This window comes from Paramisgurnus dabryanus, chromosome 18, assembly GCF_030506205.2.
Source record: "Paramisgurnus dabryanus chromosome 18, PD_genome_1.1, whole genome shotgun sequence".
Classification (NCBI taxonomy): Eukaryota; Metazoa; Chordata; class Actinopteri; order Cypriniformes; family Cobitidae; genus Paramisgurnus; species Paramisgurnus dabryanus.
This window is the reverse complement of record NC_133354.1, coordinates 5,181,814-5,325,992: the sequence shown is the minus strand read 5'-3', so window position 1 is coordinate 5,325,992 and position 144,179 is coordinate 5,181,814. Positions and strand designations below refer to the sequence as shown.

The following is a 144,179-nucleotide window of genomic DNA, read 5'->3' as shown; positions in this document are numbered from 1 at the left end:
TGTGTTGTGTTGTTTAGAGTGAGTGTAGCATGTGTAGTATGTGTAAAGTTGTACGAAGTGTGTGTGTGTGTGTGTGTGTGTGTGTTGTATAGTGTGTATGTAGTGTTGTGTAGAAAGTATGTAAAGTTGTATAGTGTGTCTGTCTGTGTGTGTGTGTGTGTGTGTGTGTGTGTGTGTGTGTGTGTTGTATAGTGTGTATGTAGTGTTGTGTAGAAAGTATGTAGTGTGTGTGTAGTATTGTGTATAGTTGTGTATAGTGTGTCCAGAGTATGTGTTGTGTTGTTTAGAGTGAATGTAGCATGTGTTGTGTGTGTGTGTGTGTGTGTGTGTGTGTGTGTGTAGTATTGTGTAGAGTTGTGTAGAGTGCATGCAGTAGATTGTGTGAAGACTTGTATAAACCATTTTACTGTGTGTAGAGTAGTGTAGTGTGTGTGTTGTATTGTGTAGAGTTGTGCAGAGCGTGTGTAGAGTTGAGCAGAGTGCGTAGTGTGTGTAATATTGTGTAGAGTTGTGCAGAGAGTGTAGTGTATGTGTAATATTGTGTAGAGTGCATGTATAGTTGTGTAAAGTGTTTCCAGATTATGTGTTGTGTTGTTTAGAGTGAGTGTGGCACAAGCAGAGCATGTGTAGTATGTATAGAGTTGTGTAGAGCGTGATTGTGTGTAGAGTTGTGAAGGGTGTGTTAGTATGTAGTATTGTGTAAGGTGTGTGTGTGTGTGTGTGTGTGTGTGTGTGTGTAGTGTGTAATATTGTGTAGAGTTGTGCAGAGTGCATGAACAGTTGTGTAGAGTGCGTGTATAGTTGTGTAAAGTGTTTCCAGATTATGTGTTGTGTTGTTTAGAGTGAGTGTGGCACAAGCAGAGCATGTGTAGTATGTATAGAGTTGTGTAGAGCGTGATTGTGTGTAGAGTTGTGAAGGGTGTGTTAGTATGTAGTATTGTGTAATGTGTGTGTGTGTGTGTGTAGTATTGTGTAATATGTGTAAATACTTGTATAAACCATTTTACTGTATGTAGAGTAGTGTAGTGTGTGTGTAATATTGTGTAGACTGCATGTATAGTTGTGTAAAGTGTGTCCAGAGTATGTGTTGTGTTGTTTTGAGTGAGTGTAGCATGTGTAGAGAGTGTGTGGAGTTGTGTAGTGCATGTGTGTGTGTGTAGTATTGCGTCGATTTGTGTAAAGCATGTGTAGAGTTGCTGTACCTTGTTGACGGGTTTCTCTGGTGTTGTTACGATGAGCTCTGGCGGTGGCTGTTTGCCTTTCTTTGATGGAGTTCGTTTATTTTTCGGAGAATGAAATTTCATGAGTTTCATAGTGAAAGAGGAGAGGTGAGACTTCTGAGACTCTGAGAAAACAAAACAGACAGAAATGAGCAAACAATGCAGGAACTAAAGCTTTGGAATAAACAACAAATATATCTTATTAATCACAAGATTTATAAAACAACATATGCTCAGAAAGTGATTTATATCCGGCACAAAAACACACACATATTACTTCAGTCAGACTAAAGCTTTAAAGGCACACTCAAGTATTTTATTTCTTTATTTGACAGATCCATTTAAAGCGACGATCAGGGCAGAAAGGTTATTTATAACCCCAAATTAATGTAAAATCACAGGCATTTTATATAATCAACACAATTCAACAATACAAATAAACACACACAAGCCTTGCTGCTGATAAACATCACCAAACAAACACAGTCCCAAAGGCAACTACATAAACTACAGTCACTGACAGACCACGCTATCATAATTGAAATTTTATGGGCCATAATTACAGAGAGAGAGAGTAATAATTTCTATTTATTTCTCCATAATATAGACAAATACTATAAATAATTAATTCAATATTAAAGTCGTCATGAAACGGAAGAAGCAGTTGTCTTATTTTTGATTGAAGATTATGAGAGCACATGCAAAAAATTATGAAGCTCACAGAGAAGTCATTTGTAAAAAAAAACCACAATATTCCAGAACAAATTACAGTTTTTCATTTTAATTTCATTGCGTCTTTAACTCTTTCCATGCCATTGACCAGTTAACTTGTCAATTAAAAGAAAACGCTTTCGTCCGGCAATCCGTAATACCGCTATCGCTACCACCAGGTGGCGCATCTTCCGCAACTTATAAAACCCGGAAGTATCGCCCTATGGCAAACAGCTGTATGTACGTGTATGTTTTGAGGATCACTCTAAATCTGATCTCTATCAAAAGTCCTTCACAAAAATTCAATTAACTCAAAATTTGGAGTTTTTGAAGAATTCTACCCATATTTGAGGGATGATAAAAAGAGAACTAATGAAGGTAGAATAAAATGTTTTTTTTTATTGAAAGCTTATAAGGCATTAAAGTGAACCTATTGTCCGATTCACGTTTTTACATTTCCTTTGGTGTGTAAGCCTGTGAGTTAACTCCTGTTAGCATTGCATTGTGAGCAAATCTTTCAAACATGGACATGGTAAGGAGCGTCAGCGTCATGTGTTTTTTTTTTATAAAAACCATAAAACCAAGCAAACACATTGTATTATAACAAATACACAAAATAACCTTGTTTTTATCAATGAAATACACTCTAAAAATAATTTAGGGGATCTGTTGCCACTATTTAATTTAATGCATTGGTGCAAGTTAAAAATTCTAAATAATTGATTTATTGAAAGATTTAAAGTTGCAAACGTTTTTTTATTGAGTTGTCCAAGTTAATATTGTGTGTAACTTCAAATGAATTATCTGTGTTAGTTTGCTTAAAACATTATTTAAGTTGTAGTAACTCAATGCATTTAGCTTGATAACTTCAGGTTCCCAGCATGCTTTGCATGGGACTTGATAGGGAGAGTAAATGTAGAAATATGGTGTTATTTTATGCATTTCTAATCAAGATGAAAACATGAGAAGACTTTTAATGATTAGGGTTCTGTAGTTTTGGTATTTAAAAGATTTTCTGTTATGTTGTTGATTTTTAAGACGTTACCATTGTGCTGAAGAATAAAGCATTTGCTCAAGTTGAGAACAGACTCACCGAGCATTATTTTGCTGTTTTAGTCAGATGGCATTTTGATAAAAATGCTAAAACTGGTTGTCTTCTGCAACCTGACAAGTGTTGTTAAATAAGAGTTCGAATCATTTTAGTAGTTTTGTGTAAATCAGTGTCCACGATTGAATCAAATTTAAATTGCAAAAAAAAAAAACAAGTTAAAACAACGTATTCAACGCATTTTTTTAAGTACATCCAACTTATTATAGTTTGTTCGCCCTAATTAATTTCAGAAGTAATTGTCTTAACTCAAAATAATTGATGCAAACTGTTGCATCATGAAAAGTGCTGGTGCTGGCTGACAACTTTTTTTTTAAAACGCTGGCGGGTAAAGAGTTAATGTATTAATAAGAGCTCATTGATAAATGACCGCCCTCGTTTACATACAGTTTAAAAGTGGTGAAAAAGCATTGATTTAGGTAGATTTATAATCTCTGTTATCACACACAAACACTCGAAACACAACACTGAATGAACTCTAATCTCTGATAAGAAGCAAAGCAACAATGAATCTCAAGCCATGTCCTTCACTCACAATTTCTAAATCCAATATTTGTTTACTACAGTGAAAAAAAATAAGGCTGGATTTACTTAAAAATATAGTGCATCATTTTTGCATCCATTTTTTTAAGTAAGTACATGGAATTTTAAACAATTTACGAAATTGGATGAAAAATTATGCACTACATTTTTTTATTAAATCCAGTGTATTTTTTACAGTGTTTTAATGATTGTTTGTCTTAAGGACCCCTAGTTAAGAAATACTACCCTAGACAGAGCAGTGTGTGTGACTGACTGATGACATTTTGTGTGTCATTGTTGCAGAGAGGGGCTCTGCCTTTCCGCTCTGAGCTTAATCAGAACAATGACTTCTGGGTAAAACGGAAAGTCGAACTGTAACTAACATAGGTGGAGCCATTATGCTCTAATACCCACAATACACACTCTTAATTACCCCTTAAACACACACAGACACACACATAGTAGGTGTATTAATGCCTGTAGGCTGATTGGGGCAGCAGTGGAGCGTGGGTAATGCAGTCCTTTAAACCATTATTAACATCTCTAGTCTACTACACATTCATACTACACACACTGCAGCACTCACCAATCGATTAATCGCTTACAACATCGACATGTATGCATTTGTCAGATGCTTTTATCCAACGTGACCTACAGTGCATTACAACAAATTGATTTTATCCGTATGTATTTATGTGTGTTCCCTGGGATCGAACCAATTACCTTATACACTACTAACGTTCCCACTCTTTTCCAGAGACCATTTTCCATTACGGTGAAAACTAAAGTGAAACTTTTATGCTTGTAAAGATATATACTAATAAATGATATCATTATTAAGTGTTTATTTAGTATTATTATCTAGTATAAACAGCTGTGATAAATGAACTATGAAGTTTAGTAATGTCTGCAAAGTAGACCCATTAGTTCAAAATTTCCCATGTTTTTCAATATGCGTGGGAACCCTGGAATGCTTTACCAACCGAGCTATAGGAACAATGAGTTACAAACACAGTGCGTGTAAATTGGTGTGTCATGCAAAGGTAGTCAAAACATCTGGGATTCGACCCACCTATCATTGTTAGATCTCATGATGATACAGGCAATGACGTGTAAATAACAGATGTACCAGCATTCAACATCCCCACCAAAATCATACACACACTTTAGTTATCATAATAAACTGAAAAGTTAGTTATATTTATGCATTCGGACGATGCTTTTATTTAAAGGGGCTTGCCGTGCATTTAAGATAAATATTTTATCAGTATGTGCATTACCTGGGACTTCAAACTAGTTTACACAACAACAATGTAGTGAAAAACAGAAAACTTTTTCCTTTGCGTTTTTAATCAAATTTGACGTACAGACGACAAGCTGTCAAAAAGATCTGCGTTTACACAGATCCGTGATGGCGACTTAAAGGGGACAGAGAATGAAAAACCATTTTTACCTTGTCTTTGTTGAATAATGGTAGTCTACCCGCATTCACGAACATACAAAAAGTGCTAAACATGCTAAACATCTCAGTCTCGTAGAAATTCCTCTTTTAGAAATGTCAGCCCCAATCTGAAAAACTGATGCTTATGACATCACAGGCATCTCACTGCCCCTCCACTTTAAAATAATTGGCTACATTTTTAGAGTGGCAGCAAAGTCAGCCAATCAGTAATGAAATTGCAAGTTAAGCCAGTAGGGGGAGCCAAATAGGTGCAAAACCACTTGTTTAAAATCCCCCACCCTAATAGAGCTATCTGAGAGAGGTTTTTAGGAAGCTTCTAAGGCATTACAGACCCAAACAAAAACATTTTTGTCTGCATGTCACATCACAAAACAAGGATAAATACCCCGTTCAATCATTCTATGTCACCTTTAATCGCCAAACACATTCTTCACCTGAGCAATAAATACAAACAATTAGAGCTGCAACTATCGACTATTTTTTCAACCGATTAATCTATCGATTATTTTTTCGATTAATCGAATAGTCTAATGATTTTTTTATACATATAATTCCCCAACAAATAATAAATGTAACATCTGCCATTAACGCCAACATTTTATTTAAGCATTTTCTTAATTAAACAAACACACAAACCAAAATTTTCAACATGAAAAATAAAGTGGCAGTGCCACTTTAAAAGAGGCATTATTCACCTTAAACAATAAAATAGGCATATATTAATATTTTAAACATTAGTTTATGATTAGTACATGCATTAACTCAGCATTAGTTCAGACTGAAGTAAAAATAAGTTCATTGTGATTCATGAACCCTTATATAAGATGTAATGGTTATATTATTACTGTTAATATTATTACTATTAGTAGTACTGCATTCTCATTTAACTTTAACATTTAACTTTTCTTAAGTTCCGGGTAAAAAACAAGTTCAGTTAGTATGATCTTCTAATATTTTATAAACAGCGTTTACGCCGCTGTTACTTTAAATAAACGCATGTCAGGAATACCTTACAAGACGAGCTTCTGTAATATCTGCGCACATATTCGCAAAAAAGACGTTCATTGGGAACTCCGCACTGCCAGCTGGCTTTCAGTGCACGCGGGCACATGCCTATCAGTTCTCAATGTGACAGTAACTTATTATTTCATAACTTCTTAATATAAAAACATGTCCTGCTCTTTATTTACTGTTTCAACATACTGCCCAGAAGCGATGCAATGTCGCGTCTGTCAGGCGTCTCACAGCTCGTATTAAACGAAGATGTAAACACAGCTGTATTAAGCACAATATGTATTGATTCTATTGTTTATAGAGTAAGTATAAAAACTTACTGTAATAGTTCAAATTCTTACGCTGACGTCTCGTCATTTTGAGGTCGGAGAGCTCCAGGTTTTCTTCTTTTAAGATGATCATACACAGGTGTTGCGCTGCTGTGGTATGCCATTTCAGTTTTACACAGTATGTGTTTTATTTGGTCTCTGCTTAAAGTATTCCCACACTTTTGATCGCGTTCTGTCTGTTTGGTATAACACTTGTATCACCCGGTCGGAGCTGAAGCCGCCTTCATTTCAAAATGTAAACAGTGCGACGCATCGACGCATTTCCGGCAAATCGACGTAATTACGTAATCGACGTAATCGACTACGTCGACGCGTCGTTCCAGCCCTACAAACAATCAAGACAAAAGTGTTGTTTAGACAGACGATAAGGTAGGTTTATTGTCACAAGTGACGATGGACCATATAGCGTTAAAATTTTGTAAACTTTGAAGCGTAAATAAACTCAGTATCTTTTTGAGCAACACAAACAGAGTCCTTTAGTCCCCCATTATTGCTTTGGTTATACTCACATATGAGAATTAAAAGGTGCATTGTGTAACTTTTAGAAGGCTCTCTTGACAAAATTGCAATATATTCTACATAACTATATTATCATTGGTGTATAAAGACTTAATGACATAATGAACTGTATTGTATTTAAGGAATTTGGTTCCAAAAAGGGATAAACACATTTTTATAGTTACCGCCAAAATCAGTGTTGTATCAGGTCAGTATTAAAAAGTCAATTCTTCTTTTTACGCAAAATCCAATATGCATCGTGTTATTTTGTCATCTTTTCTCCCTTTTTTCCAAAATGCGACAAACAGCAGTCCTCCTTTCTCTGCAGAATGCAATAAATCCGCTTAACCAATCACAGCGCACCATTCCACGCCCTGTAAACAACATTGGCGGCACATTGAATACACACAGAATCCTAGTTTTTCTCATCTACTTTGTACTTCGTGATCAGCAAACAAAGAAAAACAAAATAGTAATTTTGATGGCATTGATAAACCTTTGTTTTTTTGTGGCATGGAAGAAATGTAAGCCATCAAAATCTAATAATCTACATGAGAGGCACTCGGGCGAAAGAAAAATGCCGGCTATTGTTCTCACTAGAGCCCGACCGATATATCGGCAGACTGATATTATCGGCCGATATTAGGCATTTTCCAAACTATCGGTATCGGCATTCATAATGGCCGATAAATGAATATTAAAAAACAAACAAACAAAAAAAAAAAACGGATGAAGCAGCCTTCAACCATGTCATGAGTGTTGTCCACCAGAGGGCACTCTACAACCTCCCTGTTGGCAACACTTGTGTATAACGCGTCACACATCCTGCAACCTGCGGATCCAGCCAGAGTCTGGCAGAGAAAACAACGGTTAAGTGAGTTCATGGTGAGTTGGTAACGAGACAATAAAAGAAACAAGTTTCTTTTTAAAATGCATTATCATATTATTTTAGTTAAAACTCATAAATAACTACAAATAAATAATGTTAGGGAAATCTGTTAATGTTTTGTTGCGCGTTTCTGAAAAAAAAATATCGGCTGATATATCGGATTTTAAAACCATCAAACATTTGTATCGGTATCAGCCTTCAAAATCCTTTATCAGTCGGGCTCTAGTTCTCACACGACAGCATCAAGCTTCTGTCATGCTAACACACTGACTCCAGGGATCTTATGAAAATTTTTACATTGTTATACTCGAAGTCAACGAAAATCGCGCAGGACTTACAATGAGTCGTTTAAATAAACGTACTAGGGATGCACAACTAATCGCATACGATTGTCATGCGCATCTTGTCAGTAAAACTAGTACCATGATTAGTAGTAAATCACCATAACCTGCTTCCAGAAGGGGCGGCATTTACTACAAAGGGGCTGTTTACACTTGGTTTTAAGATGTGTTTTCATCGATCGGATCACAAGTGGACGAGAGAGACACATTACGTTTACACCTGGTATTTCAATCCGTCTCTTTTGTCCACTTTCGACCGCATCTGTCCTGAATACTGTGAGGGGGTGGTCTGTGAGACGGTGGGCGAGTCTCTCTGCTGTCATTCAAACGCGAGCGGGAGTAATTATGAGTTTATAGGGACGCAAACTAATATTATGTCGGAGCCCGCTGCTTGTTTAGCAAGTATACATGCTGCACAGTGTTTTGTACGTTTATTTGTTGGAGCTTTCTCTGAATTTTCAGCGCAATTGATGAAATAGGATCGCGCAACTTTCACGCTTTCAAAACGAAACTACGGAGAACACCCGCAGTAGTTTTATCAATGAAAGGCTAAAAATAGCGCTGTTCACCGTATAGTTCACGCCAGAAGTCAGAAAAAGATGTAAAACTTGTGTTTAATACCTCAGATTAGATAAATGGGCGGAGAGAAGGCGGTCGCGTGGCTGTTCGAACACATTCAACCACATTGCGTTCCGCAACTCCAAAGCGATCCGATCGAAAGTGGTTTCGACTACCTCTGGATGTGGTTGAAAGTGGTCGAAAGTGGACGCGTTCAAAACTTTTTGAACACCGTTTACACCTGGCATTAACGTCGTCCACTTGTGATCCGATCGATGAAAATGCATGTTAATGCCAAGTGTAAACAGCCTCAAAGAGCCGTAGTTCACAGACAAGCTAGGCAATATCACGTTCAAAATTGTGGACTAATCGCCTGCGATAAGAAAACTTTGGAAAGTGCAAGTTTCCAAAGTCTCAGACGACAACATATTTATCCTGTGGCGGCTACCATATGCGTTTTGAAATTGAGGGGTGAGTTGTTGGTTTGCTATCTTACCACTAGATGCCGCTAAAATTTACACACACCACCTTTAACGCATGCACACGACTGTTATCACAGATTTAAACCATGTAAACGACAAGGCATCATTATCAAAAACTTGGACTTTCCAAAGTTTGCATTTCAGGAAAACGCATAAAAACTTTCCTGCTTATGGTTGAAATCATTGTCATGTAAACGTCCCCTAAAATTTCTACCAACTGAGCTGCAGGAACACAAATTACAGTGTTACAATAATAGCTTGGGTAAAGATTGCAAACTGAACTTAATGAGACACAACAGGTAAACGAATTACAGCATAGAGGATTATGGGTAAACCAGATGCTCAAATTTCACTTTATGCTGACAGGCTAATGTACTACAGTATATTTCTCTCCATCTCTCTCACGCCTGAGGGAGTTTCTCTGTCACTAATGGAATGCTTACAATATAGATTAACGGAAGAGGAAGTCAGATTATAAGATGGTCAAACAATGACCTCTAAACCATATCCATTAGAGGACCTAATAAACACACATGCACGCAAACATACGACTACTGGAAACCAAGAGCAGACCATTAGAAAATACTTTAGCAGAAGATGCCCAGCCCAAATTTGCATCATTTCCTGTTCAATGACCCTATCAGCACTGCATTCCTCAACCTCCGGTTTATGGGCAGCCTTGTCATGCAAGTATAAAGGTAGACACACACGCACACATGTAATGCACTCATACCACCTGTGGGTCACAGACATGACATCCTGCTATGGCCTCAGTATACCCATTAACTTCCTGTCTGGCTCCAGTGTACACTTCCTGTGCTGCCCATTCACTTAATACAAAGCAATAGACAGTTACACATACAGCATGCAAATGACACATGCTAAATTTAGTTAGTGATGCTTTCTATATAAAACCACACAACACAGAATTTTAAAGGGGTCATATAATGAGATTTTTAAAGTTCTCAAAAGTTTTTTGTAAAATAAGCCCCCCAGAGTACGTATGTGAAGTTTTAGCTAAAAACACCCAACAGATCATTTATTATTCAATTCAATTCAATTCAATTATAGCATGTTAAATTTGCTACTTTGTAGGTGCGGGCAAAAATGCGTGTTTTTTTGGTCCGATATTCTACCGGTCCTCCCTATGGCAAATCGGAGCCTGGATAAAAACTAATTTTTACTTAATTATATTTTTTACTTATTATAGCTTAATAAGGCACTAAATTAGGGTATTCGCGTGTAGAAGTTTAGTGTACTTTTAAAAGTGCAAAAGCCACACACCAACACAGTTTAACTAATATAATCTTTTTGATTTTAATATTTTTAAGCCTTAAGTAAAAAGTTTTTTTTAAATCGTAGTAAAGTAAAGCATCTTTAAATTGACACTTTGTAGTTTTCCAACCTTCCTAAAATATTTTCAAGACCCTTGTGATGGTACATCGACTTAAAATAGGGTTTAATGGCATGTCTACCATAGCCTGACGTGGTCTGTATATCGCTTTTACTCGTACTTTTAAACTTGGGGTTTCGGGTAGTAACCGGAGCCCAAAAAGATCTACAAAATTTGACTGCTTTACGGCATACGTCACTTCCTCCACTTCCTCAAATTCGGACGTGAGAGAGCAACTATTTATTTTCCTAATGTTTTTGTCATGGCTGAAGCAGCAACTAAGAAAAAGAAACCCAAGGTTTTGTCGGAGGAGATCAGAAAGAGAAAACGGTAGAGTGACAGAATAAAAGCAAGGACGAATATTGGGCCAGCGTTTGCTTACTGGCGTGAACTAGGGGAGGAGGAGGTGTTCCTGACCGATGCTGACTTGGCCGTCATGCTTTTGGACTAGTAAATTTTTTAACATAAATTTTGCTGGAGGCTACTGTGGCGCAGTGGTAGTGTCACGGACCTACGTCACGTGTGACCTGGGTTCAATTCCCCTTTAAGGCATTTTTTTATATAAACTTTAACCAAGCGACCACCGTCCGTTACAATTGGCTTGTAAATGTGAGCTACGCAATCTTTTGGTGTTTGAAAAAAAATAAAACCATAAAATTATATTCATATGGAATGCTGAAAGGCACACCGCGGACTTTGTGACCTAAAGAGTTGTCTTCTTTTCCTTTGCGACAGTGCTGCAACGCTTTTGGCCTCTAGGGGAGCTACTAGACGTGAAAAATACATGTCTAGCGCCCCCTAGCGGCCAAAAAGTTCTACAGTGTGCCGTTAAACGTTCCACTTTTTTTGAAAATAGGCTCATTTTCTAGCTCCCCTAGAGTTAAATATTTGATTTTTACCATTTTGAAATCCATTCAGCCGATCTCCGGGTCTGGCGGTACCACTTTTAGCATAGCTTAGCATAATCCATTGAATCTGATTAGACCATTAGCATCACACTAAAAAATAACCAAAGAGTTTAAATTTTTTTTCCATTTAAAACTTTACTCTTCTATAATTGCATTGTGTAATAAGGCTGACGGAAAATTAAAAGTTGTGATTTTCTAGGCCGCTATGGCTAGGAACTATACTTTCATTCTGGTGTAATAATCAAGGACTTTTCTGCCGCAACATGACTGCAGCAGGCGGAGTGATATTACGCAGTGCCCGAAAATAGTCCCTTTAGTAACTTTCAATAGCAGTGGACTATTTTCAGCCACTGTGTGATATCATTGCACATCCTGCAGTCCAAAAGCATCCCAATGACTATTCACAGCCCAAATACTAACTAATGATCCGCAGAAAAACATCAACCTGCAGAAACAGTTTTAAAGTAGCCCAATTTACAACTCTGCAGAAATGCAAAGGACCTGGCAACGCTGTGTACGGGGCAATGCTGCCTTGATATTAAACACACAGTGAGAAGATGTGCCTGATAAATGTGCAGATTAATGTCACACAGCAACTTTATTTTGATTAGTTGTTGCACCCCTAGTTAAAAAAAGTGTTTCTTTTACCACCTTTCCACCCTTTTACTTGTCATTAGTCTTTAAGTAAAATGCTTAGCAATAACATAACGCAATCATGCCAATACAGTGACAAAATAAGAGAGAGAGAAAGAGAGATCAGGGTGTGATGTAGGTCACTGGAGCAGACGACTGAGATTTACTCAAGTGAAAAACATGAGCCAGGCTTTTGTGCCACCCACCCATCAGAGGACAGCAGACAGAGATGAGTAATCTGAACACGGTTATTAACATTTACAGCATTTAAAGTGTTTGTGTGTTTACTAAGGTTTGTCTTGAGCCACTGAACATCATGACAGGCACATTTAAAACAATTCTCTATGTTCACTCCTCTTCCTGTACCACATGACCTTTAATTAAAAGCATACTGATCATATAAACCACAGCCACAGATTCTTATGAAGCAACATTAAATAGCATCTCTGAACACCTGTGCAATAGTGACATATGATCAGTGATGGCACGTTATTTTAGGAACAGAACCTGATAAAAAAAGAAAACATGGTACGTTAAGGCATTTCTAGCTTTAAAACAGTGGATTTATTATCAGTGAAAAGTGTGATACAGGCAGACTTAGAGACAGACAGACGGTTCTCAATTTGTTTCTGTTTAGTAAATAAAAGTCTTACAACGCCTGAAAGCGAATGACTGCAGACAACCAGAAGACATGAACAGGAATAATCATCTTCAAAACAACAACACTTAAGCTCTCTCTCTGTCCGACCTTCTGTCTCTCAATGTCATGACTGCGCACATTCCCAGCGCTCCGGGTTCCGGAAGTATATTTTCCCATCGATTTTCTCAATAGGCAGACATTTTTAGCCAGGAACCAAATCTCTGAGATGAATCCCAATGCGTGACTTTAAAATAAGACTTGAAAATTGAAATCTGTACATTACTGCTTAACCTCACAGTTCTTGTATATAATCATTAAAAAATTAGTTTTATTTAAATGGGATTTTAACTTGCAGGACCCAAAAGTTAAACTTACTTTTAGAATGTCCAAAACAATCTCTCCTAACATTTAAACAATGATCCTACAAGGTAAAATGATAATGCATGACCTCTAAAATAGACCAGATAGCACAATATGAACCTGAATGTTTGGCTTGAGTTTCACAGACTGCAGAAATCAGACTTCTCCTATCAGCTGTCTGAATAGCTGCGTTTCCATTGCAGATTTGAACAAAACTTTAGCGTTTGTCTTTTTAAAGACTATTGCGAAATGACAACGTTTCCGTTAATCCATTATAAGTGACTGAAACATAGTTTTTCCTCTCACCATTTCAAACATCCCGTCGACAGGTATTAGGCATTGTTTTTAACCGAAGGAGACATGAGAGTATTATCCAAACCATAAAAGTAAATGAATACTTAGTACCGGCAACATATAGGTGTTTCTTGGAGGTAAAAGTACATTATTTTAAATCAAAAGAGATGTAGGAGTGTTATCCAAACACTACTGGCAGAGAAAGTATCTTATACTTGAAAGCAGACACATATTGACGTGTTTTCTGGGAGGTTTTAGTACGTACCGCGTAGGGCTGGACAATAATTCAATATCAATATATTTCCCAGTATAATTTTTTTAATAACGGTGATATGTTTTCTAAACACATTTACGATATACATAACGACGTCCCATGGCCTTACACGTCACGTCTAAAAACGCGTGTTAAACACGGGGCTGCATAACGATTAATCACGATTAGGGATGGGCATGATTAATCGACGGTCGATAATTGATCGTTAAAGAATTTTGTCGATGACGTTAATTTGTTATTGATTAATCGAATACTTTTTTTTATCTAATGCAGGTTGCGTTGCCTAGCGTAGTGTGTCTTGAAGCAATTAAATGAATTTCACTGTGTGGCAGCAATTCAACATTTTACCACCAGGGTGCAATATTTGACGCCATACTCCGTTATCTGTGACCTTCCGTTTTGATTTCAAAAAAATAATCATGAAGAGGTCATGATTTTTTGGAACAAATGAGGTCTCTGTTTAAAAATGCGGCTCGCAGCTGCAGGTTCCGCTGCTTTAGAGCACCGCATATTCAAGCGCATATATGTTTAGTTTGTCTAACTAAATGTAGTTCAACTGTTTGCCACAAGTTGATCTTGTAATAAAGGTCTCATGGAGGAAAACACGCTGTATTTTTGTATTCAACATTTTTGTATTCAACATTTTTGAATTATAAAAATAATTATTTTTTATTATAAAAATATTAATGATTAATCGATAGTCGATCTTTTTTTCTCCCGACAATCGACTAAAAAAATTTAATCAAATGCCCATCCCTAATCACGATTAATCGTTTGCAGAATAAAAGTTTTTGTTTACATCATATATGTGTGTGTACTGTGTATAATAATTATGTATAAATAAATATACACACATGCATGTATAATTTTAAGAAAAAAATATTTATAGATTAAATATTTATATATAGTATAAATTATATATAAATATAAAAATTTATATACACATGTAAATACGCCTTAAATACCTACATGCAAGTGTATTTATTTATGCATAATTATTATTCACAGTACACACACATATATGATGTAAACAAAAACTTTTATTCTGCAAACGATTAATCGCGATTAATCGTTATGCAGCCCTACATGGGTCAAGGCGTTTTTTCTTCCAAAGCGTGCCGTCTTTCGTTGGTAAGAAACAATGAGTTTTAGGGTCACTTTGCCTTTTTAATATTTTCCCAATTTTCCAATTGCTCAAAACTATGGAATAAAACAGATGGAACTATGAAAGTCAATACTGTGCGTGAATAAATCCATAAAATATCAAAACAGAAAAGCTACATGGTGGCCAAAAATGCATAATACTTCATAAACCTAAAAGAAAAAATATAATTTAAAGGTACATTTACAGAAATATTGTGCTTTTTTAATGTTAAAATAGCTCTTCGTCCCCTCTATGAGATGTCGATCTTAAAAATGGCAAACCAAGCCTATTTCAGTTTGAGACCCTTGCATTACAGCATTTAGGCTACACCTTATTATATAATATTATTAAGGTTAGCCTGAAAGTCATATGTTTATTGGACAGTGATATCACTTTTTAGGCCAAACACAAATTAAAAATGAACATTAATATATTTATACCTTTTATATTTTAAATATTGTATAGTTTTAAAGGAGGAGGTTTCATAGACTTGGCTGAAAAATTTCAGGCCAAATTGCCTGAAAAACCACCTCAGGCAAGCCTAAAATCTTTTTTGCGATATATTTGGAGTTTTTGCGAAATTGACGTGTTTCCATTGGCTGTATTTTTAATTCGCAAGGTCAATTTGCGCAATTTAAAGGGTAATGAAATCGCAGCTAATGCAGACTCGCAGTCTTTGGATAAATGATACAATAGCAAGATTTTAATTAAAGTAAAAAGGGCCCTTTATTCTTTCGATAACCTCTCATAAAGACCTCTGAAGTATACTGACGTATAAACCAGAGCAAACAGATGTGAATGAAAACTTTTTGCAGTCTGTCACCACACAGATCTGTTTTCAAACAGAGGATCCACCCAGAAATTGAATGAATGAAATGAGCACTTAGACAAAAGCCACATGACCGAACTGGGCAGGAATGTCCCCGGAATTTCACATCTAAAGCTTCTGTATTCCCAAAAATATTCTCTCTGTTGGAAAACGGCTTATTTGTAGATAGAAATGAGATAGGGATTCATTGGTTTGCTTATAATGACATGATACGATAAGTAAAAGTGCCAGAGCAGTACTTTCTTTAGTAAAACTCAAACCTAGTTTTCAGGAGCATGGTTTGTTTTGTTTTAGATGTTATTCTTTACAGAGAGGTATTAAACATTTAAAAACAGACTTTAATGTAAAATCTAATAATCAACATTAAAGGTGCCAAAGAATGCATTGAAATAATATTTTAAATTGTTCTCTGATATCTACACAGAAGGTGTGTGGCTTTATTAAGTGCAAAATAATCCAGAGATGGTTTCACATGTCCATTTACAACCCTAGGATTTCCTCTTGAATTAAATAGTATTTGAAAGGGTCATGAATAATAATGTTGAGCTCTGCTCTGATTGGCTGTTTCACAGAGCAGCTCAGTTCAGTAGCTCTGTGTGTGTGTAAACAGATCTTATGTTTGAGCCTGTAGATACAGATTTCGAGGAATAATCAATTACTCAGAGATTTTTAATGGATGTTTCGGAGTGGTAAATTGTTTTAGTATGGACCTGCAAAATACAACTGTAACGTGCAATATGTGCGATAATTTGCATGTGATTGTAATTGCGCATCTCGGCGAGGCAACGTGACAATTTCGCATTAATTATCGCGGACGTACTGCCTGCGATATGTATGTGATATGGTCCAGCTTGTCAGTGAACTTGGTTTTGTGTGCCGCTCCATCTGAATAGCAGGTGATGGCAATCACCTAATCAAGGAAACGTCAGAAATCCTTGATCTTGCGGCACGTTTTCTTAAAAAATGTGATAAAATATGCAGGATATTTATGCAATTTTAATTGCGGGAACTTGGAAAAATTGCGGGAACTTGGAAAAATTGCGGGAACTTGGAAAAATTGCGGGAACTTGGAAAAATTGCGGAAACTTGGAAAAATTGCGGGAACTTGGAAAAATTGCAGGAACTTGGAAAAATTGCGGGAACTTGGAAAAATTGCGGGAACTTGCCAAAACAGTTCGCAGCTTTTGCAGCATTTCGTTGATGTTCACGTTGCGTAATTATGTCACTTCATAGCGATCCCATGGCAACAGGGGACGCTGCGCTTGTGTGAAATAAATGCTACATTTTTCAGCTTTCTTCTAAGATATATGTGACTTTTTGCTACGAAAATGCGGGGATTATGAAATCATGCAAGCCCTGCATATTTTGCGTGCGGAAATCTGCAATTTATGCGGCGAAAGTGCGGCGTATTTAAAAAAATGTGTCCACTGCATAAATATGCGGAATGGATTGTGCGCATAATCGCGTTTTTCTGGAGGGACTGAGCGCTAACTCAGCTGTCACAAGTTTGTTTTTAGCATTGTAACAACATTGTACTTCATTTAATGTTTGGGGTGCACTTTAACGTCACAGTTGGTGTTATGTTGAGATTGGTCTGTTTTCCAGCAGTCTTTTGCATGCACAAGGTTCACGAGAAGGAGGAAAAAATCGTTTTTAAGGCTCACGATATGTCATTACCATGTACACAACTCTTATTATTCATCTATGCCTAAATACAGTTTTACATTCTATGACACCTTTAATAATCGCTAGGGATGGGACGATTACCGGTTTCACGATTAAAACCGGTTAGTATTATCGTTTAAAATTTAATTATCATTACAACCGTGTTTGATTACCGTGATTTAAAAAATTAGCTGTAAATCCTGTCCAGCCAGAATCAGTTTGACGCAGGCGCACATGCAATATAGTTTTTTGCACAAGAAGGCATTTAAAGGATACTGTATTGTATTCATTCACGGTAAACTTATTAGACAGATTTATTTATTTTTTTACCAAATAATTTCAGTGACATGAAATATTAAATTGTGATTTTCAAAAATAAAACTTGTTCAAATGTTTTCAGTGTGTGTATCAGTTCTTTTTGAACATTTCCATCTCATTTTAACAAAACCATGATAATATTGATAACCGCGATAACTTTGGCCACTATAACCACGGTATGAATTTTTCATACCGGCCCAGTCCTAATAATCGCAATTACGATTACAAGGGGAATAATCGTCAATCGTCGATTTTTATCATAATCGTACAGCCCTTCATTTTAGTATCAGTATGTCTTGCTTGTAACCTAAATTGAGGTTGTACTAAAAAATCAGGTACTAGCTCCATAAGATGCCTCCAAAACCATCCAGATGGTAAGATGTCAAGATAAAACCGGACAAGATATTTATCAGCACCTAAGGCCATTTCTAACTTAGAGACCAATGAGACATTAAAGATTGGATTGGGTTGTGCTTACTTCTGGAAACTTTCCTATTTATTTTTATTTTTAAATCTCCTTGGCAAATTTAATCAAATGCCATCATAAGGCTGTAAAATCTCGAGATATAATCGCCCAATACTAATCCAAACCGACAGTGTAAATAGACGGATTAATGAAGAACATTTTTATCCAAAATGCAGCTTTACTTCAGATGCCATTAAAACCAAAGTAAACCCACAACAGAGCCACAACTACTGTGTAAAATCAACACGAAAGAGGGTCTTTAAACAGACTTTATGACTGCAATGAAACGAAGGCTCAAAGAGCAACTTAACACTTATAAAACTACTAAACTGTGAATATAAAACTACAAAATTCAAAGTTCACCCCGCCCGTATATTACATAACACTGAAGTTATCTAACAAAGTCCAAATACTCTCAAAAGAAGCTTGGAGATGACATTGATCATCTATCAGAGCTCATTCTCACCCGTCTCTTCCGGTTCCTCTGTATTAAAGTCCTCTTCTAGAAGACATTGGGTTCTCCGGCTGCTGTTCCCCATGTAGAAGCTTATTATAAACTAGCTTAGACCCTGAAACAGACGTCAACCAACCTCATCCCAGCCATAAACACGGACCTCCAAACCAACACATTTACTTCAGTCAACAAAGAAAGGCAGAAGTCTGCTGTCCACCCTCCTCCAGCTTATTGACAGAAGTCAAAAATAAGCATCCAGGACCGAAGACATCACAGTTAGTCACCCTCGACTCAAATCTCATGACTTGACTCAGACGATTCATTAAATCCAAAGGACTATTCTACAAATAAACTCCGACAGAAAACTTCCGACATCCATCGTGTCAGCGATCCGTGAGTGCTGGATTATGCTGGAATGCCAAAACATCCAAGTTCCAAAAGGAAGCGTGGAGAGATCCGACAATGATCTAATGCACAGCACACGGCTGAAAAACGTCCAGACACGTGAGAAAATGATCGATACGGCCTACGGCATGGAACGCTGTATGCACGACTACACCGATCTGGAAAAAGGCATTGGAGATAATCGATAAATGAGTAAAATAGCGGCAGGGATCAGATAATGCTTAAGGAAAATCTCTGCCGTCCATGTGACATCCATCAAGCCCAGTCCAGTTTGAGTTCAGTAAACCTCTATGTGTGTACAAGCACAGATCTGCACACACACACACACACACACACACACACACACACACACACACACACACACACACACACACACACAAGCATCTAATTACCAGAGCTCAGGATAGCACGGCTAGGTTTTTATCCTGGTCGTCTACTGCACTTATTTCTCCAAAACCCCAAATTACAGTTTAGGGAGAAAGAAACAAGTGGTCAGAAACTACTCGAAATACTTCTCGGGCCAATCAAGAGCCAAAATATACACAGTGACCAATCACAGCACACCACACTCCAGTTCAACCAATCAGAAAACCAGAGCCTGTCGAGACAAAAGTTTTATTTTAGTTTTGCACCGTAAGCTTTCATTGTACAGAAAAAACACTTGGAAACAAAAGCCTACAGCCGATCACAGCTAAATACAACAAGAACGAAATGGAAGGCCGTCTAAACAAAACTGCTCAATGTTTTATCATCTTAAATGAATTTATTGCTATGTAAAACAATGCGTATGTGGGCGGAGGTGAAGTGTTTCTTTACAAAGTAACATTGCCATCTACTGGCCTGGCACAGTCTTGGCGGATTTGTGTAAATGCACATCATTGCGGTGTAAATCTAGCTTTTTTCAGTAGACCTTAACTTTAGTTTGTATCACATACCAACACTCACACATCTGTTGTCAGGGATCTGAATACCAAAACAACTATTCATAATACACACAAACACACTAAATGCAACACAAATCTATGTACAAATACATAAAATACTTTTGTTTGCAGGAATTCACATAACACCACAAGAACTCCTCTACACACCCACTGAATAAATGACACATTACTTTGGGATTGTGACAAGTGCTTACCATTATTTCTCAGATACAATACTAAACGCAACACCCATGTGATTTCCACAGCAGTCATCACACTTTCAACTTGAGGTTTGTCTAATGTTTATTGTTTAGGCTGGACAGTATATTGGTATAAATGTCTGATCAGATATATACTTAATATTCATTAGGGCTGCATTGTATTTTAACCTCCTAAGACCCGAGCTTTGGTTTGGCCTACATTTTAGATATCTTCCAGATATTTGGGGATACGAAGAACCAATAAATATAACATCCAAATATTTTTCATTGAACATGAACCAGTGTAATTGTCCACATTTGTGTACAACTGGTTCCAGTTACACAGAATTAACTATTATGGTGCAAACAACAGAAAATTGTTGTGGACACACCAGGTCTTAATAGGTTAAGGAAAATGTGATATTTTTTTTAATAATGCAGTGTGCGATACAATAATGATTGATTAAAAACTACATCTCATATATATTATCTGCAACTAACTATTATTTTAATAATCGATTAATCTGCCGATAATTTTTTTGATTAATTGATGAATCGGATAATAAAAAGCATTAATTTCCAACCCTTTATTCAAAAACAGAACTGAAAACTTCAGAAAATTAGCAAACATGTTGTTCCTTGAACATCCCTGAGCTGTGAAAGTAATAATAATAAACTTACACAAAAAACATACACATGTGTGTTTTACATCTTCCAAATATATACAATACAAAAAATAAAGAACAATACAAATCAGAAGCAAAATTATCTGCCAATGGGGTAAGAAAAATAATCTTAATGAGATATAATATCAAACAGAAACAAGATTATTTTATTAACCCATTGGCAGATAATTTAGCTTGTTTTAAGCAAACAAACAACTTAATTTTTTTTTTTCAGATAAAACAAGACAAAATGCAGCGGTGGAAACAACAGAGAACACAGTGCGAGAGAGAAACACTCTGCGTTAAACTCAAAATTTTTAAACACTCAAAAATCGATTTAATTGATTAGTTGTTGCAGCCCTACAAAATATGTAATAATTCAAGCTGTCAAACGATTAATCGCGATTATTCGCACACAAAATAAAAGTTAGTGTTTGTATAATATATGCCTGTGTCCTGTGTATTATTATTATGTATATATATATATATATATATAAATACACATCCATGAATGTATTTAAGAAACATTTACATGTGTATATACTTTTCATTTATATTTTCATACATTTTATATAATATATACACATTTTAAAAATTGATATATAAATAAATTTTTTCTTAAATTTATACAATTATTTGTGTGTATTTATATATTATACACATATTAATTACACACAGGACACACACACATATATTAAGCAACACAAACTTTTATTTTGTATGCGATTAATCGTTTGACAACCCTAGCATGTCTCACATTCTTTCTGTCTCTTTGCCATCTGCATCAACCTACAACTTTGGCTATGCATAACATTTTGAAGTATTAAAATCAATCAGTTATTGCAAACCATGTGATGCATAGATGCGTAGTATTTTTGGAATTTTACACCCCTCCTATTAATAACGCAATTTTTCACCATAATTGTGATATTTAATGACTCATTTACTGTGGTAAATGATTTTGGTCATACTGCCAACCACGCAACTGTAGGGTCTGAAGGCATAAGACACACACAAGATTTCTCACACACTAATTTTCCACCTAATAATTAATTTTCTCATTGTTGTAAGGAAGTTGAGGGAGGTCGTATAAGTTTCCTGGTTTTGTTTAACAACACAGGGGGGAGAGAGAGAGAGAGAGCGATAGAAAGAGAGAGAGAGAGAATTTCTAAATAACTTATTTCTCTATAACACAGGCAAATACTATAAATTGTGAGAGAGAGAGAAAGATCATAGCAGGCTGACATGTTATATTGTTTCTGTATCAATGACAGTGTCTCTATGACATCACCAGCGTATCCACGGTGACAAAGAAACATGTTGATGCTAAGCATTACATCAGCACAGGCACAGTTCTGCACAGTCTGTCCTGTTACTGTTATAAACGCCGGGTTAACTGTGCTCAGCCCCAGAATTCACTCGCCCCGCACACACACCCTGCAGGTCGATACAAGACAGGACACAACACAGACCTGAAAGAAGCATGCAAAGAATGAGAAAAGTGCAGAGAACCTCCACGACTACAGGACGACTTCAGATTAGGTCAGTTCTCCAGGAAGCGCGCTGGCATGATTTATAAAGCTCAGACACGTTCAACTGCACCAACATCAGACAAATGAGCCTTTCAAGTGAGCCACAAAGGAATGTTGAGGTGAGAAACGCCTCAGGATAAGAATTCCTCACCTTCCCGCGCACGGGAATTCCAATACAGAAGAAAGCAGATGTAGCGAATGTCAACATTTTGGCTGATAATAAAATGTTTTTCAGTTAGTGTTATGGAGAATGAATAAACTTTTACAAGTGCATAAAAAAAATAAGTGATTCAAATATCATCAGCTGATACCAACAACACAGTCACAGAAATATCACACATCCTTAGTAACAGCGATCAACCTTAAGATATTTATATAACATATACTAAACAACAAAGCTTGCCCTGGAGCCTCACCCTAAACCCTGACCCGATCGGGCGTACGGGACAGCTGCTTTGGGTGAGATGACCGGGGGATTGAGTTTCCGCCCCACTGCCGAAAGAAACCTCCTGTTGCTCTCTGTTAGTTTACAACCAGACATCTCTTACACAGTTTAACACAACTTTATGGTTTTAACTCGCACACAAACACACATCTCATACTCGAGAGCGTCCAGTTTGTGTTGTCATATTCCTGAGGATGTGCCACATGCGAAAGTCAAACCGAGGAAAGTCAAACAACTCTTTCATAACATAAACATAGTTTGCAAAGCAGGACAAATATCTACTTTAGTAAACGAAACATTAAGACTGGAAAACCAACTTGTGGCATGTGATGCATTTTCTCAAGCATTGTGCACATACACAACTTTACTACACATTTTCTTCACACAGCAGAGGGATTTAAATCAAAAAACAACATACACATTTCTATCAACTTCTAAAACCCAGAATTTATATCTACACTATTTAGGATCACTTTTCAAGGCAGTTTCGTCACATATATCTCCATTAAATCTAACAAGTGTCATACTTTACAGACTTATGAACTCTTTAAATATTTTTAAGTCAGTCATGTTAAAATTCAACTTAATGGTGTTGGCACATGTTAAACACCTATAAGTGCTGTCAATCTTCTTCAAACAACCAACAATCCTGGCCTGATACAAAAAACAGATGTAGTAAAGTCATGCATAACAGCATTGAATCTGAGTCCTGTCTGATCATGATTGACAACAGCAGCAGGCTACGAGGTGTGTATGAGTCGCATTCACGTGCACGTATGGATAAATGCATGTTTAATAACACAGACAGAAAACAGAAACATCTTATTTGGGTTTGTGTGAAACCGAGAAGGTCCCGTTTAAATGTCCCGTCCTGCCTCGCGCTAGCGTGTGCTAACGGGCACTGATTTATTTCACTCCCCCTCTCCCTCTCTCTTTTTGGGCCAAATGAAAGATGAAAAACCAATGCATGTTATGCATCCCTAAACATGTATTTGGAAACACAGCGGATTTCGGTAAAGTTAAATGCAATTCGGCTTACAGATGTAAGTTACGGGAAGGGCCGGTGAACGCTTACCGTGCTTGCTTTCTATTTTCCCCGACATGATCGCCGCGCTGGCCGGATCCTCAGTTTGCGCGGTCAAGGGAGGAAAACGGGGAATTTTAAACCAGAATCCTGAATGGTTCTCCTCAGCCACGCATTGTGATGTATCGAGCCCGTGTGGTTTTCTAGATCCAGGGAAAAGCGCAACAATCCGTTCACATGAACACGCTGGACAGACAGTGAAAGCTTTTGCTGGTGTGCGCGCGCGTGTGTGTATCTGACTGCCACAACAGCGCGATCCCGTCCACTGGATCCACTGGGATCGTCGTGCGACACAGCGACACCCACTGGCTGGAATCAGAACGTGCAGTCAAATGGACCTGGTGGAAAGTTGGGAAGTTCTTCAATTTTAATCTTGTTTGGAAACATTTCGTATCTAATAGACATCCAGTTTAAATGGTGTATATCCATCCATCCAGTGAATTTTCATGACGAAGACTTGAAACCAGTAAATGAGTTTTATGAAACCCATTATTATTTTCATTGTAGGTGATATTCATGACTGATTTTACACAAATGTTCCTTATTTGTGGGCAAAAACAAAGCAGAATTTCGGTTAATAACATGCTTATGATGGGGAAATTTGATATATGTATTATATGCACGAATCTGGCCTACTTTAAAGTGAAACAAATGTTTTGTACATTGCACAATAGGTCTGTTAATGCAAAGGCACTTAAAACTTCATCGCCACTTATATATTATAGATTTAGATGTAATGTTGCTTTGATGAAAATATGTATGTTTAGAAGAATTATAAATTAAAAAGTCATAATTGGGTTGTTATGTAGCGTGAATATCGGCTGCCATCTAGTGGTGAAATTATGAAATTACAAAAACATTATCCCATAACTTTCCATACAACACATTAACTTTATTAAAATGTATTAATATTTTTTTTACATTTTACCATAATAGTGAACTCATCAAAACTATGCAAGAACACTCATTTATTTTAATGTTGTTACAAAAAAAATTACAAAAAAAATTACAAATAAATCAAAGCTTTGTTTATAAAGTGCTGAAAGTATTTGTGCATTTGAAACATTTTAAACATTTTAACAATTAATCAAATTCTCAGAAAATTTCAACAAACAGCTACATTTAACTCATTCCCCGCCAGCATTTTTTTTTGTAATTTTCACAAAAGTTTCACAAAATGCATCCCTGGAAAGTTTTCTTCTAAAAATATATAAAAAAATATAGCAAATGAAAGAACAGACCCTCTACTTTCAAACAAACAAACAAAACGGAAAAAAAACCTTTCATATTTTTTTCTCTGCTTATAAACTTTTTTGCAAAAAGCTGAAATAATTGCATTTTTGTGAAGGAATTTTGTTTGAGATCAGATTCCGAACCATTATTAAAACTTAGACAGTTTAAAATTTGTAAATAATTTTTATAAATTGGGTAATCACGATTAATCACACACAAAATAAAAGTACATTTGTGTAATTATTATGTATATTTAAACACACACACATACATATATACATTTCAAAACATTATTCTTCATATATCCATTTTTTTGTTTATATATAATATTTAAAAATATTAATAAATATATATGTACACATGTAAATGTTTCTTAAATACATTCATGAATGTGTGTGTCTTTATATGTACATAATAATTAAACACAGCACACACTCATATATTATGCAAAAAACTTTTATTTTGTATGAGATTCATCTAGATAATATTTGCCCAACACTACTTTAAAGTATTTTGGGTGGTTTCCCAGACAGGAATTAGATTAGTATAGACTAAAATAAATGTAAGACTTTCCAAACTGAAAACAACTTGCACTGACATATCTTAAAATACATCATTGCCCGTTTTTTTTGCCTCAAAATGCACCCAAGTAATGTTTTTAGCAAGGCATGTTTGTTAAAACTAATTATATTTCCTAATTAAACTAAGGCCTAGTCCTGGATTAAGCTAATCTCTGTCCGGGAAACCGCCCCTATGATCAAACAGTGGCCTAATTTTAACTGGGTGTAAAGACGGAAAGGATCGCTGCAGTAACTGTGTCCACCACTAGATGGGGCTCGATCTCAGAAATACTGTACCTCCATACATATATTTTGGCAAATCAATTAAACTTGTATTATTTTGAACTTGTCATGCAACACGCAAGCATTCACCTGTAAACTTTTACTGTGAAAAAAAACAAAGCATAACCCCAAAATGTACAAACCAAACCAAAATATCTTGCATATATATATAAGAAAAAGTTGAATCATTCAAAGCAATTATTCATAATTTCTTCGGTATCTGTAATGATTTATTGAGCTGTAAGTCTGCTTCATATATTTGTTTTGAATGTGCAAGACTTAAAATGGTTATACATGTCTAAAATCTTTAACAGTATTACACTGTATTCAGCTGAGAAAAGCTAAATTCAATCTTCTCTTGCTGACTGTGTAGTTTTGAAAAGAGTTTGCCTAAACAATCAAAAGTCAAAATGTTTATAGTTCATGTCAATATCTGGACAGCAGCGTTTCCTCAGGTCTGTTTGTCTAACTCAGAGCATCACAACAGGAATGGTTCAACTTTCATTCACCTTGAGCGGTCTGGAGGTCACTGTGAAGGGTGTGTGGAGCTGCTGCTGCATCTACTGTACTGTCATGACTGTGAGGATTACAAACATACAAATGAATGAGAAACACTGAAAGAGACAGATGAAAATATTGTAGAGAAAGGACTGCGGCTCTGACCTTCAGCATGATAACATAAGGACTGATGTAAACACAGTCAGAGGAGCGAGAGTAAAGAGGGTGAAAGGTCACGCCTCTAAGCGGCTCAATGACTTGTGCTAGAAATAGAAAGATCATTCAAGTGTGCCAACACACACACACACACACGCACGCACGCACACACACGCACACACGCACACACAATGTGGCACATTACATGAAATACTGTTTCACACAACACAATGTGCCTTTAATTTTTCTTAATGGTAGATAAAAAGGCAAAATGACAATATTTATTTCTGAGATGAGAACAACATCACGAAAAAAGAATCAAAAATTTTAACAATTTTGTAAGACTGGGTTGCTTATAAGAAATATTTATGTTTGTGTCACTAAATGTTAATCAAACTACAGAATACAAAATGAAAATCACTTCTATAGCTTTAAAAAGATGAATTATATTGAATTTATAGAAAACAATGTGTTATTACAATGTTATTATTCATTTGATTATATTTCTTTGTAACTTTGTTCTTTTCTATTTTATATGCTTGTAATTTCTTGATTTGTTCTTATTTTATTTTCCCACATCACTCTTTTTGCTGATCTGAAAATGATTCAACCCATGACTCAAAAAACCATATGTAATTAATTTAACCAGTACTATATTGTAAAATTGAGTCATTTTAAATAACATGTAGGCCTTCAGGTCCACCCTATTCCAAGGTCCCAATGGTTTGGGGTTCTTTCCTTCTTTTTTGTCCTTGGCCAATCACATGGGGAGGTCAACCAGTTATCAATGCTAATGGTTCACTACTTTTTCTACTGCCATGTTGAATGTTGAATGGGTGTGTTAAAAATATATAAAGATCAGAATAGTTTTGTGTAATTATTTTTAGACACGTTATGTTTGTCAATACCCTGACTAAGATGAAGATCAGATCACACTTTATGACAAATTTATTCAGAATACCATAAAAAAAAAGTCAATTCACATACATACATACATACATACATACATAGTGAGAGAGAGAGAGTAACATTGAGTCAAATTCATTATCCCTGGAATACTAAAAATGCTCCAAGGAATGTTTTTCTTTACTCGCACAAAAAACATCATCCTGAAACCCACTTAGAAACTTGATAGAGGAAAGCTCATTTAAGGAAGAAAATAAATGCCTGTTAACCTCATACAAAACCCACAAAGACAGTAATTCATTATACAATTCCCTGAAGTCATTATGATTAATTCTGAGTAAGTTATTAATATAATAATAATTCTCTATCGTATAATACATTGTATTATAACCGAAAATATATCTAGAATATATATCAAACACTTCACACTTGTACTGTACTACAATCTCACCTTCTATGTATGCTGTACAGGACTGATGCCAGATAACAGATGAGTACGTAATGCACACTGATGTATCGCCTCAATCACACACAACATACACTTTCATCACACATTGTGTGTGTGTGTGTGTGTGTCTGTGTGTGGACAGAATAACAAAAACTACATGAATGGGTAAAGTGAGAGCTGTGTGTTTGTGTACACTTTTACAGGTAAACAATGAGTGTAATCTTAAGCATTTTTTTTATAACACACTTTGTTTCCTTTCTCCAAGATTAATTTCTCTTTTCCATTGGAAAGCTGTCAGATCGGGTCACAGGGTCATTTTTTACAGAGCAAGGTTCAGAGAGAGACAGAGAGAGAAAGGGAAAACTAAAAATATTTTTTTTTATGAAATAGCTGCTTTAAGACCAAACAAAGGCACATACAATAACTATAGTAAACTGAATAAAGTAAGAAACAAAAGTCGATAGAAAAAAGTAATTTTTACATGGTTAAGCATTTTACAGTGATTCTGAGAAAGAGAGAGAGAGAGAGAGAGAGAGAGAGAGAGAGAGAGAGAGAGAGAGAGAGAGAGAGAGAGAGAGAGAGAGAGAGAGAGAGAGAGAGAGAGAGAGAGATGCACTTTCTCACGACCCTTTGATGTGAGCTATGGCTGATTTAGCAGTTATTGATTAGGCCAGGCTTGTTAGCACACACACACACACACACACACACACACACGGACGCACGCACGCACGCACACACACAGAAATGGATTAACCAGTCAAATATTTCTGCCACAGACAGGAAAGCGGTCAACAATCAATAAACCTCACACCACAAACCCCATCATATCATAACATCATAAGTTTTAGAGCTGACCCGCCTCAAACCCTAAACCTCACCCGGGTCACATTAACAGAAATCAAATTACCTTTGCACTTTTTTTATCATGAAGGTTCACAGCTCTAAACTCCTGCAGTGTTACAGTTTATTGTTTATTACTATTATCTGCAATACAACTCATACACTCCATACTGACATCAGGCGATCACATGCATTTACACATCAACAATTATTATTCAGAGATTTGGGCTTTAAAATTTGAGAAAGTTTTTCAAACCTTGTGCTGTTTTTGTGAAGGTCATTGTTTATGAAATTCAGTCTGATCTGTGTTTATGCAGTGAATTTCAATGTGAAGGTCAGAGAGGAAGAGAAAAAAAACGAAATATAGCTGCAACAAAAACATTATAGTTTTAAAAATGTATGTTTTGACATTCTTAAAGGTGATGCGTAGATTTTAGCGGCATCTAGTGGTGAGATTGAAAATTGCAACCAACAGCTCACCCCTCAATTTCAAAACGCATACATAGTCGCCACAGGACAAACATGTTGTCGTCTGAGACAACGTAGGGACGAAACACGCTAGGGCTACTGTAGAAACATGACGCGATTTCCATGCAAGGGGACCCGTGGCGTATGTAGATAAAAACAGCTCTTAAGGTAATAAAAACATAATAGTTCATTATGTAAGGGTTTTATACACCACTGATAATATAGTCATGTATATTCAACCCTATATCACGAAAATGCGTGACTATTTCACGCATGGACCAGCGTGACAATGTCACGCTTTGCCGCGTTTGAGCGTGAGCATGTCACGCTTTTCTGTTTGTGTCACTGTCACGTATTGGTTACTCAACTTTTTTGTCCTATTTTCAAACCATTGTCGCTTCGGTTTAGGGTTAGATTTGGTGCTTGTGTTATATGTCACTTTAAGTATTTGTCACTTTAATTATTGGTTTATAAAAAAAAAAGATACAATACTTATTCTTTTATATTTTCTAAACTTTAACCAATTGTCACCTGACGTTGGGGTTAGAGTTTGTTTAGGTAAGGGTGTCATTTTATGTAAATCTAACCCTAAACCGAAGCGACAATGGTAAGAAATTAGGACAAAAAAGTTGAGTAACCAATACGTGACAGTGACACAAACAGAAAGCGTGACATGCTCACGCTCAAACGCGGCAAAGCGTGACATTGTCACGCTGGTCCATGCGTGAAATAGTCACGCAATTTCGTGATACTGGGTTGGTATATTATATCGCATTTCTGTCAAGAGATCCTTCTAAAAGTTACACAATGCACCTTTAAGTCATTCCCCGCCAGCCTTTTTTTAAAAAGTTGCTCGCCAGCATTCTTTGTGATCTTCACAAAACGCCATCCAGGAAAATGTTCTTCTATAAATATATAAACATACAAATATATAAAATAAAAAATAACAGACCTTTTGCTTTCAAACAAACAAACAAACAGAACAGGACATTTTTTTTCATTCTATCTTTATTTCTTCAAAAATTCCAAATTTTCAGCAAAAAGCTGACATTTTTCATTTTTAAAATGAATTTTATTAGAGATCAGATTCAGAACGACGATCAAAACATACACAGAGTTTAAAATGTTGTTAAATTAGCTTTTGCTTTAGTTTTTTTTTATTGTGTAAGAGAGCCATCTAATGGATAATAGCTGAATTACAGATTACCGTAAAAATTCGCCAGGAAAGCGTCATTAATTGAGATAACTCGTGAATTGCGAGGAAAGAGTTAATAGAAAACATTTTCTGTGTTGATAATTTTCAAACACACCTTGAACTCTTATGAAACTTAAACTTTATGTTAACTCTTTCACCGCCAGCGTTTAAAAAAAAATTGCCAGCCAGCGCCAGCGTTTTTCATGATTTTCACCAAAGTTTAATGCCTTTCAGAAAATGTTCTTCTTTAAATATATAAACATACAATATACCAAATGAAAGAACAGACCCTTTCAAACTTTCAAACAAAAAAAAACCGTTTCATCCTACCTTCAGTGGTTCTTTTGTAATCAGCTTTTGAATATGGGTAGGTTTCTGCAAAAACACCACATTTTGAGCAAAAAGCAGAGATAATTCAATTTTTGTGACGGACTTTTCATAGAGATCCCATTCAGAGCGATCTTTAAAACAGACACAGACATGCAGCCGCTTGCCATAGGGCAATACTTCCGGGTTTAAAAATTTCTCTCGTCATTGGCGGGGAAGCATTTTCCTCTTAATTGACGAGATATCTCGTCAATGGCGGTGAAAGAGTTAATGATGTAATATCACACAGGAGAGCTTTAACTTCACTGAACACCTGTCCTCACATCATAACACATTTTTTACAAAGTTTAAAAACACAACAGATTTCAGAGAAATCAAATCTCAGATAAAGACAATATGCTCAAACAGAAAGAATGCATTGAAGATATTAAGTTTACAAAAATACACACAAGTTGTTGTCATGCTGAGGTGTTGTGTGCATGCAGTTACTGATACATTTCTTTGATGTTGTTTCAATTGAACCCACCAACACGTTTAAATGATTTTCTGCAAGATTTCTCACTTGTCTCTCAGGCAGAAATCATTGCTGATGGTTCAAGTAAAAGCACCACATGATTCACAAACACTTTTAGTGTGTGTGTGATGTGCATGTATGTTATGTGCTCTGTTAAATGTTGTTTCCAGCATTAATATTTTATTGCTTATGTTTCTTTAATGTCCACAACTACATCAACATTTAGTCCTTATAAAGCTCTTGGGTACAATAAACTATGCCATGAGTTTCAAAATCCAGTGATATGCCTACCTAGAGAGCATCTTTGTTTCAAAATGATTTCTTTAGCGCTATTCACAAAAACAGCTTGGATTTAAATGTGGTTATGATGCTCACGAATGCCCAGCAAGTAAAAAAACTAGATGTCTAATAGCTGTCCAAGCATAGCCTTGAGCCAAAATACTGCTAAACCCCATTCACACAGCACTTTGATCCCAGAATATTTCCATAAAATTGGCAGACAGGCTTCTGTGTGAACACAAACATGTAAATTGTTCTGGGATCGCTCTCGTAAAGAGGTAACATTGCTGTAACATACAAGGGGCGTGCAGTAGTGAGGACACGCGAGTCATCGCAAAGATATGGTTCAAGTCTTTGACACACGGATTTAAACCCAGATCAACATTCACAGTGAGAAATGAGATCTTTCACCAGTATAACAAAGCTGCTTTATAAACGTATAATAAGCAAACATGCATGCATGTGGTTTCTCAAGACAGAAATCACGAATAATAAGCAAACTGTAGATGCTGCACAGGACTTTAAATACATCACGTGTCTTTAGAAGATTCTGGAAAATCATTGGCAGTTTGAATTAACACAAAAATTGAACGATCCCGGACAAATCCCAAATGCCATTTCTTTATTATTTTGTAATAAAGGCTTAGAGATGTAGAAATGACACACTTTACACAGAAGCTGTTTTTGTTATTTATGAGTTATCGGTGAGATTGCTGAGGTGTAGATTAGTTTTCAACGGAAGATTGATGTAAAACCATTTTTTTTCAGTACTGGTTCTAGATCAGTGAGGTATCACGTGAATGATTCTAGATGTGAGTCTGGACGAGCAGATGGCCGTGTGTCGGGATGGCGAGTGTGAACACTATTCTACTGACACTTCCATCAAAACATTTCTAAAAAACACTCTGGCATCAACCAAAGCGACACCATCTGTCCGACACAGACTCATATCCACATATACAGCACTGAATAAATGTGATGTGAGAACACATGAATCACATATTACCAAATGACAACTTCATCACAGGAAAAAATCCAACAGTCTGACATCAAACGACTCTGATCTTTGTTAGGCTGCAAATCTTGATGCCCAATTCCGATAACCGATATTTTTGATGACCTGCTTACATCATCTTTTAAAAGCGACTCGTATCCGGCATTTACACTAAACACTTGGCCAAACAATTCAAGGTAAACATACTGACCCAGAAGAGCTTAAACCACAGAGGAAATAAAATGTTGTGATATGCAATGGACACTAAGTGGACCCGTCGTCCTCCATTGCCCTGCTAAGAAGAGTCATGTGATCCACCTGAGTTGACGTCATTTGCAAGCGTTGCTTTTTTTAATGATGCACAACACATCTTGAGATGGGAATATCTGATCTGTCCGTTTACATTGCCGACGCGAATGCATGTATCCGATATCGGAATCTATGCATTTTTTTACTGCGTACATGTTCGTGGCTCATATCCGATCTGTACCACATGAGGAAAAAAATTAGTCACTTCAAACATTCAATGTAAATGTGACTTTAATTATCTCAAACATTTCTCACAGAGATTTAATAGAGAACAAAATGCAGAGCTTGTAAATAAAAAAGCATCTGCCGAATGCATGAATGTAAATGACTCTTGGAGAAGAGTTTGAACTTCTAACCTTGAAAAGAGAAGTCAAGAAAATCTTTAACAATACACCAGTAGGTCATACGACAATGTCAGTGTAATGGTTTTTATTGAGTCCTCTACCATCATATAACCTCTCACATCCAGTTTGACTCTCCATTGACCTTGAAGGTGAGGTTTTCTTTTACAGTAATGGATGGAGTCTGAATGTCACACACAGAGCGGTCTGAATAAGGGTCCAAGTTCAGCTCTTTATTCTCAACTCTGTCATGTTTCACATCACAAACATGACTTCTTCATTCACACCCCATCACCATGGTGATACTTGAATTCCCCATCATGACAACTGAAGATGATGTCATTTGACTGACAGCATGACGGGTTGATCAAAGACGTGTGTCTACATTGTATCAAGCGTGTGTGTGTTATACAGCATGTACTGTATATATAATTTAATAATCCTACAGCAACATAAAGTTAATATCATGAAAACACCCAGATCATTATGCACAGAAAGTAACACCCAGATTATCTTATAATGTGTTTCTGATTCATAACAGAGTCTAATTAATAACATATTAAAAACAATGACGGTGTCACACACACAATGATCCAGCACAAGACAGCAGACAGAATGGCATTAAATAGGGAAGAACTTAACTAGGGAATGAGGATACACAGGTGAAGGGCGTAAATTAATAATGAATAATTAACAAGGAAACGAGGGTCAGTGAGGGCTGCCATGACCCTGTCACATGAAACACATAAAAGACATACAGGGCTGACAGGATCATGACAGTTTTGCTAGCCAATTCAACCTACTATTTTAAGTTTTGACATAATTTATTAAAACAAGTTGAAATTGTTTAACTTAATATGCTAAGTTATAGTAACATAAAAATATACTGCATGTTGATTTGACAAAAATGCTGCATTTTTTTACAGTGTACAGAGTGAAATACAATAAATGCACTTTGATTATACAACAGTGTTTCATTTTTCATATGATTTTAATAACATATACCATTTTACAACAAGGTTGTCAATCAATCAATCAATCAATGTTTAAATGTAGCTTAAAAAAATGATTAAATTCAATGAATACTTTTTTTTCAGTGTATATAAAACACACTTTATCATATTCAACACACAAAAAAACCCATGTGATCAATAATATGCACACACATACAGGTACTGGACAAACTTTAGATTCGATTCCCTAACCTTTAACCAAACCCCAACCCACACAGAACTCTTGATGCTATTTCAGATTTTCAAAAAACATCACTCTGGACCTAAAATGTCCCCACAATATCAATAATGTACCGGTATTCCTATCTTTGTGAGGACATTTTGATGAATAGCAGGTACCCACACACACTTGTGCACCTAACACCAGCACATGGTTTTTATGACAACTAACTAATCTACACATGTCAAAATGCAGGAGGTAAAAACTGATGCAAAACTGGATTTAAAAATAAAACATCAACATTTGAAGCGTGTATGAATCTGAATTCATGTGTATGAGAGATATTCAGCTCATTAGGATTCTGTAGCTTTCTCTTCAAGATAAAAGTCTGAATATTTCTGCACTGCCTGCAACAACAAGACAAAACTTTAACAAATAGCAAAACAAAGAGAATGCAACATCCAGCACCCGAGAGACCCAAGTGTGTGTGCGTGTGTTTGTAGGGTTGTTTGGGGTGTTAGATTAAAATGCGACAGAAAGAGTGAAAGAATGACGGGTGACGAGTGTTATGATTTCTCTGGGGACTTCACTCACTGTTGGCACACAAGTCATGCTGTTCTTCATTAACTAATCATCTCTTCTCCAGATTCTGAATGTATTCATGTCACTTCATTATAAATAGTTTTAATATTATTATAAATAGGGATGCACCAATACCACTTTTTACGAGTACTTGCATTTATACCGATACCGAGTACTTAAAGGTAGGGTAACACATTTTGAAAAATGCTAACGGTAGCCGCCTAGAAATCCCGATCCCACCCTCAAGTCAAATCGCTCTCCAAAGTCACGCCTCTTTCCAAACACATGAACACGCACAGATCAGACGGTCACGTCTCATGTCTCATTCACCAGTGAGAAAACTTTGCAGTACAAAGTGAATAACACTTCCAAAATAACCAACATAAACAACTGGTTTACATCAGAATTAGTTTAAGCACACGTTCGGTTGTGTAGACGTAGTAACTATATCGTTACGCTAATCCGTAAACGAACACAAATTTCATAAGCAACACAATGTTTCATCAAAGTAGAATATCTGAATCCATCTCAATACAAACATATCGCGCACCTACCTTACCAAAATAAACAGTGCAACGACCCTTTCAGACCCTTTGCCTCCTGTAGCTGTTTGCATCTCGCAGTAAAGTTACCGATGTTAATTTGGGTTTTTGCTCTTGCTGATCCAGGCAGTTTTTGCTGTTGTTGTTATAAAAGATGCATTTAGTTTTGTTGCTCCTGTGTAGGTTGTCAATTCAGCAGAAAAGTTTGCTGTTCTCGCTGTTTACAGACAGAGCGCACGTGAACGCGCCGATGACGTATGGTGTCTGCGTGGACTCGCTGCGCGGTGGGAATTCAAATTACGCTTACTAAGAGGGACATAAAAGGAAACGTCCGTTCGGACCGAAATCTATGATTTGTTGAACATTTTTTGGTCCTACGCCTTTCACAGATGACATAAATTTTTACAAATACATTTAAACAACTTAACACAGTGATTGCTATCAGGATGTGAGGAGACTTTTAACCAGCATAACTAAAAATGTTTCAGGATCAAATCTGTTACCCTACCTTTAATAAAAAAAACATGATTTAAATTTACAGGTAACAGCTTTAGTCATATAATTTAACAAAAAAAAACAGTTTTCCAGTTTGTTGTAAACTCTGCCTCTTTGGACAACACAAGAGGCATTAACCCCTTACACGCCGCTCAAACATAGACATTTCTCAGACCGTGGTATCGATTCCAGGTATCGGGGGACTTTTAACGAGTACTTTAGAAAATGTGGTATCGAGGCCGGTGCATCCCTAATTATAAATATAGTTATGATATCTCATGTGAGCTCAAAAAGTGTCATGTTTGTGCAAAATTTTACAAATACAGAATTTTTTAAAAAATCAATAGACGTACTACTAAAAATAATCACATGAAGCCAAATCAAATTTAATAGAGTTTATTATTATATATCAACCACAAAACCAGTCATATTCATATATCACGGGACAATTTTTAAAAATTGAGATTCATACAGTGTGGCGGAAAAAGTGTTGCCCCCCTTCAGATTTCTTATGTTATTGCATATTTGTCACACTTTAATGTTTCAGATCATGAAACAAACAACAATGTTGGGGGTAACCCATTACAAGTAATGTGCATTCTGTAAAATATGACTTTTCTGAAGTAATGAGTTAAGTAACGCATTACTTTATAAATGTACACATTAATATTTGAGTTACTCTTTAAAAAAATGCAAGATACTTTTGAGTTTAATTAATTAAATGTAAAAAAAAAACAATGTACTGCATTAAAAAAGATTTACGCACTCTATGCGTGAGCGCCTGAGCGGGAACAGTTGGTCTGAAACGGAGATGGCAGGCCTGAGCTTGACATTTTTGCGATGGAAATGTGCAATCTCTGAATGCAGAACTTTTCTGTCATAAAAAACACCTGCAAGGCCTGAAATAGATCACGCCTCAGCCAAGTAGGAAAAAGTAACGCAGGCATTACTTTCCGTGAAAAGTAACTAAGTAAGGCAATCAGTTACTGTTTTGGGGAGTAACTTAATATTGTAATGCATTACTTTTGAAAGTAACTTTCCCCAACACTGCAAATGTAAATATGAGTCAAAGATAACACAAGTGAACACAGCATACAGTTTTTAAATGAAGGTTTTTATTATTAGGGGACAACAAAATCCAAACACACATGGCCCAGTATTCATTTTTTTTCCCTACTATGGAAGTAAATGGGGCTTATGAACTGTTTGGTTACAAACATACCTCAAAATACACTGTCAGAAAAAAAGGTTTAAAATTGTACCTTTTCTGTCACTGGGGTGGTACCCTCAAAGGTACAACATTTCAATGTGTTGTATACCCATAAAAGGTACAAAACTGAACCTTTGAGAGTACCACCCCAGTGACAGAAAAGGTACAATTTTAAACCTTTTTTTCTGACAGTGTATATTTCTTCGTGTTTATCAGAACAAAGAAATGTATACAGGTCTGTAACAACATGAAAGTAAGAAAATGATGAAGAGACACACACACACACACACACACACACACACACACACACACACACACACACACACACACACACACACACACACACACACACACACACACACACACACACACACACACACACACACACACACACACACACACAATAATATGCTTTTATTATGGAGTTATACTCCATATAACTCAATGTACAACTTTGTTTTTGCATAGGCCTACTAAAGGGTTAATAGTGCCACATGGTGATCAACAGTAAAAATGACATATTTGACCTCTTAGCAAAAGAAAAAAACACCAAGAAAAAAAAAACTGATGCTACATAAAAACTAAAAATGCTTCAAAGCCAATGTTTTGACCAATCTTTGACATGTCCAAGACTGTGAAAAGCTAAACAAAAATCCAGTTTACAATCACTTTTTATATTGAAAATCTATCATTTTGTGTGTGTTTTTCCCCAAATCAGTGACACCACTTATGAACTTGGCAATTAAAGGGTTAAAATCATGGCATTTAGTACTGAGGTTGATTAACAAATTTATGAAAAAAAAAAATTTCATAGCCGTTGAATTTAGTGGATGTTGTACGAAAGTGTAGTAAATTTGCCCACGGTATATCGTTGAGTTTATGAAAAATTTCAAAGCATTTTCTTAAAATATATGTAAATATAAAATTTGTCACCAAAAATCATTCAATTTGCTAAAACAGAGAGAAAGTTGTGGACAAATTAAGAGTAAAAAAAACCTCTAGTGGATGAAAACATCCCCAACACATAAGGGTTAATGATTATTACTTAGTACTTAAATGTATAATTACACTATACCAGTGATAACGTAAAATAAAGTGTGACTGAATTTTCATTTTTGGGTGAACTATCCCTTTAAGTCCCTTTTTTCCACTGCTAGAAAAAATGGACCCTTGATGCCACTGGGGCAGTACCCTTTCAAAGAGTACACATTTGTACTAAACAGTTCATAAAGGAACATATTGGTACCAAACGTATACATACAAACGTATACAACGTATCTGGATCTAAATGGTACATATAAGAAACCTTTTAAAGGGTCCTGCCCCAGTGACAACTAGGAACGAGTGTACTTGACTGAATGATACATTAAGTGTGTGTTGAAATCTGTAATAACAGCAGTTACATACAACAACAAACCTTGAGCATTTAAAATGAACACACTCCCACAAACAACATGAGTATCGACAAAGATGTACACTAGCACACTTTCTGTCCATTCTCTCTCTTTCATTTTTCATCTCTCTCTCTCTCTCTCTCTCTCTCTCTCTCTCTCTCTCTCTCTCTCTCTCTCTCTCACTAACTGGCATTCACAGTGTGCTGCTTTGAACAAGTGCAGTGCAGGATAGCAGATTACCCATGAGACTTCTCTGATGAGCTTTGAAGCCCTGCTTTGATACCACTGCTCAACACCCTGACACACAGGGCCGTGCACAGACCTTTTGAGGGGCATGTGCTGAAACTGAAAAAGGGCACCCCCTCCAAATAAATATCACTTAATAATCATCTTAATAGCTTTATATTTATTCGCTATTAATGATTGAAAAAAATCACTATTAATGAATGAAAAATGACATTTTATGATAGCTTGGCATTATACAGTGCAAACGATATCTGCCCTTTTAAGTTGGCTTTAACAATTTACATCCTGGGTGTTTGTCTGTATTAGGCCTATTTGTAGTCATGTGTTTGTGAAGTGCTCTTGTGAACTTGCTCTTATTTAATTGTAGAATATATAAATTTTAATTTTTTCCTCTGCTTACATAAAGTTACATTAAAATATGTTTGAAGAAAAAAAAGGTATTCTGTTTGTTTTATAAGCTCATTTTTATTATTTGGTTAACATGTTTGTGTGATTGATATGTGATTGAGAAGAGGGGAAATAGGAGATTAAAGATCAAAATAGGAGATTATACTATACTATAGCCATACCATTAGCATATTCAACATGTATCTCTGCCTACCTGGCAAAAACTGTGCTGAGGACCAGGAACCTTGGTCTTTTGAAGGTGCAAATAACTGCATTACTAATAAATATACTAAATACTAAGTAGACTTAACTCTATGCAGTTGATTTCAGAATAAAAAGTTATGAACCAAATAATCATACAACAATCATACAACTCCCTTGACTAATTCAAGGCATAAGATACATGCATATACAATAAATTATATCCAGATTGCATACTATAATGAGTGACAGGCAATATAATGTACATACTTGTATCCTTTACACGTTTTTCGTCTCTATCCAGTTTTCCCAACTGGGCATCTGATGTCTAAGACCTTTCTAATCTGATATGTTTTTGGTGTTAATGTAGGCTAGACATTTTAACGATTTTAACGATTGAGACGCGTCATGCAAAAAAAGCGGTAAAAACCCGACCGTGCATTCCGTATTGTTGTCACGGGTGCCCTTCACATGGGTGAACACTTGTTCAAAAACTGCTCGCGCTTTGTCAAAAACTCAATTTGGTCGCAGTTTAGAGCTCTTAGTGCCCCCTGATTGCCCACTCGACCAATCCCGTCTATGGATAATTCGGCTCTGCTCAAATTTATAAAACATGCGCCGTTATATACATACTAGTGTTTCTTTCGTAATGAGACAGCATTGTACTCAAACAACAAGATACTTATTTACCGTTGCAAGACGTTCAGCTGCCTCTGACTGCTGTGGAACTTCAGCTCGCTGCACTCAGGGGGCAGAGTTAAGATGTTTGACAGACAGTTTGAGCGGATCCAAAAATATTTAGTTTTTTAATAATTTTACTTGATAAATATATTTGTAAAACACACAGACAGAGGTAAATGTTTAACAATAGCATTAATTTATATATATAAAATAATAATAATAAAACACCTCCAAAAAAGGGCACTTCGGAGTGTAAGGACAAAAAGGGCATGTGTTCTGCACAGGTTGAGCCCTATCTGTGCACGTGCCTGCTGACACACACAAATGCACACACACAAATGCACACACACACACACACACACACACACACACACACACACACACACACACACACACACACACACACACACACACACACACACACGTGCACACACACACGCGCACACACACGCACGCACACACACACTTCTCTTCCATCTCTCTCGTGAGTCTGCACGACCTCAGTCATTTTGACTTAAACTATTCAGTCATTACAAAACCCCCTGAAGACTCTTACAGCATAACAACTACCACAATCCAATTATAATCCCGAACACCGCACACACAACACTCAGTGAGGGCTACACCAGTATTTATTGGGATTTGGAGAAATCCAAATCTTTGATTTCAGAGTTGAAAAGCTAAATCATCGCTATTGTATCTCTGAAATCTTTTAAACATGAACACGCACATCCTACTCTATACACATGTCTGGTTTTACCTGAGGATTTTTTGAGGAAAGTTTAAAAAACAATGCTGAATAATTTTGGAAAAAGCTGAAAATACAGAAAGATTTCTGTGTGTCTACAATGGAGGAAAATGTAATAAAACATCTCATTATGACAGAAAAACAGATGCTTAAATTGACAGTGTGTGAAAAGTTTTGTCAATAGTTGATTGACGTTTAGTGTTCAATAAAATCTGTCAGCTAATGAGAAAGGCAGGAGTTTAACATCAGCTAATCGATCCCTTTTACTGCCTCACACACATGATCTTAAAGGACTGAGTGTCCTCTTTTCCAAAGGTTAAACATGTATGGACATTAAACATCTGTAGAAAGTGACTAAGCAATCCTTATATAAATAAATTTTAGGTAAACATTTTATTTATTTACCAAACTGTACATTATACAAGATGCTAGGCTATTTCAACCCAGCTATTGAGTCAAAAAGGGATAAACCCAGGTGTTGGGTTAAATTAACTTATAAAAATGTTTGTATTTGCCCCAACTGGTTAAACCAACCCAACACAGGTTTAAGTACAACTCAGGTTTGTTACATTTTTGGCCCAACGCTGCATTGAAAATAATTCTTAGAATTATCTTGATGTGGGCCAAAGTCAAACAATGTAATACATTTTTTGTGAAATTAATGCAACAGCTCAACTTATAAATCATTATTATAAGGTTACCGCTGTGAACCATGAAAAGCTGAAGAGACCATTTTTAACACAAATGTTTGTGTATACTTGCTCACTACCTCATTTTTTAAATTCTAAATCTGTATTTGTGTCCTTAATTAAAGATATCTGCATTAACGCAAGTAAAATCTGATTCATTTGGATTTGTCCATTTAGCAAATGCATCCAAAGTGACTTACAAATCAGAGAGCATTTAACATTTTGTCTGTTCTGCATAAAGTCAAGCGTGACTAAAATTTAGCATTTTGGATCCTTAACTGAACTATTTTTGAACACCTATTATCCAATTCAGGATTTTACACATTCATTGGGGATCCGAAGAAATGTAAGGAAGCACGATTTAAAAGCATAATGTCTTTTGATACAACCTCTATCGGAAGTATCAAAACTTTAGAATCGATCCGCCCACCACTAGATGCTTTTTTATTTTAGCTTGGCCCTAATCTCTCTCATATTGTTTTATTAATAAGACAGGTATGTCATTTGGTATCCGCTTTGCAGCTCTGCTTGTTCACATCACTCAAACACATTAGTAAAAATATGACATTATTATCAAAGTATTACGACTTTATTCCCGAAACCTTACAACTTTATTCTCATTATATTACACCTTTATTCAACTTTATTCTCGTTATATTTTGACTTTATACTCGTTATATTACGACTTTATTCTCATTATATAACGACTTTATTCAACTTTATTCTTGTTATATTTTGACTTTATTCTCGTTATATTACGACTTTATTCAACTTTATTCTCGTTATATTTTGACTTTATTCTCGTTATATTACGACTTTATTTTCATTATATAACTGCTTTATTCAACTTTATTCTCGTTATATTTTGACTTCATTCTCATTATATTACGACTTTATTCAACTTTATTCTCGCTATATTTTGACTTTATTCACCTTATATTACGACTTTATTCTCATTATATAACGACTTTATTCAACTTTATTCTCGTTATATTTTGACTTTATTCTCGTTATATTACGACTTTATTCTCATTATATAACGGCTTTATTCAACTTTATTCTCGTTATATTTTGACTTTATTCTCATTATATAACGGCTTTATTCATCTTTATTCTCGTTATATTTTGACTTTATTCTCATTATATAACGACTTTATTCAACTTTATTCTCGTTATATTTTGACTTTATTCTCGTTATATTACGACTTTATTCTCATTATATAACGACTTTATTCAACTTTATTCTCGTTATATTTTGACTTTATTCTCGTTATATTACGACTTTATTCTCATTATATAACGACTTTATTCAACTTTATTCTCGTTATATTTTGACTTTATTCTCGTTATATTACGACTTTATTCTCATTATATAACTGCTTTATTCAACTTTATTCTCGTTATATTTTGACTTAATTCTCGTTATATTATGACTTTATTCAACTTTATTCTAGCTATATTTTGACTTTATTCACCTTATATTACGACTTTATTCTCATTATATAACGACTTTATTCTTGTTATATTACGACTTTATTCTCTTTATATTAAGACTTTTTTCAACTTTATTCTCGCTATATTTTGACTTTATTCTCGTTATATTACGACTTTATTCTCATTATATAACGACTTTATTCCCGAAACCTTACAACTTTATTCTCATTATATTACGACTTTATTCAACTTTATTCTCGTTATATTTTGACTTTATTCTCGTTATATTACGACTTTATTCTCATTATATAACGACTTTATTCTTGTTATATTACAACTTTATTCTCATTATATTACGACTTTATTCAACTTTATTCTCATTATATTTTGACATTATTCTTGTTATATTACGACTTTATTCTCATTATATAACGACTTTATTCTCATTATATTACAACTTTATTCAACTTTATTCTCGCTATATTTTGACTTTATTCTCGTTATATTACGACTTTATTCTCATTATATAACGACTTTATTCTCGTTATATTACAACTTTATTCAACTTTATTCTCGCTATATTTTGACTTTATTCTCGTTATATTACGACTTTATTCTCATTATATAACGACTTTATTCTCGTTATATTACAACTTTATTCAACTTTATTCTCGCTATATTTTGACTTTATTCTCGTTATATTACGACTTTATTCTCATTATATAACGACTTTATTCTCGTTACAGTATATTACAACTTTGTTCAACTTTAATCTCGCAATATTTTGAATTAATTCTCGTTATATTACGACTTTATTCAACTTTATTCTTGTTATATTTTGACTTTATTCTCGTTATATTACGACTTTATTATCATTATATAACGACTTTATTCTTGTTATATTACGACTTTATTTTCATTATATTACAACTTTATTCTTGTTATATTACGACTTCATTCTCGTTATATTACGACTTTATTCAACTTTATTCTCGTTATATTTTGACCTTATTCTCATTATATTACGACTTTATTTTCATTATATTACAACTTATTCTTGTTATATTACGACTTCATTCTCGTTATATTACGACTTCATTCTCATTATATTACAACTTTATTATCGTTTTATTACGACTTTATTCTCGTTATATTATGACTTTATTCTCGTTATATTATGACTTTATTCTCGTTATATTACAACTTTATTCTCGTCATATTACGACTTTATTCACCAAGTGAATTACATTTTTTAGCTGCATTGTATAAACTTCAAGTTTGGTGAACTTCAATTCAATTTAACTTAGCAATTTAAGTTCAGTCTATGTGGCCACCAAGTTAAGTGAAGTTAAAAATATATAAGTTTTTGGAGACCCATTACGTAATTGAATTAAGGGAATGAGTTTACTCAATCAAATGAGTGCTGGGCACTTCCCAGCAGATAACTAACTGTTGACCAGATGTAGTCCGGCAATGAGTAACTCTTTCATAGCAAATAAATACCCTTAAATTTTTTACATGCCATTTTTCCTTTTACTTGTGATATGATATATATAATATAATAATTGAATATGATAATATAATGTATGCTATTTCATCGTGTATCATGACAACAAGGTGTTTGGTTGCATTTATTTATTCATTTCATTTATTTTTGAGCTACGGTTAGACGTCTATTAAATTTTCACTGACAGACCAAATTTTGCCTTCTGAGGGTTTCTTCTTTTTCTTTACTTCAGATGAACTCATCCAGCATACACATGTTTATTTGGGTCACTTGTTCTCCAGGTAAAACATGCAGAGACAAATATCCAAATGAAAGTGTGATCGCTCACAGGTTGCTCTTTTACAGCTCGAGAGATTTATTATGTCTATACTTGTGTAGGAGTTCTCAGCTATATCTCATTTAATTCATTTATTCTCGGATGTTTCTCTTAAAAGATCTCCGATGCACCATTATTGACATAACAGAAACTAATATCATAGCTCAATATTAGATATTAAAGTCAATATTTATATTTGTAATTATTTTCTCATATTCTCTTAAACACTGAGAGAAGAAAGATGCACACTGACTTTAGATAGAGAGTGTGTGTGGCATCTGTCAATGTCCCATCAATATGTCTGACTAGACAAGACAAATCTGTGTTTGATTTATCAATGCTGTTATTGACAGAGATAAGCTTTAGCTGTATATATATCTATCAAGAGAAACAAAAATAAAAGTCATCATCTTGGTCTCTCTCTCTGATATTGAACCACTCAATAAAGTCAACTATACAGCACTGTGTTTAGTTTTCATATTGCTCAACTTATATATATGAATGAAAATAATTTTTTGTTGTTTAAGATATAACATCCACAAGAGGGCGCTTCTTTCTGTTATTCTAATTTCCCTTAGAAATATTTTATTGTGGTAACCACTGCTTCCATAAAAATACATGTTTTGCTGTAATTAAATGGTGATATTTACTGTCATTCAACAGAAATTAAATTGAAAGTCTTCAAATAAAGAATTGTTCATGTTTCTTATGATAAATGCATGTAAGGTTTGGCACACAAGCACTTGACTGAGAAACTCTAGGACAAGTCATTTAAATCATTTAAAAGTTAGTACAGTAAACTATAAGAAACTATATGTCACTGTGGTCTAGAAGTTTAAACAGATTGACCAAACTCCTATTATTTTCTATTGATTATTTGCAGTCCAATCACACTGGCAATGTAAGGTCAAGCTGACTCTATTGCATTGTGTACAGTGCTTTATACACTTCCTTTAAAAATGTGCAGAGCCATTTTAATGCAAACACTGCATATAGCCAAAAATATTTGTATACTGAAGCATGCCATGTTACTTTTATATATTCATTCAAAGCAACAGTGAAGATGAATGTCATGCGATAATTGAAGAATACATTGCATACTACACACATGTTTCCAAACACACACCATGTGTCCGGTCATCATCTGATCACATGACCACGCTACTGCATCAGGGTCAGATTATTCCAGCGGTGCATAATCTCTGTCCAAATCCATAATCTCTAACTGATGACAAACACACACACATTCATCCCAAGTGCTTTTAAAGCTTTGGATAGCATTTAATAGGGACAGCAGATGTGACCTGTGTGTGTACGGTGGGTCACATCAGGATAATGTTTTTGTTTCAAAGCATTTAAGATGCTCAAATTCCTAAAATGCTCTTGGTATATTTAATATTGACTGAGTAAAGTTATGTCAAAGATTTAAATGAATGTGAAATCAAACTTTGATACTCTAAATCTCATCATTAGATTTGAGACTTTAGCCTAATCTATTTAATAAATATGTTTGTTTTCCTTACGGCATGTGGGACATGGCCTGAGCATGAAGTGTGTTTCAGAGCAACTTTTAGCTGTCATTGAAGTTATAGCGTGTCCTTCACATGTGTTATGGCAGCTGAATAAACTCAACAGACACCCTGACATCATCACCATCTCATTATCATGTCTCATGTTCAGTGTACCCGAAGCTCAGGTGATGTCTTTCGACACTCATGGGCACAGGCATCGCCCGACGTCCTCTCAGATCAGAAACATCCTGACATGCCCACGCCCGGACCAGTCTTTACAAGGACACACACACATACAAATGGAGGGAATTCCCAGCAGGCCTATCGAGATGACCTTGAATATCACAGTGTGTCACCGAAACACAAACACAGAGAGATCTGACAGATTTTTTGATGCAAGTGTTGCCACTTTGCATCTCTTTTTATCTGTGTGAGTGATTTATATGTGTGTGTGTGTGTGTGAGAGAGAGGAGCGAGAGAAAGAGAGAGAGAGAAAGAGAGAGATAGGATCTTCCTTTAGGTGTTTACTGTCAAACCTGTGAACTTCCAAAAAAAAAAACACTACAGTATGCTCTCACATGTCCATGATAAACTGCACATGATAAGGACTTTCTTTTCCGTGGCATTCTCACGTATTGGTTACTCAACTGCTTTTCCTATTTTCAAACCATTGTCGCTTTGGTTTAGGGTTGGATTTGGTGTTTGCATTAGGTTGTCACTTTAAGTATTGGTTTATACTATTTTTTCTGATTTATTCTTTTATATTTTCTAAATTTTAAAATATTGTCACCTGATCATTTTATGTAAATCTAACCCTAAACCGAAGCGACAATGGTAAGAAAATAGGACAAAACAGATGAGTAACCAATCCATGAGAATGCCACGGAAAAGAAAGTCCGTGGTAGGGCCACGGAAAAATGCGTAGATCCGTGAGAATGCCATGAAAAAATGAGCAAAAAATTCAGTGACTATCCCACGGAAATTCGTGAGATCAGGTTGGTTGGAAGATTAAGGCCTGGTTTCGCAGACAAGGTTTAACTCCAGTCCCAGACTAAAATGCATGCTTGAGGTCTCTTAAAGGGAAAGTTCACTTTAAAATGAAAATTCTGCCATCATTTACTCATCCTCATGTTGTTCTAAACCTGTATGGATTTCTTTTTTCTAATGAACACAAAAGAAGATATTTAAATAAATGATGGTAAGCACACAGCTTATGGTAACCATTGACTTCCATAGTAGAAAAAAAACTATGGAATTCAATGGTTACAATCAGCTGTGTGCTTACCATCATTTATTTAAATATCTTCTTTTGTGTTCTTCAGAAAAAAAATCATACAGGTTTAAAACAACATGAGGATGAGAAAATTATAACAGAATTTTCTTTTTTGGGTAAACTATCCCTTTAACTGAAAACGGTTTGCCCTAACATCTTAAATTATATCAAGACACAGACCAGTCATGTTTATTTGAAAATTCACATTTTTAAAAATGCTACTTAAATGTCCTGAAAGCCTAATCCTGGCTTAATCTAAGCCTTGTCTGTGAAACTGGGCCTACGAATTAATTAAAAAAAATAAGAAACTGTTTCTTGTAAACACAATCTAATGATCTTAGGACCCAAACATCAGGAATGATAAAAAACAACAAAATATCAAATAAATACCAAAATTAGGTCACAGGTGTTACCTGATAATGCTGCGTGCACACTAACAGCAACTTTGTCGCTGTGCATTGCAAGTCTCCTTCAATGAGGTTGTTACTAATTCTTGTTGTCCTATACTTACAATAATAAACAAATGAGTAAAGGGGCTGTCACACTCCACTTTTCACTCCACTGACTTTCATTCATACGCATGCGAATGCATCAGACCCAAGCGTGCCGCACAAGCCCTGAAAAGTGAAGCCAAAAGGTTTCGATAGGCCCCAAGTGACTGGTCCTAGTATAGGTCATAAACCTGCCTCCCCTATGTCTTCAATGGGACTTGAGACCAACTAAACAATTTAATTACACTTCAATTATTGTTTTTCCGAAGCTGGTTTCTGTCATTTACTGTAGTTTTTATCACGCTGATGTTAATTCAAGTGTTTGTTTTTAAAATAAGTTTGTTTAAGTTCAATGCTATAAAAATGGTAGTGTGACGTCATGATTGACAACTGTGATACGCACATTCTGCAAGGGCAGGGCCTTGATTTCACGGCTTTACTTCCTGCTTCACTACCGCGCAGGACTGGTCCCGAAATCAATACTGCGCAGATTCAAGACCTAAGATGTCAGTGCCATATCGGGACACTAAGTAATGCAATTAGTTACTTTTTTGGGGAGTAACTTAAAGGTGCAGTGTGTAATTTTTAGAAGGATCTCTTGACAGAAATGCAATATAATATACAAAACTACATTATCATGGGTGTATATTGTGGTGTATGTTATAATGAATCGTTATGTTTTCATTACCTTAGAATGAGATGTTTTCATCTACATGCACAAGGGTCCCATCACGTGGAAGTCACCATTTTGTTCCACCACTTTTCTACAGAAGCCCTTAACAGACACACATTTTTGTCTGAGACGATGACATGTTTTTCCGAAGGCGGCTACTGTAGCTTCTCTATGCATTTCAAAAGCGAGGGGTGAGCTGAGCCGTTGGTTGCAATTCGCAATCTCACCACTAGATGCTGCTAAAATGTACACACTGCACCTTTAAATATTGTAATGCATTACTTTTAAAAGTAACTTTCCCCAACACTTCTCACTTGTAATGTGAAAGTGGCATTAGGTTGAAGACTGCGAGGAGATTCAAGTAACTGTATTCATGCACACCTAACACACAACCTATTGGCAACCTTTATGTGTGTGTTTGTGTGTATACATCAGTGATGATGATGACACTGTTTCTGTACAAACCCGTCACCTCCCATTTGTGTGCGTGTGTGTTTGTACACAGAATGCTTTGTTGTATGTTTTTACCAAAAAGTGTTTCTAAAATAACTGCTATGTTTGATCCAGGCCAATTTAGAGGCCTTTACGAAACCGCATGTGTGTGTTTGCCAACAAATGTGAAATATTTCTCCTCCTGCGCTAATTATCAAGCTGCAACCGCAGGCGAAGACCACGCATGTGTGTGTGTGTGTGTGATCACTTACTTCTCTGTGCAGGCAGGGACGCCCTCTACATTACACAATCCTCTACACAAACACGCACGCACACACAACTCTGAATTTATTTAATTAACAGCAGCTCAGTCCCAAAGCTAATGAGGTGTGTGTGTGTTTCCAACCAGAGGAAATCTAAACCATACAGAGAGTGAGATCATTAAACTACAGAAAGAGTGACAGAAGAAAAAGATGAAATGATAGAGAGGAAGACGGGTGAAAGATAAAAGAAACACAGCATGTGTGTGTGTTTCAGAGAAAGAGAGATTATTTAAGGACAGGGTTTCTGGCGCAGTTATTCAGACATGAGGCAACTGTTTGAAACTGTTCCCAGATTTTGAAAGAGAGAGAGAGATCATGATAGCGGCATTAGTGATAATAGTAATAAAGAAAAATACCACTGTATACAACGGTCCACAAATATGAACGCCAAGTGCTTTAAGCAATGTAGGCCAGATGTCATTTATGGCTTAATCGTGTTGTGCAATGTGAATGTACTGTATTATTAAAATAATTCCAGAAATATAAATGCGACATTTTCAGTCAAAAATAAAAATATAATTTATAAGGGAATGTTTTTGTTACCTATTTTGAATCATCTGTTTATTTTATTTTTATAAATCTTTAATGAGTCCAGACATCAGAAAAATATCAGTCTATGCATGTGTTTTCTGTTTTAACTCATTCCCGCCAGCCTTTTTTTTTAAGTTGCCACCTTTTTTTCAAGTTTCACAAAATGCCTTCCAGGAAAATTTTCTTTTAAAATATATAAACATACAAATATATCAAATGAAAAAACAGACCCTTTGCTTTCAAACAAACAAACAAAACAGGGAAAAGTCGTTTCATTCATTTTTTTTGTCTCTGCTTATAAACTCTTAAATATGTTTTTTTTATTTTTTAGCAAAGAGCTAAAATAGTTGCATTTTTGTAAAGGAATTTTGTTAGAGATCAGATTATCAAAACATACATGGAGTGTAAAATTAATAAATTATGTTTTGCTTCCGTTTTTTATATAAGTCCGCCATCTAGTGGATAATCGCGGTATTACAGATTAACATAAAAACAGGAACACGTTTTTTTCATGCAAATGTTTTCTCTTAATTGACATTAGAAAGGGTCTGTTCTTCTCAATGGCATGGAAAGAGTTAAATTAGGGAAATATGTGTTACGGAAAGTTTTTAGGAGCTGACATACTTTGAGGAATTCTGTGAATTAAAATGCAAAAACTAGAATCAGTAATACCCAACAAATAGAGAATGGACTTTTCAAAGAACAGAAAAATCTTTATTTTCATTTTTGTGTGCGCATCTATGAGAAAGACTTTTTTTATGGATGTGACAGTTCTGAGATCTGTGCTTATCTAACTGAAAAATTATTTTAAAAATATTTAAAACTCTTAAACAGAGACCTCGCATATCCCCTAACAATTGTATCAAATATATCTATTTTTGTTCCCTACAAAGCTTTAAAAGTATCATCCGAGATTTTTCAATCATAACTCCAGAGCTTTGAAAGCGTAACCTGTGAGACGTCGCCTTAGATCCTGGATCAGCTTGCGCTGAATGTGTTCCAAAACAAAAATGATCCAAGTCTTTTGGATCAAAGCTGATACATCAATGGTTTATGGAGAAGCAGATTTTTTTCTCAGTTACTGTAGCCGCACTTAAATTTAACTGCAGCGCTTCCAGAGATGAACGCAACTACAAACCATGGAGAGACAATTCGACATCAGATTTCTTATGTTACCACAAATATCACACTGACAGAGATTCAGCACATTGGCAGTAACAACAGCACCATAAACAGCAACCGTCAATCATAATCTCTACATGTAATTTTTCTTACAATACATTAAAGCCACAATATGTAAGAACTTTGTAATAAAATATCCAAAAACCACTTGCGTGTGATGTATTTAATGCAGTTTTGTACTTACATTATTCCCCAAAAATTCTTGTTTTAAATAATGGTTCATCCCTTGTAATTGTCGCCCTATAAGGAACCTTTTAGTCACCATGAAACTAAAATGAAAAACTGTAATTTGTTTTGGAATATTGTGTTTATTTTTTTTACAAATGACTTATCTGTGAGCTTCATTATTTAAAAAAAAAATTAATTTGCCCTCATAATCTTAAATCAAAAACGGAAATCTCCTCCCCTCCCCAAAACGAAGAGAAGAAACCGGTTTCAATCTGATATACATCACCACGGGAAAAATTAGGCAATCGATACTTCCGTTTCACGGCGACTTTAATATTCACGCTATCCTCAGTTTCCGAATGTAAAAACTATGGCAACCCGAGAAGACAAACACGATAATTGTGGTTATACACACACAGGGGCGCTGCTAAGGATTTTGGGCCCCATGAAAAGAATCTTGACAGGGCCCCCAACACAGCTGAGACTTTTTTCATATTAATTTACATAAAATCATGCGCTTTTATGGTATTTTGACTACCAATGGGGTGAGAAAATTTTACTTGAATTAAGTGTTTGAGAAAAAATAAATCTTATTTCACCATTTTTTTCACCCCATTTGCAGATCATTTTGCTTGTTTTGAGGACAATTTAACTTAAATTGTATATTAATTTGTCTTAAAACTAGACTCATTTACTTAGGTCAATTTGCTCATCAAGAAAAAACATCTTAATTTAAGAATTTTTAGATATTTCTACTGAAAACAAGACAAAAATACTAAATAAGAAAGTCAATTTTTGCAGTGTTGAACGTTTAACTAAAACTGTGTATTGTTATTTTTTCGAACGTTTTCTTGACCTAACATGGGGAGAAAATTGATTTCCCTTATCATGCACTTTTAACACTAGAACGGCCACCAGCAGTCATTTTAACCGTAACATTTAAACTTATGCATTGCAAAAAAATATTTTCAAGAAAAAAAATTAGTATTTTTTTCTTGTTTTCAGTAAAATATCAAAACATTCTTAAATTAAGATGGTTTTTCTTGAGCAAAACGACCCAAGAAAATAAGTCTAGTTTTTAGACCAAAAATATTACATTTAAGGGATTTTGTGCATAAAACAAGCAAAAAAAAATCTGCCAATAGGGTAAGCAAATGTTTCTTGAATTTTTCTTGAATTTAGTGTTTAAGAAAAAAAATTTTTGCTTACCCCATTGGCAGATTTTTTTGTTTGTTTTATGCACAAAATCGCTTAAATTTAATATTTTTGGTCTAAAAACTAGATAAATTTTCTTGGGTCGTTTTGCTCATCATGAAAAAGCATCTTTATTTAAGAAATGTTAGATATTTTTACTGAAAACAAGACAAAACTACTAAGAAATTTTTTCTTGAAAATCATTTTTTTACAGTGTGGTAATTATCTTTAACACTAGAACGAACAGGGCGTCATTTTGACCGTTTTGAAATTTGCATAGTCAATAACTTTGTCTAAATAAATCATAAAGCCTTGCTGCTCCCTGACTTTTCCTAAAAATACATGCATTTTCATTAAAACTAGTTTAAATATTTATTGTGTGAATAAAAACAGAAATATAATCATTTCTATCTATAACGTCCACAGGCAGTCATTTTGCGCTGTTTAAATTGAGTTTTGCCAAGTTGATATTCTGCCGGCGCTATAAGTGAAGTCAAGCTGTGTTGCCTGGATTATACAATTTGGGCGGACTAAACCATTTTATGATAATTGAGAGGGGGGAAAGGGGCCCACGGACGTTTGTGTTTCCTAAACAAATAATTTTTTTTGATGCCAGGAAACAGCAAATAGAATAATTTAAAGTTAATAATTTTTACTATTAAATATTTTTTTAGCACCACAATTTGGGGGGCTTTTCTGGGCCCCCTCTTACTCGTGGGCCCCGAGAATCGTCATTGTTTACCCCCCCTTTACAGCGCCCCTGTACACACAACACGTCAACGTGATCTTATGAAAAATCAACATAATATGTGTGTATTTTAACATAAAGTTTGGAATAATAAGTGCAATTAATTATACTAATTAATTATACAGTTGTACCACACGAACATTAACTTATATTTTCATACACACCAAAATGTATAATATAGACGTATTGACAGGACTAATATGTTAATTATTTGCGTATAAACAGCTTTAAAAAAGTACAGATTTGTACATATTCTTATTCATAAATAATAAAATCGCAGGCATTGGCATTTCTTACTCATGTTAATGACATGTTTTCAGTTGTATTTTCTGATTTAAGACTGTTTAATATAAAATGTTCATGACTTTCATGACTTTCAAGAATTACATTATATTAAAAAATACTACACTTTAAAACCTTGCAATGAATAAAATTTCTGTAATCATTAAACCTTTTTGTCATTAGTTTGTTTGCCATGACACACAAAAGGCGTTTTCTTCTATGCTATATATTTTTAAAATTCAAAAATCAGTGAATTCGCTTTTGGTTTGTACGGCCCATCAGTCACTTTGGATGAAAGCGTCTGACAAATACATAAACGTAAATGTAAATACTGGTGTGTAGATAAAATTTGGCATAAATTTGGGATCTACTATCGGAGTAAGATTCAGTTGAATTCTTGATGTCACACTGCAGTCTGTGCTTTTGTACCTGTGATGTTTTATGGGTGGAGATTCTCCATGTAAAGAGAGAAGCAAGCATCTGGCCAACTGATTGAAGATCTCCATATATCATTTTCAATACTAATGAGCATTTACTGTCTGGAAAACAATGTTAAACCGCATTCACACAGCACTTTGGTCCCAGAAAAATTACATAAAATTAGCTTCTGTTTGAACATAAACACGTAATTAGCAAACCTTGGACACTGTGGAAAAACCTACCAACTGCAGGACTTTAAATACGTCACGTGTCTTTACGGGATCTTTACGGCATGTGTGTGAATGCACGCACAGATTCCAGAAAATCATTGCAATTGTGAATAAACCAAAGATCAAACAATCCCAGACAAATCCTGGGCGCATTTTCCATAATTTCTGTGAGAAAAGGGCTTTACAAACACAGAGACCACATCCTCACAAAGACACTCATGTACACACACATTACTTATATCCCATTGGAAACAAATGATTAAAGTCAAACACACACTGTCACCGAATGTCTTTCTTCACACCCACAATAAACAGGAAATAAACCCAAAGCAGGAAATGATGAAGTGTTAGAGAATAAAAACAGAAGATCTTTTTTACTTTTAAATCCCCTACATTTCTCAAACTGTGACATGATGTCACTTATCAACACCTGTCACAAGTCAAAAAGTCTCTCCAGAGCGCACTGTGTGTGAGATGCTTGAAGACATTAATAGTTAAGGAAAATAACAAATCTACAACAACAAGTTCATATTAATAACTTACATTTTAAAAATGACTTCACACACACACAATGGTGAGAGAAAGCAAAGTGTTTCTGGAAAAGAATAATGTGATAACTTTATGTCATTACGATATAAGATGTGACAATGTAAAATCTAATTAAATTATATTAAAAATATTTAAAACCCCAATATTATATAACCAACATACATGTTTCACATTCATTCTGAAAAGAAATCGTCACTCTCTGTCTCATCAGTCTTTCTCCTATCTGCATCCACCTAAAACTTTCACAATACTTTACTTTTGAAACTATTAAAGTCATACAGAGTCAATTTGCAAAATAATTCCAAAATATTTTGTGGACTTTTAATAATAAACCCATTTTCCAGACAATAATCCCATAACTCCTCACATGTTCCAGTCCAAACTAGGGCTGTCACGATTCTGAAATTTGGCTGATGGTTAATTGTCTAATAAATTGTGATGATTAATTGCGTGTTTAGGGCTTTGGTGATTATAAAGATTAATTTATCTGTTTTATTGCTTTGACATTTAATTCTCATATTTTTTTTGTTCATGAAATAATTTCCACACGTTGTGATAATTACTTAAATTAAATCTTTTGCAAGGTTAACTTTGCAGTAAATATTTATACACATAAAACGTATTTTAAAGCAATTATTTAATTAATATATCTTTCAAAAAACTAAAATGCAATATATTGCATTACACTGTCAGTTAAGGAGCGCCATCTGATGCAATCTCATTAATATAGGGGCTGCAGCTCCCCCTTGTGTTTTTAGAGAGATGTGCAATCATTGCGGTGATCTGAAATCATCGCCATGAGGTAAACCATTAACAATGAGATGATTATTTAATCATGGTGACAGCCTTAGTCCAAACTGTATTTATCACTACAAGTATGAGTGGATTCATATAAAAAATGCATCATGGTGCCATATGTAAAAAAAAGTGTAATCAATGCATAATAAAAGACCCACACCTCCTTGTAAAATGATAATATTATAAACATTACAAATTATTAACATTCAGTTTTGTTGTGCTGGGATTTCCTGTGTGTATAGAAAAAGCCGAAGGGTTGTGTGTGATGTCTTGATTCAGTGATTAAACACACACACACACACACACACACACACACACACACACGCACGCACGCACGCACGCGCACGCACGCGCACACACACACACACTGTGCTTAAGCAGCTGACTTAACAGTGTTAACAGTCCCGAGACAGCAGTGTGTTGATGCCCAGGTCCCTTAACAATCACAGAGAGAGAGAGAGAGAAAGAAAGAGAAAATGAGAGAGGACTCTCACATCAACAGCTGCTCTGATGTCCTGGTCAAATTCCTGCCAGGAATCTTATGGAAAACTCCAACCAGCACTTCAGTGATCAAATGACCCAACAGTCATTTATGCTCCATTAACGCCAACAATACTATTATAATATATAACAATTAAAAGAAAAAAAATGTATGACAAACATTTAGGGCCCTATTTTAACGATCAAAGCGCATTGTTTAAAGCACACGGCGTGTCCGATGTCACTTTTACTAATTTAACAACGAGAAAAAAGGTTTGTGCGCCGAGCACGCTCGAACTATTTTGCCAAGTGAGAGATGTCCTCAAGGCAACATATTGTGTTGACCCAAGGACAACATTTTTGTAAATAAAACCTTAACCCACCCCAAACCCCAACCCTAACCATATCTAAACCCTAAAATCAGAGGAACATGATAAGTGAATAACAGTGGTCTAGAAACAGCTAATCCTGGTTGTAAGCTTAAATTTAAAACAATCTGTAAACTTATTCCTGAAATCTGATTGGTTGATTGAAATGTTGTCCCAGGGTCGCCATAATGTTGCCCTGAGGACATCAACCACTTGGCAAAATCAGGAGAGCCCGCCGGGTGCACGGTCGAAAAGGGTTGTTCCTATTCTCCTAATGAGTAATGGGTGTGTTTTGGGCGTAATGTGCAATAAACCAATGAGAGTCTTATCTCTCATCCCCTTTAAAAGCCAGTTGTGCTGGTGCTATGTCTAATCCCTATTTAGATGACAGACTTTGTAAACTGAAAAACTAAACGCAGGAAGAAGACCACCAGTTTAAGAATAATGTTAAAACATATGTGTTGTTTTCATTTTTATTAAAATAAAAAATAAAACGTTTTCTTTCAGTCATAGAAGTAAATACAGCAGGCTTTTAATTGCTGTAAATGTATTGATATCTTACATAATAATTGTAATCTCATAAAAAAATGAGCAAATATGCAAGAAAAGGTTTGTACTGTAAAAATACTTTATTTGTAACAAACAAGAGATAAAGAATTTACAAACGTGCAGAGAGCCGAAGCGTTTCAGCACTCGAACAGCACCATGGGATTTTTAAAAAGCATTACTTAAAAATGTTTCTCATCTCACCATATCCACAGGTACAGAGTCATCATATACAATAAATCCGTGGGGAAGCATTTAAAAAACATTTAAAACAGATGCATTTGTTCAAAGCAAAGCATTTATTTACTTACCAGGCTACAGGTGAAGCAGCTCTTTGTGCCTTCTAACGTCTCATAATTAGTCCTCATTTATGTCTAAGAGACTCAAAAATAATCTTTTACATTTTAATCCTTTAATCTTTCATATTTAAAAGCGTGTTTGTGCTGCTGCGCATTCATGTATGTGATAAGCAAACCAGTCCCGTTTATAGGCGCATATTACTAACGCAATCTTTAAATAACAAAAAACATATTGCGCCATTGAATTTAAACTTTAGACCAGGTTTTAGTTGGTCAATAACGCTATTGACCAACTAAAACCTGGTCTAAAGTTTAAAGTCAATGGCGCAATATGGTCTATTTTAGTTGCCTCAAAATAGCAACGCGCCTGAACACACCTAGTTTTCAGACCAGAACGCCCATGGGCACAAAATTGGGCGCAAATGCATTTGCTATTTAAACAACGTGGCGCTAACCGTGAAAATGATAATTGCGCCGGGTTGAAACTAACAAAAGACACTTGCGTCATGCATTGCGCTGGATGTATGATAGAGAACTAAGAGTCACATAATTCATAGTATAGTGAGGTTACCTTACAACCTTCACCCGTATTTCTCAATCCATACTCATTCAGTTCATATAAATAGCATGCAGTGTGAAAAGTTGTGCATTACATATGTCAAATTCCAATTTTGCTTGCATATGACGTCAGTCCTTCCTTTTCACTTATACGGCGCATCTTTTCATGTCGTTTTATGTATTTTTTTTTCTTCTGTTTTTTAAACCATTGAAGGGTTGGGGTTAGATTTGCGATTTGGTTTAGGGTGTCATTTAAGGTTTCTCCATGTAAATTTTTAAACCATGGCCGCTTGGGGTTGGGGTTAGAATTCAGGTTTGGATGTCATGTAAAAAAATGTTTAATAATATTGAATGTAAATAATGTGGACGATTATAGTGTCATGGGTTATATATTTTTATGTATATGTGATTGTACTGTAACTCAGCTGGTAGAAGAACACAAGCAACACAAAGGTTTTGAGTTCAAATATTAGGAAACATACACAAACTTATCAAATCTAAATCACTTTGATTAAAAGTGTCTACCAAATGTTAAAAAAGTACTAGTATTAAATACCACAGAGAATCTGTGAATCATATTGCAGGTTTCCTGAATGCTTTACTGATGCAGGCCAATAATTAAATAATAAATTAATCAAAACTGAATGTACAGTGGAGGGTCTGTGGTCCGGGGTCTGGGGAACACAAACAATCAATCATAAGAACACAGGCCCTGATCGTTTTATGTCTCTCTGAGTAAGCAAAAACTAACACAAGCTTGCGAGCACAACCCTAGAGACACATAAACTAAACAAACACAAAGAGCCCATAAACAATGCAAACACATGCACATAATTAAACAAAACACATATTTATGCACACTCATACACACACCAACACAGGAGTTGTTTGAAAGGCACCTCTAAACGTCCAAATCGATTGGTGAGACACAAGGTCGTCATGGCGATTACCTCCACCGAATTCATCCAAGTGGAAGATTTGGATGTGGAGAGAAAGGGAGAGAAAGAGAGAGAGTATGGGTCATGGACTATTCATTGACCAAGTTAACTGTAACAAACAACACACATCTGTATCAGGTCATCTTCTTTTAATGGTTTGTAATCAATTTTTACAAACTGTATTTGTATTCCAGAGTTTGTATTGTTTTAAGTTGGATAATTCAATGACAATACTAAGAACAGAAAGATGTAATTTGTTTCATTGCAATGTTTATTAGAAAACAAAACGTTTTGTGTTGTAATTATTTTCTGGGCACATCCCCAAACTCTTTCCTCTCTCTCGTTTACTTTCTCCTTTTATGTAAATGTACAATAATAGTCTGTAATTAAATATGCATCTTAAATTACACATGTTTGTCCGTACCAAACAATTTATTTATCAATTTAAAGTATCATTCGGCATTTATATGCATTTGTACATTTAAACTGTAATTCAAACTGTGTCATTCAGTTATTCAAAAATTTTGATTTATTACAAATTGCTAACTACATCTTCAATCAAATAATTAGATTACTGTACAAATTATTATCTGCAAAAGCATTTAATTACTAATTAATTACTAAGTATTACTAATTACTTTCTAAATCTTATTTAGTAAATGATACAAAGATAGGCATGAAATGGCTCAAATTAATCATATAATAGTACATAAATTATTCTGGTCACACTTTTTGGGGTCCAATTCAATTCAATTCAGTCCAATTCTCACTATTAATTAACTATTAACTAATTTTGCCTTAATATACTCTTAATTACTGCTTATTAATACTTAGTAAAGTTGTTAAGTTTAATATTGGAATGTTACTCTTATAAAAAAGTAATGCAAGTTACTTTTTAGTTTAATTAATTTGACTTATTATAATTTGAAAATTATGTACTGAATTAAAGGTGCAGTGTGTAAATTTTAGCGGCATCTAGTGGTAAGGTTGCATATTGCAACCAACGGCTCAGTCCACTGCTCACCCTTAGCTTTTGAAACGCATAGAGAAGCTACGGTAGCCACCACCGGAAAAAAATGTCGGTGTTGGAGACAACTTAATAAAAAAAGTGTGTCCCTTAAGGGCTTTTGTAGAAACATGGCGGCACAAAATGGCAACTTTCATGTAGGGGACCCTCGGTGTATGTAGATAAAAACGTCTCATTCTACAGTAATAAAACATAACGGTTCATTATAAAAAGGTCTTTATACACCCCTGATAATATTTCTGTGTATTATTTTGCATTTCTGTCAAGAGATCCTTCTAAATGTTACACACTGCACCTTTAAACTAAACGTAAACTAAACGTTGAATTACGCACTCTATGCGTTGCGTGCACACTTGAGCGGAAACAGTTTGAGTCAGAAATGGAGATGACAGGCCAGAGCTCGACATTTTTGTGATGGAAATATGCAGAACTTCTCAGTAAAAAAACACCTGCAAGGCCTAAAAGAGATCGAGCCTCAGCCAAGTAAGAAAAATGCAAAAGTAACGCAAAAATAACTTAAGTATTACTTTCCATGAGAAGTAACTAAATAACGCAATTAGTTAATTTTTGGGGGAGTACCTTAAAATTGTAATTTATTACTTTTAAAAGTAACTTTCCTCAACACTGGTAACTAGTTACACCCAACACTGAATACATTTTTTTTTAATCAAATAATGCTTTGAGACTTTGGCCACAGATCAATATCACAGTAGTATACATCCCATCATAAGCCTGTTTAATATGGTAACCATGGTAATCTAAGTGGAGGTACAAGACTTTCTATGAAAAGATTTTGACAACAGCCAATCACAGTATAATTACCTTCTCCTGCCTAAAAAAATCCATTCTTTAGTCTGCACTATAACAACTTCACCGAAGACTATAAATAATACATCATCTAATGTATCTGTATTGAACCTTAAAATCTTATGAGTTTTCTTGGGTCAGACCGAAAGCCATTAAAAAAAGATAAAACGCTCAGTAAGGATATTAGTAAAATGCCTTTACGACCCATAAATATTGACATTGGAATTTAAAAGAAAACATTTCTTATGGACCAAAAATGAGCGGATCAGCTCTTGTGTCTGATGATGTCATCCTTACGGACTAATAGAGGCTAAAATCTGCCGACGTGGTCATTAGTTTACAACGCCTCGAGCTCTTTAAAATTTAAACAGAAGTATGGATCTTGGGGGAAAAATCCTACAGACTTTGAAGGAGGGACCCGAGTAACAACCGCATCACCCATCACAGAAACAGCATACATGTGCAGGCAACACCATCACAGCATCAAATTATTTCAAAGCGACTTTACAAGACACAGAAATCACAGAAGCTGGGATATACAAAATGATTATTACTAAACAGAAATGGCAATAAAGGCATTTGTTTGGATGCAAAGGAAATGCACTCACATTGTCTTCAGTAAATATATACAAAATCGAACTATTTGCATATTTTGTCTCATTCTTGTTGGCTTGTGTAAAAATGCACTACGCTGCAGTACAGATGCAGCACGTCAATGTCAAGATGTTTGTTAAAAGCTGCCTCACATCCTGACTCAACACTTAAAGGAATCTACAACTGCAGTCCAGACCACAGATGTGTGTGCGTGTGTGTGTGTGTGTGTGCGTGTGCATATGTGTGTGTGTGTGTGTGTGTGTGTGTGTATCACTCCAAGGTTGAGCTGGGAGTCCTGGAAGTTCGGGAAACACGTTGCAGGTCACGCACTAAATCCCAAGACTCAAACCTGCACAAAATACTGATGCATACTGCATTATACTGTACTTCCCTCCTTTCTCTCTTTATGTCTCCTAATTTATTTGCTGTTTGTGTGTGAGAGAGAGAGAGAAAGACAGAGAGAGATGAACAGAGCTAGGCCACAGTAGGGTGTGTTTGTGAAGGGTATACCATCATGAAGGTCTGCCAAAGAGACCACACACACATACAGCCAAACTTCTAGATCAATCTTTCACTCTTTGCGAGAAATTGAATTGTAGTCGATCATAGGGACGGTTATGTTTGCTAGGACAACATAAAAAATCCATAAGATTAGACAGACAGACAGACAGATCTATCTATCTCAACCATTCAAAAACCCTTGCAACCACCCTGAACCCCATAATAAGCACCTATAGCAACCCCGCTGAACACTTTGGGAGTTTTGACTGAGAGTTATTAATATCACTGCATCAAACGTACTGCACCCAAGCTTTATAGATCTCACACAAGGCTTGCGTAACCTTATGAAAAACTACAAATATCTTATTGAACAGCCCGAGTCTTCAAACCTCATATCATCTAAACTCAATTCATTTAATGAAACGAAATTCTTACTTTAAATCCTCCTAAGGGGCTTTCAGCCCATCGGACAACAACATCTTTACTAAGCACCATTGTTTTTCCTTTTAATTATTTTTTTTACCTTTTTAAATGCATTGATGTTACTCTAGGATCCCAATGTACAACATGTCTGTCAGGACGTGCCTTCATGCCAAACAACGGTGCAGTTATAGACCAGATTAATGCAAAATCGTGACTTAAGTGTCATTTCCTCCTAAACCCATAGTCTGGTCTGTTTTTTTGGTTGGTGCATGAGTGTTTGTGATGTAGGCGTGTGAATGACGCCAACCATAAGATCTGATACAGGCAGCGTCTGGCTGAACAGTACGTCTGTAAATGACCTCAGCCGCCTCCCACACCACAGACAAACATACAGAGACGCCAATGCAGGGGAGGATTTTATTCTCTCTTATTTCGAGAGCTCCAAAATCAAAAATGTGCCAAATTTTCTCTTCACTTGCTTCATCGTGAAAGAGAGAGAGAAAGAGAGAGATGACAACAGGTGGCACTACCACATCATTGCATAATCAGTTTTTTACTAGCAAAATTATACTTTATTTTACAAATAAAAACAAAACCTTAAAGTATATTTCTACACAACAAGTGCAAATCTTCACTTGTGGATTATTTTCATTCTTATAGGTAATGAGATTAGAAGTTTTATCTGGGAAAAAATGTGTGGCTCTCGTTTAACTTTTCTTATATCTCCTATAATCTTTAGCTCATCACAAGAAGATATGTCAACATGATGACAGGTGCCAATGGATTACAAGCACCTCTGAATCACAGAGCAGATGTATCAAACACAAAGTAAATCCATGTAAAGTTTGGCAGACGGCTGCTGATAATGGAGTGGTGATGAGGGACTTTGCAAAATCATTTGTAAATTACATAGTTTTCCACTTGGATGATGGAACGATGGTATTAATAAATAATGGAAGTTTTCGAATCCATAGCAACATTTTTATCATTCGATTTTGGAGACTTAATAGAGATGGTGGATAAAAGTCAAGTCAGCGCTGAGATAGGGATAAGGGTAGAAAAAGAGAGACAGAAAGAGAGAGAGACAGATGCAGAAATCTTGCCGGTAAGAGACAGCAAGGACAAACTATCGATCTGATCCGCACTGTCAATGTAGAAAGTTTGAAGCACAAAATCACGCCAGGTTGCTTTCTTTCTCCTTTAAACATCGCACATACTTTATGAATTAATAAAGTGACGAATTACAACTTTTCAATGCAAGTTAAAATATACCTGAATTAATCTTAAAATACATCTCACAAATGACTTCAAACTTAACCAAAGGAAAAATAAATAAAAACTAACAAAAATAATAAAACACAAAATATATTTGATGCAAATCTTTAACAACATCCTCTCCAATATAGTGAAATGTCAAAAACTGACTTTACTTTAAATGTAGTGCTCATGTTTATGAGGATTGCGTTTAGCACTACAGGATTAATAATGTCTTCAGTTTGGTGTAAAAACAGTGGAAGTTTATTACATGTCTCCAGTGGCGGATTTAGCAAATTGGGGGCCCAAGGCGAAGGTATGTATGGGGTCCCCCTATCCAATCTATAAAAGAGAACGAACAGTTTTGTTTTATTTCAAAATGAAGATGGAAAACAGAGAACACACAAAGTTTAGCACTACACAAACCAATAGAGAATAAGTCAATGGGGCAAAAACAGCCACGACCAGTAAATGAGGGAGAAAAAAATGTAATCAAAAAACTAGCAATGCATCAAAGCCAATGTTTTTACTTATCTTTCACATGCCCAAGACTGTGATAAAGGTTAACAAATCCAGTCCACAATCACTTTTTATATTGAAAATAAGTAATTGTATGTGTGTTTCCCCAAATCAGTTTTGAGTTTTTGAAAGAATCATTGCCAATTAGAGTAAAAATCCTGGATTTTTTTATTAAACATTTAGCATTTATTTGAGCTGCTTGGGTAAGATCTTTTCATTTTTGCATTTATATTTGTCTTGATTCGTCTCTGTTCGTGTACTTTCCCAGTCCTCCTGTCACTTTGTGTTTATCTTTCACGCCACGCAGCGTGCACTGTTACAGACTAGTCCATTTCATTGTGAAAGAAGGGGGTGTATGTGTTGTAGTGACAGATAAACATAAACTGGACATTTTAACTACTACGTAAGTTTCAACGCATTTCTTAAGAATTTTAATACAATTTACAATGCTTTTGAAGTGTTTATGATGATAAGGGTTTTATTTATTTATTTATTTATTAGGTTGGTTGGGGGGCCCCCCTAAAATGACTGCTGGTAAGGGGCCCCAAGCAGCCGCCTACCTATATGTTAAGACCGCCTCTGCATGTCTCTACTAACATAGTAAAACTGTGTGCGTGTGTGTGTGCGTGCGTGCTTGCGTGTGTGTGTGCGTGTGTGTGTCTGCGGGGGTCAGGTTTCATCTACGCTATGTGAACCAAATGCCCCACAATGATAGTAAAACCTGAAATCAGCTGCATTGTGAGAAGCAGCTAACGGCCCCAGTGAGAAAAATACCTTAATAAACATAGTGAATGTTTTCATTAGTATCTAAAATGCAAATGCAAAAAGTTAATAAAGTTTTCTGTATGGATTAGTTTTAGGTAGAGGATAAAAACAATAGCAGTCAGCTGAAGGACGACTGTTTATGCGTTGGCAATGTAAAGACCCTTATTAAGCATGCCAATAAAGTGAGGGGGGTATTTTCGAGTTTTCTGGTATTCTCTGTGATTCAAATGTGAGGTCTTTGCATATGAAAGAGCTGATATAAATCACTTCACCTGTTGGCCCTAATGGGAATTCTGACATACAGTATTTGCATATTTGCACACATGTAGTGCCCCTGGTAAACTATTTGGACACTTAAAGGCAGAGTGCACAATGTTTGAAAGCCAATGTTGATATTTGAAATCATAACAGAGTGTTTTGGTAGTCGGCCCGACTCCCTTTTCCAAAGCGTTTTTCAAACATTGTGCACTCCGCCTTAAAGCTACCTTTTGGCACATATTCATTGGATAAATTACAAAATATCAAAACAAGTAGTACAGTATCTAAAAATCTTAAAGGATGTTGGACATATTTTCTGAGTCATTTTTACAAAGAAATGTGTAAAGTCAGCATTTCAAAGTGTAGGCCTAGTTGTGCTGTATCTACAATGACAGTTTATTATCTAATGAAATTCATTCATACAGTGGCCAAATTGCTTTTTTGAGCCACTGTGTATTGGAAATGTAACATGAAGCTCTCAACCAAAGTGCAACAGTGATCTAATCTTCCCAACCTGATCCCAGAACAGAAATAACTCTACCTCTATACTCTATTCCTGTCTACAGCCAGATGCCATTAGAGAATCTCATTTGTTTTACAAAGAAATTATACTTAAAACATCTATTTACCAAACAAGTTTTGCTTTATTTTTTTCACACCGTATACACTAGATATGTAACTTTATAAGCTTATGATCATTTTGCGTCAAAACTATGACCTAACCTTGCATTCGGAGTTACACTGTCCTTGTCAGCATTTTTGAATGAAAGTCCAAAAAATGTGGCACACCCATTCAAAATAACAACAAAAAAGAGGACAAAAGTGCAGGACGCTTCCTCAAGCAACGAGTTGAGACGTGCGTAAAAACGCGGATTCCCTGGCGTATCTATGCGCTCAGCACCGCTGGGACAGCTCCGTTTCAGACCCGGACAGCAGAAGAGCCGGGCCAGCCTGCCTCAAGCTCATAGATAAAGGCTTAGATAGTGATTGAGAGTGATGGTTAAATGGATTAGAGAGAGAGAGAGAAAGAGAGAGGGAGGGAGAGGTGAGGAAGAGAGGGGAGGGATAAATGCCATGAAGCTCGCTGCCCTTGAACACACAGGGCAAATCCGATCCGGTAAAGTACAGAGGACGCACACAAGTCGATCTTCTCCCTTTTGGATACTTCACATGCACCCCTCTCCGGTATTAAAAGCATCTCCCGCGGAAGTAGGGCACTGTCCTCTCGCCTGTGCGCATCTTTACAAAACTCTCCGGCGGGGAGGAATAAAGCATCAAAGGAAAGGCGGAAGAACCGCATCCTCGCTGCGGGAGGCGATGGCTTTACGCCACGTTACCGGACCCGAATGAGTGTCACCAGCACCGGACAGTAGCAGCGCGCGTCAAACGCACGGTAAGTACATCACAACTACTGTAGGCTACTACAACGACCCGGATGAGAGGAGCCGTGAAGAACAGCTCCTGTTACCAAACCGGGCCAAACCCACTGTCGAGTCTGTCAGGGCTTCTTTACTTTTGATTTATGTTCGAAAGGCTAAAAAGTTGTTTCTGGTTGAGTTAAATGGTAAAAGCAGCTCTTGTATTGTCGCTGTCGAGTGATATTCGCGAGCTGGACCGGGATTGTGTTTTATCATCTCGCAGTTTCTCATCTTTAGCATACTGTATATCCGGACGCGCTGGTGGGATGCGCGACACACCCCACGCGCTCTGCAGATGGAAACGCGATTTCAAACTGTTTTCTCGCCCTAAATTGCTACAGTTTATCAACTTTACGCACACTTATTCTCTTATCGCTCACATTACATTACATCCAGAGTGTGTAGCCTACATTTTAACGATTATTTAATAGAAGAGTAATCTGAACTTTCTCGTACGTCTTTACGTAAACCAACGACTTTAACGTCATTTCTGCGCCACAGTCACCTCTGACATTTAAGCTTGACGAGAAATTAGAAACTACAGTTTTGATTATTACGTGTTATATACGTCTTTTATCTTTCTCTTGAGTTGACTAACACATATTGTATGATGAATTAAGACGTGATTTAGACGTGATGAAAAAAAAAAACATTTTTGTAAAGAATTAAGACTGTATAAAATGTGATTTTTACATTCTCACAGTACTATTTGCAAAAAGAAAATTTTGCAATATTTGCACATGCTCTAGAAGTCTCGCTTTAACAGTTCTTATCTGTGAAGTGTGCGCGTGTACAGCGCATGTTCCGCATGCCAGATTCGTGTTGTACGCGACCGGCCATCTGTCCAAACTGTTCGCAAGATGACAACCAACGTCTGTTTAGGGGTGGTGGCAAATTAGACCGTCAACTAAAAAGCATCGCATGAAAAAACAGACTGACATCAACTGTGTGTGTGTGTGTGTGCGCGCGCGCGCGTGTGTGTGTGTGAGAGAGAGAGAGAGAGAGTGAGAGAAAGAGAGAGAGAGAGAGCTGGGGGGGTAGGAAGGATGAGTGAAGTTCAGCACTAAAATATTTCTGGTTGTCTTTCAGCACAACGGACAGCGAGCGCGTGAGTGAAAGGAGGAACTTGGCGAATATTTTTGATAAGTTTCAAAACACTAAATACACACTTTTGTGTGCCACACAGACTTCCAGTATACAAGTATGCTCTGTCAGGAGCTGCTATGGATTTAAGTCCGAAAAGAGGCATCTGCATCATCGACCAATCACCTCAGGACGGTGTCCAAACGAACAGAAGTGAACTTTGCCTTGACGCGCAACACAAAGGTTTACGATTTTCTCATAACAAAAACCCTTTCTTGCCCTTTTGTATCTAGATACCTGACATACCTCTGGAATATAAATCAAAGCATGACTGTGGTAAAGTTATGGGATGTTTTAACTTGACCACCGGTGAAAACAAGTCCCCCTACTGAACCCACCTAACTCCCGTTTCTCCGAACCCTCGGAAATCCTCTCACGGTCGCGCGCCTACCATGCGTGCAGACGCGGGGTTCTTCTTCTTGATGGTGCACGTGCTGGCGCGAGCCCAAGGCCAGTACGACCTGTGCAAGTCTCTGGTGAGCACGGACGACGGCGCCTTGTGGGAGCATTACGCGTGCCAACCCAAAGCCCAGTCCGTGAAGGAGTACATGCGCATCCAGGTCGAGCCGTCGGGCGTCACTTGCGGGAACCCGCCGGAAAGATTCTGCACACTGGTGAGTTCTCTAAACTGATTTAAGTGTATATAAACTGACTTCATCGGTTGCTATTAATAATGCGTGTCTATAACTGTGAGAGATATTCTGAAATGCCAATTATAAAACTCTCACATAGGTGTCCTGAGAAATCAAACCCGCCTCTGTGACAGCACTGTGCTCTGTAAAAACAACAATAACAAAACAATGTCAATAGCACAATATTTAAAAAACTTTAAAGAAGCTTTCTGCATGTCATTTAGAGGGCGTGGTTTTGGATATAAGGCGTGGCTTTATGTTTGATAGGAAAGGGTCTAACTCTGTGGCTAATCTTTTTAATAAGGTCATTTTTTATTATGAGAGTGTACTTACAACTTGTGCTTTAATTCATCATGTCTACATACATTAAGAAGCTGTGTGCAATTCAAACACACCTCAGACTAAAAGTATGTACTGGAGAATGCTGATGCGGTACCACGTGCATATAAGCATTAGCATGTAGCTAAATTCATGATCTTATAATTCATTGTTAGTTTCGGCGCAGCATCTTATTCCTTGAAACTTTCTTTTAAACATTTTAACTGAACAAATCTGATATCAAACAAATCTGAAATACACCAAAATATGTTCCATGCACTATGATCCGAGACTTTCTGCGTACTTTTTGCGAATCAGGATGCAGGGGTGATATAAATGACATGCTAATTTTTTCTTCCTTCTATAATCATAGATGTGTTTTTTTTCCCACATGCATATTTCAACACATTAGAAAGACAAATACACAGAGTGTCAGTTTCTAGTGTTTCTGCGCAGGCCTTTGACTTGTTTTTCAAGCAAATTTTAACCACCAGCCACGATGCCAATGCAAAACATTCAGGGCTCACAGAATGATGCCAATCGGTGCCCATCATGGGGTTGGAGGTCTTGAAGCAGCGTTAATTTGAGGCGGATCTGCTGTGCAGGTCACCGACCACAGCGGAAAAAGAAATGCCGAGGTCAGCAGACATGGAGAGAGACGTTGTTTACCCACGTGGGTTTGTTGGCAGAGCAAAGCTCACAGGAACTGAAAACCAGAAGGATGTCGAATATCACCTCATTAATAGCAGCATCAACGAGTCATTCTCAAGGGCACGGAGGTCACACGTTTACAGTACGAGACGCCTTAGGTTGCGACTTCAAACTGAGTCAAGCGACACAGTATATGGAATAAATGCTGTTAAATGTGACTGCTTATGTATGCAGAGGTTATTGCTACAGTGCACAATGGTTATCACCCAAAAATTCCACTCCAAAATAGGCTCAGGTCTCTCTTTATAGTGTTCCATATTGTAAGTTTAGGGTTTTATTTAATTCTTCTTATTATCTAACTTGAAAAAAACGTTAATCTGCTTTCCCAGAAAAGTAACAGCACACATCTCCTAATCGTGAAAACAAGGCTGGTGTTGTAGGCTGTAAAGAGAACAAGTGCTTAAACAAATATTAGTGTCAGGGGAAAAGAGGTAATACAACACTGATTAGTTTAAATCAGATTATACAGACACTGCAATGTCGTGCATAAACACACATACTGCAGATTCACAAACGCACAGAGAGCATTGTTCATTAAAGATGATTCTGACGGATCTCTGTCTTACAATAATGGAGTTAGGATGATGGGAATCACCGGAAAATACAGTTATTGGTCTCGGATGGAGAGCAGGAAATGGACAAGCTATCAAACACTTAACAGTTCATCATCTGTTTAATGTTAAGCTCTATTCTCTCTCTTTCGCTCACTCACTCACCTAGACACAAAGTTTTACCAAAAATGTATATTTTGTCTTTATTCATTCACCCCCGGGTGGAACTCAAAATGAAATGTCTGTTCCTCATCTCTTCAAAACAGTTTTAAGTCATTTGCACTTTATTTTATGATACATTTTTGTAAAGCCTTTTTTTGTCAATTTGCAAGATGTTTTGACGTGTAACGTTACTCAAATAATTATGACTTATACTTAAACTGTGGCTAAAAAACCTAACAGACACTCGCACGTACACACCGCTGAGCCGTTGTTCTGAAGTTCTGCTAATGGACCGCCTTCTGGAATGTTCTTCACGTCGAGCTCTTTAATATTGATGGGGCCTTTAATGGCCCGTCCACAGAGCGCCCGAACGTTTTCCTTTTACATTCTAGACATGACGAGGGGAGGCAGGCCGGCACAGTCAGCACTTTACAACAGACGGATCCTCCCTGGCATTTACCCTTCCAAGAAAATGACAAACTTACATAAAAGCAGAACAAAGAGAGAGAAGTAATGTTAACTTACTGAAGAACATCAACTTGAGATAATCAGGCTGATTTTGGGTCAATTTCCCCCCTTCTTACAATCCCAGCTATGTCCCGATTATCTTGATGGTTCTACAGATGATCTTATCAGATTTTCCTTTGGTGTGAGGTGTGTTAAGAGTGTCCGAATAGCGAATCGTAAATATTAATGCATTAACGCATGTACAGTACTAGGGATGCATAACGATTAATCACGATTAATCTATAGCAGAATAAAAGTTTTTGTTTACACCATATATGTGTGTGAACTGTGAATAATAACTTGTATAGATAAAAGCACACACATGCATGTATACATTTAAGAAATGTTTACATGTGTATATACATTTGTATATTTATTTTAATTAATATTATATATAAATACTTTTTTCTTAAAATTATACATGCATTTGTGCATATTTATATATACATAATTATTATACACAGTTCACACACATATATGATATAAACAAAAACTTCAGAAAGCCAGATGATGGAAGATGGAAGCAGTCAAAATGAAGTTGATGCAAAGTGAACTTGTACCGACCATATTCCCGCTGTCTGTCTCCACGACTTTACCCAAACTCTTTTCTTTTTTATCCTTGAATTTTCTGTAAAAAATCATTCCAATCACTAACATTGAAATTTCTTCCTGCATATCGTCCGCCATGCTTATTCTGAAGTCTCGCGAGATTATGCAAGATTTCTTGTGTTCACAGAAAATCTGTTTGTGTGTGGTTTGCTGTATTTGACACATCATGGCACACCACACACTATAGGAGCAAAACGGTGAAATCTAGGATTTTCTATCCTCATGATTGTGGTCTATCACAAGATGTAAAACATATTTTGTTGTGTACCCAGCATTAGGCAAAAATTATATTTACTCACCCTCCTAAATGCATATACAGAGACTTCATTTTTAGTGTGGTTTTGGCTATGAAAGTGCTTGCATGTTTTAGCTCTGTGTCTGTCCCAGTTTGTGCATGCTTGTGTGTTTCCTTATTCTCAATTTTATTCGGAGTTGGTTATTATTGAGAAAGAAAGTTATGGAGAGAGCGAGCGAAGAAGAGAGAGTAAGGAGAGAGAGAGAAAAGCGAGAGAGTGTTCCCTAATGATATAAGGGAATCACAGCTTAGTTCAGCGGAAAAAGGGAGCTCGTACAAACACAACCACACACACAGACACACACCAGACAAGCATGTGACGTGCATGTCTTTGAAAACACACAATTCATATGAAATGATAAGACGTGTGAGTGTGTGAACATATGTTGTGGTGTGTATGAAAGTGGAAACCCTTACGCTACACATCACTCTCTGATTTACACGCACAAATGAGCCACCACTATAAATAGAACAGAGAGAGAAAGAAAGAGAGAGAGAGAGAGAGAGAGAGAGAGAGAGAGAGAGAGAGAGAGAGAGAGAGAGAGAGAGAGAGAGAAGAAACAGGAAGAGAAATGATAGTAGACTGGAAATAGGAGACGTCTGCTGTGTTTGGAATATAACACATAGTGCATTATATACTGTAGTGTGCATACTTAACAGTAGGCACAATGAAGTATGAAGAGAAAACTGGCTACAGGATTTTAAGCTTGAACTGTAAAGAAATTTGTAATAATTGTGTTTTATACGATTTGCCTCAAAATTGCTTTCTCTGCATAACAGTAGAGTTTCATATTCAACCCGTCTGCCCTGAATTGTGTAATATCTAAAACTAGAAAAGTGACTGATAACAGATGTTAGGTGATGTGAGATTACTGATATTGTTTATCTAAAAACCCAGAATGCTAATGTGAGGAATTTATCAAGAAAGTTTCTCCTCACAGTTCTTTATTTTAGCAAAGACAAATGTGTCTGTGTGCATTTTTGGAAGTTTTATTAAAGAATGACTTTTTGCAGTCTTGTGCAGAGAAGTCGTGAAATAAATTTTCCATTGGCTATATTTACACTTGATCACGACGCGCACCTGTGCTGAACCACCAGGTGAGCTCCAGTCCAATTTCTGTCTGCTTGTTTATTGTTGAACTTTAGTCTTCACTGCTCGTTAGATTACTTACAGTTAATTTATTTACTGTTCACATTTCTGATCTTTCTGAACTCAGAATAAAAATGAAAGTAATGACAACACAAGCATGCACAAACCAGGACAGACACAGAGCTAAAACATGCAAGCACTTTTATAGCCAAAACCACACAAAGTGCAACAGAAGCGACAAAAAATGAAGTCTCTGTATATGCATTTAGGAGGGTGAGTAAATATCATTTTTGCCTAATGCTGGGAACACAACAAAATATGTTTTACATCTTGTGATCAGGGGCGCTGCTTAGGATTTTGGGCCCCAGGAAAAGAATCTTGACAGGGCCCCAACACAGCTGAGACTTTTTTCATATTTATTTACATAAAATCATGCACCTTTATGGTATTTTGACTTCCAATGGGGTGAGAAAATTTTACTTGAATTAAGTGTTTAAGAAAAAAGAGATCATATTTCCAATTTTTTTCTCACCTCATTGGCAGATCATTTTGCTTGTTTTAAGGACAATTTCACTTAAATTGTATATTAATTGGTCTTAAAACTAGACTCATTTACTTATGTCATTTTGCTCATCAAAAAAGCATCTTAATTTAAGAATTTTTAGATATTTCTACTGAAAACAAGACAAAAATACTAAGTAAGAAAGGAATTTTTTGCAGTGTTGAACGTTTGAAAAGAACCAACTGACAGGCAGAACTTCACCGCGCTAACTTTAGCTCGCGCCCGCACCACGTGCATATCACGCTGTGTAAACTACTTCTTCTTTTTCGGTTTTATTGGCGGTTGGCAAACCAGCTTAAAGGTCATGTGATTAGCTTATAAGTAAACAATCCCCCACGTGGGGTGCGTTCTTGTGATTGGCTAAAACAAGGGAGATATCTGATTGGTTGCAGATCATTCCCTGTTTAAAAAAAGGCATTTGTTTGTCGAGCCAAGTCAGGAGAGTCTCAAAATTCACACACAAATGAGTTCACAGACCAAAACAGTTTGTAAATCAAGATATATTTGTGTGTGCATCAGAAATACATTTCTGAATCTTGTCCTGTGCATTTGTGAATCTTGAGTGCATTTGTAAATGTTGTTTGCATTTCTGAATTGGTTGTGTATTTATGAATTTTGTGTGCATTTCTGAATTTTGTGTACATTTGTGAATCTTCTGTGCTTCTTAAATTTTGTGTGTGCATTTGTGAATTTTGTGCGCATTTGTGTATGCTGTGTGTGCATATGTGAATGTAGTGTGTGCATTTATCTTTATTGAGACTCTTCTAGCTCCATACAACGTCACGGGGTGAAAGCACAAATGTGTGAATGTGGTTGTACAAATTAATGCGAATTAGACGCACCTCATAAAATACAAACGAAATGGATCAAAATCAGCCCCTAAAATATGAAAAAGTCTGCAGCTTTAATTTAGGTATGTTATAATGTACCATTTGTGCTTGGATGCTGTCTTATAAGGAAGCTACTGATGTAAACAGGAGACGTGGAGTCTGCACACTAGAATTTGGAACAGAACTTAAACTTTCCAGTGTATTCCTTTGAGTGTTGTATTCTTAGATGTTCTCGTAAAACTGAATGAAGCTCACATTGTGTTCCTCACCATTTCTTAAAGACCGCTATAACTCAAACTCACACACGTACAGTAAGAAGGCATATACATCTCACAACAGAAAACAAACAGATGGGTGAGATTAAGCGAACACTAATGATGTCATCTAACTGATTGCGAGTAGTTTAAGTTCCAGTTTAAGAGTGATGTAATGCTCCAGTTGGTTGGTTTATCAGGCTGCTATGTGGACGCTGTGACAGGGATCTTGCTTCCATGCTGACTGTTGTCGCAGCCCCAGGATTTCAACGCGGATAATTGCTGTAGGAGCTTAGTGATGTGGGCCACCTGCCGGAACAGTTGGCTGTGTGTATGTGTGTGTGTGTGTATATGGGGCATGAGAATAGGGCTGAATGGATAAGCATATACATATACAATCTAGATTTGCCTTTTTGCCACATGCATTATTATGACAAGGTGGCAAAGATGCACGCATAAGTAATTCATTAGTGAGAAAACTGTGTCTCAGGTGGTGCACTGTAGACAGCAGACACAGCACATACTGTATATGCAAATAATGCAAATACGAGCAGACATGCATGTAATCAAAGCATGTACAGATCCATCCATTCTTTATATTGCTTATCCCTATTGAGGTCACTGGGAATGCTAGAGCCAATCCCAACCCTCCCAGGATGAAGGAGGGAAACCCTAGTCCATAACTGGGTTACATGCACACACAAGTATGCAAGCACATGCATATACACACACGTATGTACAAACATATGCACACACTCTTCATACCACTTATCCCTTTTAGGGTCAATGGGAATGCTAGAGCAATCCCAAATCTCTCAGGATGAAGGAGGGAAACCCTTGTCCATATCAGGGCTGCATACACACACATGTATGCAAGGACACGTATATATACACACACATATGTACAAACATATGCACACACTCTTTGTACCACTAATCCCTATTGGGGTTAATGGGAATGCTACAGCCAATCCCAGCTGCCCCCCCCCCCCCCCCCCCCCCCGATGAAGGAGGGAAACCCTAGTCCATAACAGGGCTGCATGCACATACATGCATGCATGCATGCCAGCAGACATATATTCACACGTATGTTCGAACATATGCACACACTCTTTGTACCACTTATCCCTTTTAGGGTCAATGGGAATGCTAGATTCAATCCCAGCTCTCCCAGGATGAAGGAGGGAAACCATAGTCCATAACTTGCATGCACACACACATGCATGCATGCAAGGGGACATATATATACACACACACAGGCAGGTACAAACCTGTGCACACACTCTTTGTACCACTTATCCCTATTGGGGTAACTGTGAATGCTAGATTCAATCCTAGCTCTCCCAGGATGAAGGAGGGAAACCCTAGTCCATAACAGGGCTACCTGCACACACATTCATTCATGCATGCATGCATGCAAGCAGACATATATGCGCACACACACATATGTACAAACATATGCACATACTCTTTATATTGCTTATCCCTATTGGGGTCACTGGGAATGCTAGAGCCTCTCCCAGCTCTCCCAGGATGAAGGAGGGAAACCCTAGTCAATTACAGGGCTACCTGCACACACATGCATGCATGTAAGCAAGCAAGCAGACATATACACACAAGCATATGCACACACTCTTTATACTGCTTATCCCTATTGGGGTCACTGGGAATGCTAGAGCTAATCCCAACTCTCCCAGGAAGAAGGAGGGAAACCCTAGTCCATAACCAGCCAACAGGCAAACACATGCATGCATGCAAACAGACGTATACACATGTATGAACGAACATAGGCACACACTCTTTATACCACTTATTCCTAATGGGGTCACTGGGAATGCTAGTGCTGATCCCAACTCACCTAGGAAGAAGGAGGGAAACCCTAGTCCATAACCAGCCTACAGGCACACACACACACACACACACACACATGCATGCATGCAAGCAGACGTACAGTATATACACACATATGTACGAACATAGGCACACACTCTTTATACCACTAATCCCTATTGGGGTCACTGGGAATACTAGATTCAATCCCAGCTCTTTCAGGATGAAGGCGGGAAACCCTAAACCATAACAGGGCTACATGCACAAACATGCATGCATGCATGCAAGCAGATGTACAGTATATTCACACACTCTAAAAAATGCTGGGTTATTTTCATCCCATTGTTGGGTCAAAAAGGGACGAACGCAGATGTTGCATTAAATCGAAGGGTGGGGAGTGCACACTCGCATAGTGATGCAAATACACGCTAGCAGATGCACATGCAAAGACAGAAACACAAACGCTAACAGTAAAGTTCAGTAAGTGTGTCAAAGGGTTGGGTTTCATTGGATTTGAGGGTTGAAGGTTCCTGTCTAACATTCTCTTCCTTTATCCAGTTAAAGTTTTAGTGTCAGTGCTCGTGTGTCTGATCCGGTCTGTCTGCTGTCTACAGTGTCCAAGAAACAGACTGTAATACTATGACAGAATGAGTATTCCTCTAATAACATTAAAGCAGTGAGAGATTGAGGAGGAAACAGCATTATGTGTTTAGCACAACTGACTGGCAGCCCTGTGATCTGTGAGACTCAGGCATTGTGATCTTGTAGAAGATGGTAACACTACACCTTTCATTTGAACAAAGCCTTCATTTGGAGCCAACTCTTTCAAAATAATAACTGCTCAGTAAGATAGAAAAATACAAACTGACTGACATGTAAAGTGACCAAGCACAGTGTCATCCAAACATTCACAAACAGCGTGGAGATGCTGAGATGTTTCAAGGTTTTTAGCACTTTTAGTGAGAAAAGAGTTACAGAATTTCTTTCAATCCCCAGCCCTCTTTTTCTCTCCCTCTCTCTATCTGCACACACTTTGTTTTATCTCTGCTTTAATTTATTTTTTATTCTCTGTGTGCTTTCATAAATCATATGATGTATTTCCCAAGACACTGTGTTGTAACAAGCTTTTCTTACGAGGTTTGTTTGTATGTGTGCGTCTTTTCATTAAGCTGCATTTGTGTATGTTGTGGGTCTTATTTTTTTAGATGAAGAACAAAAGAAAAGCCGTATGTTTATATCTTTGTTATCTCGCTGTGGGTGGTGAACAACTAAACTGTGTGTGTATGTGGGAAAGATAACAGTGTGTTTGATGCGATCATATCCGATGTGTTCACAGTCCTGAATGCCTGCTTAATAAACAAATGCAAACCAGTCGTACCTGAACACAACTGCCTACACACCGCATGTGTACTATAGTTAGATGTTATCATTTTCATGCATGATTTTATAAAGGGTGCTGATAGGATTGACCCAGATTTTTAATGATACGCTTGTGCAGTTGGCTGTGCTCACACATCCCTGCAGTCTTTGCGTTTAATAAAACCCGCACAATATCTTCACTGTAGTTTTACTATGACAAGTTTGTGTGTTAACATTCTGTCTCTCGAGCAAACACTCTCTTCTTTTTCTTTAACTCGTCAACTGTTCATTTCTACATCTCTCTTTCTGCATCAAACACACTTTGTGAAATATTTTTTTCACTTTCTGTATTTCTGTAACACTTTCTATATTATCATTTATTTAATAAACAAACAGCAGTATACCTCAGCCATCTGTCTCTCTCTGTCATCACACTTTCACTTTCCTCCCAGTCTGTCTCTCAACATCCATATGTCTCTATCACACAGACTGTCTCTCTCTCTCTCAATGCTCGTGTCTCTCTTACAGTCTGTCTTTCCCTCAATGCCGTCTCTCTCTTATGGTCTGTTTCTCTCTATCACATGGTCTGTCCCTATCTTGTGTTACGTGGACTGTCTCTCTCTCAATGCCCATCGCTCTCTTTCTATCTGTTTCTATGTGTTACACGGACTGTCTCTCTCTCAGTGCCCATCGCTCTGTTACGATCAGTTTCTATGTGTTACACGGACTGTCTCTCTCTCAGTGCTCATCGCTCTCTTACGATCTGTTTCTATGTGTTACACGGACTGTCTCTCTCTCAGTGCCCATCGCTCTCTTACGATCTGTTTCTATGTGTTACACGGACTGTCTCTCTCTCAGTGCCCATCGCTCTCTTACGATCATTTTCTATGTGTTACACGGACTGTCTCTCTCTCAGTGCCCATCGCTCTCTTACGATCATTTTCTATGTGTTACACGGACTGTCTCTCTCTCAGTGCCCATCGCTCTCTTACGATCAGTTTCTATGTGTTACACGGACTGTCTCTCTCTCAGTGCCCATCGCTTTCTTACGATCAGTTTCTATGTGTTACACGGACTGTCTCTCTCTCAGTGCCCATCGCTTTCTTACAATCAGTTTCTATGTGTTACACGGACTGTCTCTCTCTCAGTGCCCATCGCTCTCTTACGATCAGTTTCTATGTGTTACACGGACTGTCTCTCTCTCAGTGCCCATCGCTCTCTTACGATCAGTTTCTATGTGTTACACGGACTGTCTCTCTCTCAGTGCCCATCGCTTTCTTACGATCAGTTTCTATGTGTTACACGGACTGTCTCTCTCTCAGTGCCCATCGCTCTCTTTCTATCTGTTTCTATGTGTTACACGGACTGTCTCTCTCTCAGTGCCCATCGCTTTCTTACTATCAGTTTCTATGTGTTACATGGACTGTCTCTCTCTCAGTACCCATCGCTCTCTTACGATCAGTTTCTATGTGTCACACGGACTGTCTCTCTCTCAGTACCCATCGCTCTCTTACGATCAGTTTCTATGTGTCACACGGACTGTCTCTCTCTCAGTACCCATCGCTCTCTTACGATCAGTTTCTATGTGTCACACGGACTGTCTCTCTCTCAGTACCCATCGCTCTCTTACGATCAGTTTCTATGTGTTACACGGACTGTCTCTCTCTCAGTACCCATCGCTCTCTTACGATCAGTTTCTATGTGTCACACGGACTGTCTCTCTCTCAGTACCCATCGCTCTCTTACGATCAGTTTCTATGTGTCACACGGACTGTCTCTCTCTCAGTGCCCATCACTCTCTTACGATCAGTTTCTATGTGTTACACGGACTGTCTCTCTCTCAGTGCCCATCGCTCTCTTACGATCAGTTTCTATGTGTTACACGGACTGTCTCTCTCTCAGTGCCCATCGCTTTCTTACGATCAGTTTCTATGTGTTACACGGACTGTCTCTCTCTCAGTGCCCATCGCTCTCTTTCTATCTGTTTCTATGTGTTACACGGACTGTCTCTCTCTCAGTGCCCATCGCTTTCTTACGATCAGTTTCTATGTGTTACACGGACTGTCTCTATCTCAGTGCCCATCGCTCTCTTTCTATCTGTTTCTATGTGTTACACGGACTGTCTCTTTCTCAGTGCCCATCGCTCTCTTTCTATCTGTTTCTATGTGTTACATGGACTGTCTCTCTCTCAGTACCCATCGCTCTCTTACGATCAGTTTCTATGTGTCACACGGACTGTCTCTTTCTCAGTGCCCATCGCTCTCTTACGATCAGTTTCTATGTGTTACACGGACTGTCTCTCTCTCAGTGCCCATCGCTTTCTTACGATCAGTTTCTATGTGTTACACGGACTGTCTCTATCTCAGTGCCCATCGCTCTCTTTCTATCTGTTTCTATGTGTTACACGGACTGTCTCTTTCTCAGTGCCCATCGCTCTCTTTCTATCTGTTTCTATGTGTTACATGGACTGTCTCTCTCTCAGTACCCATCGCTCTCTTACGATCAGTTTCTATGTGTCACACGGACTGTCTCTCTCTCAGTGCCCATCGCTCTCTTTCTATCTGTTTCTATGTGTCACACGGACTGTCTCTCTCTCAGTGCCCATCACTCTCTTTCTATCTGTTTCTATGTGTTACACAGACTGTCTCTCTCTCAGTGCCCATCGCTTTCTTACAATCAGTTTCTATGTGTTACACGGACTGTCTCTCTCTCAGTGCCCATCGCTCTCTTTCTATCTGTTTCTATGTGTTACACGGACTGTCTCTCTCTCAGTGCCCATCGCTCTCTTACGATCAGTTTCGATGTGTTACACGGACTGTCTCTCTCTCAGTGCCCATCGCTCTGTTACGATCAGTTTCTATGTGTTACACGGACTGTCTCTCTCTCAGTGCTCATCGCTCTCTTACGATCTGTTTCTATGTGTTACACGGACTGTCTCTCTCTCAGTGCCCATCGCTCTCTTACGATCTGTTTCTATGTGTTACACGGACTGTCTCTCTCTCAGTGCCCATCACTCTCTTTCTATCTGTTTCTAAGTGTTACACGGACTGTCTCTCTCTCAGTGCCCATCGCTCTGTTACGATCAGTTTCTATGTGTTACACGGACTGTCTCTCTCTCAGTGCCCATCGCTCTCTTACGATCAGTTTCTATGTGTTACACGGACTGTCTCTCTCTCAGTGCCCATCGCTTTCTTACGATCAGTTTCTATGTGTTACACGGACTGTCTCTCTCTCAGTGCCCATCGCTCTCTTACGATCAGTTTCTATGTGTTACATGGACTGTCTCTCTCTCAGTGCCCATCGCTCTCTTTCTATCTGTTTCTATGTGTTACACGGACTGTCTCTCTCTCAGTGCCCATCGCTCTCTTACGATCAGTTTCTATGTGTTACATGGACTGTCTCTCTCTCAGTACCCATCGCTCTCTTACGATCAGTTTCTATGTGTCACACGGACTGTCTCTCTCTCAGTGCCCATCGCTCTCTTTCTATCTGTTTCTATGTGTCACACGGACTGTCTCTCTCTCAGTGCCCATCACTCTCTTTCTATCTGTTTCTATGTGTTACACAGACTGTCTCTCTCTCAGTGCCCATCGCTTTCTTACAATCAGTTTCTATGTGTTACACGGACTGTCTCTCTCTCAGTGCCCATCGCTCTCTTTCTATCTGTTTCTATGTGTTACACGGACTGTCTCTCTCTCAGTACCCATCGCTCTCTTACGATCAGTTTCTATGTGTCACACGGACTGTCTCTCTCTCAGTACCCATCGCTCTCTTACGATCAGTTTCTATGTGTCACACGGACTGTCTCTCTCTCAGTGCCCATCACTCTCTTACGATCAGTTTCTATGTGTTACACGGACTGTCTCTCTCTCAGTGCCCATCGCTCTCTTACGATCAGTTTCTATGTGTTACACGGACTGTCTCTCTCTCAGTGCCCATCGCTTTCTTACGATCAGTTTCTATGTGTTACACGGACTGTCTCTCTCTCAGTGCCCATCGCTCTCTTTCTATCTGTTTCTATGTGTTACACGGACTGTCTCTCTCTCAGTGCCCATCGCTTTCTTACGATCAGTTTCTATGTGTTACACGGACTGTCTCTTTCTCAGTGCCCATCGCTCTCTTACGATCAGTTTCTATGTGTTACACGGACTGTCTCTCTCTCAGTGCCCATCGCTTTCTTACGATCAGTTTCTATGTGTTACACGGACTGTCTCTCTCTCAGTGCCCATCGCTCTCTTTCTATCTGTTTCTATGTGTTACACGGACTGTCTCTTTCTCAGTGCCCATCGCTTTCTTATGATCAGTTTCTATGTGTTACACGGACTGTCTCTCTCTCAGTGCCCATCGCTCTCTTTCTATCTGTTTCTATGTGTTACACGGACTGTCTCTCTCTCAGTGCCCATCGCTCTCTTACGATCAGTTTCTATGTGTTACACGGACTGTCTCTCTCTCAGTGCCCATCGCTTTCTTACGATCAGTTTCTATGTGTTACACGGACTGTCTCTCTCTCAGTGCCCATCGCTCTCTTTCTATCTGTTTCTATGTGTTACACGGACTGTCTCTCTCTCAGTGCCCATCGCTTTCTTACTATCAGTTTCTATGTGTTACACGGACTGTCTCTCTCTCAGTGCCTGTCTCTCTCTCAGTGCCCATCGCTTTCTTATGATCAGTTTCTATGTGTTACACGGACTGTCTCTCTCTCAGTGCCCATCGCTCTCTTTCTATCTGTTTCTATGTGTTACACGGACTGTCTCTCTCTCAGTGCCCATCGCTCTCTTACGATCAGTTTCGATGTGTTACACGGACTGTCTCTCTCTCAGTGCCCATCGCTCTGTTACGATCAGTTTCTATGTGTTACACGGACTGTCTCTCTCTCAGTGCTCATCGCTCTCTTACGATCTGTTTCTATGTGTTACACGGACTGTCTCTCTCTCAGTGCCCATCGCTCTCTTACGATCTGTTTCTATGTGTTACACGGACTGTCTCTCTCTCAGTGCCCATCACTCTCTTTCTATCTGTTTCTAAGTGTTACACGGACTGTCTCTCTCTCAGTGCCCATCGCTCTGTTACGATCAGTTTCTATGTGTTACACGGACTGTCTCTCTCTCAGTGCCCATCGCTCTCTTACGATCAGTTTCTATGTGTTACACGGACTGTCTCTCTCTCAGTGCCCATCGCTTTCTTACGATCAGTTTCTATGTGTTACACGGACTGTCTCTCTCTCAGTGCCCATCGCTCTCTTACGATCTGTTTCTATGTGTTACACGAACTGTCTCTCTCTCTCAGTGCCCATCTCTCTCTCAGTGCCCATCTCTCTCTAATGATCTGTTTCTGTTTGTTACATGGACTGTCTCTCTCTCAGTGCCCATCGCTCTCTTACGATCTGTTTCTATGTGTTACATGGACTGTCTCTCTCTCTCAGTGCCCATCATTCTCTTATGATCTGTTTTTATGAGTTACACGGACTGTCTCTCTCTCAGTGCCCATCATTCTCTTATGATCTGTTTTTATAAGTAACACGGACTGTCTCTCTCTCAGTGCCCATCTCTCTCTTACGATCTGTTTTTATGTGTTACACAAACTGTCTCTCTCTCTGAGTGCCCATCGCTCTCTTACGATCTGTTTCTATGTGTTACATGGACTGTCTCTCTCTCAGTGCCCATCACTCTTGTACAGTCTGTCTCTCTTTCAGGGGCCTTCTTTTTCTTACAATCAGTTTTTTGGTATCACAAGGACTGTCTCATTCTTAATGCCGTCTTTCTCTTACAGTCTGTCTCTCTATCTCAATGCCCATCTCTCTTCTACAGTCTGTCTATCTCTCTCAATGCCCATGTTTCTCTTACAGTCTGACTCTCTCCCAATGCCTGTCTCTCTCTTACGGTACATTCACATTGGGTATTTGCGTTAATGCTTTTCATTTACTTAAAAATAACATAAATGTGGATCCCTCGGCGTCACGTCACTGCCGTTGCTAGAAGCAGCAGTTGAACATTTCTTAACTTTTTAAGTGCCAATGAAGGCATTGGTCAATCAGATCGCCTTATGCAAATAACCTGGTTCAGAGCCAGCCAATTACGTTTCTGCAAGACCGAGTGACCAAGTCACTGTGATTGGCTGTTGTCACTATGATGATTGCGTTAGGGCCACGCTTCAGACACACCCTGCATCAAGTGTTAACGCTGATGCCCTGTATGAATGTACCATTACAGTCTGTCTCTCTCTCAGTGCCCATCTCTCTTTTTTACGGTCTGTTTCTCTGTATCACAATGCCTGTCTTTCTCTCAATGCTAGCCTTGTTTCTTTGTATGATCTGTTTCTCTGTATTGGTCTCTTTCTCTGTATCACACAGTCTTTCTCTCTCTTCCAATGCTTATCTTTCTGTCTGTCTGTCTGCAGGAGAATCCATACCTCTGCAGTGATGAATGTGATGCATCTAACCCCGACCTGGCTCACCCGCCGCAGCTGATGCAGGATCGAGAGCGCAGTGGTCTCATTACATACTGGCAGACGGTCACGTGGCGTCGCTATCCTCAGCCTCTTCAAGCCAACATCACCCTGACCTGGAACAAAACCCTCGAGCTCACGGACGACATCCAGATCACCTTCGAGTACGGCAGGCCCACCATCATGGTTCTCGAAAAATCCCTCAATTTCGGGCACACGTGGCAGCCCTTCCAATACTACGCAGACGACTGCGTCGACGCCTTCAACATGGCACCAAGACGCGTGCGTGACCTGAACGCGGCCAACGCCACACGGGTCATCTGTACCGAGCTGTACTCCCGCTGGGTCGGGTCTAAGAACGAGAAGGTGGTACGGTTTGAGGTGCGCCCCAGATTCGCAATCTTCGCCGGTCCGAGGTTGCTGAACATGGAGGGGTTGTACACGCGCATGGAGAGCATGAAGGGCCTGCGGGATTTCTTTACATTCACGAATCTGAGGCTCCGTCTCCTCAGGCCTGCTCTGGGTGGAACGTACGTCCAGAGAGACAACCTGATGAAATACTTCTACGCCATCTCTAATGTGGAAGTCCTTGCCAGGTGAGAAAAGATAAAGTTGTGATGATATCTCAAATAAATATGTATAGAGTAACCCCACCGCCAGTCTGTCTACTCCAGGATTACATTAAAGGTATAGCGGAAGATTTTCCCAAATTATTTAAAAGAACCGCCCCTCGATATTTTTTAAAAAATGCTCCCGAGAGGGAACGCCTGTTAAACGCGTGCACGAGACAGAGAGAGAGCGTGCAGGAGCTCAGTTCTTCTCTTCGCTCTGTTTACAAGTTTCTGTCGGCATGTTTACCGTGTCTGTGCGGTTCGTGACTTGTGCCAGGGCTAGCATCGCAAATCATAGCTTACATCAACTTTTACCAGCAGTGATTTTAAATGGATTTCTCCAAATAGCATGACAAAATGTACCTTTCCAGAAGAAACTTCGCGTGGGAAGCCCAACCTGTCCTTTAGCTCACGCCAGCGTGTGAAATAGTCTCCCATAAACACTCTGGTCTTGTTTCTTTATTTATAGTCCTTTCTCTTCTTGTCATACAATTCGTAGACACTTTTTCTCTTGTGACCCTCAGACATTTTGAAAAAAACACAGTGAGAACGCGACCTTCAATGAATGGTTGAAACCGTAGCACAACACACATACACGTGAAAGTGCGCATGTGCAGAAAGCAAACGTAGAGGCGAGCACGTGCGACGGTTATACGTCAACATATAATCAGAATGATTGATATCTGGGATGACCAATAACAGTGATGATCCACCCGGAAAACGAAAATCTTCCGCTATACCTTTAATGTGTGAATTGTTTTACAGCAGTAATAGATGATGAGAAATGTACTCCATGCTATCGTTATGAGTTTAGCTTCTCTACTGAGTCAAGACAGTTATTATTCATAAACTCATTTAATCAGATTGTGTTTGGTAATTGAGGTAAACAGATGCTTGTTACGGTTATAAGATCTCTAGTGTCTAGCTGGAGAACGTGCCCAATAACCTTTAACTGTACCAGGAGATGCACAAACGATTTTCAATAACGGTTCATTATTTGAACAGATATGACTACCATTAGGGTGTTAATGTGACAGTAGAGCCTATTACAGGTCCAGTTTATAATGAACTGATAGGCTGTTAACAGAAACACGTTAGGTGTGCTTTAATATCATTATCTGATACCATCAATGCATCGTCATACAGCCACAGTCATCTTCTGCCTGGGTTTGGCAGGATCGAAACTAATGTTGTCTACAGTGAAAGAAAACAAACGCTTGAAATTGTGTTTGTTCTAATTTTCTTAAAGTGAGTGACATGGAAAGAGACAAAAGCATTTGCTTCACATCACTCAGATTAAAGTCGTGAACACAAAACAACTCAAAGAAAATCTGATATTCTTTGGTTTTCTGGCACTAATCAGTTTTAGGAACGTGGAATTCAAGAATCATTTAAAAGTTTCAAATTAAAAATCAATGTGAACAAAAAACTTGTCCAAAGACAGCTTACATTTTTTTGTAATTCAAGTTTTTATTGTTTTTGTCCGGTACGTGACATTGACTTTATACAAATAATGCATCTTAGGCCAGAATATTTACAGTAGCTGATATTAACAGAGCTAAACAGAATACTTAATAAGGAGATAAAAAAATTATAATAATAATAAAAGGCTCAAATTATTGTGTCACATGGAAAGACAGCATCACAAAAGACCAAGGGCCAGATTTACTAACAGCTTGAAGACGCACAATGAATAATTAGCGCTGAAAAGGTGTAGATCTTTTTGCGACTGACCTTATTGTATATGCATTGGTGTTTTACTTTGGTAACACTTTATTTCGATAGTCCACTTTAGACATTTTACTGATTATAAGTAACTTTGCAACTACTTATCAACTGCTTATCAACTACCAATCTTTAGATAATTAGTAAACTGTCTGCTTAATATCTACTAACACTTTATTGCGATGATATCTCAACAGACATTCAACTGTCTAGAAGTATCTTTGCATGTGCATGTCAACTTATTCCACTAACCCAAACCTCTTCCCTAACCCCAACCCTTACAGTCTACTAATACTCTAATGACGTATAGTTGCAAATTATTGAAAGTTAGTTGACATGTAGTTGCAAAGTTATTTATAGTTAGTAGAATGTCTAAAGTGGACTATCAAAATAAAGTGTAACCTTTACTTTCAGATGCATTTTTGTTTTTAGTAAATAAACCACTCCCATTGGCACTTTTTTGGAATTGCCCTCTCTCTTTTTTGGAATTGTTAGTAAATCTGGCCCCAAAAGCCTTCCCCAACTGGAATCTCCGCAGTTTTGTTCTTATTATGAAGATTGTAAAACAAACTTTCGTACGAAGCTGTCTTAGTCATTATGTTGACCCATTCTTTTAACACTTTTAATTCTTTTAAAATGACTCTAGCCATCATTGGCTATTTTTACATGCACAAAATTTTGTTAATCTGGGTGAATTTAATACGATTGAAGGTTACAACGATACAGTTTACATGCACCCTAAACATTGCAATCTGATTTAAATGTTCGTTTATATGTACATTATATAGAATCCGAACCAGAAATCTGTGCAAGCGCACAGCCAGGGGTGCCAGATTCGCGGATCAAAACCATCTGAATGGAAGTTCAAAACTTGCCCCAAAACACCCTGACAACTACTCACAGCCCAAATACCAATAACTAAGCAATAAAATCATTAATATTTAACCCCCTAAAAAAACAACTGGTGGAAACAGTTTAAACAGTAGCCCAAATCTAAACTCGAAAAAAAGCTGAGGAGCATCCATCGTCGAGTTCACGCTTTATCTCTGGATAAAAGTCAAAACTGAGTTGGAGAAAGTTGTTCTTAAGAAGTTTTCAGATATGTGTAGGTAATGAAAACACACTTTTTAAAAGGCACAACGCTATTTTATTACATTAAGTAGGTAGCAATATGTTTTAAAAGTGTTTGGTTGCATGTAAACGTACCTACTGAGACCCCCACCATAATCACTGCAAACTTTCCTTTTGTAATATTTGGCATCTGTTCCCTATCGCTCTATAGACACAACCTTGCCCTGTAAAAAAATCTATGCTGCCTTACATTTTTTTGTTTAACTCTTTCCTCGCCATTGACAAGTTATCTTATCAATTAAGAGAAAACATTTGCATGAAAAAAACATGTTCCTGAAGAGTTTTTATGGTTATCTGTAAAATACTCAAATAAATAAATAGCGTCTTTACCCAATTTAGAAAAAAACTGAAGCAAATTGTTGGTTTTTATAATCGTTTTGGTCTCCTTCACAAAAATGAAATTATTTCAGCTTTTTGCAAAAAAAAGGTATTTTTGAGTTCATAAGCAGAGATAAGAAATATAGATAAAATATAGAAAATAATCATCACAAGAGAGAGTTTATGTGGCTGTCGTGTGTGTGTGTGTGTGTGTGTGTGTGTGTGTGCGCGTGCGTGCGTGTGTGTGCGTATGTGTGTGTTCGCTTCAGTGTATATAATGAATATATGAATACTGCAAGTACATCTTTATGGTAAGATTAATGGATTGTCATTTCTTTACTCAGCGAGGCCTTAGACATCTGTATTAAGATACACTTCATTGCGTCTGAGTTTCACTAAATTTTATAAAACGTGACCACACACATTTACTCATACTGCCACACACTGCTATGACGTACCTTTTTCTATACAATCGGCTGCTGAGGTTGCACATCACTTTGATAAATGTTACAAACGTTTAGTTGCATTAAAAGACAACACACGCACACACACATGCACGCACGCACACACACAGAGACAATGATACAGTAAAACCCTGACAGGAGCAGTTTTGCTTGACAGTGAGTGATAACATAATGTGTGTGTGTATTTATTTGCAGCATCCAGCTAGTTTTATACCTAAGTGAAGAACAAAATATCATTGGCCAAATTTTTCTATGTGTATTGTGTTTGTAAATACTGTCCAGTATTGTCCAAAAGTCTTAGACCACCAACAGCTTTGCTGTTTTAGCAAAGTTTTAATTAAATCCATATTTATTTTTTGCTTCTCTAAATTAAAGGAGACATATCATGAAAATCTGACTTTTTCCATGTTTAAGTGCTATAATTGGGTGCTTCTATCAACCTAGAAAATGTGAAAAAGATCAACCCCGTAACTTAGTAAATTATTCTGTGCAAGCAAGTGACAAAGTTATCATGTTTTAATAATTTACCTGTGCACTATTTTGAGCTTAAACTTCATATACTGTATGTACGCTGGGGACACCAAAGATTTATTTGACATCTTAAAAAGCCTTGTGAATTTAATCCCATTAATCATACCAAAAAAAAAATACTGGAAACATATACACAAAATGTCGCCTTCTGGTAATAGTCAGTCTTTAGTGTTGACCTCTCTTGGGACTTAACACATCTTGTGAAGGAGACTCAAGTCATTAGATTAAAAAAAGGGGTCCCACTCTAAGTCAAATGTCAAATTTCCTGACTTTTCCCTGACTTTCACTGCCTAAAAAGCTGAATTTCCATGACCCATTTCCGGGATGCCATAAGCCTGGATAATATTGTGTACACTGAATAATGAATAAACAGTGCCAATAAACACACTGTAAAAAATTTACTGTGAAATTTACAGTAACTTACTGGCAACAATTAGCAGCTGTTTAAATTGTAGTCAGCGGAGGCTTGGACCCAGAAATGGTATTCCTTACGTCAAAAGTTAACAAGCAAGTTAAATTTTGATAAATTGAAACTAGAATTTAAAGCAACAAACAAAAATCTTGATATTTCATGACTTGGAAAAAAATATATAAAATTCCCTGACTTTCAATGTCTGGAAAATATGGAGCCCCTAAGGGGACATGGAGCAAAAATTAAATAAAGTTTAGTTTCATGTGGTCATGTGAAACTTTCATGTGCTAACGTGAAACTTTCAGGTGCAGATTTCTTTTTTAAAGTTTAGTTTTGCGTGCTCGCGTGAAACTATCGCGTGCTTGCGTGAAACTATACTCTTAAAACGAATGTGTTAAATTAACACATCTTGTGTCTAGTTAAGGACAACACATCTAGTGTGTTGTCCTTAATTTAACACATCTCTGTGTTATTTTTAGAACAACGCACTTTGTGTTGTTTTAACACATCTTGTGTTGTCCCTTTTATTTATATCAACTCTAAATCAACAGAAAATGACACATAATGTGTTAAAATTAACACATAATGTGTTAAATAGTTTAACACAAAGCAATGTGTTAAAATTAACACACCCTGGGATGTGTTAATTTTAACACATTGCTTTGTGTTAAACTATTTAACACATTATGTGTTGTTTTTAACACATTATGTGTCATTTAAGTTCCAAAAAAATAAAAGGAACAACACAAGATGTGTTAAAACAACACAAAGTGTGTTGTTCTAAAAATAACACAGAGATGTGTTAAATTAAGGACAACACACTAGATGTGTTGTCCTTAACTAGACACAAGATGTGTTAATTTAACACATTCGTTTTAAGAGTGTATCGCGCGTGCACGTGCTTTTTATAGCAGTGTAAATTTATTGTAATAAATAAAAATAATGCAATATAATATATTTTCTACATAAAATTATCACAAATTATTTTTTTTGTGCACTGTGAAAAATAATTTGCTGACAATTTTTTTGTTGAATCAACTCAGATTTACAAGATTTCAACTTACTATTATTTATCTTGAGTAGAGATGAGTTGTTATAACTTATAAAATATAGTTGGAAAAAGTAAGCTTCATTTTATAAGCAACTCATATCTTATCTGACAAAAAAAATGTAAGACAGAAAAACATTTTTACAGTGTACATCACAAATTAATAAATTACGGTCACTGCATTATTATTACTGCTAAAAGGCTTTGAAATATAAAAACTACATTCTTAGACATTTCCAACGATACAGTATATACTTTGTTGTGATAGATTAACATTTACATGCAAAATATTAAAGTAAACTCAGGTGTCCCGTTCACGGAAAGGTTTAAGAGATCCTGCAGGTTCCTGCTATTGATCAAGTAAAAGAGGCTCACACTAAATGCTTGACACTTATAATATTAATACTGCATAAAAGTTTCCTGTTTTTTGGTTGTATTCTAATAAAGAGACTGAGAAATTATGTGATTATTAACATTGCAAAATCAACATTTAATGGTGGCATTGTGACCTAAGACTTTCCACAGTACTGTATACTTTATATAACTCAGGATATTTATATATTTTTGGGTGTATCTATAACCACCCTGGTGAGCCATTTCCTGTTGTATTTAGTCATAATAGAGCCATTTAAACACAGTGACGCACACACGCACACTCTTGGTAATACAATCCGATGATCAATAAATTATTCTTAGCCTGAGACTGGGTAAGATCGGGCTGACAGCTCTCCATCGATCACAACAAGTGCATGTGTGTGTGTGTAGTCCTTGGTACAGGCACAGTTTGTGTGTATTTTGTCATAAAAGTGTGTGTGTAAGCATGTTATTGGATTCATGGAATACTTTTTGCTGGTGATTTTCTAGGTTTTCCGTGTTTGGAGTGAGGCAGATTAAATTTGTGTGGTTGACAGAGTAATTAATACTCTGGAGTAACAGACTCAATGTGATATCAGTCACACATGCACACGCACACAATGTGAGACCACACAGAGAAGTGTTAAGGAGATAAAGAGAAGTTATCTAAGCTGCTGACACAGTGATGCAAGTCTGTATGCAGACAACACAAAATCAAAGCTTACCCTATTAAAATACATGATGCACTTTTTTTAAACAAAAATATATGTTTATCTTTGTCGAAGTAATAACTTGATTCCCGTGCCTTCTTATTTTCATCCCTTCCCATGAAGCATCGGTCATATACAGTAAAGAGATCACATTCCTCCAGCAATCGATTCCAGATGGATTAAATCTCATCCAACATTTTATCTCTTTGAATATCCTGTTACCGTTAAAATGACAGAAATAGAAATACAGTAGCATTCACAAATTTCATGTTAACTTCAAAAATAAAAAATGCAGCAAGATTAATATTCCCCATCGACACATTACACCAGCACTCATCTTTGTAAGTTGAATCGCCTGCAACATGAGTTATTTCATCATCACTTGGGTGAATACGTTGGTATTCAGGTTCATATCTGTGCAGATGAACTCAGTTTGATCAATTCAAGCTGCTCCAGATCTTAAATCTGTGTAAACTCAGATAATGAAAAGGAGACCACTGGATTTATATAAAGTCTGCAGTAACCTTCAAGAGTTGTTCAGTGCTTTAGGATTTACATCATCTTAAAGGGGCCACATGCTATACTTTCATGTTTTCTTCCCAAAGTCAAAGCAAATTGTAATATATAGTTCAGTATGGTTACTTACAAAATTTCACAAGTTTGTTTAAGATGTCAAATAAACCATTGGTGTCTTCAGAGTACATATGTGACGTTTTAGCTCAGAATATGGATAATTTATTATAACATGATAAAAATTGACAATTTGTAGGTGTGAGCAAAAATGTGCTGTTTTGGGGTATGTCCTTTAAAATGCAAATGAGCTGATATCTGCACTAAATGACAGTGACGTGGTTGGATAGTGCGGATTAAGGGGCGGTATTATACTCTTCTGACATCACAAGGGGAGCCAAACTCACATGCTTGTGGAGAATGGTTTACCAAAAGTTACTAGGTTGTTCATTTTCACATTTTCTAGGTTGATAGAAGCACTGGGGACCCAATCATAGCACTTAAACATGGAAAAAGTCAGATTTTATGAGATGTCCCCTTTAACCTGGGCAGCTATTACTATATACTCTCACCTAAAGGATTATTAGGAACACCTGTTCAATTTCTCATTAAGGCAATTATCTAATCAACCAATCACATGGCAGTTGCTTCAATGCATTTAGGGGTGTGGTCAAGACAATCTCCTAAACTCCAAACTGAATGTCAAATGGGAAAGAAAGGTGATTTGAGCAATTTTGAGTATGGCATGGTTGTTGGTGCCAGACGAGCCGGTCTGAGTATTTCACAATCTGCTCAGTTACTGGGATTGTCACGCACAACCATCCGACTGATTCAAGACGATAAAAGAGCAACTTTGACTGAAATAACCACTTGATACAACCAAGGTATGCAGCAAAGCATTTGTGAAGCCACAACACGCACAACCTTGAGGCAGATGGGCTACAACAGCTGAAGACCACTCATTTTTCCACTACAAATAGGAAAAAAAAGGCTACAATTTGCACAAGCTCACCAAAATTGGACAGTTGAAGACTGAAAAAATGTTGCCTGGTCTGATGAGTCTCGATTTCTGTTGAGACATTCAGATGGTAGAGTCAGAATTTGGCATAAACAGAATGAGAACATGGATCCATCATGCCTTGTTACCACTGTGCAGGCTGCTGGTGGTGGTGGTGTAATGGTGCGGGGGATGTTTTCTTGGCACACTTTAGTGCCAAGTGGGCATCGTTTAAATGCCACGGCCTACCTGAGCATTGTTTCTAACCATGTCCATCTCTTTATGACCACCATGTACCCATCCTCTGATGGCTACTTCCAGCAGGATAATGCACCATGTCACAAAGCTCGAATCATTTCAAATTGGTTTCTTGAACATGATAATGAGTTCACTGTACTAAAATGGCCCCCACAGTCACCAGATCTCAACCCAATAGAGCATCTTTGGGATGTGGTGGAACGGGAGCTTCGTGCCCTGGATGTGCATCCCACAAATTTCCATCAACTGCAAGATGCTATACTATCAATATGAGCCAACATTTCTAAAGAAGCTTTCAGCACCTTGTTGAATCAATTCCACGTAGAATTAAGGCAGTTCTGAAGGCGAAAGGGGGTCAAACACATTATTAGTATGGTGTTCCTAATAATCCTTTAGGTGAATATACAATATATTACTATAGCAAGTATTTCTTGCTTCCAAAAGCCCTCAGTGGTTGTATCCAGCAAACAAGAGCTTAGCAGACAAGACAAAGTGATTTCTATAGGCATTCTGTCTTCAAGTCAAATTAAGTTTCAATAAATAAAAAGTTTGCCATGTTGTTAACAATTCAGAAAGTTTCTATACCCGCTTCTTCCATTACCAGATGTCACTGTTGAGCTTAAGTCACGAGTGTCTAAATATTTCATCTCCAGGACTTAAAACAACCCGATTGTACTGCACTGTATGTGAACTACAACGTATATTTGAGGGTGGTGTGACAGCTACGGGTCACCAATAAATAATCTGTGGTCTCAAAGCTCTGGAGGGCTGTCTAGTGTCAGTACATGAGGGATCACACACACTGCCGCTGCTATAGGCGTAATACTGTGTGACTTTGTGAAAAACCAGGATGTCTGTCTCTCTCTCTCTCTGAGTTATAACTATAGCTTCATGTCCTCCCCCTCCTCAAAGGACACAAGACAAAAGAGAGAGAGAGAGTTGAGATTGTGTTAACTGTGTGCGGTCGACCCCTGGAGAGATTGTATTAAAGAATCCTCGCAGGAAAGTAAAGAGCAAGACCGGACTGAATTATAAGAGAGATCGTACAGAGTTTAACCCTCATAAGATCCGATTTTCCTGTATATGTTATAGTTCCCCGGGGGTAAAAATGACCCCAGAGATTAAAAGAGTTATTACAAAAAATATATACATTTTTTTATGATACAAATAATTTTTGTTTACTTCCCATCTATACATTAATGCTGTGTTTTGGGAAATATGAAGTACTTTTGTAGGGTTAGGGTTAGGGTTAGGGTTTACCACTCAATTCCTCAACTACACCATTAGTTTGCCTGTAAAATATCAAATTTTTGTAAAAAAAAATCACATAAATTATGGTCTAAATTTGATTTAAAATGTTTTTAGATATTGATCTAGATGTTATGTGTTAAATTCTTACGGAGCCTCTAAGGGGACATGAAGCAAAAATTAAATAAAGTTTAGTTTCTACCGTGTTTAGTTTCGCATGCTCGCATGAAACTTTCACGTGCGCACGTGAAACTATCGTGTGCCCACGTTAATCTTTCGCTTTAACGTGTGCACACAATAGTTTCATGTGCGCGCGCGATAGTTTCACGTGAGCATGCAAAGCTAAACTTAAAAAAATTCTGCACATGAAGGTTTCGCGTGATCACATGAAAGTTTTACGTGAGCACATGAAAGTTTCACGTGAGCACATAACTCACTAAACTTTCGTTTTTTTACTCCAATGTCACCTTAGGGGCTTGGTACATTTGGCCATCAGGTGTTTAGAAAAAAACATAAGAATTAGGAAATAAATCATTTCAACCAGCAGAGGCCCATAGAGACCCATTAATTTCACTGGATGTGGCCAACTGCTCACATTACTACTTTAGTGATAAATTTTGTAAATGTATCATGTATATATAATCATGAGAAAGCACATTAAAAATAAGATTTATTCTGGATGCATTGATTTTTTTTTTGACAAATAAAAATATTTTTTTTCATTTCCCATTCATTTCAATTGGGATCATTTTTACCCCCAAAGGGCCTATTTAGGTAACATTTTTACGCCTCTTTAGAACGACCGAATCAAGCCCAGGTTTTTTTATATGAATATTGACAGATAATCTGAAAAAGACACACAATCTTTTTCCACTGGGGTGAAGGGAACCATGTTTTTGAACTAAAGAAAAGTGGCTTGGGGGTAAGATTGACCCCAATGGTCTTATTAAGGTTAAAGGAACAGTAAAGAAATGCAAACTCCATCTTCATTCATTTGAAACCTGAATGATTTTCTTTCTTCAATTAAAGATAAAATGTCTGCGTTGCTCTTTTCCATAAGCCAAAAGTGGACGTGACCTTTGGCTTCAAGCTGCAAAAACCAACAATTCAAACTTAGCAATCACAATATCATAATGTCAAACTTCATCACTTATCACATCGCTTTATTGTGCTTAAGAAAGCAAGTCGTATGGACTTTCTTTATTTTGTTATTTTTACTGTATGCAAAACAGTCTGCTTTATATAGCATGTGAAACAAAATATAATAGTACTCTGAATAAATGAAGACATAATTAAATCAGTGGCACGCGGTATTTAAATCAGTGTTTAGAAAAGCAGACTGCACTTTCTCACAAATGACAATGGATAATAGGAGACAGAGAAAGATGAGCCGGTGAAGAAGGAGTGATTTATGCCCTCATACAGACGGCTGATTTGATAATCAAAGTGAAAACCTAAGGTGAACTTCTTTACTCCGTGTCAGCATTTTACTCAAATCATCCCTTCTGTTATTTTACTTAATGTAAGTTCTCAAGTCAAAGTCCTTCAATTTTTAAGTGTACAAAATAAAGTAAACAAACTAACTTTAAGGTTCACAGCTCTCTCTCTCTCTATTCCTCTTTCACTTCAGTAATCCCCACATTTACTCTGTTTATTTCTCAAGAGAGCCACTAAGAGCGAGAGTTGGATAAAGAGAGATGGAGAGAGAGGGAGGTGAGGTGTGAGGATGTCCTTGAAAAGAGTCTGTTTACACAGATGCTAAAAACATTAGCATAACATACTCCGAGATTTCACACTCTTCAGCACAATATTCATTTAGTGCTCTGATATTTAGTTACCATACAGCTGCCATATGCACAGCAGAGTGGATTTATACTCTGTTATTATTTACCATACTCAATACTTAACCTATAACTAAATGTATAAGAAATGTGTGAAAAGGGTGTATGTGAATGATTCTTTTTTAGTTGAACTTGTATGTAATAGAGCAGTAATTCTCAAACTGGGGGGTTTTATGACATTTAATAAAATGCATTAATTTATCATGAATTCTGTGTAATTAAACCAAAAAAATAATGCTACTAACGAACAACACTACTTTGTATAATTTAATATGTTTTGTTTAATTAAAATGTAAAGTTTTGAAACAAATTTGTTTATACATTTTCTGTGGGGGGCTGCGAAGGAATGCACCATACATAAGGGGGGCCGCACGGTGAAAAAGTTTGAGAACCACTGTAATAGAGGGATGAGTGATAGGTTGAAAATAAGACAAGAGTTGTTAAACACACCTCAGGTAGTTCATCACCATCATCAAACGTAAAATTTACGGGCAAATAGTTACATCTGTACTAATACACATGTGACCCCTGCTGGCAAAATAAGTCGGAATGCACACCGTCTAATTTCTGTGATGTTTACAGGCGAAAGAGCTACTATTCTGTACGTTGTGATTGGCCTAAATACCTCTGATGTCAGCCGAAAATGTGACTCTCCTGTTTGAAAGATTCACAATGCAATGCTAACAGGAGTTAATTTACAGGCTGTAAGTCCAAGCGGGAAGAATTATGATAATGTCGGTCTTCTCTACATCACCAATCCCAGGAAGTAAACTGTTGCCTACAATCCGTGTGTGTGTTGTTGTCCAAGAAAAGATTTACATTGGGAGACGATAACTCGCATCATCATTTACTTTGGGATTTGTCCCTTTTGCATATCGTTAACATGAACTAATAGACATTTACACACCAAAGGAAATGTAAATGTGAATCGGACAATAGGTGCTCTTTAATCTAATACAAAAATGCGTGCATGCACATGCGCATCTGACATTTTGGTTTCGGTTTTAAAACATGCAGGAATTAGAGTATAAAGTGTTGAAAACTTTATGTTAAAAAGTTATATAAAATTCAGTACCTGATTGATATTAACTCATTCCCCGCCAGCCCTTTTTTTAAAAAAAAAAGTTGCACACCAGCATTTTTTTTATTTTCACAAAAGGTTAACATAATGCCTTCCAGGAAAATTTTCTTCTATAAATATATAAACGTTTCATCCTATCTTCATTTGTTCTCTTTTTATAACCTCTTAAATATGCGTAGGTTTCTTCAAAAATACAAAATTTTGAGCAAAAAGCTCAAACAATAGGAATTTGTTAGAGATCAGATTCAGACTGATTATCAAATCGTACAGGGAGTTTAACATTAATTAAATTAGTTTTTGCTTTATTTTTTTATAAATTGGGTAATTTATGGCCATCTAGTGGATAATAGCAGAATTACAGATTACCGTAAAAACTCAAGAGAGCGTCATTGGCATGGAAATGTTTTCTCTTAATTGATTAAATAACTCACTCTATCAACTTCCAACAGGTGTAGCTTTGTCTTTTTTTTCAATTTCAACAAATCATGCGTCGTTTTAAAGTTTCTTTAATGGAGAATGCCAAAATATAAATAACTCCATTTGCTCATTCCGACTCAATTTGCCAGAATTATGTACAATATAATGGTACAATATATAGACAAAAGTACTGGGACACCCCCTTCTAATACATGTTTATTTATTAAATGTAGTTTCAGTTTGCAGCACTTCGACCTCACCGCGCAGACTACTCCCCCTCTCGCTCAAACTACCGTCAGTATTACTGTGCCCGAGGTCAAAGTGCTGCAAACTAAGTGCTCTTCTGCCATACAATATAGTTATTTTTTTATCCTCTTTAAAAATCGCCACGTTATTTTGTGCCACCATACTTACTTGTTAAATAATGAAAATGTGGAAGTGTTTGGTGGCCTCTAAATCCATCCCTGTTTGGATCCTAAGGAATGAATGGGGCTAGGCTAAATGCTAACAAATTCACGACCCGCTATACAAAGATTAAGTGTATGCATTGAATAAAGATAGGTATGTATTAATTAGTCTAAGTTGAGGTAAGAACATAGTAAAATATTGAAAAACGGTGATGTTTTCCTTTAAGGCCAAAGTATAGTCCATTTTTTATGTGTACCTGAGGGTCCGCTTACAGTGCACGTGACGCATTTTTTTATCATCAGAAGACTGCATGCGTGTGTGCGTACTGTGCTTATGTAGCCCATGAGATGCATTTTGTCGCAATGCGCATGCGTCGAACGTCTGTGTACATGTACGAGTCAAATAAACTATACTTTGCAAGGCCGTGCATTCGACCGTGCACGTACATTCGGGTTGAGTCTCTGTTTTTAATCTTTTTTGCCCTATACGCACATAAATCCCTAGTTTCTGTGCTGAATTTATATCTTGGATCTTTTGTCGTGACGTACACACGCAGAGATTCTGCAGTCTATGTAAATTATTCACTTTCTGCTATGCAGTGGGACTCCCCACAGAAACCACACGCTGTGACACACTGAACACACACTGCAGTATTCATACACATGCGTAAACATTCACTAAAGAACATTACCTGTTACAGGTAAAAGGTTAAAAAAGCACAACTTTTAACCTTTTATCACACACTGACTCTCTCTCATACACACTCGGTTCGGTTGAAGGTCGTCTCTAAAAGCCTCAATTCCTTTGGGTTCTGAGCATGCTCACTGACCTTGTAACCTTAAAAAGCTTTTACCGTACAGCATTATGGGTAATGACCGGGTCTTAAATGGGGGTTAGTATGTAGTATGTTCAAAGACAGACATGTGCTAACCTACGAGCACACCTTAGTATGAAGAACTTTCATTCCCCAAAAAATTCTGGGTTATTTTCAACCAAGCAATGCAGGTCTGTTGAATGCTTTATTCTGATTGGTTGAGAAATGTTACATGGGTTTGATTATTTTCTGTAAACCGCACACCTAACATTTAAAATGTTTTAAAAATAGGCACCAGATCAATGTTTGTGGTAACCGTGGTATTAGGGTTGGGCGATGTCCCCATAAATTGGCAGTTGACGATGGTTACGTAAACCATCGCGATGGACGATGATATCGTTAGGCGGGGGGGGGGGGGGGTATTTTAATTTTTCGTTATTATTCGTTATTATATAATTATTATTCGTTATTTTACTTTATTACTTCCACTTAAGAAGAGTTGTGCACTTTTTATTTTAATATATATTTTACATAAATACTATTCTGTACTTAAAATCTATAATTGTGTTATTTTACTATCCCAACTAATGTCTCTTTCCTATAGGTTGCACATAAGGGGAAAAAGTAGCTTTAATCCACTGAAGAAGAGTTGTGCACTTTTAAGCACCTTTTAATCTCTTTACATAAATATTTTTTTCTATTTAAAAGCTATAATTTCATTATTTTACTAACCCAACGACTCCTCCGCGCTTTCCAAATTTTGCACGTATATATCTGTGCATATGTGCCACCAGTACTCCGTCAGAGAGCGGGTCTTCAGCACCGCGGGGAGCAGCCAGCACTTCAATCCGCAGCTTATTAAAACTAGACAAAGTGAACAGGGCCAGACACATCTAAATTTAAACATGGTCTGTGTATGTAAATCCCGCGTTTCGGTCGGAGTGTTGTTCCCGTTTTCTTGTTCTTGACGTTCCCTGAATTCTGGGTTTATATCTTAATCTGCCGCTTCAGTGCAGTATAGCCTCAATGTAACAATGAGCACGATCTCCCGAGACACTACAAAAGGCTACTAATAAATGATTAATATGGGCTGTTTTCTTGTACAAAATTAAATATTTTAAGATAAATGTACAACATGTAAAAAGACAAGATTCTAGCAATGTCAAGATTAGGGATGGGCATTTTCCAGTAATTTACAAATTTTTTTAATATTTAATTTTTCGAATATTTAAGCTCTTAAAGAACGAATATTCGTTTATTTAAATTATGTTAATTAAGACATGCGTGTTTTGTATTTTTCATTTTGTCATAATTTCACAGAAGGCTTATAATTAGGAAATATCCACAGCAAGCTAAACTTATATTCTGTATGTATATATATGTATGTATTTTAAGTTGAAAACATTGTAAAATATATATATATATATATATATATATATATATATATATATATATATATATATATATATATATATATATATATATATATATTAAATTCTTCTTAAAAAATATCCTTCAGGAAAAAATGCGTTAAAACTTAATGCGGAGCAAAGTCTAGTCAAATCCTTAGTTTCAAGTCGGTCGTTAGTATTTATTCATTACTGTTTGATGTTACATACATTATATTATACCAAATATTATACACTAACCCCAAATCTAAGCGAAGTTTGAGGACTTGCGAAGTTTAAAGTTTGAGGACTTGACAAAGCAGGCTATCATCATTTAAACAGACTCAAAACACCAAGAGCCCGGAGCAAACGAAAAAACACATCTACATAACCGACTGCTCAGTCGCCATATAAATATCTTCTCAGTTTAGTTTGACGTATTTGTGAATAAAGAAAACCATATTTATCCTACCTGCTTCGGTGAAAGCCCGTTCTTCTGACTAGATACAATAATGCCGGTGCTGCGGAGAAAAATCTTCCTGATGATGGTAAGCTGGCTCGATACATTATTTTTGACTGTGCAAAGTTACTAACGTTAGCTTAATTTAACAACATTTTACAAAGACGGTGCTTTGCTTTAAACTGCCATGTGCAGTTATCCGGTTCATTTTCGAAAGAGCACCGCATATAATAAATGTTCTCCGTTTCATTTCGTTCTCCGTGTCTGTCTCTTTATTAACAAAATAAAGTAGACTTTATAACAGAAAGCTTACAAATCTCTCATGATGTGTTGATTCGGGCGGCGGAGAAGCACGTTTAATAACACGTGAGCCCTCACTGAGCCAGTGGCCAAATACGGCGCGGCGGGGACAAACCCGGAGATAAAAGGAAAAACTTAAATTCGTCTGCAATCTGCATTGCCAAACAATCAGAAATACATACAAATTAATGTTCATGTATATTTTACATTTAAGTCTGTAAAAGACAGTATAGATGAAGTGAAAAAGCATTAAATAAGTTGTTACCCTTTGGTGGCACATTAAAAACAAACAAACATTCGAATAGCATTTTTTAAATTCGAATTATTATTGCCATTCGAATATTCGAATATCCGTGCCCATCCCTAGTCAAGATCAAATGCCCGACAGGATATTTTCACAGACTAACACACGTCACGTCTCACGTCTTCTATTTAATTTATAGAGCAATTCACGCAAAGATATTAGGTTAACTATAGTCTATATAGAAGAGAGTAAGTGTATGTCGACTCGCAGCGGAGTGGGGAGGGGGCGTGGCATGATATCGTCTATCGGCACAACCCTACGTGGTATAATGCTGGATTCACACCAAACACGGTAGAGGCGGCAAAAACGCGCTAATCGGACATAGTTGGACGCTTGAACATTTTGTGTTTACTCGCTTCATTCAGGAAATTCGCGTCATGGGAGGGGCTTCTGTGACTCCGCTTGCTTCCTGTAATCACGTCACTACTAGAGCAAGCTCCTGATTGGTTAACACGGCATGATTTTCCGCCAAACTCGCACGTTTCTTGCGGCAATGCTCATTTCACGTCATTCGCGCGTCAAGGTGGATTTGCGTCTACCGCGCCACGTTAAACGTCTCATTCGTGCCGCAAGATCTCCAGATGCACGTAAACGCATCTTTACAATGACTTATGCTAAGTACACACCGAACGCGAGGCATTGCGTTACTCGCTCTAGATTACTTGTGGGATTTAACTTCGTAACATGCTAATCTTTCGCTCGATTTGAATATTTTCAACTTGGGTAAAGACACGTTTGAGGCAAACAGCATGCGTTTTCGCGGCAAACGCGCCGCCCATATCACGTCATTCGCATAGACCCATGCAAGGACGAGTCTGATTGCGTCTTTGCATTGACCTTGTATGTAATCTACTCGCGCAAAACGTATAACTCGCATCTGGTTTGAACCCACAGTTAACATTAAAATCATTCGCGACAGATTCACGTTTGGTGTGAATGCAGCATAAGAGGAATAATTGACTTCGGTCCTTTGAATTATTTGAAAATCTCTGCTTCGCATCGTGCCACATTGCTACATCAGTTGTGCATTATTTTCCTTACAAAGGTCATGGGTTTGAAAAAAATGTGTAGATTACATTGTAATGGGTCAACAATGGGTTAAAACCACCCAGCATTTGAGTTGAAACAACCCAGCATGGGTTAACTTACAACCCAGCAGGTTGGGTTGATCCCTTTTTGATCCAGCACAATTTGAAAATAACCCAGTATTTGTAGAGTAAAGATAAAAGCATCTGGCAAATGTGCGTGTTTGTATGGCAGCATATGTGTGTGCAGCATGAGTCTGATTGTAAATGTGCTCTTTCTAATTGGACCTGACAGATTTTGTGTATTATTAGCCTCAGATGGCAAACCCACAGTCCCTTTATGAACTGTCTGATGCATATTGCACACTTGTTCCTGGCCGGTTTAAGCAGCAAAACCCCCAGACCTTCTGCTGCAGTCAAAGATCTGGATACTCAGGAGACGGGACTATACATTTTTGGCTGATGCTGAGAAAAGCTTCATTTCAATGACTTTCATGAAGTAAAGCATAAACATCACGCATTTCATTATGGTATAGTAGATGTTTTAAAACTTGACTTAAGTTTATCTAGTAGGGCTTTTACAAGTATAAATGTTTTTTCTGACACTGAAAGGCCAGAGATTGTGTGCGTTTTTGTGATGTCACCAGCCATCGAGCACAGCGTTGAATATCCTCACGTGACTTTTACAGTAAGTTATGAGTCACATGACATTTACAACTCGAGTATTTGACTCAAAACACCTGCTGCAGGACTGAGCATCCACCCGCAGATATGGCAGATTTCAAACTGTGTACTTCAGGGGGGTCTGGTGCCAGCCGTGCCACTTCACATGGGATGAGTGGGTTATCCGAAATCTATGTGCAGGCGCCACAAATCCCTTTGGTTTTCTGAAAGGTCAAGATTGCATACACATGCATGTTGTCTATACAGACTTTAATTTTTTTATTCTCTAAAGTGACTGATCTTTTCATTATCACTTTCTTCTCAATTATGATAATCCAATTGTTTTGATATAATTGTTATTTTTATTGTTACACTCCACTTAAAAAAATCAATACTACATTCACAGTCTTCCCCCTGCTTTTCACACACTCCAAACTCTCTCTCTCTCTCTCTCTCTCTCTCTCTCTCTCTCTCTTTCTCTCTCTCTCTCTCTCTCTCTCTCTCTCTCTCTCTCTCTCTCTCTCTCTCTCTCTCTCTCTCTCTCTCTCTCTCTCTTGGCATGTCTGCTTTGTTCTTCAGTCACGCTTCAGTGAAAGCGGAATTCCCATCGCGATCCCGTCCAACTCCCACTCATTCAAGCTCTCTCCTCCTCCAGCCACTCATTCCAATCTTCCAAGCCGTTTATGCTCATATTTTTCTATTCACGATCAGGAATTACCCATGGCGTCTATATGAATAGGAGCTTTTTAATACATCAAAAAGTCATCAAAATAGAGGTTGCCTTACTGTTCCTAATTTGAAAGCCATATTCAACCCAATCCCCTTTTCCTAAAATATAAGTGCAACCTAAATAAACGTTATGCTATTAAGGCCTAATCTTACTTTTACTTTCAGCATAAAATAGGAGAGAAAAAAATAAATAATTTATAAAAACTTAGAAACAAATGATTATACCTGTAAGTTACAGTACAGTATCTACATATCTAAAGACATTTTGCTGCTGCACTGCATAATTACTTTTTTAAAAGAGACAACAAATTATGAGTAACTTGTATCTACTAGCATACAAATGTTCTTTAATGTACATTTTTAAAAATTCAATAGATTTCCATGATTCCGGAATAGTTTCTAAGATTTTTCCAAGGTGTCTCAAAGGAGAAGAATCTCCTAAATACAGTATATTAGGAAATCTGGAAAGTTGGCGGCAGTCACAGTGAATGACACAAAAAAGCTGTAAAAATCAACATATTTATGTTTTTTTAAGTTATGTCAACTTATAGACCGTTTCAGCAGTAACAACATAAACAAGCAGCTGTCACGGTCCGCACGTAACTTCCGGTAAACTCCGCTAAGAATAAATAACAACAAAGTTCTTTAAACGTAGTTTGTTTATATAACAAGCAAAAAACAACACATAGATTACATAGGAAACCAAAACATTTGTTATTTTCGACGAGGCATTCGTTCAAGAGATCAGTTTAGCAACTAGTCAGACCATTAAAAAAACGAAACCGGAAGTAAGGTTCGGATCCAGACGTGTATCACGTGCGTCCGATGAAACCGTCTATACCACAACTTAAGATAGTAGATCAAATTGACCTGCAAAACCAAGTTGTTTTAACTTCATGCTGTTATTGCGAGTTTTCGTCAATTAAGAGAAAACATTTGCATGAAAACAAACGTGTTCCTGATGAGTTTTTATGGTTATCTGTAATACCGCGATTATCAACTAGATGGCGCACTTACCCAATTTATAAAAAAACTGAAGCAAAACATTATTTATTAATTTTACACTCCGTGTGTGTTTTGATAATCGTTCTGAATTTGATCTTTAACAAAATTCCTTCACAAAAAATGCAATTATTTCAGCTTTTTGCTAAAAAAATATATTTTTAAAGAAAAATACCCATATTTAAGATTTTGTAAGCGGATTAAGGATTAACCTTTTTCATTTTGTTTGTTTGTTTGAAAGCAGACGTTCTGTTCTTTCATTTGATATATTTGTATGTTTATATAATTATAGAAGAACATTTTCCTCTGTAAGGCATTTTGTGAAACTTTTAAGAAAATCACAAAAAATGCTGGCGGGCAGTGGCGACTCATGACTGCTCAACCGAGAGGCACTAGTTTAAAATAAGTGTTCGGAGTCTCATGTGTGTTGCTTGCGTTTTCAAAATATGTGTTTGTTGCATCATGTATATCATGTGCATCACGTGTTTTGTCAAAATAGGTGCCTGCTGCACACGTGTCAAAATCATTTATGATAAAAGAGATGCTCATGTTCACAAAATACACGCAAGACACTCCCTTAAGAGTAAACTCTGATTATGCATGAGATTATGAGAGTATCTGGCAAACAGGAGCGTCTCTTTTATCATAAACCCTTTAGACGCGTCTGCAGCAGGCTATTATTTTGACAAGACACGTGATGCAAATAAGATCACTCGACGCACAGAACACATATTTAGAAATTACGAACAACACACATGATGGGCTACATACATGTTGTGCCGAACTTCGCATCGAGCACCCTCGAAAAAAGAAGTCACCGGCCGTCACTGCTGGTGGGCAAGTTTTCAAAAAAGTTGCATTTAATGATAACAAATGTGTATTTTTATTTTTTTAATAATTAAAAAGCCTATTTGTGAGGCTGTACATATGTCACCACTTTATAGCTTTGCGATTGTTTCCAGTCGATTAATGAAGAGTTTTATTTATGACACTTTGTTGTACTGTGTTGGGTGTAACTAGTTACTAACGGCGCTTAGTACCCCACGGTTTGGGTCAGCTTACTTTTGGGGGCTTTTCCACTGTGTACAGTACGTAGTACCCAATATTTTTTAGTACCACATTGGTTGGGGTTCCAAGCGAGCTGAGCTGATACTTAAACGTGAAAACACTATAGATTACTGATTGGTCTGAGAGAATCGTCACTACCAGCGTCATTGCTAACACAACATTAGCTTCTCATCGTGTGTACGTTCTCTCAAGCAAACCTGTGCTTTCTTGTAAGTTCCCAAACTCCTTATTAGCGGTGAAAAACATCCAAAATCACTTCCGCGACACGAACGTCCGCATGCATGGCATTTTTTGCAACTTAGGAACGAAGCACGTCGACTGACGCCATGGGTGTTGTATCAGATTTCGAGTTGGCATCACCGGGGCCTTCTAGCAGGCTTACAATGATGTTAGCCTTTTCATATCATTTGATTGGATTGTGTTTTTATTGTTGTGACGTCATAATTATGGTAATTATTTATTCAGGACACCACTGAAATGCATGGCCCGCCACTGCTGTAGGGTTATACGAATGCAGCCTTATCACATTTGAATCTCTATTGTCCCGCAAAGGGTAAAACAAAGTACACATTAGCATTCACATCAAGTCTAAATACAATGAGCTTACAGTATAACCTGCAGATCTGTCCTACAAAGCCAACTGAAATGAAACATACCGCAATAAAGAGTTTGGTTTAGACTAAGGGCGCACTCACATTATCCCAACCAAACCAAACCATGCCTGGGCGCGATTGCCACCCCTCCCTACTCCCCCAGGTGCACGCACTCACACTGTACTTCTTATCGATCCGAGTCCGGGCGCGCTTTTGTCATTAAGATGCGATTGTTTTGAAAAAGCAGGAAGTAAAGCGCTCTCTTAACACTGGAACCCACTGTAATGATAAGTCTGTGTTTTTTTATTCGGAGTCGTTTGGTGCGCGATTACAGACAGCCCTCTCACATGTCATCATATTGCTTAGTTGATCTGTCACGTGTACAGCTCGGACATTCACGTAACCCCGCTGCGCGCATCAAAAGGTTTTTACGGAGGCAGATGAAGGTGAGTGGTCGCGCAACTGACGTCTTCACCTTTTGAATCGCGCTCAGGCCCACCTCTGCAACCCGGCCGCGGCGCGATTAAACAATCCGCGCCCGGGCGCGGAACAAAGCGATCACACTAGTCAAACAAACCAGGCTTTGGGGGTCAAACGCGCCCGAGCGCGGTTTGGTTTGGATAATGTGAGTGCGCCCTAACAGTCTGGACCCTTCAGGAGTTCACATCATGAAAAACAAATGTTTTCTTAAAAATGTTTTAATTATACAGACATTAACCTCAAACATTCAGTCCGAGCAAACCTTTTATTAAATCTACAGTAAGCAGCGTGAACTAATTTGAAACATTACCTCATATTAACATTTGACAGCCCACATTTACATATAGATCCAGGTTAGCCAATCATTATGCTGCGTACACACCAGACGCGAAGCATCACTTTCCTCGCATCGCATTCTTCGCTCTAGATTTCTCACGGGATTTAACTTCGTGCATTGCTAATTTTTTGCTTGAGTTAAATATTTTCAACTTGTGCGAAGACGCGTTTGAGGCGAGTAGTGCATGTCTATTCACGTCTATTCACGTCTTTGCATTGACTTTTTATGTAACCTACTTGCGCAAATTGTTGAATTTGCGTTTGGTGTGTACGCCCTAATTAGTCTATTTACGATAGAAGTCTTAAAGGTACAGCACCTTAATTCGAATGATTAGAAAGAAAGTGTGAAAACTGGTTGTGTAAAGGTAAATTATGACTGTTCTGCTGCAAGAAACCTCAACTATCATTATATCTAGAAAATAAAATGCTATAAAGGTGAATATGACCCACCCCAAAAATTTTAGTACCTTCATTAAACCATAAAACGGCTATCAACTGGAGACAACACCAATCATTTTATAGAACAGCAGACAGAATCAGACTGTCAATCTTTTCAGGACACGATGACAGAACACAGTTTTAGAGCATCACCGAACACTTTAAAAACACTGCTGAGACCCTGTAAGACTCAATAAAGGTTCCTTAATTCCCTCTTCTTATCAAAAGCCATTTTTGGGTGTTTATGGCTCTTTGGAGATTCGGAAAGTTCTTAATGTTTCATTCTTTGGATAAATGTCTTTCTTCCTTTTTTACTTTAGGGTTCTTTAAAGGATTTGCTCACCCTTGTGTCACACCATAAATGTGTATAAAGTCTTAATGTGGAAGACAAAAAGGGATTTTTTTTAAAGAATAATTTATGCATCTATTTTTCAAACAACAACGTTTATAGTTATAGGAGCTGAAAGACATTATTTACATGATTTTTTTTTCTTGCATATTTGGTTACTATTTTTGATCAACCATTTTTGGAGCTTGGCAACCTGGCAAGCAATTTGTGCTAAAACCAGGCTAAATTTGGGCTGTCAGTGAAAGTCTAATAGACGTCTACCATAGCCCAAGAATAGACGATACGTATAAGTGTAAAACAAATGAAAGCAAACACCTTGAACACCTGTTGACTTTGCCTACATGTTGGAATATCATACATCTTCAAGTTATTTTGGCAAAAATGTCATGTAACCAAATTCTAGGTTATTTATGGTAGAAGTGAGTTACTTATAGCCGGTCTATATTGGGTCTATAGTTAGCTGTCATTTCAACGTCTTGATTTTTGCTTGCTGGGAACCAGCATCATTTTAAACTGTTGGTAATGAGATCTAGAAAGATTTCGTGTTATGCAAAAAAAAGAAAAGCATGCGTGTAACATGAGGAGTACTAAATAAAAAAATGTCAAGTTTTAGTGCTATAGTCGGAGCCGATGGTGTAGTAGGCAGTGCTCCGACATATGGTGCAGACGCACTTCCGGCGACCCGAGTTCGATTCCCGCCTCGAGGTCCTTTGCCGATCCCATGCCCCTCTCTCCACCCTGTACTTTCCTGTCGTCTCTTGATTACTGTCTGTCAAATAAAGGCAAAATGGCCCAAAAGAAGAATATTTTTAAAAAGTTTTAGTGCTATAATTGGGTCCCCAGTGCTTCTATCAACCTAGAAAATGTGAAAAAGATCAACCCAGTAACTTAGTTTTGGTAAATCATTCCCTGCAAGTATGTGAAAAAATAGCTCATTGAAATTTAGCTCCCCTTGTGATGTCAGAAGGGGATAATACCGCCCCTGAATCTGCACAGCACTGCCATTTAGTGCAGAGATCGCCTCATTTGCAATTTAAAGGACACACCCAAAACAGCACATTTTTATCAAACCTCCAAAGTGGCAATTTTAACATGTTGTAATAAATTATCTGTGTGGTATTTTGAGCTAGAACTTCTTGTGAAATGTCCCCTTTAAAACACATATTTGTTTAAAAAAAAAATGGAAACCAAAAGTTATGGAAGGTTGTAATGTAAATGCAAAGCAGTACGTGGTGCCTTCAAAGTGCCTCGGTCCAACAGCACACGATTTATACTTGCACAATAATTGTCGCACAACCATTATTTTACATCGTTTATCGTGTTTTTGTAATTTGAAAATCAAAAACCATTAATTGCACAGCCCTACTTCAAGACCACTTCTCAGAAGAACCATGGTGTCAGAGAATAAGGAAAAGAAGTGAACGCGCTGAAGGAAAGAAAAAACTTCACTGGCAATAGAAAAGAGTAAGCAAAAAAAAAAAGAGTATGAGAAAGATAGATGAGGGTTGGCTCAAGGTACAGGACGATGTTGTGAATATTTGATGCTGATGGATACATGTTCACTCCAGTGGAACAAACTGGATTGGAGCTCGACAGTAACACACACACACAAAAACACACACACAACTCAAGTGGAAAAGTCTCATTTAGGAAGAGGGCCATTTGGTCTTACACAAATGCTCATCTCTGCTTTACTAAACCCAATCTATAACAGCACACCTGCGTTCATCTCTCTCTCTCTTGATGCATTTCCACTTGTCATCACACACTCACACCTAAGATAAAAATCATGTGTTCAATAACATCTTAAAGACTTTACTCATTAAAAATTTGTCAAAACGTCCTGCCTTGTAAGGAGTAAAACAAGTCCACATTCACATTTACAAATGCACATCTTTATAATTCACTTACTGTCGTCTGACTGACCTTCTGAGGAGACCAATGCATTCATTTCCATGTGTAATTATTAGACCAGCAAAGCCAGTCTTTATATAAAGTCCTTACAATAACCTATAGAAATAATCTTTGCATCTTTCTGTTTCTGCACGCAGGTGTAAGTGTAACCTGCACGCGTCTCAGTGTTTGTATGTGGACGGAAACTTACAGTGTCAATGTGAACACAACACAACGGGACAGGACTGTCAGCGATGCAAGAAAGGATTCAAAGCCAAGACCTGGAAACCAGGATCTTATTTACCCACACCAAACGGATCCCCGAACACTTGTGAGTAACACACACCGCAGATACACACGTACACACCAGACATACTTGATAGATGCCAAAACACCTGTGACACATACATGCATTTTTGTGCATTCGGCAACAGCTTACAAGCTATACATTCTCATTTGCATTGCTAATGCAATGTTCAACTACTTCAGCAGCTACAGATGAGATACATGCATATTTCAATTTGAACAAAAACGTCCTTATTTTGTGGGAATTTCAGAATTCCTCATTGAGAATTCCTAGGAGCATTAGAGATCTTTACACAGAAACATCAGACAGACACCTTAAAAACTTGGATGAAATGATCAGAAGGGAGAAGCAACAGCGCTAAACAAGCTTGTGAGCTTAAATGAGAGATAAAACCAAAAACAAAGAGAAGACGGAGAGACAAAATCAAGATAAAGAAAAAATAAACTATAGGGATTTCATTTTCATTTGGTTTTTCCTCTTGTTAAGTACAGTGTCTAAAGGGAGATCCTCTGGAACACAACATCCCTCCATTTTACCAGCGGTATACTGATGATAAAATAATAATCTAGGGCAGCACACACACACACAGATGAATTCAGCAGACTGCAAACCTCAACTCTAACTCGCTTCGCTTACACACACACACACACATATACACACTCACACATACACACAAACACAAGTGCGCTTGAGCACTGCAGAGCCTTTTAGACTTCACAGATCTGTCAGTTCACAGTAAGATCAAGACTGCTAGTGTGGCGGCCCTATTCCCAAAGAACAGAGCAGAGAGAAGCACAGACTTACACTACTATACTGCCAACACACACGCACGCACACACACACACACACACACACACACACACACGCACATACATACACGCACAGTTTCAGTAATGCCGACCTCTGTGTAGAAAACATCACCAATCGGCACTAATCACTCACTAAACAGCAAACATACATAATCAAACACAGGGTCTCCATACTGAATAATCCAGAAAAGACCAGCATAAGCTGGTAGCTGGTTTAAGGTGGCAGTAGCTGGTCTAAGCTGGTCCTCCTAGCCTGGCAAAGCTGGTCAAGCTGGTGGGTCAGCTGGTCTTCCAGCACGACCAGCTAAGTCCAGCTAGACCAGCTTAAAAAGTGACCAAAACACATCTAGACCAGCTTGCTACACCAGAAATACCAAAGCTGGGAGACAAGCTAAAACCAAACACTGCATGCACACCAACCACGAGTTATCATGTTCCTTGCTGTAGATTACTCGCGGGATTTAACTTTGTGTCGTGTTTTTGTGGCAATCACGCATTCACATCACCTCATGCTAGTTAGCGTGTATTCGTGTCTTTGCTTTGTATGTAATCTACTTGCGCAAATCGTTGAATTCGCATTTGGTGTGTACGCCCCATAAGATAACCCCTTTAAGCCAAACTCTTAGATTTATTTCATTAAATGCTGAAAAATATACTTTGGATAAAAGTGTCTGCCAATGTGTAAATAATGAGGGAGATGAGGGAGAAATACACATTTATTATGTTTAAAAAAAAGAGTGATTTAAAGGTGCAGTTTGTAAATTTTAGCGACATCCAGTGGTGAGGTTGCGAATTGCAACAAACGGCTCAGTCCACTGCTCACCCCTCGTTTTGAAACACATAGAGAAGCTACGGTACCCGCCACTGGAAAAACATGTAATTGACGGACTTAGTAAAAAAAAAGTTTGTCCATTAAGGGCTTCTGTAGAAACATGGCGGCGCAAAATGGCGACTTCCACGTAAGGGGACCCTCTGTGCATGTAAATAAAAACGTCTCATGCTAAGGTAATAAAAACAACAGGTCTTTATACACCCCTGATAATATACTTTTGTATATTATTTTGCATTTCTGTCAAGAGATCCTTCTAAAAATTACACACTGCACCTTTAATTTTACTTGCCATCGTATGCATGAAACAAGTTTAACTGCACTACCAAAATAGCTTATGTTACGATATCAAAGCCTTTGTCATTGCAAGTCTTTAATAAAAGTAAACAATGGGTTTTATTCACTAAGCATGCGTACACACAAATTTGGGCGTGAGATGTGCGTATGGGTGGTTTTTTACAAACAAATTGTGATTCAACAAAAACTTTCATATCAAAATTTCTTCCAAATGTATGCAAAAATTCAAGAAAACCTAAAACCATTCGTACGCAATAATCATGTACGTTATAATCAAATACTAGACTATAATTATAATGTGTATGATAATTTTAATATATAAAATTAGCATGATTATATTTTATTTAATATTTTCTTTGTTATATATTATTATACATGATCTATATTATGATTATTATTATTATTATATATATTAAAGCCTACTTATTTTTTTACACATCAAAAAAATCTTCATGCTTTACTTCCTCTCTTTTTTTATCTCTATTTGAAAGCGTCTGCTTAATGCCTAATGTAAACATCATATAAATTTAATGAGAAGTCCAAACGTCAATCACTTGATCTTTTGTCTGTTTTATTTTAGATACAGATGCGGGTCTCTATCAAATTTATTAAATGTCATATTTGTTAACGCATCCAATACTTATTTAACGTTACTCCGGTTGGTGGACAGCGCTGGCTTCCTCCAGCGAAAGCAAAACCTCCCAAATAAAAAATGCAAAGCAAATCAGAACTTGACCAATAATAAATATGATCATGCAGTTCTTTTCGAGGTCTTTTGCTTCTGTGACAAACTGCTGTAAAATTTTCTGCGCTGCGCTACGGAAAGCGCTTATATGGAGTGGGTTTTGCGGGTTGTATGTAAACTAGCAACCTCGTGCCGCTCATGTAGAACACTTCAAATTCACTAACGTAAGCATGTACACACGTGTTGTGAATTAGGCAGAAAGTTTTTGTGAGACGTTCTAGTGTGCGTATAATTTTCGAAAAATGTACGCAATTATTACTGAATGAGACCAAACGGGAATACAATGATTTGCGCAAGTAGATTACATACAAAGCAAAGACGTGAATAGACGTGAACTCACACGTGGCTATGCGAATGATGCGAATTGGGCGGCAGTTGCCACAGAAATACGCACTATTCGCCTCAAACGCGTCTTTGCGCAAGTTGAAAATATTCACTCAAGCTAAAAAAAATTTTAATCCCGCAAATAATCTAAAGCGAGGAACGCAAAGATTAGAGTAGAGTATCATGCTGTTGACTTAGCAACATGTAGATCTATTCAACTCAGTATTAAATTAGGTTTCATTATTTTAAGATGCTGTCTTAAAGGTGCTGTGGGTAGATTTTATCGACATCTAGTGGTGAGATTGTGAATTGCAACCAATGGCTCAGTCCACTGCTCACCCCTCCCTTTCGAAACACATAGAGAAGCGACGGTGGCCGCCACAGGACAAGGATGTCATCATCTGAAACAACGTACAGTAGTGACAAACTGCGCACTGTAGAGCAGTTTGTCCATTTAAGGCTACTGTAGAAACATGTCAGTGCAAAATGGCGCCTCCATGTAAGGGGACCCGCGGCATATGCAGATAAAAACGGCTCATTTAAAGGAAATAAAAACTTAACAGTTTATCATGTAAGTTTTTATACACCACTGATAATATAGTTATATATATTATATTGCATTTTTGGCAAGAGATCCTCCTAAAAGCTACACAGTGCACCTTTAAATTACAGCACATAAGGTTTTGTAACAGGGCTAATTGACTTTTTCTATTTCTCTCTCAGGTTCTCAGGCATTGGCTGGATCTTCCTCTGGTTCTAGTAAGTACAAAACTTTAAATGTAGGAGAGGATGTGGCTTTTCATCTCTCTCTTTCTCTCTCTTTCTGGCATGTCAATCATCTCTCTCTTTCACTCCCTTTCATTGTGTCTGTACTCCATCCCTCGTTATGTCTTTTTCATTTTTCATGGACCGCTCGTCATGTGGCTTTCATCATCGTCAAAGCGCAGAATACGCCCAACTTCAGAGAGAGGGAAAGATAGAAAGGCATGAGGGACAGATACACAGAAAGAGAGGATGGCAGTGGAAAGCAGGAAAGGCAGAGTTATTCCTTAAGGGTATGAGCAGCCAAAGAGCAACTATAGATTCTGTGTGAGGACACGGACACAGCATCACAAACACACACAAATCTGAAAATCTCTAACATCTCAAAAGGGCTTTCCCAGAATCTGATTTACGATCAGTCATTTTCTAAAATAAAGAAATATTTATATACTTTTCGTAACTAACAAATACTCGTCGATAAATAGACTGTGAAATCTCAAAATACATAAGATTAAACTTCACTTCAAGTTTCTTTATCACACACAGATTCACGTACAAGCTTGTGTATTTGTATTGTGACAAATGGCATTTGAAAGAACGTAGTGAACGTAGTGCTGTAGTGATGGTTAAGAGTCTAATTTTAAACTAGCAGAAAAGCACTTAGAGAAAGCAGAGGCCAGAACGTTAGGAATTTTAAAACATTTGTGCAACATTGCAAAGCTTTAAACTGTCTGTCATTGTCACGCACACTCCTTCAAAGTGATGTGTCATGATTCAAAGAGAGATGAAAATATTGTGTTTTTTGCAGGATAAACAGAAAAAGATGTCACATGACATCAGTGGAAGAACTAGAATTTAATAAATGTGGTGGACAGGGGGGCCAAGGCTACTTTAGGGGTCCATTTAGTCCATGAAAGAAAACAATGTGTAACCCTTGTAAAAAGCCTAAATGAATCTCATGATTGCTAATAACTTCAAATTACACATTAGATATATTCCTACCGCACTGCATGCATTACTTGCACAGATGTAAAGTAATGTAAGGCTGAATTTTAAACTATTTCTTAAGAGAAATAATACACACTCTTCCAGCCTACCAAGAAATCATTTTGTCTGTTACACTGTAAAAATTGTTGTAGTTTTTTTCCTTCAGATTTTGGTTCCCAGAATGCTTTGTTATTTTAGTTTTATTCTGTATAGATAAAGACACGTTAATGTTTAATGTTCATTTAACTTTGAACAAACTGTTGCCAGTAAATAACATCAATTTTTAATCTACAGTAAGTTACTGTATTAATTTCTACAAAAAAATTATATTCTCTTAATATTTGTTTTTAACAATGTGCTCTGCCGCACGTCAAAATAAACACGTCGATTAACAGGAAGTGAATTATTGGAGGGAGTGAAACTTGCGCATTAAATATGGCACCCGGGTGGCCAGTCTGATGTCAGGGGGGTCCAGCCCCACCCCAGACACCCCTCTGGTTCGGCCACTGCATGACATCCACATTAGTTTTCTCAAAGCTTAAATGTATTGTAAAGATACAGAGTATTCACTTCGCTTGGCTTCATTTGGGTTGTGCAGGTGTTTCTGTGTGCAGCATATGACACAGAGAAATCAAACTCATAGATCATGTCCATGTTTTTGTCTTCCCTGTGGTCCAAAGGTCTCCCACACAGGGGGCTATAACACATTATAACAAATTAAACACAAGCAAATAGCAAACACAAACCACACTAATACAAACATACAAACGTGAAGTACAAGAAGATGAGCTGATATCTAGGCCAGTTTGTGTCTGTGGGATACATGTCCTTTCTCAAACATGGGCAGAGATTATACGATCAGTGTGTACGCGTCTGTTCGTTCAGACCAGGATTACAAGGTCGCGCTGGTGATCCTGATCTCATGGCTTCTGGTTGGTCAGCTGGGCAAACGGCCACAAGAGCGTGAATTAACTAACACAGACGCCACAGGAATGACATCATGTATCAAAATTAATCTCTGGGTATTAATCTATTGCAGAAATCAAATGGGAATATCAAATCTGCTTGGAAAATGCCTATGAAGTAAGATTTAGATAGAAATGTTTTGCCAAAATGCATTTTAATTACTTACATTTTGAAGAGTTACAACATGCAAATGCACTGATTCTGTGGAATGGCCCAAATACGATAATAAAAAAAACACGCATTACAACTTAAACACCTGTATTTTTGTCTTTGCAAATCACATTTGCAATCATGAAATACACAATAAAATGATCCACCATGTCAAAACATATACGCCTGAAAATCAGACGCAAGCATTGTTATTGTGTTTTTTATCCACCATCTGGTACTAAAGTAAGAGGTCAAGGAAAATCCCACATCTGTCTTTAAATATGCTGGGTCATATTAGTGTACATGTATGCCTTTGGACTTTGGATTTGTGGGTCACTTTTATTAACCCATTAACTGAAATTTCACCAAGCCAAAATTTAATTTGAAAGTCCTTTTTAATCACTACTTATTCATTTACTATTATCTTTAATGCTGACAGTGACCGACGCATCAGATGAAGATTTTATTACAGTAATAGCAGAATCTACAGATTTGAGCACAGGTGAGCCAGCGTGACCCTCGTAGGCTTCTGTAGCTTTAGACATAGAGCAGTAATGTGTGCAAAATTATAGATGTCACCTGCATAGACTGTAGAGATATTAAAACTAGAGATAACATCTAACGCATAATTTCCTAGATTACTTCCACTCGCTGATTTACATAATGTAGCATTACTGCTTGAAACATTTATCACATACTGAATATTGTTGCTCATACTATTTAAATACTATAGTAGCAGTGTGCTAGTATTCCTTTCATTTATGTACGTATTGTATAAAATAAATTAATCTCTGCAGTGCAGAGAAATACAACATTAGCACCCCCTGTGTGTCTCAAGAGGAACTGCAAATCAAATCGCACCGTTTAAAATGCAAGAGGTTTCTGTGAAGCTCAGCAGTTTCTGTGTGTGTTTACTTCATCTCTCTATCACATTTCTTCTACTCACTCCTCAAATCCCACTAGATGCCCCTTTACTAATCACAGATACCCCACAAACCCCCCTACCTCCTCCAGAAGACCTCTTAACCACCATAGCTAAACAGGACAGTAAAATCCCTCCTACCACTACAGAGGCCCCACCCCTAATCACACCAACTGTGGCCATGCCCCCCAAAGCCACGCCCCTGGAGGAGGGGCCTGTTTCCACACCTACAGAGAGCAAAGGTGAGCTACAGACACCCCAGCATCTCTGTGTTTGCCCTAGCGTGGTAAGAATCGCTTGTTTTGGCAGCCAAAGCATTGTAGCCAAGAGCTCAGCCAACAAGTCATCTACACAAACTTACCCTTAGAGGATTGTGGGTAACGACTGCAAAGCGTGTGCACGGTGGGAAATCAATGGCCAATTAGACACTGTTTTCCTCTGTCAAAATAGAGTGACTTTGCATCTTTCAGTGTAAAGCGGATTTGGGGGGACTGCGCATACACCACACGTACACCGCACACACGCTTATTGATCGAAGTGCGCATACACACCGGAGAAATGAATACTGCATGACGTTTAACAAGTGAACGCACAAGCTAGCAAGAGATAGTCAAGCTGAGATCAGAAAATGTCAAGCTGGAATGAGAAATGGAGAGGAGTGTAAACTGTTCAGCTGAGACGTGAGATAGAAAGCAGATGGACTTTAAAGGTGGATGAAACTATTAGCATTTTACTGTAATGTTTGTATTTTTTACAATAATCCAGAAAACTTTACCAACCACTCTGAACACCCAGTTTTGCAACGTTCCTTAGAAAATTTAAAACATAGCTGCATCTGCAATAGCACTTTTCTTGACTGGTTAACCTCTCTCTTGTCCCAAGTCTAAATGCTTCATATCCTGATATAAAGGAGGACTCTGATAAACATGTGAACCCAGAGAATCAAACTGAAGCTTATGTTGCTGATTTATTACACAATGCTTAACATTTTCTCCTAACTGTGCGTTCACACCAGATGCGGTAGAGGTTGCAAAAACGCGATATTCGCTCGTAGTTGGACGCTTGAACATTTGAGTTTACTCGCTTTATTCGCGCGTTAAATGCTAGTCATTCGAGACATTCACGCGTAAATTCATGTCATGGGAGGGGCTTCTGCAACTCCGCTCGCTTCCTATAAACACGTCACTTTCTGATTGGTTAACGCGGTGCGAATATTCGCCAAAGTTCCGATTTTTCAGCTTGGGCGTTTCCAGCGGCAACACTCAATTCACCGATCGCACTGCGCCAATCGCGCTTACCGTGCCGCAGGATGTCTGGTGTGAATGCACAGTAAGGCTGATTTATACTTCTGCATCTGACGTTACACATTAGTTTTCATTTATACGTCTGCATCGTTATTCGCGTTTACATGCACTTAAACTTGCAGACCGCTATGGGCATGTTACTGGTGTAAAAAAAATCCCCCCTCACCTTGGTCCATTTTTGTTTTTACCATCGCAAAGGGAAATGTGTACGAGATATTGCGACGCAGATTTTTTTTATCTGAGGGACGGGTTCTAGCAGACCAATCACAACACTTCTGGTCCATGTAGAATTGACACTGTGTTACAATTTTGGCAGTGGGGAACCTTCAGGGCCTTCTACGCCTTCAGAGAAGGCCTAAAGAAATTAATAAAAAGATTTTTTATTATAATAATACAAATAAATAATATTCAATAAAAATATGTTTTTACATTTTTAAATTTCTATTTAATTCAATTTAATACAATACATGTAATATATTTTCTCTCATCTATGTTCTAACGTTAAGCTTACTGTCAGGTTCATGTCATGAAAACATCTAATCCAATCAGAATCGTCTGTCTCTATTAGTAATTAGTAATGACTGACAGACGACGCCGAATTACATACAATATAATTTCCTAACTAAATCTGAGAGAATGGAAAAAAAAACTGTAGCTGTATCTACAGTGTGGTATCGGGGGAGTGTACACCAAAGCGTTTAAACAAACGTCAGGGGAACGCCGCCAGCTGGGTTTTTTTTTGCTACGTGCTTTGGTTGCTATGATACTTCTACTTTGTTTATCTGTCGTTGAATGATGCTCTGGTTGGTTGTTCTGATATCCCCCCCCCTTGTCCACTGTGATTGGACGGCCAAGTGAGAAGTAACATTCGGAAAAAAAACGGGGAAAAAGCGCCAGCTGCTGGCATTTTAGCAAAGCGCGGCACTTCCAGTGGAAACAACTGAAAACGTACGCCGCCTTTATCGCTAGAAAATAATGCAGAGTTGATTTGAGTCTTTTTGTGCGTGTACAGGGGAGATTTCAACTTTACAGTACGTGCTAAATTTGATTGTGGGACGGCTGATGAATGATGCTGATGCCAAAGGGTTTCAGGCCATGAATGACAAATACGCTTGTGTGCATGAGGGAAAACACAGGGGTAACTACATTTACATTTATGCATGTGACAGACCCTTTTATGCAAAGCGACTTGCGTTCAAGCCATACATTTTTATCAGTAAGTTTGTTCCCTTGGGATCGAACCAATGACCTTTACGTTGCTAATACAATTCTCTACCAATTGAGCTACAGAAACTCAAAGCTGACATATGACTTGAAATGCAGCAAAACTTATTAGTTTGTTGAAGAGATTAATCGCAGTGCTGTCTGAGCGGCATTGAGATGTGATGTGATGTTCATGTGTATTATGTGCACACAGTTTCGTACAGTCCTGATACTGAATAACAAAACCAATATTGTCTTATTGCTGAACTGCAGTCTTTCGGAGACATAAACCTGCACATGAGGAGCACAGGAAAAACATGCTTCCCTTTGGACAAGAGAGGAATAACAAAGAAGAAATGGAGATGAGGAATAAGGAAGGTACTGCTAAACGTCCAGAGGGAGCTGAGCAGACCCTGTAATATTCTAGATGTCATGTTAATGTGATGAAGTTTTGGTCTGTGTTAGTAGATACTGTAGTAGAGAATAGTAGCTTGATCATAGAGATCATACTAACGAGTGTGATGATGGCTGTTCAGTGGCTTCTTATCTGTTTGCATGTACATGGCTTGATTATCATGATCATTGGACACAAGCGTTCCCTACAGCGGCTCCTGTGGAGGATTCAGGAAAGGGTCAGGAGATTTCTGGGAAGGATGAAGTAACTGATGAAGAAATAAAGAGAGTAGGAAGTGTTTCAGAGAATGACAGAGAGGGGATAGCAACTGGTACGAATTTAATATTTTTTAAATCTCACTGTTTAGCTGCTGTGTGTGATCGATTATTAAATCATTTTATTAGTCCCCAGTGCATCAGTCCCACCAATACCTGAACCATCTGAATCGCTGACCATTGAGCTGATACCAGAATACGTAGAGTCGGATTCAGAGCCAATGCTGGAATCTCATGAGTCTGTTGATCCCATATTGGAACCTGATGAGGAAATACCAGAATCTCTTGAACCCATACCAGAGTCCGTTGATCCAATATTGGACCCTGTTAAGGAAATACCAGAATCTGTTGACACAATGCAAGAATCTTTCCCACCAAAACACTGGTCTCCCAAGCCAACACCACAGTCTATAAACCCAATGAAGAAGACTTTTGAACCGATGTCAGAATCTGTCTTACCAACAATGGACTCAACCGAGCCAACAAAAGAGTCCGTCCCCCTGAATCTGGAATCTGTCCCATTATTACTAGATTCCTTTTGGCCAATATCTGAGTCTGTTGGATCAAAAGTAGATCCAGTTTTATCAATACTAACGCCGGACGAATCCGTCCAAGAACTCGATGCCTTAGGACCAAAACACATGGCTCTAATGCCAGAACTGGAGAAGTCAATCGAGGAAAAATCCTCAGAGGAAGAAGGAAACACGGAAGAGACTGATAAAGGTGATCTCAGCTAGAAATATTTACGTAGAAGTTTTTAGCTTCTTGAGTGGAACCATGTAGAAAATCTGGCCTGAAAAAGACCTTTGTAAAGTTCATAAAAGTCCAATACATTTCTGTTAGCACCTTTATACCCCATTGTCTGATTTATACAGAATCGACTATTGTTAATCGTGGTCCTGTGGGTGACTAACTCAGACATTATTAATTGATCTGTGGGTTGCTCAGCCTTTCTCTTTGCTCATCCAGTGCATCCCAAAACCTCAAAGGGAGAGGGTGAAGGACAAGAGGAGAAACATTTGAGAAAAGAAAGAGGAGGACAGAAAACACCTAAGATAAAAGGTGAAGTAAAGCACTTTGAAAAGAAGTGGGAAAGGGAAGAGAAAACAGAGGACAAAGATGAGGAGAATAAAAAAGGTATGCACTAGGGTAGAGGTGCATTATGGGTAGTAAAGTCTATCACTGTATTCATAGCATACTCATTAGGGCTGCGTCCGAAATCTCTAAAATTGCTGCCTTTGGAAGGCATCAAGGCAAGTCCGAATCCAATGTTTAACTCCTGAGATACCTTCATCATCTTGTCTCACAATTCTATGCGTGAGCATGCACAGAGAATGTGATTGGACACATTGACATTATATAGGTAGACGCCTCATGACGTGCTGGAAGGTAATCCAGCATCGCTGCCATATTGGTTGGGTCTCTGCACCCTATGCTAGCACAGGAGTCAACGGAGAGCGAGCAACTATGCCCGTATTTGTGCAACTTACGGTTGCAATAACTAGCACAGTATTGATACCAGATCACATGGGATTAACTTTCACAAGTAAGATTGAACAATAATTTTGGTTATTTACAATTTATAATATTATGTCATTGTAAGTAACGTTACTTACATGTAATCAAACCATGTGAAATCCTGTAAAAATTTGGGGAGTTATGAATATCGTAGTTGGAGATACACCTTCCACAGCAGTATTAAATGCAGGGGGTCGCATTAAGGACCCATCCAAGATGGCGGCCGCGCTGATACGTCAGCTCCAATAGGCAGCGTCAGTGTGTGAGGCATGTACGTATAATGTCTATGATTGGTCGAGCCTGGTCTAAATAAAATGGCGGTTTAAATAAAGTTATATATACTTTTGATTGCATTTCTAGCAAGAATTTTGTATTGTTGTTGGGATTAGTTACCACAAAGGCGCTCTCTGTTTATATTTCAAACAGAATTTCATTACGCTGCCTATGAAGGCTGTCTGAATGCATTACCAAGAGCTGCCTTTATGTCGCCAAAGTCATTGCCTCATGAGGCAACATGTCAGATGCCTAAGGTTTCGGACGCAACCTAGAACAACATAGAAACGCCTAGTAGTGAGCATGTTAGTATATCCACCCTTAAAACTCTTGTGTGCGTGTAGCCATTTAGATGTTTTGGATGAGAACTGCTCTTTGTAGACTTGATCCCAGTGTGTTTCTAGACACTACAATAGTCTTTAAGTATACAATAAGACTTTTAATTCCTCAAAGCTCTTCTGAAGTTCATACTATCTGGAGGGCAGCAGATCATGCAGCTAAAAGGCATCATATATGACGACTTTAAAGGTGAGAACGAAATTATAAACTGATCGTATTGATGTAAGAATATAAGGGAGATCTGCTTTGTGTCTTTAAAAATATCACAGGTTTAACAAGATGAAGGAATTGTGAAGAACTTCAGGAAACATGACAGTTGTAAGGGTTGCTGCTTAAAGGAATAGTTTGGGCAAAAATGATATTAAACCCATGATTTACTCATCCCCAAGCTGTCTGAGTTGCATATGTCCATCGTTTTTCAGACAAACACATTTTCGGATATTTTAGAAAATGTTTTAGATCTTTCAGTTGATTAAATGTAATGTTACGGGGACCACAACCTTCAAGTCCAAAAAAAGTGCGTCCATCCTTCACAAATTAAATCCAAACGGCTCCAGGATGATAAACAAAGGTCTTCTGAGGGTAATCCACACGCTGTTGTTGTAGAAATATCCATATTTAAAACTTTATTAACGTAAATAACTACCTTCCGGTATAGCGCCGCCATCTTAGTCGCGTTCGCATTCAGGATGAGAGCTTACGCAGCCTACCAAGGCTACTCTGCTGCTGCTCTGTGCCCCCGCCCTCCGAATTTGTCATACGTCACTAAGAAAAGTGCGTACACTACGCTAATACTCTCTCCTGAAAACAGAGGAGTCTAAGATGGCGGTGCTACCGGAAGGTATTTATTTTCACCGCACGGATTATCCTCAGAAGACCTTTGTTTATCATCCTGGAGCCGTTTGGATTTATTTTGTGAAGGATGGACGCACTTTTTTTGGACTTGAAGGTTGTGGACCCTGTAACATTACATTTAATCAACTCAAAGATCTAAAACATTTTCTAAAATATCCGAAAATGTGTTTGTCTGAAAAACGATAGACATATGCAACTCGGACAGCTTGGGGGTGAGTAAATCATGGGTTTAATATCATTTTTGGCCGAACTATCCCTTTAACATTCAGCTGCATGCTGGGGTGGCAAACTGCAAATTTTAGAGCCTCACATGGGCAACAACAGAACACAGCGAAATCTAAAACCTACACATGGACCAATGTACGAACCAATATACAGGTCAAGTGATGGGTACTGGCAACCACACAGCTATTTAATGTGATTTTTATTACCTGAAAACATTGGTGCAAGTTATTTCTAATGGGGGGGGGCAATAAACATGCAATTTCTTCAGAGCGATTTTTGAAGGGTACACAAATAATACAGCCAAAAATGGCTTCTTCTTCAAAACCATTTATTTATTGCAATGTTTTGTTTATAATTAATCCACCAATGAATTTACAGCCCTGTTTTCATTTGTATTGTATTACTTTTTATGCCGTTATTTAAAGTATATATGTATATTTATATTTATTTATTTATAATATATGTGGTGTTTAATGATAATTCTATGGGGGACAACCCTTAGAGATTTCCGCCTTAGCTCGCAAAAGTCTTGATAAGGTCCTCTAAAACAAACTTTTTTGGTTTTGTACAGTGCATGCCTTCGTGGCCCCCCAAAGAAAATGTATGACATAAACATTCTCAACTAAAATTTGAATGAAACAAAACAGATTAAATTATACAATGTGATGTTGGTTAGTAGCCTTATTTTCTGAGGTTTAATTACACAGATTTTATGATAAATGTATTTGTCATAAAACTGGGGGCCCCTGGCACAATTTTACAGCCCCCCAGTTTAAGAACCACTGCTTTGAAATGTACGTTTTATATACATTTATGTATTTGGCAGATATTTTTATTCCAAAGCAACTATACAGTTTTACCCCGTTCCCTGGGTTTGAACCACTGATCTAAAAAAGGACTGGATTGCGCATAAAACGCTTAACGTATCAGCGAGAGGTGAAGCCATCGCAGAGTTCGAGCGGCCATCTTGGTATTCCCAACCGGCCTTGAAGACATAATAAACATTTTAAAATTCTGAGGGATAAAAGTGTGCTTTATCTTACTATAATCTTGCAAATGGCTTAACTATGTTGCAAACCCAAATACAAATTCCTCCTTTAATATTTTCACGGCTTTTTTTTTTAATTTCTTGCGTTTTCGTGTTATCTGGCAGCTCATCAATTCACCCTAACATGAGGCTTAACTGCATCATTTTCACATGGTGGTCAAAGCAGCGTTTGGTGTTAAGAGGTGCGAATGAATCCCTGACTCAAAGTCAAGTCAAAGCCGCTGGTTCAGATTCAATGCTCTTTCAATCGTGGTTTATTGATTCTCTGTGAGTGAGTGAGTGACAGAAAAAAAGAGACGCTGAACATTGAGGAACAGAGAAGCGTACAGGACAGGTGTGAAGTGAAACGGGGGAAGCCCAGCTGAGTGACAAAAAGATCCGAAAACGTTGACAGATACAACGGTTTTAAACACTTCTGTCATCTGATTTTCCATCATCCTTGTAGTCTACTGTATACACAATCACCACACACACACACACACACACACACACACATAAATATAGATGAGGACTCCTGTAAGAGTTGTGAGATATCGCCCTGTCAGCAGTACATCACACACCAATCTCCATTTCATCTGTCAGTGCTGCGAAAGGAAAGACACAAACAGATGCAAAACCGAGGCGTCCAGTTTGATGTTGTACTGTATGAAGACATATTCTGTTCACAACTCAAAACTAAAGCTACCCAGTGGACAAAAACAAAACAGATGACATGCAAGACCTGGTGCAAGAAACCCTGATAAGTGAATGTCAAGATAACACAAAGCAGGCTATAAATATATAACTAATTTAAAGACAGTTCAACCACAGTCTTCCCTAACCTCACATTCACTGGATTAACCTTAAAGGGAACATATTATGCCCATTTGTAAAAGATGTACTGTACGTCTCAGGTGTGTTTAGAATGTGTCATTTCACAGATCATTTATTATAGCATGCCCAGATATCCCTATTTGGGCGGGAACAAAAAAACTTTTCATGTCTGTACCTTTAAATGTAAATGAGCTACAGCTATTCACTCCCTTACTAACAGACAGAGAGCGCTGTTGGTTAAAAATAGATCTGATTCCTGTTAATACAGTCCGAGACAATAGTATATTTAGCCGCATTTGTAAAAAACACATTTATAAAAGCATCTGGGTAAAATTAACCAGTCAGTCAGTGGCCGTGGGTGGGGCTTTGTTTGTGTGACATCACATTAACAAGAGAATTGAAACAGCATGTCTAATGAAACTGATTTGGCTTAATCAGGATTAAAAAGTTTTTTTTAGTGTAGGGTTGTTGTGTTCACACACTGTCAACACACATTTATGTCCAAACACCTTGTAAAAGTGGATTTTGGATAAATTGTGCCCTTTAACTCTTTCCCCGCCATTGACAAGTTATTTTGTAAATTAAGAGAAAAAAATTCCCTGCCAACGACGCTTTCCTGACGTGTTTTTACGGCAATCTGTAATTCTGTACTTCTGCTATTATCCACTAGATGACGCTCTTCTCCAATTTATTAAAAACTGAAGCAAAAACTAATTTAACAACATTTTAAACTCTGTGTATGTTTTGATCATCGTTCTGAATCTGATCTCTAACAAAATTCCTTTACAAAAATGCAATTATTTCATCTTTTTGCTCAAAACTTTGTATTTTTGAAGAAACCTACCCATATTTGAGAGGTGATAAAGAGAACAAATGAAGATAGGATGAAACGTTTTTTTTTCTTCCCGTTTTGTTTGTTTCGAAAGCAAAGGGTTTGTTCTTTCAGATATATTTGTATGTTTATATATTTATAGAAGAAAATCTTCCTGAAAGGCATTTTGTGAAATTTTTGTGAAAATCACAAAAAAATGCTGGCGGGGAACGCACATCAAACCATGCATAAAAATGGCTATAATGAAAACACACAAGTTTCTATGAGAAGAAAAGGCCCTAATCTGCTTAGAGACAAGGCCTGTAAACTGAACTCATCTATCATCTGTTTCAAAAGATGTATTTTAATGAAGTGTTTATCTTTCAATCTTAGACTGTGAATGTAACGGACACTCCAACCGCTGCAGTTACATTGACTTTCTGAACATCGTCACGTGTGTGAGCTGCAAACACAACACGCGGGGTCAGAACTGTGAACACTGTCGCATGGGCTTCTACAAAAACACATCCGCAGAGCCCGATGACGAGAACGTGTGTATCGGTGAGTATCTGTGTTTTTCAACAGAAGAGGTTTTTTAAGCTGAAATGTTACGCAGTTACATTTACAAGAATCTTAAATGTTTGTGACCCTGTCTGAGAAATCCAGACTAAAGTCTCATAATCTAATGATCAGAAGTTCAGTGATTTCAATCACTGCTTGATCAAGGTTATATTTTCACAAAATTATGAAGGATGATTTTATGTAGAAAACATTAAATCACAAAAAAATACTTTAGTTGGTTTTCACAGACTGGGTCATATTCACAGAAACATCTTTATCTAGGCCTCAGATTGCAAAGTTTATCACTGATCAATAAGACTTTACTGGTCATGTACACATTATCTGAGCAGGCCCGGTACTAGGCTTGCTGGACTGGGGGGGCAGTCAGGATTTTTGGGTGAGCAGCCATTCCTCGACTAAAATGATTCATACACTAAAATTATGGATGTTTCAATCCAATATTATTTTGCATAGGCTATGTCTTTAAAAAAAAGGGCCATTTATATGTCCTTTTGCACGTTCAAATTTTAAAACTAGATACGATTAGATTTATAATGATTTATAATGTTTTAATGATTAGATTACACTTAAAGTAGTTTTACACATTAAGTCAGTTAATGAAATCAGGCAAGCAGGTGATATTAATGCAAAGCTGTACAAATAGCTATATTTTAATAATGTGTACACTGCATTTAATCTATTATTTCACTTATAGATAAATTAAAGCCATTCTTATAACTACTCAACATATGCCTTTCTTCTAATAAACACTTAGTTGTTAGGCACTTTATTTCCACTTCTCAAACATTTTCTTCATTTAAAATAATGTATTTTCAATGTGATAAGCTATATTTTCATTAATTCCTGACCCTATCATGCTGCTGCAGCAACAACCTCAAATATCACAACAAAGCACAATGCTTTAAATAATCTATATTGAAACATCATGAAAGGAATTTGACATGCATGCAAATTCGTCAAAGGTTATCCTGTAACAGAACCAGACAAAAGCACAAGCCCTAAAATACTGTAAGTGTGTTTGCCACGAGACCAAAGATAAATCAAACTGCTTTGTACATAACACAGCAAATTAGATAGTATAATACAACGCAACATTATAAAATACAACGTTTTACCTTACGATGACCTTGCGGAGTGAAAGCTCCTCCTGAACTTAAATGTCTGTAGATTTTTGTGTGTGAAGTTTTTTTCTCAAACGCGAGCTGAATGAGCTGATGATGAATGACGATGAAAAAAACGCTACAATTTGATTGTAAAACTGCACTGCACGCGATGCTCAGCTGTTACAATACTGTATATTTACTGTATAACCATCTTATATCAATTATATCTTCTATATAGTATGCCACAACCAAACTGCATATTCTAATTTTAATAAACAGAACTACGTCTAAAACAAACACATGAAATGCTGCTGGAGACTTGCCATTGGCTGTTGTATTTGAATGAATAAGTAATGAGGTGAGTCTAAGAAAGGATAAGGGGCTATTTTGGGCATGTTTTACTATAAAAAAAGTTTCAATTTAATATGTGTTGTGTCATTACGTTTATGTTATACTAAATTGCATCGTTTCTGATATATATTTTAAAGATGCGGTTTTTTTTTGTCACCGTCATAGAGAACAGTAGTACTTTTCATGTGAGTTAAATACTGCTGAAGAAAGCTCTAATGATTGAATAAGCTAATCAGACACTAGTGGGTGGGATCTGTAAATACTAGCTTTGCCAACAGAAGACGTTTTATGTATAAAGAGACTCCGTTATTTTATGGTTGGCTGAATATTTTTGGGGGGGCAGAAGGAAAATCTGGGGGGGCAATGCCCCAGCCCCCCTGTAGACCCGGCCCTATATCTGAGGAGGGTAGAGCTGTAAAGTTTTTCACATTAAAAGTAATTCAGCATAAAATGACTCTGAAAGTGCAAGTGTTGATCTTTAAAGAGGACCCGTCCCGTGAGTTTATACTTCAGTGCCAGCTACTGTATGTTCAACTGTTGACTTTGCTTACAGGATGGAATATCAGACATCTCACAAGTTATTTTGGCAAAAACAACATGTAACCAAGTCAAGTTTATTTTTGCTACACAGCAAAAACTCCAGTGTTAAATTAACTCTCACAGAGTTAATTTCAACACTTTTTCAGAGTTTATATAGCTCCACACTTATCAGAGTTAAATGAACACTTTCAAGAGAGTTAATTTTTTAGCACTAGGTCAGAGTTAAAATTTTAACACGAGGTCAGAGTTTCTTTGACTCAAATAAGTGTTAGTTAATTTTTTAACACTAAGTCAGAGTTAATATTTTAACACTAGGCCAGAGTTTCTTTGACTCATAAAAGTGTTACAGGGGTCATATTATGAGATTTCTAACATGTAAAATAACTCTTTGGTGTTCCCAGAGTGCAAATGTGAAGTTTTAGCTCAAAATACCCCACATGTAATTTACCTGTTAAAATTACCACTTTGTAGGTGCAGGCAAAAGTGTGCCATCTTTAGCTGTGACCATTAAAATGCAAATGAGCTAATGAAATGGAAACACTGATCACAATGATGGTGACTTTAAATAAAACAGCCAACAAACTTTACAAGTTAGATGTAAAATGAAACTTTAGGTTTCAAACAGAGATGGTGATAGAGAAGATAAAGTTACAGAGGAGCATTTAAGAAAAATAGTGTAAACAATTTAGTTTTACTTACAATTCAATCTTCAGGACACATGGAAATGGAAGACTGAAATGTGTGGGCGGAGTGTAATTACATCTTCAAGGAGTTAGTTTAACACCGCCATGATTAACTCTGTAGATTAACTCCAACTCTGAACAACAATTTACTCTAAATATGTTAAATTTACTCTTTGGGTGTTGAATTCAACTCAGAAATGTTTAACACTGAAATTTTAACTCTCCAGTTTTTGCTGTGTAGGAGTGTGTTAAGCAAAGCCGGACTATGTCAGGTCTATAGTTAACCTAGACCGTGAAATGATAGCTTTTACTTTCTGGGTACAATCAGACAAAAATGACAGCTGAAAGATAAACACAAAGCAGAAAGACAGAAAAGAAAGAAAGAAGGAAAGGAAGAATCAAAAACAGACAGACAGACAGACAGACAGACAGACAGACAGACAGACAGACAGACAGACAGAAAGAAAGAAAGAAAGAAAGAAAGAAAGAAAGAAAGAAAGAAAGAAAGAAAGAAAGAAAAGGAAAGAAGGAAGGAAAGGAAAAACCAAAGAAAGAAAGAAAGAAAGAAAGAAAGAAAGAAAGAAAGAAAGAAAGAAAGAAAGGAAAAACCAAAGAAAGAAAGAAAGAACCAAAGACAGAAAAAAGACAGAAAGAAAGCAAGAAAGAAAGAATGGAAAAAATAAAGCAAGAATGGAAAAACTAAAGAAAGGAAAAACCAAAGAAAGAAAGATAGAAAGAAAGAAAGGAAAAACTAAAGAAAGAGAGAACCAAAGAAAGAAAGGGAAAAAAGGAAGAACCAAAGAAGGAAATGAAGAATGAAACGAAGAAAGAAAAGAAAGGAAGAACCAAAGAAAGAAGGCAAGAAAAGAAAGGAAGAATGAAAGAAGGAAAGAAAGAACCAAAGAAAAAAAGGGAAGAAAGGAAGAACGTAAGAAGGAAAGGAAGAATATGGAGCGAATTTTGTGCCAAAATTTTACAAACAAATACAGCATTTTGCAAACAAACTCAATCTGCTTTGCAAAGGGAAAACTTGACTCGCAAACAAACAGAAAACGCTTTGCAAATAATAAAGGCAATTTGAGAGAAAATGCAGATGTGTTACAAATATGTACTGTGTTTTGTAAATGTGACCATGATTTTTTCACAAATGTGACCATGATTTTTTCACAAATGTGACCATGATTTTCTCACAAATGGGACCATGATTTTCTCACAAATGTGACCATGATTTTCTCACAAATGGGACCATGATTTTCTCACAAATGGGACCATGATTTTCTCACAAATTGGACCATGCAATCCAGAACAGCAGATGGCGCTGTTTCAACTTTTTCAGGCATTGGAAAAAAGCCCAGGGGAAAAGCCCTGAATTTTAACATACATATCACCCCTGACAGTGGCAGCAACTGAATAAAGACATTTCATTTGTCGGGCTTCATTCTGTTAATCTCACTGATTTTATTGTAAGTGTTAATAATAATAAATGTTTGTTAATAGTAAACAAATTCTGTGTGTCAAGACAATGAATTCAACTTACAATGCTTATCAAAAGATGCAGGATAATAAATGAAACTCTTTGGAGAAAGAGTGTGGTAGGGACATAATAAACCCAACATCGGCTGTCTGGACAGAGTGGCCAGTTCAAGCAACAGTAACCAACCAACCAGGATCATAGTCATTTGAGCACTCTGAACAAGATAAACTTCTACAAAATGTTAATCCTTTTAAAGTTGGTCTTATCTTGTCAGGCTAGGAGGACCAGTTTAAACCAGCTTCTTTCACAATAGCCAAGCTGGCAAAGCTTCCAGCCTAGTCAAGCTGGTTTGGGCTGGTGTGATCAGCCTGACCAGCTACAGTATAAAAGCAAAAATCCTTCTAATACTAGCTTAAGCTAAAACCAGGCTGGAACACCATCTTAACACTCTGGGGTCGGCTGCGGCGCGGGCGCCGCAAACTCTTTATTTTTTAATCACTCCCCAAAGAGACTTAGATAACTCTGCTGATTTTGGACATACAGATATGATTTATACATCATTTAAAACGTTAAAGTGTCTAGTTTTTTTCTGTCCACTCCCAATAAAAACAGAATGTTGTGCTTTTCGCAAAATTAAGAAAATAAACATGATGCGCGTTTTGTTCTCTCTCCCTAAGTGAATTCCTTTCAGAAACACGTCAGAAAAATGAACTGTAACTTAACGAATATTTGTCATACAAACAAAAGATAAATGTCTACATAATGCTTCGAATGTCTGCTTTTAAATGATGTAAGTGAAATCAAAAACAAATATTGTAATTCGTTGTTAACTGTATTAGAAGAGAGAGATGTACCGTCTTTCTTCTGTTGCTTCATTATCTATAATGAGCCACGCCCCGCTCCATTGAAGAGAAGAGCAGAGATCATCCATATTCATTAATCAACCCCACAGTCAATGGACATTCCGTCTCTGCAGCCATTCACTGCTGTGTTGAGTTTTAATCCGAGTGCTGGAAACATGACATCTACTTGTTTACTAGTGACTGTAACTAAAGTTATCTCCAGACGCGAGTGTGACTCGATCGACGTCCAAACGCACACACAAACACACAATGCCTCATATTTGAAGCGCTTTGTGGTATCATTATAAAAGATGCGATTGCACACATCACGTAACTGTTTACTCGCGCCTAAATCTCCAGACAGACGCGAGTGTGTGTGCTTCGTCAGTGTGATGGGATCGATGTTCAAACTCACACACACACGATGCCTCATTTTTGACGCGCTTTGTGGTATTCTTAAGATGCAAGTGTGTGTGCTTCGTCTGTGTGACGCGATGTCCAAATGCACACACAAACACACGATGCTTCATATTTGACGCACTTTGTGGTATTCTTATAAAAGATGCAAGTGTGTGTGCTTCGTCTGTGTGACGCGATGTACAAATGCACACACAAAGACACGATGCCTCATTTGACGCGCTTTTTGGTATTCTTATAAAAGACGATTGCAAACATCACATCTACTTGGTTACTCTCGCCTAGTAAATAAAAGTTATCTCCATGCGCTTATGTTTTCTTTGTGCTTCCGTCAGACGTGATCAACGGCCAAACGCATACACAAACACACAATCATATTTGACGCACTTTGTATTAAGACGCATCTAAACACATCTAAAACCCAGTTTATTCGCGTATATCTCTGCACAGTAAGTTTATTTAATGCAGGATCATGCATGTGAAGGCATTTCTTTTGTCTTGCTTTCACAAACAAACACTTAACAATAATGGCATCTTCACATTCCTGCCTAAAGGCTCATTATGCAGCTCATTATGCAAGTGTATTGTTCTTCAGCAGTGTATTGTCAATCACAGATTATTCAAGAGCTTCCAGCCTCCTTGCATATTGCCTTCCTAACCAAAAAGTGACTTTGAAATTGTAAATCAATATATTGTGTTATGTGAAGGAGTAAGCAGAATGATTTTCACATCATTTTAAAGAAAAAACTCTAGACTACTAGATCCTGCTTTGAAAAGTTTTAGGAAAACATGTTTAGAATGAGTTTTGTGGACTTATATCAGTCACTTAAATTTTTTTCTTTTTCAAAAACCACGCATAAACATTTTTCTCTCAAAAATACAAACATGTACATACATGTTAATCATATAATATAGTAGCCCAGTTTGTGCTGAATGCAGTGTTATAAGACTTTTGCCATTATTATGTTTTTAAGCAACTGAAAAAAGCACAAATGTCAGGGCAGGTCAAAACTTCTCCAGGGCCCTAAAAACCCCTTAGACCCCAGAGGGTTAAACCAGTCAACCAGCATAGGCTGGTATTAGCTGTTATTTTTCTGCAGGGGATATAATAAATTTTATTTATAATGCACTTTCTAAAACTCAAAGCACCATAATATATGAGATTCTCAGGAACATACACATACAAAAGTAAACAAGTTAGTAATAATCATTTTGCAATAGTAAGCTATTTTAAAAGGATAAGTCTTTAAGGATCACTTAAAACAGTCCAGTGATGGTGAGTTTCTTATCACCAAAAGAAGAGAATTTAGAGAATCAGACGGGGTATAGGGATTGACAATTGCAAATGTATAGACTTTAGATGGAATTCAATGTCTTTACACACAGAATGTGTTTACTATTAACAGACATTAATTATTATCAACACTTTCAATAAATCCAGAGATTAACAACATGAACCACGAAAAATTAATTTAGTCTTCATTCAGTTGCTGGCACTGTCCGGGGTGATATGTAAGTTAAAATTCAGGGCTTTTCAGGGAGACTAGTTGAAAATGCCTAATAAGGTTGAAACAGCGCCATCTGCTGTTTTGGATTGCATGGTCACATTTGTGAGAAAATCATGGTCCCGTTTGTGAGAAAATCATGGTCCCATTTGTGAGAAAATCATGGTCACATTTGTGAGAAAATCATGGTCACATTTGTGAGAAAATCATGGTCCCATTTGTGAGAAAATCATGGTCACATTTGTGAAAAAATCATGGTCATATTTACAAAACACAGTACATATTTGTAACACCTCTGCATTTTCTCTCAAATTGCCTTTATTATTTGCAAAGTTTTTTCTGTTAGTTTGCGAGTCAAGTTTTCCCTTTGCAAAGCAGATTGAGTTTGTTTGCAAAATGCCAAATTTGTTTGTAAAATTATGGCACAAAATTCGCTCCATAGAAGAACCAAAGAAAGAAAGAAAGAACCAAAGTAAAAAAGAAAGAAAGAAAGAAAGAAAGAAAGAAAGAATGAAAGAAAAGAAACGAAGAACCCACAAAAGAAAGAAAGAAGGAAAGGAAGAACCCACGAAAGAAAGAAAGGTAAGAACGGGAAAAAAGAAAGAAAGAAAGAAGGACAGGAAGAACCAAAGAAAGGAAGGAAGAAAGAAAAAAAAAGAGGAAAGGAAGAACCAAAGAAAGAAAATAAAAGAGGAAAGGAAGAACCAAAGAAAGAAAGAAAGAAAGGGAAGAAAGAAAGAACGAACGAACGAAAGAAAGGAGGAAATGAAGGAAGAAAGGAAGAACCAAAGAAAAAAACGAAAGAAAGAAAGGGAAGAAAGAAAGAACGAACAAAAGAAAGAAGGAAAGGAAGGAAGAAAGAAAGAAAGAAAGAAGGAAAGGAAGAAAGAAAAGAAGAAAGAAAAGAAGAAAGAAAGAAAGAAAGAAAGAAAGAAAGAAAGAAAGAAAGAAAGAAAGAAAGAAAGAAAGAAAGGAAAAACCAAAGAAAGAAAGAAAAAACCAAAGACAGAAAAAAGACAGAAAGAAAGCAAGAAAGAAAGAATGGAAAAAATAAAGCAAGAATGGAAAAACTAAAGAAAGGAAAAACCAAAGAAAGAAAGATAGAAAGAAAGAAAGGAAAAACTAAAGAAAGAGAGAACCAAAGAAAGAAAGGGAAAAAAGGAAGAACCAAAGAAGGAAATGAAGAATGAAACGAAGAAAGAAAAGAAAGGAAGAACCAAAGAAAGAAGGCAAGAAAAGAAAGGAAGAACGAAAGAAGGAAAGAAAGAACCAAAGAAAAAAAGGGAAGAAAGGAAGAACGTAAGAAGGAAAGGAAGAACCAAAGAAAGAAAGAAAGAACCAAAGTAAAAAAGAAAGAAAGAAAGAAAGAAAGAAAGAATGAAAGAAAAGAAACGAAGAACCCACAAAAGAAAGAAAGAAGGAAAGGAAGAACCCACGAAAGAAAGAAAGGTAAGAACGGGAAAAAAGAAAGAAAGAAAGAAGGACAGGAAGAACCAAAGAAAGGAAGGAAGAAAGAAAAAAAAAGAGGAAAGGAAGAACCAAAGAAAGAAAATAAAAGAGGAAAGGAAGAACCAAAGAAAGAAAGAAAGAAAGGGAAGAAAGAAAGAACGAACGAACGAAAGAAAGGAGGAAATGAAGGAAGAAAGGAAGAACCAAAGAAAAAAACGAAAGAAAGAAAGGGAAGAAAGAAAGAACGAACAAAAGAAAGAAGGAAAGGAAGGAAGAAAGAAAGAAAGAAAGAAGGAAAGGAAGAAAGAAAAGAAGAAAGAAAAGAAGAAAGAAAGAAAGAAAGAAAGAAAGAAAGAAAGAAAGAAAGAAAGAAAGAAAGAAAGGAAAAACCAAAGAAAGAAAGAAAAAACCAAAGACAGAAAAAAGACAGAAAGAAAGCAAGAAAGAAAGAATGGAAAAAATAAAGCAAGAATGGAAAAACTAAAGAAAGGAAAAACCAAAGAAAGAAAGATAGAAAGAAAGAAAGGAAAAACTAAAGAAAGAGAGAACCAAAGAAAGAAAGGGAAAAAAGGAAGAACCAAAGAAGGAAATGAAGAATGAAACGAAGAAAGAAAAGAAAGGAAGAACCAAAGAAAGAAGGCAAGAAAAGAAAGGAAGAACGAAAGAAGGAAAGAAAGAACCAAAGAAAAAAAGGGAAGAAAGGAAGAACGTAAGAAGGAAAGGAAGAACCAAAGAAAGAAAGAAAGAACCAAAGTAAAAAAGAAAGAAAGAAAGAAAGAATGAAAGAAAAGAAACGAAGAACCCACAAAAGAAAGAAAGAAGGAAAGGAAGAACCCACGAAAGAAAGAAAGGTAAGAACGGGAAAAAAGAAAGAAAGAAAGAAGGATAGGAAGAACCAAAGAAAGGAAGGAAGAAAGAAAAAAAAAGAGGAAAGGAAGAACCAAAGAAAGAAAATAAAAGAGGAAAGGAAGAACCAAAGAAAGAAAGAAAGAAAGGGAAGAAAGAAAGAACGAACGAACGAAAGAAAGGAGGAAATGAAGGAAGAAAGGAAGAACCAAAGAAAAAAACGAAAGAAAGAAAGGGAAGAAAGAAAGAACGAACAAAAGAAAGAAGGAAAGGAAGGAAGAAAGAAAGAAAGAAAGAAGGAAAGGAAGAAAGAAAAGAAGAAAGAAAAGAAGAAAGAAAGAAAGAAAGAAAGAAAGAAAGAAAGAAAGAAAGTAAGTTGTGCTTGAGGCAACAGTCACAGTTAAACTGTATCATTATTCTGGAAGAGTCACATTAGAGATTCCCAACGGTCCTTAAATAAAATTCCAGAAATAAACCAGGATGTGACACCTTTAAAGTCAGTGGGTCTGGTTCCAGCCCGGCGCTGAGAGGATCAGGACGGAGAAGGGAATCCATCTGCCACACGAGGAGGCTGGGTGCAGAGTAAATGAAAGCATGCTGTGATGTCAGCACAAATCTGACCGCCTCCATCGGGTGTGTAGCACGTGCCAACATGGCACAGACTCAACACGGAGATCTCCGCCAGGAGAACATTTACCTCATCCTGAGACTCAGACTTTATTTTCAGGAGTTTTCACACGACGCCTGCAGTCCAAAGACTTGTCCTCTAAGAAATGTGGTGGTCTGTAGCCCAATATAAAATACGCCAATGGGTTTCAAATATAAATGTGTAGTGACTGTACCCAGTACTATATGTTGACTAAATCTATATGTCATATACATGTATGCTTTCTCATGTGAACCATTAATACAAACTTGGGAGTGAATAAAATCTAAATAACCAATTAACAGTAAAAGATGAAAAGATACAAAGATGAAAGTACATTTGGAGAGAAGCTTCTGCCAAATGCAGAAATGTAAATGAATCGAGCTGCCCTGTTTGTCAGTCTATAATGAACAGAAATGTTCAGGATAAACTGAAAGCGTCTCAAGTGATGTGTGTATTTTCTTTGTCTTGTTAGAATGTAACTGTAACCCAATGGGCTCAGCGCACGACCGCTGTAATGGAACCGGCTTCTGTCAATGTAAAGAAGGCGCTGCTGGAGTCAAATGTGATGAATGTCTCCCCGGTTACTACTGGAAACAGGGCTGCTTCCGTAAGTACATCCTCCTCAAATTCATCAAGTACTTAACAATTAACCTTCATTCACTTCTCTGGTCTAATTAACAAATCAATGTCAAAGTATAGTCTCCATTCTCTCCAGTCAACTTTAAGTTTAAATGAGCTTTTAATGGCCTGTAGACTCACGAAAATCTTTAGTTCACTTCCCAGACCGCAGACAGGCTGGATCCGCGCTGAAGTCAGCAGTTCCGGTGCGGTATCAGACTTTAAAAAACCATTTATGACATTAGTTGGTAGGTATAAATAATGAAAACAATAATAAGTTCTCTAAACCATGGGTCTTCAAATGGGGGTCCGTGGCCCACAAGGGTCTGTCAAATGGGCACCCTGTGCCATGCCTCTATCATCTAAGGGGTCCCCGCCTCCCAAAAACGTTGAACACTCCTGCTCTAAACAAAATAGTAGGATTATCTGTGATCATTTATGCTCTGGTCAAAAGGGACGATCCTACTTAAATCTGTTGTGTGTAAATGTTAGTGGCATCTAGTGGTGACAATGTGAATCGCAACCAACAGCACACTCCTCAATTTCAAAGCACATATATTAGCTGCCACAGGACAAACATGCTGTCATCTGAGACAATGTAGGGACGAAATGCACTCTGTAGAGCAGTTGTTTCAGTTTAAGGCTACTGTAGAAACATGATGGCGACTTCCATTTAAGGAGACCCGCGTGGTGTATGATGATAAAAACAGCTCATTATGAGTAGGTATGCACGATAAATTGCATGCGATGGTCATGCGCATTTCGTCAGTAAAGCCGGTTCCTTGATTAGTAGTATAGCGCCATGACCTGCTTTCAGATGAAGCACCATTTACTACACAAAGCCGTAGTTTACTGACACGCTAGGCCATATTGCATACATATCGCCGTGATAAATTAATGCAAAATTGCCCCGATTGTCAGTGAACTACGGCTTTGTGTAGTAAATGTTGCTATCTCTAGATAACTTCATATTCGTGTCGTTTACATTATATGCACTTATGTGCCGATTGCCAATAAAACACAGACATTTGATGCAGTTTTACTTATGCTGGGTACACACCAAAAGATAATCTGGCTGATTTTGGGCCGATTTCCCCCCTTCCGAAAATCCTACCAAGTTCCCGATTATCTTGATGGTTTAACAGATTATTTTATCAGATTTTCCCTTGGTGTAAGGTGTGTTAAGAGTGTCCGAACTTGATCGGAAGAACGTTGGAGGCACCCTGATCGCGAATCGTAAATACTAAACATGTTTAATATTTACGATTAGAAATCCTGATGTGTGGGGGGAAATGAATATCACGTGAAACGAAACAATATCCAAAAAGAAAGTGAGATGATGGAAGACGGAAGCAGTCATGGCGCAGCACAAAGTGAAGTTGATGTGGAAAGTGAAAATTGTGAAATTTCATCCGCCATATTTTGCGAGATTTTCTTCGTTCACAGTTGAGACACAGTTAAAAATCTGTTGGTGTGTGGTGTGCTGTCTTTGACACATCATAGCACACCACACACTATAGAAGCAAAACGGTTAAATCTAGGATTTTTTTATCTTCATGTTTGTTGTCTATCACATTTTGAAAATCTTATAAGATATAAAAAATCTTTTGGTGTGTACCCAGCATTACTGCCTGCCACTCATGACCCAGTTGGGACCATCACATTTCAACGAAACCCAGCGTTAAACAAACACAGATCCGGATAAACAAACTATATCCATTGTGTCCATAAGACTGGCTTACTTGGAAATCTGAACAAGGTTTTCTTCTCCTTACATCTAAAAACACACTTCTTCTTCTTTCGTGCCGTTGTTGAGTTTTGATATAAAACAAAGCTGTCGCGTGCAGTGATGTCTGTGACTTCTATTTGAAGGAACAATTCTAATGAGTGACTATGTTCTCGCTCTCACACTGATTGACGTGTGGGCGTGCTTTTCCGGGGGAAGTGCCCATAAAAGTAAAAGGGGGTCAATGATACATCACAGGTACCCATGTTCAAAAAAAACTTTCACGAAACTTGAAGCAAACAGGAGGCGTGAGTTTGACCCAGAAATACTCCTTCACACGTAACTGCTTTTGTAAAACTTTGCATTTGCTTAGCATGAGGAATACAACTCTTACCCCCCTCCCCCCCACCTCAAAATTATCAAAACCTTAGCACCGGTGAATTTGATCTATTGCACAATAAACAGATCAGATATTCATGGCACCTTATGTTACCAGAGCTATTTTAATAATGTCTCAATCTGTCCATCTTAACATCCACTGCTATCTGTGGTACTTCTGTGTTCATCTGCAAATTCTAAGTAGCTCTTGTTCATGTTGTGGGGTAATGATCACATTTGTACCTGGATTCCCCAGATGATTTTAGAACCCCTGCGCTGTGCATTTTCCCGGTGATCCATCTTTAAGATGAAACAGGCCCACAGCCAAAAGCACTAATCCTGTGAAGAGAGAGAACACAGTGAATCCATGAGGGAAAACACTTCTGAAGATCTGTTGTTTTAGTGAATCTACACGTTGGCACGATTCACTAGTTTTAGTACATACAGTAAATGAAAGTGTTCAGATAATGATTTAAAATGTTTCTACGTGATGGTTTGAACTTAGACGGTAAAACATATAAGCCTCATTTCTTGCCCCATAAGTGCTGCTAAATTATTGATATGGCCGCTAATCATACTAATACTAGATTACTAAATATTGCATAGTGCACATAGTATATGGGATACAGTATGCACTGATAAACATTTAGGATTGTGTTCCAGTTAGTAGAGCATTGCATTGATGGAAAGTCACTTTGAATCAGGGCTTTCAACCAGATTTTTTCCCAATTGGTTCGTTCCGAACAGAAACAGTATTTTAACGTTTCTGGTTTTCGGTTTCACCCTAAAATTGACGTTCCTGAACCGGTTAGAACAAAAAAATAAAGTTCCCGAACCGGTTAATAACGTTTCATGTCAGCTGTGGGACATACAAATAAGTAGGCTGATCATTAGGACAATAAACTTAAATCTTTCTTTAAGTCTCTATCTTGTCATCAAACATTAAAAAAGGCTACATTATCTAAGCGGCATAACTGTAATTCTGACATACCTACATTTGTTTCTGCATCATACATGAATTAAGACAAGGACAATTTCTGCATGTCATTTATTGGCAAACAACTTAAACAAATGTTTTATTAAAAAAAGAAAACTGTGGTATTTCGAGATCACTTTGTTTGTATGTTTCCTGTCAAGAAATGAAAGATTGTTTGCTTGCTTTTTGAAACGCGTCTCTCCGTGTTTGCACTTTTGAGTGCACTTAAACACACGCACACACAAACAGATGGAGGACAAATTCCAAACGGCGCTTCAGGAAGAAGATGCAGCATAAACAGTCACTCCACATAAAGTGAAACTTACGTTGTTTTTCAGTGCTTTATTTGCCAAATGTATTTTAATGGACTACTTTATGAGACACAGTAGCACAACTCTTTCTCAAGTTTATACATCAAGAGTTCTGATCTATGAAGGGCATATGGATAAACATGTTTGATTGGAGTTGGACCGGACTCATCCAACCACATGTGCATCTGTGCGTTCAAAAAATTGCTCACTTTAGCGCCTTTTTGCGGTTAAATTGTTAAAAATCACGCAAGTGTTAACATTGATTCTCATTTCTCAGATAAGTCAACAACGACCGGAAGTGAACTTCACTGAGTCATATTGCACAGAAATCTTGTCAAAGGACGTTATTAACCGGTTACCATTATTTTTTATCCTGTTTCGGAACATATATTTTTTAAGTTTTTGGTTTTGTTTCTGTTCCTTGCAAAACATCAAAAGTTTCTGCTTTTCATTTTGTGAACCGATTCAAAGCCTTGCTTTGGATATAACAACATTGCATATTTCATTTAACTAGTGCTGTTCAGTCTAATCTCAGAAATAAAAATAAGTGTTTTGCTCTTTTAAAGGCACAATATAACATTTTGTATCGCTAAACAACAATGGTGTAGCTTTTCGGTGCTGTGTGAAGAGCATGAAACCATGAGAGTTGTAGTCTTACCTTTGCTTTGGAAAGGAATCGATCCGACAGGACTCAAATATCATCTTCATGAATGACAAAGTTTAATAATCATTACATTATGTAAGCACATTGCATTTTAAGTGCATTGCATTGTGGGATACCAGATTTCACACCGTATGCTCTGGTTGTAGCAGGTCATCTGGGTATTTCGTGCATGCAGATAATTTGCATATTATTCACAGCGTACATACTTTATACTGCAGACAAAGCTAAAGTAGCATGCTATTTTGAACATAGCCGTAGTCTCGCCCTCTTTATCATCTCCTGTCTCTCTCTCTCACACACACTCATTGTTCACAGCTGAGACATTTTGGGGTCAGGTGTGCAGCACCTGGTCTCATTAGTACCCAAACTCTCACGACCCTTTAATGACACCAGACGCCCATGCTAAATGTGACACAGATTCAAGCCACCAAACAATGATCAATGCTGTGTGAACGCAGAGCAGAAAAACAATATTGGTGTGCATTCGCACGATTGCATGATTTCCTGTAGAGTTGCATCTTAAAAGAAATGATTTTAAGTTAAAGGGCCAATTAATACATCGAAACAAAATAATTTTAAATGAATTCTGTACAAACATTATAATCAACATGTTTGTTTAAAATATGGCGTAACGTACATTTACCCAGCAAGCATCATTTCATCGTCTAGGACTCTAGATTAACTATAGGCCTGATATAGTCTGGATATGAGTAACCCATTTCAGCCAAAATAAACTTGAATTTGTTTGCGTAATTTTTGCCAAAATAACTTGCATGATTTATGATATTCAGTCATGTAAGCAAAGTTAACATAAGCATGGTTTCCATTAACCATTTGCGAAAAACTTTACCAGTATTTTTTTCTAAACATACATAAAAAATGGCCGTCAATTTAACTGACCGTCCATTATTCAATGTTATGCAACTAAAACGTCATTTTTTTTCTTGCGCGATATGTCGTTCCAAAAACCATGACTATGGTGTGTTAGAATTCATACAGTGATGTGCAGACCGACAGGCAGATAACATCAAAATATAGCAAGAGCGATTCGAAATCATGCAGAGGAGTCGACCCTCGAATCTCTCTTGTGGTATTTTAATGTTATTTGTCTCTCGGCCTGCTTGGTGCCATATAAAGATGACCACACCTCTTCTGTCTTGTCCTCCAACCAAACATACCGTGCCATATTTAAAGATTGATCATGTGATCATTTTACACACGTCAGGTAAATGCAAAAATAATTTTCATTGCAGTTTTGCTATATATTTCTTTTTTACATTGCCTAAAAAAAATTTTGGGCGATATAATGTGTAAGAGCATTTTTTCCTAAACTGATAGGACACAGTCCTTTTTTTTGTAAAGGTGTTTGGTTACATTTATTTATTAAATCTATAAAATTTTCACTGACAGACCAAATTTTGCATTGCTTTAAAGAAGACATTTCACAAGACTTTTTAGCATGTCAAATAAATCTTTGGTGTCCCCAGAGTACGTATGTGAAGTTTTAGCTCAAAATATCATCTAGATAATTTATTATAACATGTAAAAATTGCCACTTTGTAGGTGTGAGCAAAAATATGCCGTTTTGGGTGTGTCCTTTAATATGCAAATGAGTTGATCTCTGCACTAAATTGCAGTGCCGTGGTTGGATAGTGCAGATTAAGGGGCGGTATTATCCCCTTCTGACATCACAAGAGGAGCCAAATTTCAATGAACTATTTTTTCAGATGCTTGCAAGAGAATGGTTTACCAAAACTAAGTTACTGGGTTGATCTTTTTCACATTTTCTAGGTTGATAGCAGCACTGGGAACCCAATTATAGCACTTAAACATGAAAAAGTCAGATTTTCATGATATGTCCCCTTTAACTTAGATGTCTGGGCTGTGTTTGGACAACAATAAGATGTCTTTCAAATGCAAAAATGCTTGCTGAGTATTGTAGCAGATGCTTTTATCCAAAGCATTTTGTCCAAGTATAAGCATAGTCTACAAAGTTTACATGAAAAGAGTTGTAGCTAGGAAATGAGCAACATAAACAATATAGGGTTTTGCACCACAGATGTTTTTTATAGTTTTTATCTTGCATTGAACTTAAAACGTTTCTTTTAAACTGGCATACTTTTTTCCTCTAACAGCGAACATGTGCGACGAGGAGCTTCTCTTGTGCCAGAACGGTGGGACGTGCTTTCAGAACCAGCGTTGTGTCTGCACGCCAGACTTTAAGGGCGTTTTGTGCCAACAGTCACGCTGTGACGCAGGTAAAAAGTGCAACGGTGCCAGCGGGCTCAATCTGAGCCTGACCCTGCTTCTCTGCCCGCTCCTCGCCATCCTGCTGGGCCCGGACGCTTCCTGAGATACCCCTGCATCACCAGCAGCGGGCGCAGAGAGGGCACAACGCTCACCAGCGCCCTCTACGGGTGCAGAACACCCCGCGGGAGATCGTGAACGAGAATCAGAGACTCTACCAGAGCCGGAAAAATATATACATGCGCCTACAACGTACAAAGACAAAACACACAGCACACAAATATCCAACTAAACTCGAAATGAGTTTTCTTCTGCAATAGCTCAGCACACTTCCTTCACTCCGGTTGGCTTGAAGTAGAAGCGTGTCCATCAGGGTTCGATTTTACGCTTTACATTTTTACACTTCTTCACTGCAGTTTTTAACATTCAGTATGTAATGAGCGCACACTGTTATTCGCAAAAAGCAAAGAGTTTGAATATTATTGTGATATTTGTTATATCATGAATATAAAAATTTTAGGCACTGTACTGCTGGTTGTTATAGGAATGTTTGTTGCCACTGTATAGAAAGCATTAATATTTACAAAGTCTTCAGGACACGCACATGGTATCTAAGTCGTGAAAGATGATATCTAATCAAATCAAATTATTATAAACCCACATTATTTCAATATTTTTGGTAGAGAATATTTTTGTTTGGATCTACTCGAGAAGCAGAAAGATTTATTACACAAGCACACAAATTATCGTGTAAAGTTTGCACTGCACAGTCGGGTATTACAAAAGGATGAATTTACACGCTAAATGTACTAATATTACAATCAGAATACTGAATTTACGAGATGGTATGAGAAATGTACGGGACGGGGTTTATTATGCTGTAAATTTGATGGTTAACGAATTTGCAGAATTGGAACCAATTAAATTTTGACACTGTAAACTTTACAGTAAATGTGACTGTTACTTGGCCACGTTTCACTTCTTGTTTATGTGTCATTTCTTTTGCACCACATTGACAAATTTATAAAAAATTAGATTTTTACGTAAACTAAAATACTCAAATTGTTTTGTTATGCACTTACTAGGTTTAAGAAATAAACACATGACCCTGGACCACAAAACGTGTCATAAGTCGCACAAATATATTTGTAGCAATACATACATACAAACAGGTGATG

General features: G+C 37.3%; 2 protein-coding genes across 9 annotated transcripts in view; one reads left to right on the top strand and one right to left on the bottom strand.

Moving 5' to 3' along the window:
• Nucleotides 1-24,114, bottom strand: part of rapgef1b (Rap guanine nucleotide exchange factor (GEF) 1b) — a 56,947-nt gene extending 32,833 nt beyond the window's left edge. For 3 of the 8 annotated variants that reach the window (XM_065243755.2, XM_065243758.2, XM_065243760.2), the window contains exons 1-2: nt 23,758-24,113; nt 1,203-1,345 (exon numbers count right to left, since the gene is read on the bottom strand). In XM_065243755.2, the coding sequence (XP_065099827.1) occupies nt 1,203-1,345; nt 23,758-23,785 (171 nt within the window). In that variant the 5' untranslated portion in view covers nt 23,786-24,113. Of the gene's footprint in view, nt 1-1,202; nt 1,346-23,757 lie in introns of all 8 variants that reach the window. The other 5 variants (XM_065243759.2, XM_065243757.2, XM_065243756.2 and 2 more) reach the window with 4 other exon arrangements.
• Nucleotides 24,115-65,940: 41,826 nt separating this feature from the next.
• ntng2b (netrin g2b) lies at nt 65,941-143,953 on the top strand. The gene is made up of 8 exons (XM_065243763.2): nt 65,941-66,256; nt 67,371-68,038; nt 83,531-84,174; nt 109,643-109,815; nt 113,519-113,554; nt 126,034-126,201; nt 136,554-136,688; nt 142,890-143,953. Exons 2-8 carry the CDS (start codon nt 67,817-67,819, stop codon nt 143,105-143,107), a joined length of 1,596 nt encoding a protein of 531 aa, XP_065099835.1. The 5' UTR covers nt 65,941-66,256; nt 67,371-67,816; the 3' UTR covers nt 143,108-143,953.
• Nucleotides 143,954-144,179: the final 226 nt, after the last annotated feature.

Bases quoted from the DNA above. Each gene is read 5' to 3' on its own strand.
- ntng2b (XM_065243763.2), top strand. From the start codon at position 67,817: ATGCGTGCAGACGCGGGGTTCTTCTTCTTGATGGTGCACGTGCTGGCG. The intron at 126,202-136,553 runs GTGAGTATCTGT...TTGTCTTGTTAG, and splicing joins TGACGAGAACGTGTGTATCG to AATGTAACTGTAACCCAATG. The intron at 136,689-142,889 runs GTAAGTACATCC...TTCCTCTAACAG, and splicing joins CTGGAAACAGGGCTGCTTCC to CGAACATGTGCGACGAGGAG.